The sequence below is a fragment of the Pleurodeles waltl genome, chromosome 11, assembly GCF_031143425.1.
Source record: "Pleurodeles waltl isolate 20211129_DDA chromosome 11, aPleWal1.hap1.20221129, whole genome shotgun sequence".
NCBI lineage: Eukaryota > Metazoa > Chordata > Amphibia > Caudata > Salamandridae > Pleurodeles > Pleurodeles waltl.
Genome location: NC_090450.1, coordinates 53,367,210 through 53,511,157, shown reverse-complemented (window position 1 = coordinate 53,511,157; position 143,948 = coordinate 53,367,210). Strand labels below are relative to the sequence as shown.

The 143,948-nt window shown below is 43.9% G+C and overlaps 1 protein-coding gene across 1 annotated transcript; it reads left to right on the top strand.

Annotated features, from left to right (window-relative positions):
- Positions 1–27,127: 27,127 nt before the first annotated feature.
- On the top strand, positions 27,128–92,181 carry NCEH1 (neutral cholesterol ester hydrolase 1). The gene is made up of 5 exons (XM_069213043.1): positions 27,128–27,570; positions 58,554–58,779; positions 72,570–72,639; positions 81,878–82,049; positions 90,316–92,181. The coding sequence occupies exons 1-5, from the start codon at positions 27,433–27,435 to the stop codon at positions 90,931–90,933; spliced, it is 1,224 nt and encodes a 407-aa protein (XP_069069144.1). The 5' UTR covers positions 27,128–27,432; the 3' UTR covers positions 90,934–92,181.
- The last annotated feature ends 51,767 nt before the right edge of the window (positions 92,182–143,948 follow it).

Genomic DNA, 143,948 nt, shown 5'->3' with positions numbered 1-143,948 from the left:
TTTATAAAGCCACCTTGGGGGAGATTTGAACCAGGTTTTTAGAGTAATGTAATGCAACGCAGCAGCTTGTGTTGCATCGCTTTAGCTTTCATCGTGGTAGGCATTCCCTAGGTCAAGCATTGGCCCTCCTGTGTATCCACCAAGGGAATTCAACACAATCCCGGATTTACTGAAGGCAGTAAACCTAAGATTGCACACAATGGTGCCCCTACCACACGGAGGCGCACAAGGAGAAATATCTTTACTTCTCCTCGTTATTTTCACTTTCCACGAATGCTGCATTCTGCAGCACACATAGAAAGGGCAATAAACCTCTAAGGAATACTTTTGTGCAGGAAGCTACCCCTTCTTGCACAAAAACAATCCTGTCCATAACACGGGCACCCTTGCACCATGGTGCGAGGGTGCCTGCGTTGGTGCTAGGCAGCACACAGTGCACTAGCACTAGGAGGGAGCACAAGTTCGCCATATCTTAGACCCCATGGCGCATTACTGCTCTCTCCGTTTTAAACAACACAGCACAGCAAGTTCCCATCCTGAGCTGCACTGCCTGAAACATAAGTACATCTCACCCAAGGTGTGAGAATCCAGGTACCGTCTCCTCGACGTCCAACACCTGATGCAGGTCCAGGATCTATTACTGATATGTATTGTAGTCAGGTACTGGCAGCTAAACCATGCTGGGTGGGGAAGAAGAGTCCATGTGCTTCCCTTCTGGTTCTCTGAGCTGCTCAGTTACCTTTCTCTTAGGAGTATCTCTCCTCCCACCCTTTCTCTTGGTAATCTGCCTCATAGTATCACCTCTTTTACCATTCTGCTCTGCTGTTGCTTCTCTGCTATCCATCACCTGTATGCTGTGTGTCTCCCTGCTTTGCTCTGCTAACTCCTCTGTCTGCTGCCTCTCTCTCTCTCTCTCTCTCTCTGCCACTCTTCTGAGAACATGTCTTCTCTTTTCTATCTCTTTTTTACTGCCCCTCTCTTGGGAGCAATCTGTGCTGCAGTCCACTGTTTTCTCACAAGACACCATCCATCAATACAATCTTCCCTTCTATCTCTTTCTGATAGACATCCTTCTTCTTTGTAGTCTGTGTCTTCTCACCCTTTCCTTCAATGGCCTCACACTCTGGCACTGTTCCCAAGCTCTGGTGATACCCTCACATGCACATGCATGTAACCTTGAATGTAGGTTGCAGAATACAATGTGAAATGATGTTACTGATTGAATTAAAAAATATTGAAAAGCACCTCAAGTAGAAGGGGGCAATGTTTTTTAAGCCTGTCCCATGCACTGTGGTTCCTTCTGTTTTAGCTGTTTACATGATTTTTCATGTTTCTAGCTCAGGACTTAATTTGGGAAGACTTTGCGTTTGTGTACATAAACAGAAATGGAATGCTTAGGAAAACAAACTCTCATTTCTGAAAAAATAGTGATATTATCTCCAAATTGTCCTGAAGAACAATGCCTGGGAACAATCGTTATCTACCAGAGAGACTGTCAGATGCACTAAGAATAGATACAAAAACAAACTTGGATGACATCAGCAGCCTGCGCCAGGCTGCATCCTGGGGAGTGTGTCACTGTGGGGAACAGAATTAAACCCACATAGCGTCCTGTCCCCATTTGTACCCAGATGTGCTCTGGAAACATTCCTCAAGTAGTGAACTTAACTGTAGTGCAGGACTTTGCACATCTTCTCTCCAGTTTGGGAGGATTCCACTGCTTCCTTCCTCAATGCTCCAAAGGCCAACCACAGCAGTGCTAGCAGAACTAGCAGGCGTCAGAAAAACGAGCTTCCTTCACCTCTGCTCTATGCTGGCATTTGATGGGGTTTGGGGCGAAGTCACCCCACCGCCCGAGCAGGCTTCTTGACATGCTGTGCTGCATGTCTAGGACATTGTGAATGTGTGAAAGGGCTTACAATGAAAGGTGTCGCACACACGTGCACAGGCCATGGACCCCTGCAGATGCTCTTCCCCTGCTGTTGATAGGAGCTCTTAGCAGTGGCATCAGCACAGGCCAACAAAATGAAAATATATTAATGGACAGGTATGGCTGGTTACATTTCAGGAGTGCGCAGGGCAAAAAGCAGCCTCTCCCTTGTTCTCTGTGCGTGAGGTGATGATGGGTAGGGCGCCCTAGCACCCCCTGGGCACCACTGCCACTGGTAATAGAGGTGATACTAAGGGCCATATGTACGAACACATTTTCCCATCGACACAGAATGGGTAAAACCCTTTGATACATCTGGCCCTAAGAGGCAGGTACAAAGAGGAAGGTCAAGAGGAGAGAGACTCCTGAAGGAAGTTAGCTGAACAGCACAGAGAAATAGATCACGCGCCTGGGTAATGGACTGAAAATGTCCCTGTCCCTAAAACTAACTGCCATTGGGACCGTATTTCACCCTCTGATACCCCTCGGCAAAATTTTCAAAACTACAGGGGCATAAATGCACAATTTTGGGGGAATTTACAAACATTACTAACAATACACCTGGAAAGTGTACCAGTCCAGCTTTCCGTACTAATAGGGATGTTATGAGACATGCTATTTGCACAATGCAGAGTTGTGCAAACTTTGAAAAAATGCAACCTGCTGTACAAATGCACATTTTCTTTTTCTTGTATTTAATCCATGGAGAGACCATTTTTCCTGTCGAGAAAAGTCTTCCTTTACAGCCACACAAAATTTGGAGGTTTCCACTCCACCTTTCACATTGGAAGGAGGTGTTATGTCAGCCTTTTGTTGGGATACATCTCTGACCCTTACTGGACGTGTAAGGGTTGGAGTGGGGTTTGTGAGTTCCACTAGTCTTGGGTTTTGGGGCATTCACAAACTCTCAGGGCAAATCACACCTTGATCCTCAGTCTTCCCAAAACTTGAGTGGATAATGGTATGCAGCAGTAAGTTACAAATACACAGTAGTAAAACTAAGGCAACTGGATCCCTTTTGTCGACACATGACAGGCGTAAATAGAGGCAGCTTGGCTGTAAATGTAGAGTTGCTGCCGTAAGTGGCTTTTGTGAATCGGGTTCTTAGACTGGATTATCGTTGCACACATGGAGCTTCCTTGCTAAATGTCCTCACTTCCAAGGCAGGTTACGGGGAAAATAAATGTTTTCTGTTTTCTATCTGTAAATCTCCCTGTTAAGTGACCTTTGACCAAATGCTACGTAATATGATATTGGATATTATGTATGTTTATCTTTCTAGCTGGCAGATTTAATATACAAATTGTGAATTTTAGATAGGAGTCTTGACCCTCATTACTCTGCATTGCTTGTTGAGCTCTTAGCCTCAGTTTGTGACTTGGTCACATCTCAGTTTTTACTCATGGTCAGATCTGCAATGGTTTTCTGTATCACTTTGTACGCTATTGTCTTATTAGTTCACTTAGGGCCTCATTACGAGTCTGGCGGCCCTGGGACTGCCAGACCTCGCGGTGGAGGTCAGGACACCGCCAAAGCAGCGGTCCAGCCCCCAAATTACGAACCTGGCGGAGCTGCTACAGTAGGACTGCCGGCACCACCAGGTTGCTGCCAGTCAACACCTGGCGGTGCCGGTGGTCTTAATCCACCAGGGCAGTGCTGCAAGCAGTGTTGTCCTGGGGATTACGAGTCCTCTTTCCGACGGCTTTTTCATGGCGGGCCCACTGCCATACAACGGCTGGCAGAGACGGGGTCCTGGAGGCCCCATGGGGCCCCCTGAACTACCCATGCACTTGCAGGGCCCGCATGGACAGCCCCGTCGCACTTTTCACTGCCCGATTTATGGGCAGTGAAAAGCGTGACAGGTGCTGTTGCACCCGATGCACCGCAACATTGCCGCTGGCTCGATTACGAGCCGACGTCAATGTTGTGGAGAGTTTTCTGCTGGGCAAGCTCATAATAGGGCCGGCAGGCAGAAAACCAGAGTGGCAGTTTTTCCGTCCTAAAGAGTTTTGCGGGCGGCATCTGCCGCCCTACAAACTCAAAATGAGGTCCTAAGTCTCTGGAAGATGGTAAATTTGGTTAGGCAACTGTGATTGGTACTTGCAAAAACAAGTCTATTCTTCATACATCTCTCTGTTCCACACCATGCTTTAGCATTTCGTAGCATTCTGTGATCTGTAGTTCTGTCCTGCTCATTATATAAAATCTGGATTACAAGTCCCAGAATTCAAAGGAAAACATGGGCTTGAAGTTTTACTCATGCTTGAGTGCTCAGAATGTTTTAAAGCATAGGCAGAGTGGGCAATTGTCCAAGGACCACATCTTCTGAGAGGAGGCACCAGGGAAAGCAAATGGGACAGCTACACTTCCTGTCATGAATGAATGATTGAAAAGGTCTTTTAAAATGCACAGCTGCTCCTAGGAGTGTCCCAGCACTTGTAGAGTAGTACAGAGAGACCACAATTATGACTGAGCAAAAAGCCAAGCTTTAAGCTTTTTCCTGGAGGAAGTCTCCAAAGATGTTGATTGAAGCTCAAGTGGGAGCTTATTCCAGGCGTGAGCAAATAGAAAAGAGAAAGAGCAGCCAACCCTTCTGACCTGCCTCACCCTTGGCACCACAGCATTAGAAGCCTGTACAGAGCGCAAAACTCTTGCAGGAGAGTAATGTTGCACTCTTGCTTCCAAATATGATGGACAAGTCAAGAAAAAGGCCTGGTGGGCCATTACCAGAGATGGGTAGGGAATATTCTTCTTTATGGGCAGCCAGTGCAAGGAGATCATATAACGGGAGATGGATGTCTGATGAGGGAGTTTGAGAATGAGCTGAGCAGCAGCATTCTTTACAATATGAAGTCTCTCAATCAAATAATCCAGGAGGTCAAAAGACAGCACATTAGTATAGTCCAACCTGGAAGTAATGAGGGCATGGACTACCATTTTTCTGGAGGATCTAACAACAATGCTCATAAAAAATAGCTTATTTCTCTTATTTGACATCTGAACATGCTCAAAAACATTTTAGGAGCACATTTATTATTTTTCCAAGGATTACAGTAACCAAAGTTGCTTTACTGCACTGGAAGAAATGGAGAGAACATTAAAGCGCCCTACCCATACTAAAATATGGCTCAGCTGCTCTTGTCTCAAGCCTAGCAATGGCCCACTTTCAGGCTGCCTAGCACCATGCAAACACTTTTTCACTACTGTGCAAAGGTGTCTGAGAAGTTTAGCAACTCTACCCCATGTTTATGGGTGCTGAACAGTACACCACACATGGAAAGTTAGAAACTTTTGAAGAAAAGAAAACATTTCCCTTTCTTTGAACCCACCATGAGCAGGTGTATGTTTTGGTGCAAAGCACCATTTGCAAGTGTTGGTAGGCAGTGCACAGCAGCAAAAACCATGCTTTATTGCATGGGAATGCTCATGTACTACCAATGGACTGTCCCTTTGAAGCAAATAAGAGCAAAGCAGTTTTGTGTAACGTTTAGGTAAATTTAAGCAGAAAAAAATGTTCTGTAAAAAGAAAATCCCAAATAAACATGTTGTGCTGGTTTATATCACTTTTAGTTTATGTTCCTTCATCATCTCTCTCTATCAACTCTGAATATACCTTGCCTTTCTCTATCACCCTCTGTCTACCTCTATTTCTATCACTCTTGATCTACCCCATCATCTCTTTATCTCTACCTCATCCTTCTCTTTGTATCACCTCCTTGCAGTTCTCCTCCACCAACTTCACTTCTTGCAACCTCATCTCTAGCTTTATCTGCCTTCTCTGTCTCTCTTTCTATGTCTCTGCTACCTTACCTCTCTCATTCCTTTCTGTACTTCATCACCTCCATCACCTCTCCATCTCATTAAACTCTCCACCTCACATCTCTCTTGCTACCTCAAATATCTCTATGCCACTGCTCTCTTTCTCTCTCGCTACCTAAACTCTACATTTACCTCATCATGATTTGCCTACCTAACCTCTCCACCTTCCCTTTCTCTCTTTTTATCTTTGTTCCCTTTACCTCTCTACATTTTATACTATTTTCTGGCTACCTCTATTTCTCTACCTCCACCTCTTCTTTTTCTAGCATTTACTCCCCTCTCTCGAGCCCTCTCTCTCACTCAAACACATATCTCACTCCGAACCTTCTTCTTGATTTTAACTCACCCCATCCACTCAACTAACCCTCTCAAACTTGTTCTCTATATATCTCTCTGCCTATTTGTCTCTTCCTCTTTCTATGGCACACAACTGTCTACCTCTGTTATCAAACCTCATTGTTTTTGCTCCTTTTCATGCATCTCTTCAACTTTCCCTTTTTGATTCACACCAAATACATCTTTCTACCCTCTACTGCTATTTCTACCTTTCTCTTTTCCAGACTATTTTCTTTATCTTTTTCTACACCTCTCTTCATTTTGTTCTCTATCTTGCATCTCTTTGTTTTCCTCAAGTCACTCTGTCTACCTCTTGCTGCATTTAATTCTCGCTAATGCACTCTTTTGTTTACATTACTTCTCTCTCTACCTCACTCCTTAGTATACTGAACTCCTCTGTCCCTCAACATATCCTTCTCCCTATTCCTATCTCAGGCTGCAGCACTCTAAAACCTTACCTATTCTTCTACTTCTCTTTATCTACCTACATTAGGGGACACCCAGGAGAGGGACTACACCAAAAAATATACTTCTCACCTTACAGATCAAAACTCAAGGGACTGCCTAAAACAGCAACTAGTAGTTTATACACTGCTACACAAGACACTGTTTTTAATTTGAGCTGATCTCAAATACAGTCTATGTGGAAATTTGGTATGGATATGTATCTTAAGAATCTAGATACTGCTATTAAATGTTTCTTAACTCCTGCAATTGACAAATTGACAGCAATCAACTGTTGTTTGGCGCAGTTTGTAAAGGGGATTAAGGCTACTGTGGCCAAGACAGCTGAGAATTTAGGTTCACAGAGTGTCTGTGAAGGGATAGCAGGGGGAGTTAAAGTGCCGGGGATTCCAGGTCATGTATTGATTGTTCAGAAAAATATATAAAGCCATATGTGCGTAGCATATAGATATCATACTTTAGTTCCAATTCTCTCCTCCATTATCTGAATCCCACTAAGCTATTTATTCCTGTCTCTGGCCAATCTGCTTGCTCATGTGCTCCCCCTCCCATTCATAGAATGGTTCCCCTCGTCCACATTACTATTTTAGCACTGACCCAAGGCTTCACTGCTGACCTCTCTGACACCTTTGCCAGTTGTGCAAACAAACCTCTCTAAGATATGTTAAGTTTAGCTCTGTCTTACTCAGTAAGTGCATCAAGTCAGGCCAACCTACAAGCAAGGTCACAGCTCCCTTCTACCTGCAATCAGTCCACCTGTTGTCTGTTCACTTGTGTTTCGCACACTGCATTATGCATAATTTTACTCTGTGGTCTTGAAGTTTGTGTATATGCAGCATTTCTATTTTGTATATTCTTGCCCCTGTGTGGACTATGTGCTCTTTTGGGGGTTTGTTGTGACAGCACTTTTTAACATGTATAATTGCCTGACTTAAATGATTCATGGCAGAAGATGCTTGCTTGTAAGATGCAACACCAGGATGTGTGTCTGCCATCTGCCTTGGGCTGCCAATAAAACTTGGCACCTCAACAAACATTTAATCTGTTCCAGAGCCTTGTCTGGTGTTTGTGTTTTCTTTGCACACTCTGAGGAGGGTTGGAAAAGTAGTTTCCCTAACAAATGGCATCAGAAGTGGGATGCGTGAGATGCCACCACCAGTAAGTTAATTAAATACCTTGCTGTTGTGGCCTTTCAATGCTCACAATATAGCTGATAGTAAAACTGGGGATTAAGAGGTAAGTACAAATATAGCTTGCAATTAAACAGGGGACTGAGGAGTAACTAAGTTATCTGTATCATTATGGTAAGTGATCGTGGCAAATTCTTGCAGAGAATAATAAGACCATGCAGGAGAGCCTGAGCCAGAGAGAAGAAAAAAAAAGTATTTCATTTTAAGGAAACCCCAGAGAGAAAATAAATAAATAAATAAAAACCCTGCCAGAGTGTAGCTTGGGACACATTTGATCAGATGGCACTGGAACACAGGGAAATAATTTTGAAATGTGCACAATTAGTCTGTCATTGATCAATGGCTGTAGTTGAATTATGTGTTGATTAAGTGTAAATGTGCCACTGTGTTTCATTGCAATGTTTCTTTGAATTATATGTAAAGTAGAGCGTTGCTGCATTAGAGAAGAAAGTCTGTTTATGTGGTGTCTCTACGTTGTCAAAAGCTCTTGATTTTCCCTGTCTCTCTCTCTCTCTATCCACCACTGCATAACAATTTTTTCCTGCTTAACAATTTCTTTTGCAGGATACAACTGTTGTGTTTCTCTTTCAGGATGTAAAACAGTGAGTTAAGGGCACAATGGGCATCGGCAAGTCTAAAGGAAATGTAATGGTGGTAATCCCTAGAATGCTGAAAACGACTAAAAAGTTGTTTGAACAGCTGACAGGAAAGAAAGGTTTTAAATTACCACCAATAGCCCTGCAGCTCAGGTTCTAGAAGATACAAGTTGTCTGGAATATGTAACACCTTTCTGCGTGCTAGTCTGCACTTGGAAGGGGAAGAATGGCAGGTGGCCAAGATTTTGTTCTCTTGAGATAGATGATATTGAACACTTGACAGGGACTATAGAATTACGGGGGACCCATCATGGGTTTCACACTATATAAGCGATTGGCTTTCAATTGCTAAAAAGAAAGCTCTCCTTTCAAAAAAGAAAGGCTAGGAAAATGCCTCCACAGAGTCCAGAGATTGTTCTGCAGTAGCAGTGGTGAAAAGAGAGTGCGAAAAACCTAATCAAAAGGAGCTTGAACTAGCAAAGTATTGGCCCACAACATATAGCCAATATGTATTAGAATTAAGTAACTTCATGCAATCAGAGCAGCATCTTTGTAACTACATAACCACTGTAGTTTGATGACAACTGATGTAGACAGAGGTAAAGCAATACCATATGCCACTACTTCTGGAAGGGCTGCTGCTCTGCTGTGTATTTGGACTCACCGCCAAGTGTATATTGACATAAATTGAAGAACTTGTTTATCACCTTTACGCCTCAAGGCCTTTATGTCAAATTAGGGAAGGAGCAAACAATGAGCAAATAACTGGTAGTACATTAACTGAGGAAGAGATACTGTATTAACAGAGGAAGAAAAGAAAAGACAGAGGTTGGATGTGAATAGTGAATTTAATTCCTGGAGCAAGTTTAGTGATAACAATGAAAGCAGTCTCCTAACCTTGGAACAAAGCATCCATTCTGCAGGGTCTGTTCTACCTCTTCAAACAACTTCATTTTACTTGGACGCAGCACAGATAGCTAAGGATGCCCCAGTCCCATTCAGAGCCAATGTGAAATATTATGAATGGCTTCATAAACTAACATTGCTTATACTCCCTTTCCCAGAGATGTAGAAATGTTACTTAAGCTAGGATATGCTAGAAGATGGTCTTTAGTAAAGAGTGTGTTCAAATTCCACAGAAATGTGATTGGACAATACTGAATATGGATGTCACCGAGAATAGATTATTGAATTGGTTAGAGTCTGTCAGGGACACAATAAATGGCTTAGCAGTGAAACATGGTGATTTTTCTCAAGTAACAGCCGTGTTGCAGAAGTCAAGTGAGTCAGTGGCTGATTAAATGACTCAGCTAAAACTGACAAAGGGATGATATTGCTGCACGTACAAAGAGTGGAGGAGCCAGGGGGAATGTACTGTCGGGGGGGCAGCATAGACAGGACGAAGGACAAGGATACCAGAGAAGAGACAAGAGTAGTGATCAGTGCTATGTTTGCCGGAGGTATGGGCACTAGGCCCGAAATCGTAAAAGTTATAGAGATAGAAGAGATAGAAATGACAGAAATGACTGGCATGAGAGAAATGATAGAAACAAAAGGTATGACAGGCTTGACAGGGATGAGATCCAGCCATCAGCACCACCCATGCCTAGAGACATCAAGCAAACACAGCACTCCCTGAGGAAGCATTTTCAGGAACAACATGAAACTGCATAGGACCACGTGGACCGAGAGGTGACCCAAACAGCAGAAAACCGACGAGTCCAGTGCTTTATGATGCAGGTAGCTGACACACCGGAGGAGAATCCCATGTTCCCAATTAAGGTAGGAGGTAAGGAAATTGATTTCTTTGTAGATAGTGGTGCAACTATCTCAGCAGGAAGAAAAAAGGTGGGTCCCAGTAAAGGCGAAACAGTAATTATACTGTAGCTGTAAATGGAATGCTGACGCATGAAGAATTATTACAACCCTTACCAGTTTCTGTTAAGGATTTCACAACGACCCATCAGTTTCTCCTGTCACCAGATGCACCCACCAATTTGCTGGGTCGAGACCTCCTCTGTAAATTGCATGCAGCATTATATTTTTCACAAAATGGGATTTACTCACAAGTACCTGAGGACAGGTTAGAATGGGCTAATAGAATGCTTACTGCTTGCAAACTAAGTGAGGATTCTATGTGATGTCCAAAGCCTGTCTTGTCTCTCTCTCCAACACGCTACCAACGGACTCTGTTACAGCAACATTTCTACAATGACGTTTCAAGAACTGTTTAAATAGAGCCCTGAAATTGAGAGTGACTTGGTGACTAAATTAGTGCAGTTGGCATGAGTACCTGGGCCCATACAGGCCCAGTGCCTGAATGTTATGCCTACATGGCAGACAAATATTTGTACTGGACAATGGAGGTGCCCAAAGACACATTATATGTAGGCAAAGAAGGGTGTGCCATGAACATTGATTTTGGACCACAGGAAGAGAGGTTATTTCAAGTGCCAGCTTCAGAACCACACATATCTATAGCTGTAGCACCAGGATTCTACCCTAAAGAATTGGGCCCCATGGTCAAACGTCTCCGGGACTTACCAAGCACTAAGGATTTTACATCTCCTGTGGGAGTTGTGTCTGTGTTGGGAGATGGAGAACAATGGTGTTGGCCGTTGTGTATGCTCAGAAGCTGGAGAGCTGCAGCTTTTGACAAGCTTGAAGGGAACATGGCTCTACAGCTGACTAAAAACAAGGTTCTAGAACAAGTGAACTCAGATGTTTTTGGTAAAACACATAAATTAGCCAGGATTGTTAAAAATATGCCATCCCCATAAAGTGACGCTTAGGAAAATGTAGAACTACCTTTTGTGCGTCAGTATAGACTGTCACCATAGGCAGAGGAGGGAATAAAACCTGTGATTGAGTCGCTCTTAAAACAGGGTATCCTTAAAAAGACCAATAGCCCCTGTAATAGTCCAATAATTCTATAACCCAAAGGCACCACAGGGCAGTATAGATTCATACAGGATTTACGCCAAATAAACTACATTGTGGTTCCCTTCTCACCTGTTGAGCCTGACACCAATACCTTCTTCTATACCTGCAGAAGCAGAGTACTTTTCAGTTATAGATCTCGCAAGTGCATTTTACAGTATTAGAGTCCATCCAGAGAGTGAATACCTATTTGCCTTCACAATAAAAGATACCCAGTACACTTTCACAAGACTCGGCCAAGGCTTCATAGAGAGTCCCACGTTCTATGCACAGGCAGTAAAGAAAGACCTGGACAGCTTACATCTGGAAGGCAGTAGTGTCATCTTGCAGTACGATGATGATCTCCTCGTGGCATCTCCATCACTTGAGGCTTGGAAAAATACACTGTAGCTCTGCTGAACCACCTCCGGGAGAGAGGACACAAAGCCTCATTGTCAAAATTTCAGTGCTGCCAAAAAGAGGTGACTTACCTGTGTTATGTGGTATCCAAATGTACATGCTGCATAACACCTGACAGAATAAAAATGATTCAAAGCATGCAGCCCCCATCCACCAAGAAAGGAATGATGTCCTTCATGGGGATGATGAACTACTTCCACCAGTGGATCCCTGAGTACAGATCCAATGAAGCAATCTTGAGGAAACGCACACTACAAGATGCATCCAACAACATTGTATAGACTAAAGAACTTGCAGAATGTTTCAAGAAACTGAAAGGGACATTGTGTACTCTGCCAGCATTGGGGCTGCTTGATTACAAACTGCCCTTCCATCTCTATGTGTCAGAGCAAAACGGCATTGCAAATGGTGTGCTGGCAAAAAGATCTGTGGTGTATTATTCTGTGACTTTGCCTTTGACAGTGACTGGGCATCCAGCTTGTTTGAGAGCAGTGGCCGCAGCCACTGTGATGGTAGAGAGGGCGGCTCCCACTATCGTGGACTACCCTTGTATTGTTTATGTGCCACATTCGGTACAGTTGTTGTTGTCATCAGCATCAACACAACATTTGTTGGTGGCCAGGCACACAGGTTGTGAGGTCACGTTGTTGTCTAACACTAATATCACCATTTTACAATGCCCACCTTTATTTGGCAACATTATTCCCTGCAAGAGGTGATTCTGATGAGACCCATGACCATGATTGTGTTGAGGTTGTAGAAACACGCACCACAAACAGACCATATTTACAACAGACAACATTAGAAAAGGCAGACTACGAGTGGTACACTGATGGTTCCGCCAGACACTGATTACAGAGCAGGGTATGCTATAACAACAGTAGACACCATAATTGAAAGTGCAGCTCTGCCCCCTGACACATCTGCCCAGCAAGCTGAGCTTTGTGCTGTAACAATAGCATGCATCCTAGCCGAGGGGAAAACTGTTAACATTTATACTGACTCACGTTATGCCTTTGAAGTTGTCCAAAATGTTGGCAGCTGTGGCAGTATCGTGGTTTCATAACAGCAGCAGGAAACCCCATTCAAAATGGTCTTTTAGTAAATAACTTGTTAAAAGCAATGCTACTACCTAACAGCATAGCAGTCACAAAATGCGAGGACCATACAGAAGGTAATACCAAGGTAGCCAGAGGAGACGCTATGGCTGACACAGCAGCAAGAGAGAGCATGTTACACCCAGTACAGAGGGTGCCCCTAATGGCAAAAAGCATTCAAAAAATTCAGCTCATTCAGAGACAATTGCTGTTGTGAAGGAAGCACAATGGTTTGTAACACCCGGTGAGGAGAGTGGGGATTGATGCTGGATGTGAGCAAAATGAGGAGGGATTGTTGTTCCACTGGGATGGAAGACCTGTGGCTGCCCACAGTATGTTCTTTTCCCTTACAAGGCTTGCTCATGGACCCACTCAAATGGCACAAGTGGGAATGACTGAGCTAATTAGACAGGAGTGGTTTGCACAAGGGATAATAGCCTTCACTACACAATTCTGCTCCCAATGTTTTTTCTGTGGCCAACATACTAAAGGCTGGTCCCCTGCTACCCATGATCACTTGCCAGTACCACAGGGTCCCTTTACCCACGTCCAAATAGATTTTGCCTATATGCCCCCAGTGAATGGATTCAAATATTTGCTGGTGTGTGGATCAATTTTCAAATTGGGTGGATGTGTTTCCCACAAGGAAGAATGTTGCGGCAACTGTTGTGTGATGCTTGATGAAAGATATCATACCCCGATTTGGGGTCCCCCAGGGTATAAATGGTGACAGAGGGGGTGCATTTGTGGCTGCAGTTGTACAAAAGATGTGTGACTGTTTGGGAATACAGTGTAAAATGCATGCCCCTTACCACTCCCAAAGTCCAGGACAGGTGGAGAGGATGAACTCCACAATAAAAAATAGATTAGCAAAGACAACTGATGCAACAGGCCTGAAATGGCCTGATGCTTGCCTTTAGTGCTGCATGCCATATTGTCAACGCCTTCTAGAACGACCCTTTTGTCCCCATGAGATACTGATGGGGCGTCCTATGTCCCTGGGGTTGAGGTTTTCTCTCCCAGCATCTGAAGCAGCACTGCTGTAGACAGATCAAATCATTTCTGACTATGCTATAAAGTTGTAAGCAGTCTTGAGGCATCACCATCTCCAGGTGAAGGAAGCTTTGCCCCATCTGTCCTCAGAGCCAACACACCCATTTAAAGCTGGAGACATGGTCATGGCGAGAAAAATAAAAGATGTTTCTCTTAGTTCTAGGTGGACTGGACCACACTTCGTGCTCCTGGTGACGTGGACGGCGATGAAGGTGCAGGGACGCCCTGAGCGGTTTCACAGCACTATGTGCAGATCCGCACCAACAACAACTGAGACAGAGGTGGCTGCAACTGATGAACACCTACAACCTGCGGAGCAGCGCTACATACCAGAAATGGGGGTGACAGACCAGACAATTTCTAAGAGCCACACTAAGGGCCCCTCATCAAGTATAAGCTGACACCAACTGATGCAGTTGAGTGAAGCACGCGACGTAGTCTTGAAGAAAGGTGATGGTCGCACCTGCAGAAAAAAGAAACTGAAGAGGACACAATCAGGGCAGGTCCGTGAAACCGCTCCTGAACAAAATGATTGCAGACCAGGAGGAGAAGCAGAGGACAGGACGATGCGTGCCATTGCCTTATTGACAATTAGAGAAAGTGGTTTGAAACTGAGTAACAGAAAGACTTCATAACTATATCTATAACTTTTGAAAAGAAAAAAAATGCATTGCATAGTACAATTAATATTTTTAGTACCTTAATTTTGTGTGTGCCACCTGTATTTATACAACCAGCTGACCATCCACTCATTGCAGTACATGAAAAAATAGCCCAAGTCTTAGGTCTTGAAAATTGCTGGGCATGTAGAGAATTATCCAGACACCCCAATGACCCTATGCACCTGTGCATATACAGAATTATGCATGAAGAAAGGGATGCCTTATATCTAATGTAACTTGGGACTATGGAGAAGGAAGGATTGGATGGTACCCAGGTTGCACCATACTGTCAAATATTCAAGCTGAATACTCGGGGGCAATTACGGTGGAAAACAATGCGGAGGACAGTGCTTTTCCTGTATGTATAAAGCATTAAGTTTCACTATGTAACCCAGCTTCCCAATACTTATTATATCTAGCATGTAGCAAGTGTCCTATTATATGAGAATTTGATGATACCACGGGTAATTGGAATATAAGGGACAGACACTTAATAAGTAGAATCTGCACAACTAAGATAAAAGGGAAAAAAGTTAACTACATTGTACATTACTTGAACATCACTATACATGGAGAGACACTGTTGATAACACCTGATGGTCTTCTATACAATCCATTAATTGAGCAAGAAAATTATTATGCTATTGCACCAAATGTGATTTCTAAAATATTAGAATATCCTTCATGGTCAGCTCGCTGCTTTTACATGGCACCGTGGGCAAATATTACACTTATAAATTCAGCATGGATTGATTACAAATGCTGCGATCAATTTTAGAACTCTTTCGCTGAGGGGGTAGGACTTTCTCTGAGTAAATATCACATATTGGACACACAGTAACAGGGCATTATGTATTTTATTTGTGGAACTAAGGCTTACAAGGTGCTTCCCCGCCACTGGGAACAAATGTGTGCTATTTCTTATCTAACACCAAACATTTCAGTTGTGCCTCATATTGCAGTACATGAGCCATTCAATTTGGGGAGTTTCACTCATAGCTATAACAGAGATATACATACACCCATTCTGGAGGCTAGACAAGGTCTATTTTTTGAGCTTATGCATATGTTATTCCCTGGATATGGTGTATATGATTTGGATTGGCCCTTGTTAACATGTCTACTGAGCTAGCCGTAGAATTCAATGCCACAAGAGATGCACTTCAAGAGTTGCAGGTGGAAATAAATTCAGTGGCTGCCATGACTATTCAACATAGAATTGCCCTTGACCTCCTGACACTACAACAAGGAGGCCTGGGTGTTTTATTGAATTCCTCTTGCTGTTATTTTTAAATTAATGTGGAAACATAGAAAGGGAGGTGGCCCAAATTAAGAAAGCAGTTAGATATTTTATGGAGGAGAGAAAATTGCAGATTTTGACGATTGGTCCTGGCTGTGGTCGAGGTAACTAACAGGATGGTTGAAGAGCTTAGTTCTAGCACTATTTGGTATCTTTATAACAATAGAGGTACTTTTGTGTTGTCGTCAGTGTTGTTGCTCCATGGTCAAGCAATTCTGTGTTAAGAGCATCTATTCGGTTTCTGCAGTTAAAGTTCTACCTCCTACAGAGCATGAGCTAGCCCACATATATCTTAGAATACAAGATGTAGAGGAAGCACATAAAGAAATATTTGATTTTATGGCTATAGCTATATGGCTGTATGGCGCCTGCCTTCTTACTTGGCCTGCCAATAAACTTTGGTACCTCAAGAAACATTTCATCTGTTCCGGAACCTTTCCTGGTGTTTGTGTTTTCTTTGCGTCACTCTGAGGAGGGTTGGAAAAGTAGTTTCCCTATCACTAATATGGCTCCACACTGTACAAGATGCTGATCGTTCAGTTTTACCAAGTCCTGCAGTATCAAGATCTGCCACCGTTAGGGGCCCTACCCTAAACTCACTACCACCTGAACATCCCTCACTAGTCATTGTCCTAAAAATAGCCCCTTATCACAATCACAACAATGGGTGGACCATTTTCAGCTAAAAAATAAAGTTACACATTAGATGGGCAAACAACTGGGTAATTGTGGGGTTCCTATGATGAGATTACTCCAGTAAGGAGTGTTCTCCAGGGTTGGTAATGGCCCAAAAAGGAGGACGCGGGTGCATTGTAGTGAACATGAGGAACTTCTGGACTGTAGGTGATTTACTGCCTAGGCTAAATTGCATGGTCCTGCATGAGGGTAAGATCAGAGCAGAGCCCCCAGGCTATTTTTATAAGCCAGTGGATTGCTGGCCTACTGTTAGGTCCACATTACTTAAAGATTCACCAAAGGTATATCACAACCCCAATGCAAATAGATTTGCACCACTCAGTTCTCTTGAGCATCTTGGCTGACTTCATACCGAGGGAGGCTTGACCTTTCAGAGCCCAGCTGCTCCTTCCCCGTGTGGTCGTCCTTCCAGTCATTTTGTCAGGGGCACAGTTCTGCCAGCAGTGCTAAATACGGAAACAGATACCATTAATGGGGAGAATTTGTGTGTGCCAGCTCATAGCTGCGGCCTTCTGGTTACCTCACCTTTCTCTAGTCACTTTACCTCTCTCCCTACCTCGGGCATCTCTTTACATTATCTCTATATCTATCCCCTTCTCCCTCTACTTTGTGCCTCTTCTTGTTATACCAATGCCTTTGGTCTGTCCTGCCCGTTCCATTTCTCTTACTCAACAGTCACCAGGGGAGGCTGGCTTGTATTTACCGGGGGACAGGGGCGTACAATAATAATATTTTTTTTAAATGGCGGTTACCTCACTGCGTCTTCCTCTCCTCTCGTCATCTCTCCTGGGAGCTCCAACTTGGGAGCCAGGAAACTGCACTAACCAATCCTTTTGCAGCTCTCATGCTGTTTAACAGCATGAGAGAAGTATCAGGAATGGAGGGAGCGGCCTCTTTCAGCATTCTTAAGAGCGCTGGATGCCTGGGCTTTCTCTAACCCAGCTGATTTAAGACAGCTGGGTTATAGAAGTTTAAAGTGTTCATGTCGGGACTAAACAAAAACAAAGGGCACAGTTCCCTGCTGCCACTCTGCAGTAATTGCCCCACCCCGTCCTGACACTCATTTCAGGACAGGGTGCTGAAAAATAAAATGGTAATAAACAAACTCTATTAGCATTTTAATTTTCAGTTCTGGGGCATTTTTTTTAGCAGGGAAATGCTCCTTCGCTCTCATGAAGGGGCCGCCCCTGACAGTCGCAGGTATCGGTCTAGCCAGAGAAGTGCATACATGTAAAGGGAGAAAAGTGACAAGGCGGAGGACGAGAAATTATGAGAAAATAAACAGATTTTAAACAATGGAATGGTGATAAATCCTCAGAGTAACAGTTTAACTTTCACAGTTGTAATAAGAATGCCAGTAGCTAGGGGATTTCATGAATAGCTAGCAACTGAAGGTATTCTTTTGAGTCCTGTGTGCATGTCTTGTTTATTATATTATGGACTAGTCCACTACAGTGGCGACCAATAATTTTAGGAGGGAAGGGGGTTGGACGAGACACACACGCACACATACACACTCATTTACATCTATTCATTCTCACACACACATGCACACACGCATCCATTCACAACACTCATTACCAAGTATTCAAACATACATGCACACATGCACCAAACATTAATTAAAAAACACACACACTTACCTGTAGCTCTGCCTCGAAGGTACCAGGAGTGTTAGGACTACTGTCTTCCCTCATTGGTTGAACTTAGGTCAGCCGACGAGGGAAGGCAGCAGTCCCAACCTCGTCACAGAGTAGGATGGAGTCAGTGAGAATGCTGCCCCACCCCACTCTGTGATGAAGTGTCACTGACTGACACTCGCCCCTGGGTGCTTCAGGGCTTAAAACTGAAGCAGCCAGGATAGAGGCAATGAGTGACGCTACTCCTCATCACCGAGGGGGAGGCCTGCGAAGACCTTTGATGAGGAGGTCACGCCCACAGGTGCTGTTACATCCTCAGCCCAGCAAAGTTCAGTTCAGGCAGCCAGGAGCCTGCGCATTTAGCACATGTCTAGCTCCTGGCTGCCTGACCTGAAAATGAGGAGTGTCCATAAGGCTGGCCTTTGCTCAGCCTGACAGACAGTCTACTTGGGGGGCAAAAGGTGAGGGGGCATGGCCCCTCATCCCCAATGAACCAGCCGCAGCAGGTCAACTTAAAATCTAGCAACTCACTCATGGGCGTAGAAAGTGTTGGGGACGTGGGGGGTGTATCCCTCCAGATTTTGGTGTGTGAGGGACACGAGGGATGGGGTGGGGAGGTCAAGGAGACAAAATAATTTTCCCTCTTACTTAAATGATTTGCTGGGCCATTAGCGTGGTAAAGCGCTACTTATAATGGCCCTGCTCTTGAACGGCTGACAAGCCTCCAGTTATCAGTGACCAATCTGATGTTCACAGAATGATGGTCAGTCAGGAGGCCATCTATGCCCTTTTGTTTGTGCTGTTTACAGCTGTCCCCGTTAAGCAACTGTGCGAACAAGGGAGAGAGGAGGAGAAAACAGTGTCTGCTGATTGCTGTCTGCATTCTGCCATCCTCTGCCCTATGCCCACCTGCTGCCTTGAAGAAGAGCCCTACAGGACAATGAGGAAGATCTAAAGAGGGAACAGAGTCCCACCCAGCCTGACGCCTGCAGGCTATAAAGGAGAGTCTGGGAAATACACTATTTGTATTTTCCTAGGATCACACCATTTGGTGAAACAGAGAAGACGAGATTGAGCCCAGATCTTACTTTTTCACACTATACAATTTAGCTCCTAGAAGGGTATCGCTTACTAATATTACGCCTAATGTTTTTTATCTAAGTAATGAAGGTTACATTACAGTGTCGGTAACAGGGAGAAGCCACGTTTCATTTTAGGCAGTTTTGCCTAGTGTTATTATTTTTGTTGTTGAACATACCTAAACATGTTCAAGTATAATGAAGAATATTATCTTTTCTGTTTTTGACATTCTCGTTTGACTTGTGTTATAATATTTTTATTAATTTTCAAGCTTTATGAGTACAGACAGAAACAATTGGCAGATAACAAAGAGTAACAGTTACATGTGGATACATTGGTGATAAATAGGGCCATTGGAATTATATGGCAGGAGAGGGACAAATTATGTGGCAGGTTTGACTAAATTATGTGGGAAGAAGAGGCAAATTATGTGACACATTTTGTTATGGTATTTCATTATTTTGTTACTTTTGCATTTGTTAACTCTCTCTGGGCTTAGGTTGTACCTTATTAGTACCAGTTTGACACCTAAATATATCAACAATCAAAAGAACTGTTACCAGTCAATTTTTGCATAGGGGCTTTCCACTGTGCAGCAACAACTGTTGCTTCAATTTTAATAACATTTGAAGCGTTTGAGCTAGAAACATTTTTTTTGTTTAAATATTCAGATTATGTGGCAGATAATGGATTTTGTTGCAAAATGTGGCAAATCCCTATTATGCGAAAAACACTGCAGCACACAACTGCATAATTCCTGCGGCACTGGCGATAGCTGACCAAACATCAGCAATACAGTGTTCGTATCAATGCATTAGCATAAATCTGCACACATTTCACAATGTTACAGGAAAATACAGTTAGTTCAGTTCATACCCATAAAAGCCTGTGTAAATAGTCCCAAATAGCAAGAAAGTTTGACTGTTGCAGTGTTAGATGGCATATTCTACTCTAATCTGTCAGATCTCTGAATAGTGGCAGCATTTACTTCATGGGCACAGAATCCTTACTCTGATGTGTGAGTTAGGCTAGAGAAGGTGGATGGCTCAAGGGAATAGGGTCTATGGACCCCAGTAAACAAAGACTACTAAATAGGCAGTCATAAGTGTATATCTAGCAGGCACTCGGGCCATGATTTTAATGGTGCAGCAGCACAGGACCAAAAACTCTAGGCACGCCACTAAACACTGATTATTGCTATATTGTACTAATAAACAGACTGTCACAAGTGCAGTTATCTTGCAGGCACTAGTGTCATGATTTGAATTTCGCAGCAGGTGCACTGGCACCAGGCCCAAAAGTTGTCAGAACTCTTCTATATACCAAGGGCCATATTTATACTTTTTGATGCACAACTGCGCCAACGCAGTTGTGCGTCAAAAATTTTAACGCCGGCTAATGCCATTCCAAAGCGCCAAGCGGGCGCCTTATTTATTGAATGACGTTAGCCGGCGCAGCTGACTGGTGTGCGTCAAAAAAAATGACTCACACCAGGCAGCGCCGACGTAGGGGAAAATGGAGCTTGGGCTTCAAAAAATGGGCCAAGTCAGGTCTGAGCCAAAATTTTGGCCTCAACCCGATTTGCGCCATTTTTTTTTACGCCCAACCCCCATTAAAATGACTCCTGTCTTAGCAAAGACAGGAGTCATGGCCCCTTGCCCAATGGCCATGCCCAGGGGACTTCTGTCCCCTGGGCATGGTCATTGGGCATAGTGGCATGTAGGGGGGCACAAATCAGGCCCCCCTATGCCACAAAAAAATAACGAAAAAAAAACTTACCTTAAGTTCCCTGGGATGGGTCCCTCCATCCTTGGGCGTCCTCCTGAAGTGGGCAAGGGTGGCAGGGGGTGTCCCTGGGGGCTTGGGAGGGCACCTCTGGGCTCCTTCCGAGCCCACAGGTCCCTTAACGCCTGCCCTGACCAGGCGTTCAAAAATGACGCAAAAGCGGCTGACGTCATTTTTTAAGGCCCGCCCACTCCTGTGCGTCATTTTTGCACAGGAGTTTAAATAAGGCGCACATGGCTTAGAGTCATTTTTTAGAAGGGAACGCCTACCTTGCATATCATTAACGCAAGGTAAGTGTCCACGCTAAAAAATGATGCAAACTCCAAGATCTTTGGCGCTAGACGGGTCTAACACCAAAGTATAAATATGGAGTTAGCTTTGCGTCGGATTTGCGTAAAAAAAAAACGACGCAAATCCGGCGCAAACAGAGTATAAATATGCCCCCAAATATTGCTTTATTTTACTAGTAAACATGCAGTCACAAGCACAGTTACCTTGCAGGGAATAGGGTCATGATTTGAATGGTACCACAGGTGCAGTGGCACCGAGCCCAAAAGCTGTAGGAACCACACTACACACAAATTATTACTAAATTTGACTTCTAAACAGGCAGTCACAAGTGCTGTTATTTTGCAGGCACTAAGGTCATGATTTGAATGGTGCAACAAGTACAGTGGCACTGTGACCAAAAGTTGTCATAACGCCTTTACACACCAAACATTGCTATATTTTAATACTAAACAGGCAGTCACAATTGTGGTTACCTTGCAGTTGAAAGGGGCATGAGTTGAATAGTGCAGCAGGTTGTGTGCCACTCTTCTAACTACGCATTATTATACTCTAATACAATGCCAGATTAAATAAGGTTTAAATTACAAGTTTGGAACTCTGGGATATTACCTCAACATACATCACAACATAAACAACTATAAAGGGTTTATCAAATTTTAAACAAACATTATTATAACCTTTTTCTAATATTTATAATCCAGATAGTAAGATAGAATGCAAAATAAAAAAATGTGAAATCTATTGGGTATGCCAATGCTTGTTTCGTATTATTGTTGCTGAAGGTTTAACATCTAATTCACTATTGTTTGGCATGAGGACAGTTTGAACGAGCCAAAACGAAGCAACAAATTGGGCTGCAGAAATGCCCACTAAACACCAGGGATTTTTTTTTTAGTACTGGCATCAGGGGAGCAACCCCTTGAGCAAGGGTCACTCCCCAGGGGAGGCAATTTTTTATTATGATTTTTCTGCCCAGTGGGGGTGGAGGAGAAGCCACTAGACACCAGGGAGTTTTTTTTTTTTTTTACTTAAACAATGAAGGGGAGCAACCCCTTGAGCAAAGGTCGCTCACCTGGGAGGCAATTGTTTATTAAGTCATTTCTGCCATCCCCCCCACACCCCCACCCCCGGGGCAGATCGGCCTATTCTAATTAGACTGATCTGCCCGAAGGGGGAGCAGAAGGCACTAGACACCAGGGAGTTTTTTTTTTTTACATAAAAAATGAAGTGGAGCTCCCCTGGGGGGCAATTATTTATGAGCCATTTTCTGCCCCCCCCCGGGCGCAGATCGGCCTATTTTAATTATGCCAATCTGCCCCCAGGGAGGACAGACGACATATTTTAGAGGTGAGGAGCGACCCCTTAAGCACGGGGGCAGAAACCACTAGACACCATGGATTTTTTTATTACGTCAGTTTCACACAAGGTGAGCGACCCCTTAGGCAAGGGTCGCTCCACTGGGGGGCAAAAGTTTTTTTGGGCCACTTATGCCCCCCTTGGGGGCAGATCAGCCCATTTTAATTAGGTCGCTTTGCCCCCAAGGGCGACAGAAACCACTAGGCACCAGGGTTTTTTTTTTTTTTTTACAGATGGGGAGCGACCCCTTAGGCAAGGGTCGCTCCCCTGTGGGGCAAATTTATTTTAGGCCATGGGCAGATCGGCCTATTTCTACTAGGCCTCTCTGTCCCCAGAGGGGCTGAAACCACTTAGGCACCAGGAATTGGTGGGTGTGTTTTGTTTGGGGGGCACCTCTTGGGTAAGGATTGCTCCCCGTTGGGGCATGTTACTGTTGGCCATTTCTGCCCCCTTTGGGGGCAGATCAGCCTATTTTTGTAAGGACCATCTACCCCTGGGGGCAGGGAGGGTGCTGAAAGCCCACTAGGGAAGATTGTTTTTTCAAAAAAAGAGCTTGGGGGTATGGCCATACCCCCACCCCAAATAAATGGGGACAAAGTTGTTCTGCCCACCGGTGGCCAGATGGGGCAATTACCCCCAATATACTCCCCGGGGGAGGCAGAAAGCCTACAAGATGCCAGGGAATTTAAAAAAATCAAAAATAGTGGGTTGGTGGCTACCAACCAGTATGGGTATGGTTATGCCCCCTCCCCAACTGAAGGGGGTAACAATCTTTCAGCTCTTCCCCCGCACACTAAAAGATGTTATCCCAATGGCAAGCAAGAGAACATTTGATTATTTTGGGTTTTGGTTTTACATTTGGGCCATGAGAGCTTGTCTAACTCTCAAAATCGTCCCACATGGAATTGTGAGGGCTGCACTTTTTGGACTTTGGTACGCTGCCAGGTAAAAAAAACTACGAGCCTGTTAGCAAATAGGTCGATGAACCTTTTGACTCGCATTTAAGATGTTCCCACCATAGATTCAGTACATGCAGATCAATAGTCAATAATTAATCAATAACATCAATAATCAATAGGAGTAAGTAATTATTACACACCATGACCTTTCAGTCATGAATAACCACACCTGTGCAAAGTAATAACAAGAACAATTGTGCAAACTATATCACATACATTTAAAATTCAGCAAGGGAAAGACATTGACTGTTACTTCCAATAGCGAACTTTCATTAGTGAGGATTCTTAACTAGCACCAGATTAGCATTAGCATGTTGGGCTTCATGCAAAAATACAATCTAATCAACACAAATTTGGAAAACATCTAACTATGGCTCTATAAAAATAGTGCGGTCGGTACCTAGAAAAAAAAAGCAAATAGACATAGCAAAACACATGCTTAACAATAATACCTCTCCTCTATGGAATCGGCAAGCTAAAATAGTCTTCGTCATCGGGACATCAGTTCGGTCAGCAAGGCATTATGATTCAGCTTCAAAGTTCAGAAAATGCAAAGTCTTTAAGCATTAAAGTTAAGCATGTCTCTTCTCAAGATGCAAAATGAACAAAAGCGGTGTCTTTTCCCATTGCAGTCCGGCTAAGTTAGATTTCTTAAAACTACTTCCCAAGTCCCTATTGGTCAAGGGATTGCATGTTCATACTTTGTTCAATGAAACTAAAACTTTAGATCTACAGTTTCTACTAGTACACGGTTCACATGTCGCTGATTGGCTTCTCTTGTACTGTCCTCATCATCCGGCTCGTCAGGTAACAATATTGTTGCAGATTATACTCCAGTCAGTATGGTCATTGCTCTCTCCCGGGAAAGTCATTCTTACACGTATTACATCTACAATGTTTAATTCAACAAGAACAGCATCTTCTAGCAAGCGGTTCTCATGAGAAAGACTTTTAGCTACAAGCACATTTGGTCAGCACAGTGGAAAATCACAATTTAATTCTCTAAGCATTCTACTAATCGGTTTTGGAAAAACAGCTTGTCATGAGGCCGTGCAATTAGGCCAAGATCTCGGCTACGTTAAGGCCTACAATTAAAAAACTAATACATAATGCATAACCCTCAATATGACGTACTACTACATTAATCAAACATAAACTCCATATTTAATAATAATAAGCCATTAATAAGTATACTTTGTGAACACTGGCGGACACTCACGTGGACACATTTTCAAATCTGTGCATTATTTTTCACTAGATTAATATATTTTCTACGCAAATCCATTACTCAGAATACATGAACATTCATTAATATTTGTATTAAACATCTGCTCTGGCAAGAGCTAGACACATCTGAAAACTAAACATCTGGGTAAGTCCAGGGTGGAGTGCTTCACATGCACCCTGCACCATTTTCCTACCGACAATGCCCTGCAAACCTCCAACTTTGCATGAAATCAGACATTTCCCCACATTTTTGTGATGGAACCTTCCGGAATCTGCAGGAATCCACAAAATTCCTACCACCCAGCATTGTCGCACCTATACCGATAAAAATTCTGCCCCACTTGTCAGCATAAAAACATTTTTTTTTCAAACTGCCCTTTTGGACTCGCTTTGGTTCCCCCTCAATTTCAACATGTTTTTGGCTCTTCCCTGTCACAGCCACTTGGCCCACCTACACAAGTGAGGTATCATTTTTATTGGGAGACTGAGGGGAACTTTGGGTGGTAGGAAATGTGTGGCGGTGTGGTGATCTCACACAGAAATGTGGGAAAAATGTTATTTTATAGCTAAATTTGAGGTTTGCTGAGGATTCTGGGTGAGAAAACACTGGGGGATCCATGCAAGTCACACCTCCCTGGACTCCCTCGGGTATCTAGTTTTCAGAAATGTCTGGCTTTGGTAGGTTTCCCTAGATGGCTGCTGAGCCCAAGACCAAAAACGCAGGTGCAACAACAGGTAGTTTTGTATTGGATAATTTTGATGTGTCCATGTATTGTTTTGGGGCATTTCCTGTTGCAGGCACTAGGCCTACCCACACAAGTGAGGTACCATTTTTATCGGCAGACTTGGGGGAATGCTGGGTGGCAGGAAATTTGTGGCTCCTCTAACATTCCAGAACTTTATATCACTGAAATGTGCGGAAAACGTGTTGTTTTCCAAATGTTGAGGTTTGCAAAGGATTCTGGGTAACAGAACCTGGTGAGAGCCCAACAAGTCACCCCATCCTGGATTCCCCTAGGTGTCTAGCTTTGGAAAATGCACAGGTTTGGTAGGTTTTCCTAGGTGCCGGCTGAGCTAGATGCAAAAACCCACAGCTAGGCACTTTCCCAAAAATACTTCAGATCTCAATGTAAAAATGTGATGTGTCCATGTTGTGTTTCCTGTGGGCATTAAGCCTACCCATGCAAGTGAGGTACCATTTTTATCGGGGACTCGGGGGAACACAGAATAGAAGAACAAATGTTATAGCCCCTTATCTTTTGAACATTTTTTCCTTCCAAATATATGACAGTGTGTAAAAAAGACTACTAAATGAGAAATGCCCTGTAATTCACATGCTAGTATGGGGACCCCAGAATCCAGAGATGTGCAAATAACTACTGCTTCTCAACACCTTATCTTGTGCCCATTTTGGAAATACAAAGGTTTTCTTGATACCCATTTTTCACTCTTTATATTTCACCAAATGAATGGCTGTATACCCGGTATACAATGAAAACTTATTGCATGAACCTACAAGCTCTATACATCCCCACAACCAGAAAAGTCCAGCAGATGTAACAGTATATTGTTTTAAAAACTCAGCCACAGCTGGAAAACGCTATAGAAGAAAACCTGGACAGAAATGGTTCTTTTTTTCACCTCAATTTCAACATATTTTTTTTTTTAGCTGTTACTTTCTGTAGGAAAACCTAGAAGAATCTACACAAATGACCCCTAGCTGGATTCAAAATGTTGTCTACTTTTCAGAAATGTTTAGCTGCCGTGATCCACCACTGGTTTCACACTCATTTCTGTCATTAACTGGAAGGAGGCTGAAAGCACAAAAAATAGTAAAAATGGGGTATGTCCCAGTAAAATGCCAAAATTGCGTTGCAAAATGTGGTTTTCTGATTCAAGTCTGCCTGTTCCTGAAAGCTGGGGACATGGTGATTTTAGCTCCGCAAATCCTTTGTTGATCTCATTTTCAGGGGAAAAAAAACACAAGCTTTCTTCTGCAGCCATTTTTTCCGATTTTTTTTCTAAACTGAATTTTAGCTGTATTTTAGCTAATTTCTTTGTCCCCTCCAGGGGAACCCACAAACTCTGGGTACCTCTAGAATCCCTAGGATGTTAGGGAAAAAAAGGACGCAAATTTGACGTGGGTCGCTTATGTGGACAAAAAGTTATGAGGGCCCAAGCACAACTGCCCCAAATAGCCCAAAAAACAGGCCTGCCACCTGAGGGGGAAAAGGCCTGGCAGCGGAGGGGTTAAATGACGTTGAATTCTGGTTTGCATTTTTGCCTGCACTGAGGCCCGCGGCCAGGAGGCGGCGCTGTGAACAGATGCTGCGATGCTCATTGTTGCGGTCCTCTGTGGTGGCTGCAAGGGCACCCCAGGGAAGGGTGGGGGGTGGTGAAGCGACGCCACCCGGACATCCTCCCCCTGCGCTTCCCATTGGCCAGCGGAGCCAGGAAACCTTGAATGAAGCTCCGGAGCCGGGTGCTGACCCTGCAGCTGACATCGGCTTAGGCATTCCCTGGAAGGCTTGCGGACATCGCGAGGTGCCTCCTGTACCGCAGCGCCTGAGAAGCTCCTTGAAGCCCGTCAGGCTAGCGCTGCGCTCCCAGGATGAAGACCGTCCACGCGGTGCTGGCCGCCTGCATGGCCCTGGCCTCCTACTACGTCTACACCCCGCTGCCGGACACCATCTGCGAGCCCTGGAAGCTCATGCTGCTGGACGCCACCTTCCGGGGGGCGCAGGACCTGGTAAGGTTCAGGGAGCAACTACTTTATCACGTGGGTCTTATGGTGTCTTTATCGGTGGAAAAGGTAAACGGAGACCCCTTTCCAGCAGATTTTCCAAGTTTCCAGCGCTAATGCGGGTTTCTCATTAATGTTGTTTTTCTCTGTATTCTGGGACGTTGTTGTCCTGTTTGTACTATGCCGGCAAGCCATGAATGTAACCAAACATATTGCCATTTTTGAACCATTAAGCCAAGGACCTGGAAAACTTGGGAGCGCTTTATCGGCACTGGGGCGTGTTTTTTTTTTTTTTTTTGGGGGGGGGGGGGGGGGGCGTTGTGCTCCTAGCCTACATCATGTACCACAGAACACCACTAGGCAGACAGTGCCTTAGCAAGCCTTGTGTAACCATACGCTCAAAGCAAAAAGCTGCCACATATGTATGTGTAAATATAATGTATATAACCCTCTGCACGAGTTATACAGTCGTAAGGATCCCCCCCACAACTCAACCCGGATACACCTCAAACCTGAAGAAAGACACATTAGCACTGAGGTCCAAAACCAGCATTAGGCCTGTAATCATCACCCAAATTTCTACCCCGTTGTGCAGAACAAAATCCCAAAGAGCTGAGAGAAGTAAACCTAATATTAATCACACAGAGGGGTGAATGAAACCCCCATCGCCCCATGGAGTTTAGCGAGCCAGGCGATGCATAGAGAGCCAAACCACTAAAAAAATGGAAACACCAAAATAGCTTTTTAACATGTTTCAAAGGAATACATATGAGATTATATCAATACATTCATCGACGTTTTTAAAGTAATACTTTCTAAACTTGAATTTATCAATATCCATGAACTTCTCTGCCCCGCCCAGTGACGTTTCCACGAGTGAGTTCCGACGGTTTATAATGTTTGCAGTGCACATGGCCAATAGTCCTCTCATACGGGGATCAAATATTGAACTTAGTGACGTAATATCTGAGTGAGGGTTTGTATTATGCACTTTCTGACCCGATTTACTTAGAGGTGCCCTCAATTGGACAGTTAGGGAAAACGAGGCTCAGTGACTTAAACCGGTTTGCATAAGATCACGCATTTGGCACAGGGATAAACCGGGATTTAAGCACAGGTTTCCTGATAACTCATTTCGCAGTTCGTTCACTGTATATACACTTCGGTCCCTCTGGTTGAACGTCAACACATACCTTGTGTGAATGAAGATCTATGTTTACACAAGGAGTTAGATAAGTAAACGCGTCTTGTAAAATGCACTAGTTACTAGTTCCTCCACTCTGACGCTGTACGGGGAGTCTTAGGCACAGCTTTTTACGTTATTCGGTACAAAGAGGGGCTAATTCACAAAAGACCATGACGAGGGGAGGAGATGTGGGCCATTTTACACTGTCAGAGCGGCCGACTTTATTACTGGGTAGGTTCGAGTCCCGGCGCCAACCCAACATCCCGTGATTCTGGGCAAATCCGGTAATCTAAAAAATGAATGTTACCCTGTGTAATGTAAACTCCTTGGGGCAAGTTGGCACTTTATAAAACTGTAAAAACATAGTAGTTGTAACGCAGGAGCAAACTGCATCGAGGGTATATCTGAGATCCTCTCCATTGTACAAAAGCACGTGTAAGGTCAAGGCACTCTGTTTTTATGATAACAGCGGCAGCATCCACTAAAGCTACCAATTAAACTGTTTCAGACGGTGTCACCTGCCAAATGGAAATAATTAAACAGATTAACAAAATGTAGTGGATTGGCAAACCTAAGAGATCCCACAAAGTTTGCTCTTAGGCGCCACTCCATCGGTAGGACACGTATTAAGTGCATCTGAACTGCAAGAATTGGACTGCATATTAATTTATAAAGCGCTTAAACCCCTGACAAGGCTTTGGAGCACTAAGGCGTTCACTAACACCTTCAACATTTAAACTCAAATGTCAGTGAAAAAATGTTCAAGCAGATCAGCACTGTATTATATTTTATCCTTTCAAAATATAATTTCCAGCTGTCCTCCGAAGGCCGGTTTTTTCTTCCAAAAACTACATTATTACGTGGAATGAGCAGTGGCAGGGATGCTCGGCTCTACTATGGCTCCGCAGCCCCATAGGAGAAGGGCCGGGCCCGAGCAGGAAATTCATCTCGAGCCTTGCTTAATTCACCCATCTATAGTTACACCACGAGTTCACATCCATTTTGAACATTATGAGCATGTTGTTGTTGTTGTTGTTACTTCATCTTGCCCTAATTGGAGACCCCAGAACTTTACTTCCAACCACACTGGCTTCTCGACCTATGGGTTTGAGACATTATAAGTAAATAAATTGCAAAATTGTCTGTAAGCATACAAGATATCAGAGCAGCGGATGAAGATTTTCTCGACCAGTCCATGTAAGAGAATACTGTAGGCCAGTTGTTCCCAACCTTTTGACTTCTGTGGCCCCTCACTTTATCATTGCTGGAGCACGGGGACCCCACTGAATCTTTATTGGAATCCGGGGACCCCCCACTGAGTCATTACTGAAAGCTGGGGACCTAACCTGTTAATATTATTTATTTTTCTAGCTGACGCGGACCCCCTGAAGAGGCTTTGCGGACCCCCAGGGGTCCCCGGACCACAGGTTGGGAACCACTGCTGTAGGCTGTTACACATCAGGGGCTGGGGTAGACATTCTGGCAAGGTTTGACATTCTTGAGTGTGGGAGGTGGGGCACATTTCTCACCTTCTGCTGCAGTGTTGTGACTTGGGTTCACGAATCTGAAATAGAACCTTGGTGGTCAAAGCGCTCTTGTAGGTCTACGTAGTGCTATAGCCACTGCTTAATTTGTAAAATAAGGAAGTGCAGGGGCCCACAGTATTTATGGGTGCCCGCTGCAAAATTCTGGTTACTGATTGCTGAGGATTCCTAGTCCTGATTCTACTTCATGCTACTGTCTTCCATCACCCCACATTTTTTGTCTCCTTCTTCCAAGATCTTTTTCAACCTGCTTTCTCCCTTTATCACCATTTTCCTATCTGACTTCCTCTCCCTGGCTCTGTCAGTCTGTCTGATGAATAAAAGGAAGTCCTACCCCCCTCAAACTCGGTCTGATGTCTCACACCTGCACAAATTAAGCACTGAGTAGTGTAGCAGCCTGAAGAACTGTGATCTCCGAAGAGCGGGTTCAATTTGTACTTTCAATTAGTCAAAGATGTTTCCAACCTCAATTTGGTGACTCACTCCCTCAAAAAAAAAAACTTTAGGGGTTAGGAGGGAAGATGCACAGGTAGCTAGCTGAGCATGTATTAGATTCAACGTGGCTAACCTGTGGAGTGAGTAGCAGTGGATCCCATCTTTGGATCCCCGGCGACCTCTTGTACTTTTGTAGAGAGGGTCTGATGGGTCAGTGCGCTATGTATACAGTTCTGCTGTTATGGTTGAACTCATAGCTACATACTTGATTCCTTGTTGGCCCACAAAGCCTTCATCCTCCGCAGGTTGATTATGATGAGTACTGTTGAGCTGGTTAACCATAAACATATGTTACACAAAAAAGATGATGGACAGAATATTGAACTCTGTCAAACATTGAACCCCTGTCACAGATCTGGGTTTAATCCATCATTACATTGCTCGCAACGGCATTCCAGTTTGTACCCAGCCATATGCAAATCAGCCTTGACCCTGCTCCCCATGGAACAGTCCAGCCCGAACTGCCAGGCCAGGTCCTCCCTGGAACGGAAAACAAGCATCCTGGGACCGGTTTTGGGATATCACCCTTCATCAGCCAGGCTCGCTTGAAATCGGTGGTGTAGTTAGCACTGGACCCACATCTGGGCATACCTTTTTCACTTAGGGTGAACATGCAACACAAATGACAGACGGAGTGCTGACCTTTGTTAAACTATCATCCCCCCCCCCCCCAGTCACAGATCTGGGTTAAATCCATCGTTCTTTTACTCACCATGCCACCCCAGTTTGGACCCACCCACATGCAAATCAGTCATGACCCAGCTCCCTATGGAAACATTCCAGCCCGAACTACCAGATCAGGTCCTCCCTGGACCAGAAAAAAAGCATCCTGGGACCGGTTTCAGAATATCACCCCTCACGTCTGGGCATACCCTCCCCACTTAGGCCGAAAATGCAACACAAAAAAGTGATGGGCGGAAACTCTGTAAAATTTTAAATCCAGGGTCACAGATCTGGGCTAAATCCATCGTTCTTTTACTCACCATGGCACCCCAGTTTGGACCCACCAATAGGCAAATCAGTCTTGACCCTGCTCTCCCTGGGAACAGTCCAGCCCGAACTGCCAGGCCAGGTCCTCCCTGGACCAGAAAATAAGCATCCTGGGTTGAGTGTCTGAAAAGTTTCAACACTCCGTTAATCATATTGTTGTGTTGCCATAAACATATATTACCTTTTAGGGGGGAATGTTGAGCATTTTTTACTTCCTTTAATTAAGCACGTTATTGTTACTGCACATTATGAATTCAAGTAACCTATCACTTATCCGCCCAGTGAACAAATATATGTTTTATAGTGTTTAACATTTTAAGAGTATTTTTATCAATATTTTAATAACCAAGGATTGCTCTGTTTAATTTTTGGAGGTTTGTTTCTATTACTGTGAATTTTATATGGTTGACTAATAAGGGACTCTGAAGTATAAATAATTTTTAATTAAACCTGAAACATATGTTATTCAACGCCAAGACACCCAAAGTGGTGAACATGCACTGTACAAGTTCACATAATATGAACTACCATTCCATTGCCGCTCTCTTACTCAAAAGCATCCCCTTCTTGCAAGCTTATCCATCTTGCAAGAAACGTATTTGTAATCAATCACAGGTGCAGAAACTTGCGGGTGATGTAATTCTGGGAATCAATTTAGAACACAATACAAGATGAAATATCACATAACACTTCATAACATGTATTGTTATTACAGTGCACAAAGGTGTTCGTGTTATGTACTTTGAGAAGATGAAATGCTGAGTGTTTTTCAATTTAGACCTTTAGACTGTACAATAGGGGGCGCTTAGTTAAAATGAAGTTAGAAATGTATTAAGTTTGATGCACAAGGAGTTTAAAAGGCACATTAAAAACAAAGTCTTCCCATTTAAATTTGAAGTAGTTCAGTGTTTAACACGGTTGAGGCTGGGAAAGCAATGGGAGGGTAAGGTACTGGAAGATTATCAATACTCTCGATGGAATTTCTTATACAAGATCAGAAATGCACCCAAAATGCAAATACTAATTGCACGTTCATTGTAAAAGCACATATCACAGTTGAACTAGTTGCATTGAAATTATGTGACAACAAGAAATGTGATTTGTCGTTTATCACCGAGTGCTGAGTGCAGAATTCTGCAGCAGGTGCACAGCCTACCAAGCTATTTTATTGTCTAGCACGTTGCTTTTCCCACCTCACAGGTGTTTGCCTGGCAATTGAACAAAGTGAAGGAATTGCAATGGGCCACACCTAGATTGTCTGTCCCACATTCAGTTCAGATCCTTTTAACAAGGATAAGTACTCAGCACATGACAACTAGTAGGCTGACTTGTTATGGGCAGATTATACTTGCAGCAGAGAACATAGACATTCAGTGAAGTAATGCCCAGAATCCAGCAACATTGCTTCTAATTCCAGACAAAACTTATGAAGCCAGGGGAAGTGAATCGGATGATGATTTGGATCATGATTGCCAGGAGGTAACCAAATTGTGCACAAAACCAAGACTGGACTTTAATGAAATTCATTTACAAATGGCTGAATTGACATTGTTCTTTGATGGTTACTTCCTTGGGTAGGAATATGGAGCATTGAAGGCTGTCTATGAAGTGTTCTGTGTGTTTATTTTTTTTGGAAACTGTTTATTGCTTTTCGCTGTATTTAAACACTGTATCATGACTCCGGTGTTGCAGTGCTTACACACATTTTGCAGTGGTACATTGCTTGATAACAATTCCCCATCTCCTTCCCTCCCCCTACGTTGCTCATATTCTTCTGCATCCACATCTCAATTGTGAGCGATCATTATGTCTAATAAGTCATAGATTGGATTTAAGTTTCACCTCAAAGATCAACTATAGACCCTCTGGTCTGCCTCCCTTTAGCTGAGAACTTAACAAACCTGTCCCCCCCCCCCCCCCCCCTCCCTTGTATCGTCCCTTCCTATTCTTGGTCTGAAGCAAGGTTTGACTGGTATTCTAGAATAGTCACTGACTGGTATTCTAGAATGGTCACTCCACCTCTCCATCCTCCCTACGCCCTTCACAGCGCTACTGATCGTTTCCACCCACCCCGCTCCTCCTGTTTCTGCACTCATAACTGTCAATTCGCGCAACTCGGTCAGCATCAGCACCCATGCAACTAAACCGTTCTCTAATTTCTCGTCCCTCCAGTGGTGGCTGGTGACATTTGAAAGCGGTGGGGCGTAAAAGTTCTGGATGAGAGACCTGTGGCGAGCGAGCATGGTGAATTAACCAGGGATCCAAGGGGGTTCTCCCCCTGAAAATATTTTTAAGAAAGAACGGGCAAATGGTGCAATGTCAAGAAAAATTGAGAAAGTAAGAAGGTTAATAAGGCAATTGTGAAAGTGTAATTATGACATTAATATAGAGATTTCATATGATAATGATGTAGGTAGCTGCTTATTCAGTCAGTATAAGCACAGAACTTCCTAACAATCTTTGACATAACAATGCTGAGTATCTCACAGACTTACTTATTTATTGATGTATGAGGATGCTCTATCTGTGGTTGGGTGCACAGATTACATACAAAGTTGTTCTGTTTTTTTTATCTTTACCCAGTGCACATAGAATGCAGCTGAAAGACACCTTGCACTTTTGCAAGTCCGTACACATGAAGTGCATCTGAATAGCTTGGTGATGGTGTAACTTCAAAAAGCCACTTCTTATAACTTCCGACATTACACACAAAGTGTACTTTAAAAAAAACAAAAAACTATAGTGTACATGGAGTGCCGCTAAAGGACTTCGTGACTGACATTTCAAACGACTACAGTTTCTGTCATTACATACACTGCACCTAGGATATCGTTGGCGGGCTCCTTCAACACTCTCAACAGGCAGTGCATATGGAGTGTCCTCGTTGGCAATACATAGTATGCACTTAGCTTCCATCTGTGGCTGCCATTAATTAAGAAGATAACATTTTTGTCACCGCACACAGTACATACAAAGTTAACTTTTACCTTTACACACAGTGCACATGAACTAGTACAAAAGGGCTTTTCCAGTCCAGACCTTCCTTCACTTTTTTTTAGGGTCGAGTGCGCGCAAGCGCTCTGGACCATGTTGTAATCTCTGTGGGCTTCTAACAATGCCCATGTGACGCCCGTCGCTTTGTTGGTTTGTGGGCTTGCCTTTTAAAAATCAATTGATTCCATTTGTGAAAGGCATGCATATGTCTTTTCTGGTGTTTAGCCCTCCTCGAGCGCACCAGTAAACTACTGAAAACATACGAGGCTCTGTGTTTTCAGCTGGTTTCTGGACTACTTTATCTTTTCATTTCCTGAACACCGCGATCTCGCTGGGCAGAAGTCAATCGATTTGCATGACATTGACTCTGTTAGACAGATAACTGCACTTTTGCCGGTAACATGGATAATTGCACTTTTGCCAATAAGTTTCACTGCAAGCAAACTTCTGTTTCCTTTTCTGTGTCTCCTTCACGCTCATGGCGACCAATGGCTCACATATGTGAAACTGTTTTACTTTTCATTATTAGTTTATGTGGCAAGAAAAGTCCGATTAGGAGTTTACAACGCTAATAGCTCTAATGCGAGCAAACGGGAGACCCGTTGCATTGCAAATGCTTGTATTTGCATGCAACTTATGCAGGTGCTGGGCTTCCTGCACTCTGAGCACGCTGCACTGCCTGTGGCTGCATATACATAATGTCCCTTTTGTTTTTATGTAGCTCACTGAAGTGCTGCTGAATACCCCCATGTCGTTTCACCACAGGGGCAGCCTTGGTGCTAATACGTACTAGTAGTATTTCTCAAATTTTTACAAAAAATGTTGCACCTAGTGAGTAGGGTTGGTGAATGCGTGTAATTATACTGAAATAAAAGTGTATTTTCAACAGGTCACCAAGTTGCGCAGGAAGACAAAGCATTGGGACCCATATGTACTAGGCACTCGGATGCAGTTGCATGACGCACGTATTCTTGTTATTGCGATGCGTGAAGTTCAATAAATCCAAAATTCTGGCACGAATAAGGCTCATGGGCACAATATCTTATTTGTATCTCGCATATAATGCCAGCATTAAAACAAAATAGACTAGTGAATAATTGCGCTGTGCATTTGTTATGTAAACACTTAACATGGGTAAACTATAGTAAACATTAAAAACGCAAATAATACAATTTACATAAGCATTTCATTGTTATGAGTTGCTATGCGAAGCAGAATTTATAGGTCATCATAATGTTTGGGTCAAAGACCATAGGTCCTAGATGCCTGGCACGAAGAGAATAACAGTCAACACACAAGCCAGGCTCTGAGGAGGTAATTCACTCCATGACTGAGCGCACTAAATTGCATTAACAAACACCACACCTCCTGTCCCAGTTGAGATAGGGTATCAACCGTTCCCTGTACGTAGGTAGGCTGGCTTCAACTTGCCATTTGTCCCTAGGCTGTAAAGGCACACAAATGGCTGAGGGCTCAGAAGTCAGATGGACTAAACTACTGTTTTTGGTGAACTATTAAGGAAATCAACGACAGCCTGAGTCCATTTTGAAAATGTTTTCTTTTCCATTACGTAATGCTAGCATTGCCCACTATTGGTGAACACAGTGTTCGCCACCACATAATTGCGGTAGGGTATTACTCAGTGGCGGCCCGTCCTTTAGGGCGGAGGTGCCACGCCCCCCCCCCACCTTTTGCCCCCCATGAAGAGTGTCTGTCAGGCTGAACAAAGGCCAGCCTGACAGACACTCTTCATTTTCAGCTCAGACAGCCAGGAGTGAGACATGCACGATTTGCTCAGACTCCTGGCTGCCTGAGCTGAACTTTGCTGGGCTGAGGAGGTCACAGCTCCTATGGGCGTGACCTCCTCGGCTCAGCAAAGGTGCCTCGAGGCCCTCCCCCGGGTTTTCTGGTCAGGCAGGAATTAATAATGAGGAAAGTAGGGATGGGGGTTTTACAAAGTATTTGGAGTCCCTTCCCTTTTGACACATACTTCCAGCTTGATTATAAAAGACAATACAGGTTAATGATGGCCCATTGCAGAGCATTTTACTGCTACTCATTTTTTGTTACCTTAAAACAAAGCCCTATTATTTGCGCAGTGCTTCTTTTAGACAGAGCCTGGCTCCCCCTGTAGGATCACTTGAGGCCCACCTAATACGGCCCTCCCCCGGTTTGAAGACCCCTGGTCTACGGCATCCTGCCATTGTGAAGAGTGTTGTCAGTGTCTGCGAGGGTGGTGGTTCCCATGGGAAACAGGGCCATATCTCCCACGTTGTTGTGGATATCTTTGCATACTGTAAATACTGTCCTGTATCCAGCATGAAGGACTCTATTGCAACCTCCTGCATAATAAATTGGCCTCCAAGATATGTCTCCCAGAATTTGACAGCCTCTGTTCTTTCATTTCTGTTCTGACAATACCTCAACCATTTTTACAAGTGGTTTAATTTGCCAAATTGGCATATCTTGCGCGTATGGGGCTCGACTCAATACCTTTGTGTCCGCACGGTCTCATACCCGGCACACCTGACATGCAAGGACTGGTGTATATGTTGGCACAGGTGCTCCACACATAAGCAGTGTAGGGGGAATTTGGCTACCGTGTGATTCCTTCAAGAGACTATTTTCCTAGTTGTGTGCCATGTCTAGCCAGTGGACTGCATGCTGTAAGTGTGCCGCTATATAGTAGAGTTCTGTAGGAGGAATCTCCATCCCACCTGGCTCCCAGATCTGTTTAAGCATGTAAAGGTTCATGTTATTTGGCTTTAGTTTTTACTAAAGTTTATTATGTGGGTGGATTAGAAAATGAATTCGACTCAAAAAAGTCAGATGGAGCTATAGACAAATAATATTAGATAGTTTTGGGGCTAATTTTCCTTGTTTGGTAGTGGTGGTGACTATTATAAGGATAAGAGGATTGTCCACCTTAGTGGATAGGCTTGCTTTAGATAAGCAAGATCTTTGAAGCTGGTAAATGAGGAAATGTTTGCAATTAGAGCGATAACTGTTCAGAATCATCTTGCTTTAGATATTCTTTTGGCAAAGGAAACAGACGTCAACTGAGTTATTAAGACTGAATGGTGTTGTACATACATACCTGAACATAGTGGAGCCATTGGTTCTTTTATTGCTATCATGACTATATGACTTCTAAAATTAAGGAAGAACCAGGAGTATGAGAGGCTATAGCAACTGTGCTCGGGTAAGAGTAGAATTTTTTTTTTTTTTGAAGGAATAGGTGAATGGCTCGGTAATATTGGTGGAGGTCTTTTAAACTCAATACTTGCATCTGTGGTAATTCTAATGATTTATGCAGCAGTTGTATTTGTTTTGTTTAAATTGTTAGACTGTATGATTAATAACAGGCCTAAGGGAAGTTATAGAGTCAACTCAAAAATAAGACTACGATCTGTTGTCTTGGAGTTGGATGAGTACAAGAATAACGTTTTTAAATGATTAAGATGATGGAGGAGAGTGAATATATTACGTAAAAAGTTGAAGACGTTTACTAATTGGCTGATTTATAAAGATGAATCAGTGTTTTAGTAATTATATAAATATTAAATAGGAGAGGTTGTGAAAGTTTTTTTTTTTTTTTTTTTTTTTTTTTTTTTTTTATAATGTGCAAATTTTGCACAACAAGTTATTTGGGGGAATTCCTAATTTTTAAGTTGCATGTAGTTGTAACAGGTGCAATGCTTATATTGCACGTAATAAGTACATTTAGTTCATAAGTGTTTAAAACCGTAATTGAGTTACGCCATATTTTTGATTGAGGCATCATTTTATTAAAAATGGATGCTGGTTTCTGCTTTCTTGTTTATCTTCCTCCTTCTCTTTTTCCCTCCCAATCGGAGACCCGCTGATACCTTACTCCTCACTGTTTCCACTGGCCCTAGCTAGTATGACGTAAATGTTGTACTGTAAGAAAGAGTATGTTGTGAATTAAACTTTCTTCGTGTTCCCAATGTATCATTTTGAAGGACTTCTGCTGGAAGTTCCGGTGTGGGCCGCCTAAAGGCTTGATTAGTAAATGAGTTTGCCTAGAACATGTTTCGCACAGTACTACTGCATCTCCGGTCTACCTTTGCTGACGGAGCGAGGGAGATTTACCGTAACATAAGAAGTAGGTTAGTATTAAGATTTAATGTTTGTGATGTTGATTATTCTGTTTGCCCAAAGTGAGCTAACCATGATCATACCATGCTGCATCTGTAGTGTTGATGATTGTTAACCATAAATTGTGTGCGAAAACCCTAGCTTTTGAAGGATCATGGGAAACTTCTCATTTTACTCCTGAAACTGTCCACTCTTATTGGGATTTTCCATTCATAGAGTGCTGTTAGAACTCTTTAGGATTATGACTTCTAAACTAAGGGAATGGATTTTACTAGGATTAATATTTCTAATGCTGATTTTTAAAAAATGTTATTTATGTAACTGAGCCTTTATAACATTTTCCACTTACTTTCTGTAATACCTAACCAGAGTTTCTGTAATAAATCCCTTAAACTTATTTCTGATCTTGAACTCACTTATTGAGTGGTTCCATTCACTGTTTAATCAGATTTGTTATACCCTGCTAATTTGATGGGGCAAAGGAAAGAGGGTGGTAACTGGCGATGTGGTGCTGAATCATCAAAGTAAATTATGTGGTGTCTGAAATTATTGGGGTTCCCTTAATTATTGGGGTTCAACGCCCACACAGACGTAAAACATCTTAATTCACTTTGTGCCTTCAGTGGCGGACATGATAATGTAATTACAGACATCAAATGGATATATTAAAAGGGGACTTCAAGCCCCCTCAATAACTCAATCCCTAAACCAACATGGAGTATTTATTTTTTAAACTGAAAACTCCTGCATTAGTTTGCCCCATGTCAATACAGTTATTTGTAACGTAGTCCTAGGTAATGGGTGACAAGGCGTGCAGGATGTCTGTAGACATGGCTAATTAGTTTTAAATTTTACCTAAATCCACTGATGTGAACATACCTTTAAAATCTGAAGGTAAAGTACGTTATATTTTATTGGAGCTGTGTTTCTGTACACTCTGTATTAAAATCAATCACCAAAAACTATTTTTAATAAATATATATTATTTTTATCATATGGTTTGTCCCCTGTTTGTTTTCCACCAATGGGTGGATTCTGTTCCTGTGTACAAGTGCTTTAAAGACCAGCCAAGGATAAACTGTGAAACTTTGCAGCGGTCTCTGCTGCCTGGGGTCAGCATAAGAAGTTAACAGCAGACCTCTTTGTAATCACTAACCCCAGAGGTACAGAAAATCAGCAGTATTGATTTCAAGAAACCTGATCAAGCGGGGTATAGGCCTTGCTGGAGGCAAGGTTAAAATCGTTAAGTGTCCGTACCTCTTCAAAGGTGGATAACTCATTCCAATATGTTCCTCCTTTACAGAGGTAGATGATGACATTTGTCAGAAACCTATTTGGCTCAGGCACTTACACAAAAGCTTAAAATATTGACTTTGTCAGAGCTTGTTATTGTTGTATCTTTGTAAATATATACATTTCATCTTTTAAATGCAACACATTTGAAATTAATTAAAACCTGTAGTACTGTTTCATCCATGCCAAGAGCATACCAGAACCTGTGGATATAAAGAACTCAGTATGCGTACATGGCAATCAGGCAGTGTGTGTTTTAGGACGCTGTGCTCACGGCCTGGACAGTGGTGGCATTTCTGCAGTCGCGGTCATTGGGAGCGGTCCTTTGTGACCAATGAGCATCGTCAGACAGGATGGGCTGCAATGATACTGCAGGGTTGCCCTGCACAAAGGATGTCAAACTTGGTTACCTTTACATACGTTCAGCTGATGTCATGAGTTACTTAAAAGGGGCGTGGACATGCCTCATGATCTGCCCTTACCAAGATGGTGTCTTTTTCAGGGAACTCAGCCTGAGGTTCCCAATCTAAGCTGAAGATTTTTTTCTTGTGATGTAGGTTCCTATTTGATATACACAAGAATGTGAGTGATGAATGCATCACAACTCGGCAGTTCCCTTATTTTTCTTTACTTTCCCTTTTGTTTTTATTATTGTTTCTGACTTTTGTTCCTTACACTTTAAACATTTTTTGGATCTACATCTGGATGTCTTTGTGTGTCCCTTTCCTTTGTCCTGTTGCCGGAGAGAGATTGGTGTCTTGCCACTTACATCTGCAATAATGTATATCTTCAATCAATATCTACAAGATTTTTTGGCCTGTGTTGCATTTTTCCCCTAATTGATACCCTTTAAAGAGACACTTAACATGTTTTTAAGTAAACTATTCTGTGCAGGATGGCAGCATGGCTTCTGGGAGGAGTCGCAGTCGGATCCATTGCTCGGGCAGTCAAGCCAGAACCTTACATACCTTCTCAGTGCAGAGCCCTAGTAGACCTCTCTATGTGATGTAACATCAGGGAATGTCACTAGTATCTTAAGCTTGTAAATATTGGAGTTACTCTACGTCTGATCAGATGTAATGTATTGCAAAGTGCACTGAGCCAACCTTCCTCTATTTTGGGCTTTTTAAGGGATTTGGGGCCATATGTACGAACACACTTTCCCATAGACACAGAATGGGCAAAACCCGTTGATACATCTGGCCCCTGGTTCCCTTAGTGCCCGTTAGTCTTGTTGGTCTTACTCCTCGACTCCCTTGGTTGCGCTGCATCGTCTCTTTGTATAAAAGTTCTAGACTGGTGTTTAGCACGTCACCAAAGTGGGGCGTCAATTCCCCCTTCACCATGCTCACGGGGGATCACTGTGATACAAAAAGAAGGGCCCAATGAAACCGCCAAAGACATTTCCTGATTTTTCCTCCTAAATTGTGTCACTGATCTGGTACTGCCCCTGCTTTCATCTTCTGAGAACTTGTTTTCTGTGTGTTGTGTTTTTTGTCTGATTTGTGGCATTTAATACATATAGATGATGCTTGTCAATAACAGGGCACTTACCACCCTCGTTACAGTTGGGTTCCCTTTCAACACCTTGCTGTGGGCATGAGTAGAGCTAGAAAGATCTGCCCAGTGTTTGGAAAAATAACCTCTTGGGATGTTTGGGCCAGTATCCGGCATGTTAATGTTGTCCCTCTTAGACATCCACGTCATTTTTTTCCCTCAAAGATAAACTTAAGGAGAAGCCTTTTAAATGGATTAGTCAGCCGCCTGACCTGTATGGTGGTTGTACTGCCAGTGCCCATACCTCTGGATATATACCAACACTTCTAAACGCATGATTTGGTTATGGTTGGACTTCTGAAGACACTCTCTGAATTTGCATTAAGCTTTGTATGAGCTCTATGTTCCTGTGACTTCACAAGGACAGGCGTAGGCCTGGAATTGGAGAGTATTCCCATATGTCATACCGTATGGAGAAGAATATGTGGTGGACAACCCTTATGGTCAGAACGTTCCTGAATTTGTTTGTTGACCTGTCATGAGGATGCGTTAACGAAGACCCGCGGTTTGAACTTATTTGATGAGAAAGAACCAAAACACTAGTATTTGAGGTATGTATGTCCAGCCTAATCTTTAATTTCTAAGCAGGAATCCAAGCAGTCAGGATACATAGGTCGGCCATGCACTCCAAAGTGGGCAAGTCCTGCTTGGTGAACCAGTTCCATCTTGCTTTGAGTAGGATATTATTTCAGTAAATTGAAGTACAATCTAGCTTTGATGGAGCTCTGTTGCGTGAACGTTGCTTGCGATCCTTGGGTACCTACATACAATGTTGGTCTGAGACACAGTGTTAGTATTGGTAGTTCTTAGAGGCAGCAATGCTCTAGAAGTTTTTTTTATGCGTTGTGTCCCCTTTGCCCGCTAGGGTTACTTGAATCCTCTTGTTTGCTTTGATGCTCAGTATCTGTATTTTATTAATACTGATATAGCCCCTGTTCTGCTTACGAAATGTTACAAAGTCAGTCAAATTGTATAAGTGGGAATTAATAAGTATTTGGCCAAACACTATAGTGGAGAGAGCTAGCTTGCCTGGACCTAGTCAACAGTATCATCGCTGCATAAAGGAGTATGGATGCTCATGTGAGGCCTCCTTGGGAATCTCTTTAAATTATTCTTGACGGTGCCAGGAGTGATCCTGAGGTCGAAACTACTGGGGTTAATCAATGCCTTTCATGACTTAAACTGGATAAGCCACTTTGCTTACAAACTCTGAGCAGATGATAGAGTTCCTTGTTCTCTCACATACCTCTACATTGCTCTGGGTTCAATATGCAGAATTCCATATATTGGCATGGTCTACATGGACCTCAAAGAGTTATTAAGATCATCATATCTGCACATTTGCTTAGCAAAGTATTTTTCTCTGGGACCCAACCAGCCGGGTCCGAGGCCTGCAGGGGACCAAATAGTGAACAAGGCTTGCTTGGTGAGACAGCTCTGCTAGCGCTCTGTTCTCTAAACCCAACCTCTTGGAATCTGAAGTTTAGCAATTTACGTTCATGTCTGGGTTGTATGTGCAAGGATTTGTGATGACTGGATCGGTCACCAGCATATGCATTTACTCTCTGGACACTGACTGTCGGTGGGCGCTAGATGCTATAGGTATGAGATGTCTCCCACAGCTAATGAGTGGGCGCTACGTGATGGGCACCCTCTATGGCATCCCAAACGGAAAGCCCCCAATGGACTGCCCATGTTCTCAGCTATCAGTGCAACACTGTCCCTCAAGCCCCTCTCCCACCTGTTCTTGTTTTGCCCCTTTAATGCCTCTACTATGAAGAAAGTGGTTAAGAGGGAATCTGCAAAATGTCATGATATTATGTGAATTTACACTTTAGCACAAAATGTGGTTTTTGCTTGGCTTGTTCTTACTCAAGGGCAGAGCTCAGGTATTGCCTACCAACAGGAATCTGAACTGAGAAGAAAATGATTCTGTAAGGCATTTTCTCTCCAGACAATGTTCTCCCTGCTGCAAATTACAGTAATATGAATTTTCGAGTAACACCTGCATAATTTAACTGTTTCCCAGGCCTAGTTGGATATTTACCTTTAAGTGTTAGTAGGTTGTTCCCTCTAGTATCTGATGTCCTAGCCCATAACCATTTGTTAGATGAACTCTTATCTGCTCTACTGTGCTACAAGAGAGCCAAGTAGGGCTGAGCCCTTTTCAACTTTACCTGAGCACACGATGCTCAGTGACACTAGAGCGAAAGACACTGACTCACTTGGAGTCCTCCTAGAGACCAGTGACAGTCTCAAGGCCAGGAAAAGAATAAAACGCCCTGCCTGGAGGGCTATTCAGTATCTGAATCTAAAGAAGTGAAAACAACATCTTCATAATTTGGATGTGGTTATCTTTTGACTAAGTTCTCATAGAGACATAATCCACCCAACTCTAAATATTCCTGTTTTACATCCTACCTTCATGACCTGTACACCGGCTAAACCAGCCCTTTTCATTTCCAGTCTCCCTGGTGAAGTCAGTTTGTTTTCAGAGACCACAAGCATGAAACGGTTGCGTCAAGGGCTTTTGTCACACAAAGGAAGTCTGCGGCGCGAGGATTTGTTCTTAGCCCTTGCTGACTGTGCATAATTTAGTTAGTCGTGTTTTATCAGCTGTTTTCAGGTTTGTCCGACAGTAGCTTTAGCTCTTGCTGCAAATGCAGGGGCAGTGACCCAATGGCTCAAGCGCATTCATCCAACCATTCCAAAATGATGCAGCGAATTTAAGTTATGTTATTTTTTACCCTGATGAAGTGAGTCTCTCACACTCAATGGCATGAGTTGTTACCAGATAGTGCAAAGAACATTTTGGATTCCTTTGATATGATAATATTTGGAAATAAACCAAGAATGGTGTGTATTCGCGAGTGCCTTATACAGTATATTTGGATTTATGTGTTGGTGAGTTGGGTTACAGTAATGTAGCCACGCTGGAAAGCTCCAACTCTAATTTAGTAACCCACCCCCTCGGTATACGCAGTGCTTAATTTGTGCTTGTTTCCGGTGCGGAGCACTGGCTCTTATTTTGGAGGGCCGGAACTTATTTTTCTGCCTCAAGCATTTACTGCGAGCAAAAGGCACATATGGGAAAGGCGGAGGAAGAGAAAAACGAAAAGCGACACAAAAGGAGAACGCAGAAAGCTGAAGGGGCAGGGAGTGGCTGTAAACGGATTAGAGAGGCCCCAGATGGCTTCAGGATTACGCCGCCTCAGTATTCTGTGTTCGCACATTTCATTGCAGCAGCCGCGTGTTTCAGACGAGAGCTGTCGGCACCGGCACGTTTTGATTTACAAATTAAACACTCATACGCAGTTATTTGGATCTCATTGCTGGTAATGTGATCTAACCGGAAAGAGCTTTACTTTGTGGTATCATAAAATATGTCCGCTAACATACGACATGACACGGTTGTGTGCCACACCGTTCGGACACTAAACCACCTTACAGCCCCCTTCTCCCCAAGGGTGATAAACAGGACTGCTGAAATGACCAAACTGTGAGGACTACAATATGTGGCAGAGTTGCCTAATTGATGCGACTAGAAAAGTGAAATTATGCGGCATAATCGTGCATATTTTGAGACCGTGATATTTCACTGTTGTTTCGGTTTCTACACAGTAACGCATGCAATCCCTTCTAGGGCAAAGGTTTCACCTCCTTAGTGTTAGTTTAACACCTAATTCGGTATCTGAAAGGTGATAAGTTATCGTCTTCAAAGGATATCTGGCTGTATGGCGACATGTGTGGCAGCGTCTTTGGAAACTACTACTCCATTTCAGCCAAAACATGTTTTTAGTTAAACTTTGCAAATTATGCAACAGATGATGGATTGTGTGGCAAGTACGGCATATCCAAAATGATGTGGAAACTATTGGGCCGGCAGAGGTCCCACATTGTCACAGCATTGTTGTTGAAACATTGATATAGAATACTGGTTGCTAATATTTCTTTCAATGTTCCTAGCTATTGTCGATTTCCTGTGAAATATTTCAATATACCATGTATTGATTGTAAGGGCGCCATGTTACACTGTTATTGTAGCACGAACCTGCTTTTTCTTGAAAACTGAAAATAATAAAAATGTGTTAAAAAAAGAAAGAAACAACTTCTGCAGTGCTCCATAATTCCAGTGATCCTGATAATAATCCACTGCAGTGCTGCCTTGAAACACTGGCCTGTTGCAGTGCTTAATTTGTAAAGAAAAAGGTGCCGGTGCCCACAGCCCTCCTCTTCAACATGCGGCTGCTGCAATTAAATGTGAGAACACAGAATACTGAGGCAGCGTAATCCTGAAGCCATCTCAGGCCTCTTCAATCCATTCACAGCCATCCCTTGGCCCTTCAGATCACTCTTCCAGCTTTCTGCTCTCTCCCATTGTGACGCTTTTTCGTTTTTCTCTTCCTCCGTCTTTCCCCTATGTGTCTTTTGCTCGCAGTAGATGCTTGAGGCAGAAAAATAAGCGCCGGCCCTCAAAAATAAATGCCGAATCTCCGCACCGGTAACAACAAGCACAAATTAAGCACTGGCCTATTCCACTGCAGTGTGCACTACAGATAGTAATTCATAACGCTGTGCTGCGTTTAAAGGATGCTAACCCACTACACTGCACTGCGCTAACACTAACCAACCACGTGGACTGAATCCTAAGGATGCTAACATACCACGTTACACTGCATCCTAGGAGCGTTAACCAACCACCTGCACTGCTGCCTAGGTACACCAACTCTTGGCAATGCATTATATCGTGTGTGTACTAGCTTAACAAACAATACATCATTACATCTTGGAGCCATAAGCAGCCACATTACACTGCACTCCAGGGGCACTTATCCAACACACTGCACCTTAAGACACCAATCCACCACACTTTACTGGAGTTTAGAGGCTCAAAAGTACTGCATTCCAAGTAAACTAACCCATCAGGTTGTACTGAACCCTGTGATCATTGTTTGTACACATGTTCATTGCATCCAGCCTACCACAATGCAGCCTGGAGACACTGCAGTACCACACTATAGCTTTCTAGGGCCACAATCACACCGCACTGCACTTAAATGTAAGACAACTCACCCATAACACTGCACTCTATTGATGCCAACAGACCACACTGCATTCTAGAGGCACTGACTACAAGCATTCTCTGGGGAGTAACCCCTTTACTGCGGTACTTCTGGGGGTACTGGAACACCACATTGCAGGACGTGCCTGAGGTTTGCATGTGCACCCAGTGACATTTCAGAAACTTCGTTTAATTACTAGATCCAGTCAGTCGTTGTCTTGTGTCCATTGTGTTTTTGTGAGGTTAGTTCATGTCAATTTTGGGAGACTCTACCAGTGGTTTCTCACCTTTCCTCTCATACGTCACATCAGTAAGTGCTAGTGAGAAAGTGGGCGCTCCTAACCAGTGAGAATGTGAAGTTAGGACTGCATGTCCCAGGATGCCACTAGGCCTATACCACACTCCCAGCCGCCACCAATAAGTGCCGTATAAGGCCGGGTTGACTCTCAAAGACCATCTTAACCTGCTACAGAATGGACGCAGAAACTAGTGTCAGCATCTGGAATATTGGGGACGACCCTTAAAAGAAGGATTTATACAACAGATCTTCCATAATGTCTCTGTAGTCATCTGATTACCTTTCAGTTGACACAGATGGGCCTTTTCAGGGTGTCTCGACAGCTGACTTGCAGATCTGCATTAGGTTTACAGGTAATCTATCTTGTTCCCTGAAATCAAGAATCCTCATAATTGATGTTCTGTTTCCTAATTGTATTTGAGCAGCCTTGATTGTCCTCATTAATTTGTAACATTACAGCAGAGATTAAGCCCACCTCTCCACATGTTTTACAATTCCATCAGTTTTCAAACTCTGCTCCAAATAAAGACGTAATTTCGCAGACCCCCCTGTTTCTCACATTACAATTAAGTCTTCAACCTATGTAATAGATTTGTTACAGCGGATCCATATTTTCCCCCATCCCTGTGTTTACCTTTTTTGCTTGCTATCAGTTTATTTTGAATGGACGTCATCTCCTGTGAATTTCAGAATATCCAGCCCATGCTTCAGCCCACGCCCCTAAATTACCATTTCAATATATCTAAAACTTGGTGAAGATATGCAGTTTTTAGAGAGAACTTCACACAAACCTAACCTATTTTTTATAGCAAAGAAAAGTAAGCTTGTATACCAAAGTCCAATTATTAGCCAAATGGACAATGTTATTAGTTTTTTTTCTTCTGCAAAAAGTCTGAAATATTATGACGAAAGGATAAGAAATCATCAGTATTTCATATATGCAGTGTCTACTAATCACATTCTCTTCCATGTTATAGTTGGTCCTCACGCCATTAATAACTTGTTCTCCACCTCTCATACTGTCCAACATCATACATATGAAGAACCCTACAAACCTTAAGTACCAGTGATCAGCGCTGCTTAGCTTGATCATGACACAACCACCCATTTCCAGTCGTATGCAACAATTATTGCTGTCCTCTGCATAAACCTTTTGTAGGTGTGTTCCATTTTTATTTATCACCCTGCTTCAGATCTGCATATGTTCCAAACTTGTGCTTATGCCTGTTTGCTCACATAAGTTAGTACTGGTTCCACCAGATATTCAGAGAAAGCAGGAGCAATGATTGGAGTCTCCGAGTTGGAATGGGATGGCAAAAAATCTGAAATCCAGGAGCAATTTGCATCATGTTTTCCCTAAAATAATAGGCCTCATTACAGTGAATATCAGAAAAACGTCTCATGTGCACCGAGACAAAAATAAGAGTTCCACTCTTGGACACATGTGGAAGTCGGAACCAGGCAGAAAAGTACACTTAAGTGTGGTGGGCTGATGCTAAATATATTTCAGTGGTGGCCAGTGATCAAAGGCTTTATTTTAGTCAAAGTGTCTTGGTGGAATTCAGTATTACAAAATAAAACTTTATCAACTTGTTTTTGATTTAGCCCCGCAAAAGGAATACTTGTAGCACGCTGGAGTTGGGTAATCTCTATGAATGCTACACAAACAGGCGCTGAATAAAATGACTTGTACTTAAAGAAAAAAGCAAAATATAGCTAGGTGCATCTGTTAAATATTTCCTGAGTCTTTTGACGACAGTTTAATAACATAATGTATGCTTCTGTGTTTTGCAGTAAATTACAAATGTATAAAGGCAGAGATAGCACAAGTCATTAAATCAAAAGGCATAAGCTGTGTAATGGCATTCACACATTTCCATAGTCTCTGAGGTTGACCTTGTCCCACCTTGAAGTGAGTCATAGGAGCGGCCAGAGCCCCCATGCAGGTGGGAATTGACAAACCTTTGTTGATGCATTTTCCAACATGAACTGAATTTGAAAAACAGAAAATTATGCCGGTTTTGAGGGGAAGGAAATGAAGACAGAAAGAGATTCTTAAAGGAAAATAATATTTTTGGTGAACAATGATCATTTTATTCACGGAGGAGAGAGGGGATGTGCGAGACAGTGTCATTCAGTTCCAGGGAAGGGAGCATCTGTCAAGCTCTTGAACGGCAATGGTAAGTCAAATTCGGAAAAATCCCTTAAAATCGATATTGAAAGACTGAAAGTCATGTGTGTAGGCTGCAGTGTGTTTGATATATAATTTCTATTATTGCAAATTTTCATAGACTGTAGCAGAGTTTTGCCTTTTAAATTCTCCCCAAGTATCTCCCTTCGCGTTGAGGGCCTGATTGGGACTTTCAAATACAAAGGGCTGCTCTGCCTTCAGCTTCATTCCTTTGGATGATAAACAGGAGATGTGTTTGGGGTGGATGGAGCACGGGAGAAGCGGGGCAGCATCGTCACTAAGCACATCTTTTTATGTTGGCAATGATACTGATGTTGTGTTTCTGAAATGTTGAACATGGGTGTGTTTAGTCTTAGCAATGGGAAAGGGTCCACATTTTGGGTACTCCTTCTTTTTTTTTTTTTTTTTTTTTTTTTTTTTGTCATGCTTTCCAAAAAGATTAACTGGATCTCTTGTGTCTGCCCTTGTTGCCTGATAGTTTTGAGAGATAGCTTCCCTATTCTTGAAGGTAAAATCATTTGGTCTTTTGTGGCAGTAGACGGGATTGTATTTATTTACTTGCCACTGCTTGGAGGGAAATACCCTCTTGCAGTAGATAGCTCTTGTGGATTAAAGGCTGGCTGCTAGAATTAGAAAGAATATGCACCCTTCGCCAAAAAATCCAAAGCTACAGCTGATTGTGTTTCAGTTTTTGTGTACTCAGTCCCATTCACCTCTGAAAATGTGATAGAGCGGGGCTCACTGATCAGTTGCAGAGCCAAATCAATGTCTGGTCCATCTGTAGGGTACAAATAATGAAGCAGGATGCTTTGTATTGTGGCGGTTCAGAAGGAGCTTGTAGCCGGACACGACCCAGTAGGGGGAGCTATCCTGACTCGATTCCTAACCAATGAGGTGCTGTCCTTGCCAAGTTACTGCGAAGATCTAATTAACTAGCAACAACTGAAGGCAGATCGAAGACTCACAACTTAAAGATCCTCTACAAAGCAGGAAAATGGTTCTTCAAGTAATTGCTCATATTCGTCTTCAAGTAGTTCCCTGACTTTTCTCAGCTACTCAGGCATTGGGCCAGCAATAGAACCAACACTTCAGTCCACACTGCTGGGAAGGGCGGAGGCTGGGTTGACTTGCCTCTGAACTACTTAGTTGTGTGTGTTTATGTGAAGGATCTGCATTATTCAGAAAATATTCTAGGGTTGTGGCACCTGGCCCTTATGACCTCCTTCTTCAAATGCACGATGGTTGATGGTCCGCGTTGTAAAACCCGTGAGGTGCCCTTGAAAATAAGATGGTGTCCCCCACAGACTTTTGTGGTTGCTGCACCCATCCCTTGTCCCGCCTCTGATGCCATTTCCTGTTCCTGGGCATGAAAAGGGCACATGCATATTATTTCCTAGATGTATAGCTACACTTATGCTCCGGACACGTTGCGAAATTTGTTCAAGGTCCCCACAATAGCTCTTCTAGCTGTAAGGAAATGCCAAACTCTCAGAACTAACTCCCGGATAAGGGCCACACATTCTACTCCTATTACAAGTATAACTCTCCTTTCTGTATGAACACTTTATCTTCAAATATACAGAACATTGATCGTTTAAAATTATTATATCAGCACACTTACACTTGCTTTTAAATGATTAAACTACAGCTTGTTATTTGTTTTGAAAATGTCTTGCAACTGCATGGTTCCCCCCTTTTATTTTGCTGCATTTCTTTTTGTATATTTCTGTGAATTGTTTTGTAACCTTTACTCTTTTGGAATTTCTTCATCTTTTACTGGCATTTTCACAGACAATATCCCTCCTACAGACCCTCAGTGTTCTCAACTCTGTCTCCTCTGGCAGAAAGCCCAGGTCTATTAATAATGGTGCAGAGGGTTTGAAACCAGCCATTTCAGCAATTAAACTGTGTCCCACTTTCTGCCCTTTTATTTATTCTTTGTGCTCCGAGCTTGGAAAATTAAGGCTTTCTTTGATCCCGCTCTTTTATTCGGTCACTTTCCTTTGTTCCTTTTGCAGATTTAGCCTTTGTTTGATATTCCGCTTTATTAAGCAACTGGGTCTGACCTAAGCAAAAATATCCATGCTATCTTCCTTTAACATTTTTAATTTAAATATCTAAATGTAGTTTTAAGTTCCGTCACGGTTTGCTACTCCATATGCTTTCTCTCGTCTTGTGTTGAACAGGTCAATGTGTAGATTCTGAAAGTCTTTAAATCTTTGTAAAAATATTAAGCACGAACACATTTGTTTTATGCTGACACACAATCGCATTGTTATTCTGTTGGTGATCGTGCTCTGCTTTGAGTTTGTCTAGCTTGTCTTAAACCTTTATCCCCGTATTTATACCTTTTTAGCGCCGCATTTGCGCCGGTTTTTGACACAAAAGCGGCGCAAATTTACAAAATACAATTGGATTTCGTAAGTTTGCGCCGCTTTTGCGTCAAAAAGCGGCGCAAATGCGGCGCTAAAGTATAAATACGGCTTAATCTTTTAATTTTCCATTTGTTTAGTTTTAGTTTAAGTTGTTTCTCTTGCCTCATGTTTTCGAAAGCACTCATAATTAAAATTCATATACATACGGAGGCTTTTGGTCTGACCTCTTCATCCATTGGTGTATTATAGTGTTATTCATATTTTGCTAACGCCCACCACTGGATACAGCATGGAGCAGCTTGTAAATCCACTTCACCCATTGGCTGTCTTGGGCTGAGTGACGTCATTGTGCATGATCACATGTGCACAGCTGCTGGAAAAGGTGTTCACTTCAGTCCTAGCCTAAAGCACCTCAGCTGTTGAGCCTCCACTATAATTTTGGACTGTTTTAATGTTTGCCAGTTTTATATTCCATAATAATATATATATATATATATATGTTTGCATAAAAGAATAAGCAAAACACAAATTTGGCAAGATTGTTGATTTGCCAATGCATGTTATGCACAAACTTTGACTTTAACAGATATGTGGCCCATCTGCAACCAGTTCCCTTCTAGTTCCATCATAGATATTCCCTTTCCCACCCACCGAGGTTATCAGCCATTTCGCTTAAGACTTTAAAGTAGGCGGATAATAAAACGTCCTCTTAATCTCTGGTGTAGTTTTGAAGTACTCAGAGGTGCAGATAGACCTTTTACACCCATTAAGAGTGATAACCAGGTAAGGTAGCTCAGTTAATTAAATTGCCTGCTGTAGATAACTGTGAGGAACCAAAATACCAATCTTTAAAATCCCATCAGTTCAGGTTCTGCCTTTCATTGTTAGTGAGGTGAATGCTGTGGTTGGTTAATCGGATGTTTTTCAGCGCTTGGATTCCTTGGTGAACGTACTTTATTAAAAAGTAATTACTCCACTAAAATGAAAGTGGGACAACCAATACAAATTTGCCCCCGAAAAACAATATTCTGGGTAAACCCTTTAACCTACATGCTCTTGAAATTCTAGGTAGCCAGTTACAGACCTGCCAAGCACCACGCATCGGGGGTTAGGCTAACGCATTTTAGTGCTGGTGTCCACATCACCACACTAAAATGCATTAGTCACACATTTACAAAGCTCCTCTATACTGTGGGGAATAGTTACGTACGCTTCTGCCATAAACACCCTTCTGCCATAAACGCAGCTTGTAAGTGGCGCTCTGCCTACCCAGGGGAATTCTCATTTAGTTCTGGCTGGGCCTTGATGATGTTTCTGACTCGTTTCTATGGTAACCCAGGGCCAGAGCAATTTTAGACTTCTAGTTACATTGCTTCTTCGGCTGTGCAGCAAAAACCAAGTTGTAGGGTGTCGGCCCCGCCTTTCTGGGAGTCACATGTCGTAATGGATCATCCAGGGGCTGGCTGCTTGTGCATTAACCAGGGGTCTCCAACCTTTTCTTTTTTTAGTATGGTTGTGTTATAATAGTCACCGCATCAGACAAGTTTACATTAGTAGCCACCCGTTGCAAGATTAGCACTGGTGATCACCTACATACATCAGGCAAGGTTGCCAGTAGTAACATAAAAAATATTTGTCAATTTGGAATGCATGGATAGTACCTAACAGTCATAACTGCAATGCCCCTGGCACCAAGCTGGTAATATTTGAGCTACACCTCCCAACTGATCTATCGCTTAGATATCGGATATAAATATATATTGGAAATTCAGCCATTTTTTTCTCCAAACATCAGCCTAGGAGTTCCGAAGATACCCACATTTGCATTTCGAGTGCACACTTTTCAATTTTGAAATGCAGATATAAATGCAGACATATATCAATGCAATTTGAAATGCTACTTTTAAGTAGGCCGAGCTGCACACAGCAGAGCTACCTACAGGAGCTTGAGAGCTACCAGTAGCTCAGGAGCTACAAGTTGGAGAAGCCTGTACTAAGCTGAATGCTTCAGAGGTAAGGCAATATTTTAGCTAACTGTGCGATAATGTAAAAATCATTATTGACGCCCTCAGACAATACACAAACTGGAGGCGGAAACTCTGAGTTTGCAAACAGGCATGACTGAACAGGTGACATTTAATCTGCGGGTAACAGAGGGTGAAAGAACTAAGGCTGAATTATCAAACAGCAAGCAGAATTGCTTTTCAGTGCCTTACTTGCCAAACAAGTGGCGCCACATGGCTCGCACAAAACACGGCCTAGTCCTCCGGTGGTGTTAGCTAAATAGCAGCTCCAATGGGCGGGCAGGATGCCGTGTTGCAGTGGCGTAACAAAGTCCCCCGCGGTGTGGGGGGGGCCCAAGCTCCAGGGACCCCTCAGCATAGTATCCTGGCCAGAGCGCTCCTGCGTGAGTCCGGAGAGAGGGCCCCTCCATGTACTGTGCAAGGGAGAACCCTCAAGTTTCGTTACGCCTCTGCTGCGTTTGATATCCCGCAGACGTTAGGCCGCACTGCAAGTCACTGGTGTCACTTGGGTTTCTGCCGGTATGTTTCGAAGTGTATAGTTGTAGTGTGGCACCTATATGGGGGCACATATATGGGGGGGTCTCGGTGTTGTATACGAGGTACAGAGGAAGGGCTTGAAACATGGCCCTGTAAGCTGGTACCTGCGCGTAGGCAGAAGGTACTGGAGTCAAGTCTGAGCGCAGATGCAGTCAAGCATTGGGGGAAGCTGCCTGTTTCACACAACAGTGTAAATGCATGAACGCTATTTGATACTTTGAGGATTTTCATGTGCTTCTGAATTATTCTTTATGGTGGGTGAACTCTGAGGTCCCTATGTGAGCAGTGTGACCTGAGAAACAGCTCCCACCACACTCTGTACTATTCAGGGCCAAGCCTCAATAACTAGCTGTTTGACACTTTTTCACTCAGTCATTTCCCCACTGACACATTCCCTCTTATTCACTCACTCCATCACTTACTCCGTCTAGCCCACTCAGTCACTCTCTCACCATATCACCTCTTCTGCCTCACTCACTGTCATTTGCTATATCACGGCTTTACATCACTCCCTTCCTCAGTCCCTCGCCTACTCACTGCGTCACCCACTCAGTGCCTAATTCATTCTTCCTCCCAATCACTCCATTTCAATGCCTCATTCAACCATGCATACGCAGCCTCGCCCAGCCACTCTGTCAGTCATTCACTCCATTTCACTCCCTCATTTGATTATGCATGTGCTGCCTCACTCACTCATTCCCTCCATTACACCCTGCATACAGCTATGCAAATAAAGTAGAAGCCTATTTAATTATTTGTTTATTTATATACCTGATATTGTGTATAGTGAGGGCCAGGGGCTGTATTACAGAAAGTGCCCCAGGGGTGCAAAGGGCATGTGTGCCCCGGGGCACTTGGGTATAACAGATGGGACCACAGACTCTTGAGCGGCCCATTCTGTAATACTGATAGCGCTGGTGCACATGAAGCGCCAGCACGATCTCAAGAGGGCACTCTCTCACTTGCATGTGGTCCCGGGCAAATGAGGAAATCTTTGTCTCTGCGCCCGTGCCGTTTTAATGCAGGCTCAAAGGCAAGGAAGCTGTCAGGACGTGCACTGAAAGTGTGGCACAAAAAGGTGGCTCACTGTCTGTGTGCCCCCAGATGGCAGCCTTCTGGAGGGATGGATGGGTCCCACAGACCGCCCCAGACATCCCCCTGCAAGCGGGCGCGTTCACTCACTGAAACCGCCTGCAAGGGGATCTCCAAGCCCTTTTGAAAGTAAAGGCAGCCGCTCCGTATTTCACTTGAACGCGCTGCCCCCCGAGTAGAACTAGTTCGCGGCCGCCCTGAGGGCAGCACATTCAACATAATATGGTGCACTTCCCTGTTTGCACATTTCCGTACCTATTTGAAAATGCGTCCTGGCGCAAACAGGGAAAGAGCACCCCTATTGTAATACAGACCCAGGCCCTGAAGGATGTCCGGGAGCTGAACACAGGTCAGTGAGTTCCCGTAACAAAAGCATTAGCAACAAGAACTTATTGGGACGGTGAGACATAGGGTAGTAAAATAACGAACATGGCCCTGGTTGAAGGCATGGGGGGGGGGGGGTGGAGGGGGAGGGGGGCGGGTGTGTGTGTGTCATGAGTGATGTTGAAATAGGCCATTAGTGCCACATTGCAAAGAAGTCTGTACAATTTATCTCTAGGCCCGAAGTCCGACTGGCGGGGTACAGGAGTGTTACCTAGTTTTGGACACTGTGATTAAAGACTGTCATCAAAAGTCTGAGTCAAGGCCTTTGTAAATGAGACTAAGGTGTCTCATTTACAAAGGCCACTAGGGTTGGCACCTTTCACTAGGTTGGCACTCCCAGAGTATAATAGCGGCCATTTGTTTATGTTTTACGATTCAGCTAAAGCCAAGACATAACAAACAGGACTTGATATAAAAGAAATTGTCCATATTAGTTTCTGATACTGCTTTTCTGCCTTTGTTTAATTTAGTAGTTACAGCATTGAAGCAGCTCAGGAACGCATGTTAACTTTTCTTCTGTTTATTTTTTTAAGTGAGCACTGATGAGAGGGAAACAGCTAACTATAGGTGATGCTGGGACATTAAAATACTGTTCAGGCCGGTAAAAAACATATCCAGGAGACAATACTGTGGTTCTGGTTGATGTTGATTGAAACCATTCTAGCCCAATCAATGGTTCTTGTAGAGCGTGGCTAATCAACCGTTCGGGTCTCGAGGGCCTTGTGTGGTGATGTCCAGTTCAGTCGAAGAACAAGGTCTTGACGTCCTTCCTGAATTGTGGCAGTAAGGGTGATTTCCTGAGATGTAGTTTTAGAGACTTCCAGGTCTGCGCAGCCAGGTGGGAGAAGGATCTTCCTCTAGCCGAGGTCTTGTGGATCCTTGAGATAGTGGCTAGGGCCAGTGGGTGGAGCGGATATATATGTGATTGGGCAGTAAAGGTCTCTCGGGTGACTGGAGATGTGGCTGTGGCGGGGGATGTTCAGGATAAGTTTGGCAGAGGCGTTCTGGTTTCTCTGCAATTTCTTTCAGAGTTTTTGGGTGGTGCTGGCGTTTGAATGCACTGGGCAGGGCTAGGTGGTTGAGATTAGGAAGGGTCAGGACCAGGACCTGGCTGATTCTGCTGGGTGTTAATGTAGTCCACATAGGCAGGCTATTAGCTCACGTTGCACAAAAGCTGGTATTTACAGATATTTAGCTCTTTATATGAACCTCATCGCTTGGTTTTACTGGCGAGAAAGTGTCACACGAAATGTCACACCTGAGGTTGTAGAATGTTACAAAAGTACACCAAAATAATGGAAGTGTCACCATTAGCCAAATGACACCTTGGCAGCGATACAGATGTGAACGTGTTATTTGTTAAAGCACAATTTTGAGATTTAGATTGTGTTATCTAGGAAACAGCCAATTACACGTTTCCACCCCACACTTTCTAGATCCTGTGTTCGAAATACCGCTTCTGCAAAACAAACATGTTCTCTGTGGTGGGAGCTAATGCTGCGCCGCAGAAAATGCCAGAAAGTGAATTATATATTTGGGCGAAACACACATGGTAACTTCACGCTTGGCCGTTATAATATAATAGTTATTCCTCTCGACGCTGAATGTAACCTCCCCCCTCCATCAGATGAGGTGAAGGTCGAGAGCGCCCTGCCCCCTCCCCACGTGCCGCGGAGAGCTTTCTACTCAGCAGCCTCCTGACTGACCTTTCACCCACTTCCCTCTGCCTCCCAAGTCTGAAGCCTCCCTTCAGCGGCGTTTCACATTTCACCACAAATAAAAACACTTTGTTGCCTTTTCACGCAAATACAAGAATAATTTTCAGACACATTTGTTTGGATTTGCACTTGAATTTCTTGGATAATTTTATACACTGTCTCCAATGCCTAAGTTTTACTGCGGAAAGATACTTCAATTTAGATATTCTGCTGTCCCTGTGTAGGCGTTAAATGTTTTGTGATTAGTTACAAGGAGAGTAGGGTTGCCTAAATGTGGTACAGTCTTGTGTTAAACACGTGAGTGCGGGGAGACAGCAGAAACCGGGATTGGTTCTTTGTAACCTTTGTGCATCAGTAATTGTAAACATGATGGGTTCAGTCGGCTTGCAGAATATTGATTTTTGTTTGCTGTGAAGTAACCGTGTTTGCTGTGAAGTAACAGTGTATTTGACTCGTTTGTATCTGCTGTGCATATGCCCACGTGCTGTCCACACCACTTTGCGTAAACGGTGTCTGTTGAGGTTCTCACTTTGTGAGTAGCTTGAAGTTTTGCATGTGGTTGTTATTATTTTTTTAAGTGTACTTTAGGAGTGTGGGGTCACCTGCTTGTGTCTGGTTGAACTGAGGGGCAAAGGAGGGTCTGTTCAGGGTCCTGTGTTGAAGGCTGGAGTAAGATGGGGAATCATCAGATGCTTATATCAGAAGTCACAGTCAGAAGTTTTCCTTTGTCTTCATAAGAGTTACAACAAGAATAAAAAAAAAAAAAAAAAAATAGTCCTTTTTAGGGAATTATAAAGAATGGGCAAATTGAGGAGAATGTTAGACTTTCCCTCCACTTATAGATCTATTCATATGTTTTGAGAATCATATCTTTATACTTAATAAATATTTGAAAGTAGTTGATGAACGTTTACGTAAATTCAGAGGTTGCAGCTTTCAGACATGTGAAAGTATGCCTAATTTTAACGTGCTATGTAGTTACAAAGGCTTTCCAAGCATTGAGACCTTACATGGTTTGCCCATTTCATGCAGAACAATCTTTGATGTAAACACCTAGACTTTGTGCTTGTTTTTTTTCCTTCCTTTACTAAATGTATTTTGTTGTTTGTATTCTGTTTTCTTTTTTATAGAGCAACATGGCCCATTACTTCGGGTTAGGCCATCACCTCCGAGTGCTGTATTTTATTTCCACCTATTTTGACAAGCAGGATGCGGCTTCATCTGACACCGTGACTGTGACAGACACAGTTTTTGATGGAGTGCAAGTTCGAATCTTTGAGCCCGTGAAGCATGATGGGGACCTGAAGCGAAGCATTGTCTTCATCCATGGAGGCGGCTGGGCCCTGGGAGGTGCAAGTATGTTTATCTCTCCAAGTCTTACATCCTATTGTCTGTACATTGTAAACTTTTGCTCTTTCTTCCGTATATTTCCTCTTTGATTAATTGAATTTCTCTGCATTTTCAAACTTGAATTTGGAATTATTAGTACTGAATTTAGTCATATTTATTTTTCTATTCCACCAATAGTGCAAAAATAAAAGACGAACATATGATTTCATCTAAGATGTATTTTTTTTTCTTTGCCCTCTAACTTGCATTATGATTATTCTCCTACAGTTGTTTCCATAGTACAAACAAAATCACACAGAAAAAATATAACCAGTGAAAAAATACCAATACCAACCAATGTTTAGTAAATGTTGGGAATAAATTCGGCACATCGGGCTTAAAAATCGATATAGATAAACACATTTACAGAGCTCAATAAAAACAAAAGAATTTGGAATTATAGCCTCCAGGAGAAATGAATTCGCTCTTGGATTTACAGAATTACAGGAGTCCCCAAGGTGCCACTAATTAGGATGGTCTGGAATTCTTAAGCGATATTCTAACTAAAATAATTAAATACATATTTGATCAGACACTGAGGGGCTCATTCCGATTATGGTGGTCATGGACCGCAGTGGCGATACGGACCACTTCAGGCACGGATGTCCGACCGCCCCAATCTGACCGTGACTGAGCTGCCACAGACCAGCCGCCCACTCCGCCAGGCTGCAGCCAGCCTACAGCCTGGTGGTCCCAGGGGCTGTAATCCACCAGGACGGCGCTGCAAGCAGTGCTGCCCTCCGGATTACAAGTCCCCATCCATCAGCCTTTCCATGGCGGTGAACACTGCTGTGGAAAGGCTGACGGGATGTGGGCCCCAGGGGGGCCCTGCCACTGCCCATGCACTTGGCATGGGCTGTTCAGGGGCGCCAATGCACAGCCCCACGTGCATTTCGCTGCCCGAATTATGGGCAGTGAAATGCACGGTGGGTGCTGTCACACCCCCGACGTGCCACAACATTGCTGCCGGCTCAATTATGAGCCGGTGTCAATGTTGTGGAGAATGTTCCGCTGGGCCAGTGGGCGGAAACGCTGTTTTTGCCTGCTGACCAAGCGGAACACTCCAAATATGGTGGGCAAAAGACCTACAGTACTAGCGGTCTTTTGCCTGCAGGGGCTTCGGCGGTGTGTGAAAGGACCGCTGAAGTTGGAATGAACCCCCTGAACCTTCGATGTAGGTAACCATGTGCATTCTTCGTTCAGTGTTTGAGAATGTTGCCTCTCTGTTTCTAATTTAATTGTAAATGTATTGATACTTTTTATATATTTCAAGTGTGATGGTTATAGTCACGATGCTGTGGCCATATACATTTAATCACACAAGACATGAAGTTGTACAGGGTGTAGTGCCCGCATTCGTCTTCTGCCATGCTGTGACTTCATTCTTGCACTTACTCTTCTTCTGTACAAAGAGTTTTCTGACCTCAGTACCTGTGCCAGTAGTTTGACTGAAGTAAGTTACACATATTAATTGTAGTTTACGCATTGATTGGTAGCACTTGATCGTCTCCCCCATGCAAAGCACGTAGTTGGAGACAAAATCATTTAGCCATGGGCACCTAGCATTTAAATGGATGTTTAATTGTGATAAAGATAACTTTAGTAATCTCTTGACCAGCGTGTGGAAAAACGTGTCAATCTCCTGTTCTATTTCTTGATAACACAGCCCTTCGGCAGTACAAGGACGAGTAAATTCAGGTTGCGTGTTCTTGGAACAAATCATGTCTCTCCTTGTGCCCTACTTGTAGAAGCCCATCTAACCACAGCAACTCCTTTCTGCCTCCATTCCAAGAAAAAAAAACCTTCTGCCTCAATTTCAAGAATAACTTACAGATTCCACTTGTGTAAATAAGTGTATCTTCCCATCATGGGCAATTTTAAGTTTTTAGCGAGTTGCGAAATGGAAACACCCATCTGCCTTCTCTAAGACTATATTTTTTATCCGATGCAGTGAGAGCTCACATCGTTGAGTGGCAGGTCTGGGATCTGGCAAAGGCGGGAAGTGTGAACGATGTACAGTAAAAAGCAGAGCATCTAATCTATCTGTCACCTGTTATCCACTCCATGGTGCCAGCCAAATCTGCAAATCACCCCACCCTGAGTATGCTACTCCTTTCCATCCTCTGGTTAGTAATCCGTATCTTCTGTGCATCACAGTTTGTGCGGGGAGTTTTGGGGCACAAAATTCTAATTGAAATGTCTGGATTTGAGCAACAAGAAAGTTATTGCCAGGTGGCTGTTCGTACTCTGGTTGACCTTTATTTTTGGTCTCATGGTTTACAATGTCACCAGAACCCATTGACATTATAGACCATATTATATGATATCTATCTATCCGTCCATAATGCGGATATGTGTCCAAATAGGTATCTATGTGTCCAAATAGGTATCTATGTGTCCAAATAGGTATCTATGTGTCCAACTATGTATCTATATGACCTAATTCACCCTAAATTATCTATCTGTCATAATGTACCCTAACGTATTAATCTGTCCGAATTACCCTCAAGTATTAATCTGTCCTAATTCACCTTAATGTATCGATCTGCCTTAATTCACCCTAATGTATCTATCTTGGATTTAATCGCTCTGGGGGTTATTACAACTTTGGAGGAGGTGTTAATCCGTCCCAAAAGTGACGGTAAAGTGACGGAAATACCACCAGCCGTATTACGAGTTCCATGGATTAACACCTCCTCCAAAGTTGTAATAACCCCCTCTGTCTTGATTGCTCTGTCGTTTCAGGTGTTATGTTTATTGGACAAATAAAACACTTTACTATTGGAGCCAAGGGTACTGGACAGTATATGTTCTATTAGTAAAATATTTTCAGTTTGTGCAGCCTTTGTGAACTAAAGAGTAGTATGGCTCATAGATCGTACTGGAAGTATAATGTTTTGCTAAGATTATAGTGGGTCAATATCTGCAGAAAATTCTCTTTGCTTTGAATAGGTATATTTTTAGAAACCTAACCAGGGTTGTATCGAAGACCAGTTATGATACACTCCTCATTTCCACTAATATACCCTAAGCAGGATGAACATTTATCAGATAAATGTTCAATGAATTCACTGTTGGTGTTAGAGGAACCATTAACATTCATGTTAAAGAATAATTTGCCCAGTGTCAGGGCTTAACTGCCTAGGACAACTCCATAAATTAATTCCACAGCAAATGACACGGTCTTATCTCGAGAGACTCCACTAATGCCCATTGCTTACACTGATTGGCACATTCTGGAGTAGTTAAAATGTGGTCCTGAAAAAGGATAGGCCTGCACGAAACCAGCGAGAGATGGAGAGTATTTTCTGCCCTATTATTGGATCATTGAGCCCACCCCACATTCTGCATTAAAAAAACAAAAAATAGTCAACATGCCTATGACCGTGTGTTTATCCTTACAGAGTGTGTGTTCACTATGTAGCAATGAAAGCTACAAGATTGTAGGGTTTTACAGCTGCTGGACGCATTTCCCGTAAAAATCTCAACAGTTGTCTGCTTGAGCATATGTAGTAACCACTTAAGAAGGCTTGTGTGTACCAGTATTGAGCCTGTGTATCAGTGTGGTCCTCGGGTGGAAGTTTTTGCACTAACATAACTGTGAAATAATGATTTATGCAGATTCGGTATTCTTTGGAAAGTCCATGCATCATGGTGCTTAATAGGGGGTTTCAAGTCCTCTAATCTAGGTTGCTCCGAAGGTTTTTTTTTTTTTTTGGTTTTTTTTTAAGCTTTTTGATCTTTCAGTCTCTGTTTTCTAGGGCCCTTTCTATGACATCAGTGTGCTTCCTCTGTGAACTGGTCATCAAGCTCAAAAGATCATCTATCTTCTCATGGAGAGGCAGTTATGAGTTCATTATATCATTGATGTGTTTGTGAATTGAAGGTCCTCTTAATGGGGAGGGGCCTTACCTCCATAGTCCCAATTTATAAGCTGTACTTGTGCCGCTATGGATCACAGCTTTATCACGTACCTGGGTATTGTGCTCTTCTTCTGGAGAAGCCTGCTGGAAAGGTGCAGGTGTCCTCTTTGGCTCACCATGAGTAGGACTGACTTGATGTAGTCAACCATAGCTTAGCAGAGCAGTTGAACGCTGTCTCCCAGCAACTGGCCAATTACATTAATGAAAACTGTCTTCTCACTCCCCACCAATCTGCTTCATATCTAGCTTCAGCACAGAGAAGGCAGATCTGAAGGTCCTAGGAAACATCTGCTGTATCATGGATCAGTGTGACACCTTCCCGTGGTTCTGCTGGAGCTTTTGGCAGCTTTTGTCACTATGTATGCCAAGTTGCTGAATTTAGTTGAACACAAAATGGACCTTCTTGGCGAAGTCCTAAAACGTCTCTCTCCTTACTTTCTGAATCGTGGTCACATGGTAAAAATTGACAAAACTGCACCTCCGTATAAAGCATGACCAAGGATAATATTTGCACCTCTTCTATTCAGCCTCCGTATTGAGGCCCTCTCAGATCTTCTAGATGAGTATGAGGATGATGATGATGATGATACACCAGTATCCCAACAATAATCAGCTGTCATCACGTCTAAAGCACTTCTTCAGTTTGAAGGCCTGCCTCTCCAAAATTAAGGGGTGGATACAATCCACTTCCTCCTACTCAGTCCTGAAAAGATTAGAGCTCCTCCTCATCATCATGAGAAACAACATCAAACTGTACAAAGCCCTACTAAATGAACCCTCATCTGACAACTTCTAGCCATTCTCATTTTTCATAAAATCCTGGACCTTGATTCTTAACGGCACTCTGGCTCTCGATTCGCAATTCAACAGTCTTGCCCAATCTACAAATTTCATACATTACACCCTGAACATAATAAAACATCTCTTAACCCCCAGCCAAGAACTGTGGTCCACATTCAAACTTTGTCCTGCCTGTGCCAACGCTGTGCTGTTCTTGCTGGAGTTCCCCTATCTTCATTGACCCACATCAATGAATGCTGATTATCCCATGACCTCCAGTATGGCACGGCAGTGTGAACAGGATTTCCATGCATCTGTTGTTGCTGTTTCATTGACACAGGTTGCACACAGGCTTTTATGGATTTGAACAGTTGCAGGTGGCCACAGTCACTGCCCGTCTCAAGTCCGAGGGATGGGGGACCTCCGTTCTTCCTCTGATTATTTAGGCTTTCCTCTGTGACAAGGGGCAGTGCAGGGGATTAACAGGTACAAAGTTTTATCTCCTCATAGATTTGATAACGATGTCAGCAGTTTGTGATCGGTGGGATCAATTCAAGATTTTTAAACATCATGGATCACCGGTGGGAATTTACATCGTCGAAGATGGCCACCGGCCACAGCCTCTCCCTCTCTTGTCACATTTTTTGTGTTCTTTATTTCTAAAGTTACTCTGTCCATTGAGGCAATTGGACACATCGCTTCCGCACTTTGAATTTACATTTCATATTCTCTTTCCAGTTACAAAAACAAAAATGTATGCCACACATCCGAGGCTTTTCAAAATCACCTGGTTGCCTAATAATCTCACAGTATTTAGGTCTCTCCTTCAACAGAGAATCCACTGCATGTGCTCTTGCTTGCAAGATGTAGTGTGTAAAACAAGGGGCTTGCAGTCCATTCATTGCTTATCATTCTTTGGTTTCACTGTCACTCTTATTTGCAGCCATCTAATTGGCCAGCATGTGGTTGTTTCACTTCCACTTCTATTGGAGAATGGACTAAGTAATAAATGCTTCAGCTTGACTGCTGTCATTCCACAGAATGCTCTGATTGAGGCACTACTTTTATTTTTTATTCTTTACCGTCATCCTTGTTGAATCTCTTGTAATTTATAGATATATTTTACTGTGCCACACTTACTTCGAAGAATCCCCATTCTCCTTTGACATGGATGTTTATTGTAAGAATAGATGTTATGCGCTTTTATTTTGGCAGAAGATGTTACCTACTTCCAAATGTATATTCAGTAAGACATGGACGTTGGTGCAATTGCTTTCCTTATGTGATAGGATTTTTTGCAGAGTATTGTATTGTTTTCTTTTTCACGCATGGGGAGATTAACTGATTTGCTCAGAATCACAGGTGTTGTGTCAAGACCTGATTAGACATTAGCCCCACAAGCCTCTAGGTCTCACCTTTGACTGTTGGCGCTGCCATTGCCCTTTGTTCTGGCGTACAGCTTGGGCATTAAGCACTTTGGCAATTATTTGTAGCCATGCTGTATAGAAGTGTGCCTGCTGTGCAGCATCGCTAAAAACAATAATAATAATAAAAGAAGGACTATGGTGCATCCAGCACTAAGGGACTTAATAAAAGTCCTTAGCCCTGGCAGTATAAAAGCCGTTTATAAAGTTAGTTTTAACCACTTTGAATAGCGTTCGCGCTGTTATGCAGCATGGCTTCAAAACATTGCCAACACAAATAACTTGTTCTTGGAGATGACATTTCTAATGGGCTATGTTAACAAATAGAAAGAATCTGCGCACAGTGTGAATCTAACATCACTTGGTCCATGTTTATTAGGCCGAGCTTTCGAGACTTCTTGTATATACACTTTAGTATATACTTCTTCTTCTGGGCTTACAGCCTGCCCATAGGCTTCCCATTTGCTGGCTCCTTTGTCACTCTCATATTCTTTCATCCAGTTTGTCTACGGCATTTGTCCGGACAGCAGGGTCTAATACTGTATGAATACACTGGTCATCATTTTAACATCTCTTCAAGAACTCCTTTTTTTTTTTTTCTTTCTTGAAAAGCAATTCCCAGGATTGGTGCTGTTTTCACCAACTTGCTGCGTTTTTGTAGCAGGCCTGTAAATCTTCTTATGTAGTCACATTTGCTGTACTTTTAAAGAGCAAAGCCAGTTGTCAGATGCTGTTTTCGAGCATGCCCGTACAGAGCTCCGCTCTTGTCTTTTGAGCTAGCACATCTACAGCCTTCAAGGTTTCCCTTCCAAGAAAAAGCATGTGGCCGGTCAGACACTCGCGGCCCCCAGGAAGCCAAATCCATTTTCTTCTAAAATGTCAGTGGGCCACTTGGGTGTCCAGGTCGGGCCGAAGCCATGGGGGAGGTGGCGATGAAGGCCTAGCCCTTCCGAGCCCAACACCAGATGGCGGACTGTGCACAGCATGTGAATCTGCAGCGACTAATGCCACGAACAGATGTACACTGGGTAAGTGACATTTTCCATATATATATATATATATATATATAATGAGATGAAGCACTTTGTAAGAAAAACATTTTACCTATTTAACAGAGGATATTTTCAGAGAGAGGATCCGACTTTCCCAAGGCTTCCATACAGACATATGGTGTGTCTGAAAGCTGCTACAAAGGTGGCCACCTTGGAAGAAGAAATGGGACAGAGTGCCTGACTTTGGTGTAGCGTGCATAGTGTGAATAGTAGATATTTATTTTTAAGATGAAGGAAATCGTATTTGCATTTTATTGAACGAGTTGTGTATGCATTTTGCCGATCGTATGGATTCCTTCCATTAGAGCTCCTATTGGGAGCTTCTAAGCGTCTCCATTACATTTGATTACACGCGCATACATCGCTGTCAGCAAACAGCAGGACGGTATGAACACTCAAAGGTCCCAAGTTCGAGCCTTATAGCTGGATTACGGGGCCGTGATATGATCTATCGCTTCATGTAATGTTTGTGTTCATGCAACCAGTTTTCATTGAAACACAGAGTAAGTTATTGCTTGGAAATGGAAAAATTGAGGGTTTTCAGTTTTTTTTCTAGGGCATTGTATGTAAATATAATACATGCTATGTTTAAAATGCACGTAAGAAGCCCAAAGTTGTGCATTTCATCTTCCACACTGGCACCCGGCTCATAGGTGTTTGAACATCTCATTAAAAGTATAGCAGTTTTGCTGAGAATGACTGCATTCCTTTTTTAATAAATATTCCTGAAATAGCAAATGCCTAAGCACAGCATTCAAAGTTAACCAATTTGCCGACTTGCCAGTGATCCCCTCCACTACCTGTCCTTTGAGCACTCGTGTGTGTTACTTTTCAGTTCTATGTGCAAAGATGTCTGTCATATATATAGGATCAAGAAGGCTTGAAATCCTTCTGAAATCGCTCACTTTAAACTAAGTGTAGAGTCCCTGTGGTTCAGGCAGGCCCTCTTCTGTCCTGCTCTCCACTGGTAGATCCTTTGGTGTTATCCAGGGCACCGAGGCTCTAGATCTCCTCTTGCTCTTTCATTCTCTGCTATTTGATGGGTTCTGGCCTTTTATTGAGTAATGGTCCTGTGAGTTATCTCAGTAGTGTAAATGTGAGGTCAATAAGTACTGCCACTTTACCCCTCACTCCGTACTATAGTGGAATTGTAGAGCGCGCCACCCAACTAAATGGAGGTGGATCCTGATTGTTTAGTCCAGCCGCTAGAGTGTGAGCAGAAAGCAGGCGTTGCAGTGGTATGCCTTCCATGTCAGTCCATGGCCAGTGCTACATACTTCTCTGTGAAAGTATGAAAAAATATACTCTCGAGGGCTGCGTTAGGGTTAGAGGAGTGCACTGAACCTTTGCCAGGACTGTGAGATTTATATAGTTAAGTGAATGATGCTTACCTTTCTGCTGCCTCTAGTCTACTTGGCTGAATGTGAGGGAAGCATGCACTGCTGCTGCCAGTGGTGCACCTTTCATGTGCATGAGGGAAGTGTGCATTATTGCTGCCCATCAGTAGCGGCCCTGTCACTTCTCTGTAAATAAGCAGAGCTTGCAATGGTCCACCTCTCCCCTCCCGCCACACTCGGTGCTCCTTCCACTCATCCCTCTCTTTCGAAGCATCTCTTACCCCTCTTTTGCACTCTGACAAACTCTTCCCTCCTCTCGTGCGGTTTGCTTCAGGTCTTCGAGCACAGTTTCTTTTTTGTACCTTTTTTAGGTTTCCCTCCCTCAAACCCACCCTTTTCTCCTCTTCTTGGGGTGTCTGCTGCGTACACAGGAGCGTCTCCCCTTCTTTCTCTCTCTTTCTCACACACTCTTTCTGCTTCTCTATCTGGAGTTCATTCATCACTTCATGCACAAACTACCTGTCTGCCTCCATCTTACTTTCTAACTATTCTGTGCAGCTCTCACCCCATCTATTCACCATGCCACATAATTCCACTACACAAATACATTACACACCACACAGTTCCACAACTAACAATTCCAATCCAACACACACAATTCAACTCCACACACATTCACCACACTCAAAACCAAAACACATGGGTAAGACTTTGTCATTTACAACACCAATAGCTCTAACTCTTAACAAATGCAATACTATTGCATTGAAAATGCTTGTTTTCTTTAACGACGCACAGTGGCCTTTTCCTGAAGTTGAGAAACTGAAATATGATTTCACCATTCCAACAGGTCCCAAGGGGAAAATAAAGCATCTGTTTTGTTGATCTGGTTAGAAGTAGGTCAAATGTGAAAAATTTGTAAGCAGCTGACTTTATCCTTTCGAAACTCTGCATTAGTATTTTATCAGTTCTCCAAAGTTTCATATCACCCCCACGGTAAATTGCAAATTCTCTGAAAAAACAAGTTACATACTACGAATACTTATTCCCCTGCCAGCAGCTTTTTCCAGGGTATGAACTTAAACTCTGTGCTTCAAATTCACGGGTAGTGCTTTTTGGAAATCTTCGGGTGGTACCTATTTTACCAAAAGCCACGGATACTACACTCTATGGGCCCACCTGAAATGTTCAATAGTTAAAGTCCATAGCAGTACATGAAAATAATCCCGGTGGAAACTACCCCACCTTACAACACTATGTAGTCAACTGGATATTAAGTCATCCAGGAGCACCTACAACTGTCTGCTGCTTACTACACACAAGTGCAAACCATTTATAGAGCAACACAACATTGCAACTCTAGTGCGTAAGTTCATTGTGTTGGCTAACTGTTTCACCACAGCGCTCTGTGCCCACCTGAAAGTGCATGTTCAAACTGTGGGTTGTGTGTTCAACGCTTTCAAATTTCCTAGGTCCATGCGTGATGTGCGGTACTTTTCCAATTATTTTTTTTTAGTTCTTGGACCTGTAGTTGTGTTTATTACATTATAAAACGGGACTACAAGTCCCAGAATTTAAAGAAAAATTCCTGGTCTGGAGCAGCAGATCACACATGGACTTAGGAAACTTGGCGGCTATATTTATTCATAATTTTTTCCCTTCAGAAGTTGAGGGAACAAGCAGCAGTGAGTCTAGAACCTAGAGCCAGGCCAAGTACCGTGCTAGGTGAAGTGACATTTTGGAGGCTTTCTTCTCTATAATTGGACCAAAGTCTGAAATGTAATGGGACGAGTAAGTGAATGAGGAGTCAATGTAATCAGGTGACCTTAAACCCGCTTCATTGGCAATGCTGGGTGATCCAGTGGAGAGGAGAGCCCGCTCCACTACTTTATTTATTTGGAGTTAAATAGTATTTTTGACTCCTTATACTGAAGATGTTTACTCGCTGCCTCTCTCTGTGAAGTGTTTTCTCTCTTAACTTAAAGCTTTTTACGTTTGGCGGGACATCTGCACACCCGCTGTTATCAATTCTTTAAAATACGCATGGACTGGGCATTGAGTGCCTGGCGTAGTATTGTTTTATATCATTAATCCATGGACTATTTACCTCCTTGATGGAGTTTATGCAGACGCTAATCGATTTTTTTTTTTTTTTTCCTTAACCTGCAGGCTTTTTTAATGTTTTAGTCCGCACTCCAGAAACAAGCCAGACCTATCGCCTTTTCTGATATTTGTTAAACCTGCAGGAATTCAAGGAATTTCTTGCTTGCTGGAAAGCCGCCCTGTGCGTGCCAGTCATTGGAGGCTGCCCCAGAGTGTTCAGGTTCAGCTGCCAAGCCCATCCCAGTATCGGTGATGAGAGTGAACTAACTCTGCTGTTCATATGAAAGAGCCAGAACCCGATCAAATCTTCTTGGCATTTGTATAGTGCTTTCAACTATTGCAGCACTAGCCTTTGCTTCACCTGGAGGCTCTTTGGTTCGGAGCTGGAGGGCTCCTCGTATGGCAGCGTATGTTGGGGTTTTCTGTGGTTTAGAAAAGAGTTCAATTTAGGTTTAGGAAGGATCTTTATGGTGTCTTCAGTGAGTTAGTGGGTGTGCAGATGATGGAGCTTAGAAGGGGGTGGATGATGGTTGTTCAGGATCCATCTCGACCTTTGCCTATAATGAACATGACTCATTGCAATTCTGACTTTGGCACTTTGCTTTGCTAAAACAATAGAAGTTTGTCATTTGCCACAAATAACATTATATTGTGGTGGATCACGTTGTAACTGGGTAAAACCCAACTTTGTAGTAAACTCGCCACTACTGCATCGATAACGTATTCTCATCATCTTTCTACTCACCACGCATCCTGGCCCCTACAGTTGAGCTTGACCCTGTCCCCCAACACCCCTCTATCCTGTGCAGAGCACCCCTTGGTCATTACGCTGCTTCCATGCTAAAAAAAAATTCTGTTAAATACTTTGTTGCCCCTGAGAGTTACGCTCATGCTGTAATAATTATTACACTGTAAGACAATGTCACTGATTTGTGGCTCTAGCGTCACTGATTTAACTGTGCTGAACTGACCCCTTCTTGAGGTAGATTTAAGCTACAATGGTGTAATGAAACCATAGGAGGCACCACCTTGAAGACCTATTAAGGGCGTGGTCGGATTGGTAAGCGGGCGGTCGGGCATTGACCAATGGGCTAGTGCCTAAAGGTGACCTGTGGGGTCTGTCAACCGGCCTCCGGCATGCGCTTTCCCTCATTTCTCCCGTGGCTGCCATCGACCTGAGGCTATGATGGGCGTCAGCTCAGCATCCTGTGATTCTGGGCTAATCACGCTAAACTTAAAATGAAAAAAATATATATATTTGACCCTATGTAATGTAACTAATCAATTGCTTCAGTGCCTTTAGGCTCCATTCATGCCACATAAAACTACACAAAATAAATAAACTGGTAATTGACCACGTTTTAAGATTCAGTAAAGGCTGGAGCAAGGTAACTTAAAGAGGGCGCTATACATAAAAATATCCTTATTTCTTTATATTGATTTTATGCCTTTGTTTAGTTTAACTATTAGTCATAAGGCAGCTTTAAACACATTTTAAATGCCTCTGCCTTATGTCTACTGTGCAAGTATACAGTGATCGGGGGAAACAAATTGGGCTTTGGGTTCCTCATCCTGACGGAAGTATGAGTCCATACTGATTGCGATAGAGTGCTATACAAATCTTTGTTAGCATAATTTAACTCTGCTTCTGGGTTTCTGAATGTCTTGCATGTCAGGCAGAACTCCTTGCTTATGTTTTTTGAAGTGCCTGACCGGGATGGATTATGTGCCTGACCGGGATGGATTATGTGCCTGACCAGGATGGATTATGTGTCTGTCCAGTTGTGAAGGCTTAGGCAGTGCAGCTTGTTTGATAGGGGAGTATTCATATATGCCATCAATGTCAAGTTTAAGAGACAATAGACATAATAGTCACTGGATGGTTCCTTGAGATTAAGTCTGGGAGGCTTATGCACCCCATAAGTCTTGTCTGGTCTGGTGTAGAACCAGAACATAAACTAAAATATAAAGAGGAGCGAGGCTCGTATTTTACTGTCCTGAGCTGATGTAGCCCATTGTTGCTAAATATCACATGGCCCACCCTAACTGGGTACTTGTACATTTTTAAACTGGTTGTAATGGGGAAGGCACCCTGGTTGTCTAAGTCCGTTATGCGTCGGCAGCGTGTTGATTGCCTGATTTTCAGTTTGCTGGATGGTTATTCTGTCACAAAGGTGACTGATTCCCTGTCCACATTATTACAAGTGCATTAGTAATTTGGAAATGTAGGGGGGGAAAAAAAGCATATTTTGGTTTTTTTCAGCATCATAGCCCAAAAGCCATTCATCTCACACATTGTGGCATGTTCAGGGATTTAACAGCAAGCGATTCTCCCTATTGCGGTGGAAGGCCACCAGTGCCATCTCTCAGACTGCAAGGCGCTAATAATGAGTGTTACAAATTGATGATAATTCTATAGTTTTTTTGGATAGCTTATTAAACAGATAGGGAACTCATTCTCTCAGGAAAAACAATGTCTCAAATCCACACTAGTGTGCGCGTAGGAACCTTAAATCTCATAGGTGCACAGAGTGACTACTACAGTCCGCTGTTGCCTGCTACCCAAGTCTAGACGGGGTTAGCTTTGTCCTTCTGAACATCCCTTTTGTACTCAGGGTCTTGCATACTCCCCCTTCGGTCCAAGAACAGAGAGCACGGAGAAAATTGTTGTGGCCATGGAAGTTGGTTTGAGGCACTGACTGTCTCTTGTCCCATCGAGTGCAAATACATCACTAGACCAGGCCAACCATCCTTAACCCCACCGCCTTGTGGTACACGTCAGCATGACCCTCCTCTTGGAATTGCACCGAGGATATGTGTTCCCTTTCCATACAGGGAATGAATGCACCTAAAGTAGGGACCTCGTTGTGTCCACCCTCTTACAGCCTCTCGGAAGTCCAGTGTGTCCAGGTTTGCATTGCTCTTCCTTGACTCCAGAAAAAAATACACCATTCACTATAATTGGGCACACACTGCTTTTCTTGGACAATCCTTGTATTTTTAGAGGCAAAATGCTAGAATACTATTACTGGGGTGGTCGTGCATTGCCTTCGGTTGTGGATAAGATACACGTGTGCCCTTTAGTGTCTGTGCTTTTTAATTCCCGTGAAAGCCCTCTTAAATGTTTTTACTTTTCAGGATTAAGATCCTATGACCATCTTTGCAGAAAAATGACTGAAGATATAGATGCTGTCATCGTTTCCGTTGAGTAAGTGCTACGTGTTTTTACTTTAACAACTAGTTGTGTTTTTATGTGTTGGAATACTGTAGATGCAGTTGTCAAGCATCTTGTTAGCTTCATAATCTGCATACTGTATTATTGTGCCCATTCATCCACTGAACTAAGGACATCTCTAACAGGTGCTGGAGACATTAAATAACTCAAGAAGAACTTTAAACTCCATAGGGCCTCACTTGCCCGTCATGATACTGTCAGGAAGCAGCAAATCTCAATATGAACTATTCTGCAAGTCAAGTAAAATAAATATAGCCAGGATCTAGTAAACTCAAATTTTAGTTTTTAGAAGTATTGCTTGTTTACAAAGCTGACATTCATTGAGGTAATGAAATTTCCCCTGATGATCTCATGCAGAAGGATGGTCAGTCAGATTGAATAAAACTCGGTGCAGGAATCCCGATGCTGGAGATCTGTAGTTAGTTCAATTCTGGCCATGTTGCCCCCCCCCCACCCCCCCCCCCCCTCTGTGGCGGCACTAATTAACTTTTTGATGAGGTGTGAAATACCTTTTTGGAACGAAACAACTGCCACAAAGACACGGGTGATAGAATTACAGGCTATCCAAAGATGGTTAGCTTGGCATGCGGTGGCGAGGGAGTTTGGACAGGCGCAGTATATGGCATCAAAAATACCAGACTGGGGCATGGTGTTTTGCCCTTGATAGTGGTCTTTTAACTGCCAACTCATCTCTGCTTTCAACAGGAGGGTACCAGGCCTCAGAACCAGCCGGAGGGGATTTTTAACTTGTATTCCCTCATTATAACAAGGAAGTCCACGGGTGGCAATTCAGAGCGCCACACACTGGCCCGGGGGCCATGCTCTTTTGTAAGACCCATACACTAAGGATCCCTGCCACTGTTTACAGAAAAACAGGAAGTTTGTCAGAGGTTGACTGCTTTGACTCCGGACATGTTCTCACTATAAGCCCGGAAGTTGTCACCCATCACCTGCTGATGACTACCAAAGGAAAGCTTCCCACCACCAACACTTGAGAATATAACTGGCCTTGGAAGAGACCAAGGACGTCATTAAGGGGTCGCAGCTGCGACCCCCCAACTTGTGACCCCTGGCACTGCCTCTGCGACCCCTGGCGTACGAGGTGGCAAAATCAGTGCCAGGAACTCGGAGGCAGCTCACCCTCACGGACGTTGCTTGGGGCTCCACTTCCTTTTTTTCAATTAGTTTTTATTACATTAATGGTTAATAATAATGTATTATTCCCTATTAGTATAATAATAAAATATGGAGTACAGTTAGCTGGAATATGTCCCTCCTAGGTAGCTGAGGGAAGTAAAAAAAACTTCTAAATGTAGGTTGTGTGCATGCTTGCGAGTGAGATTGTGCTTGTGTGAAAAAGTATGTTTGTGTAAGCATGTGTGAGAGTGAAAGTGAAGATGAAATGGCGTGTGATGTCACTTCCGCTACACCTGGAATTTTGATGAATTGACGTTCATGGAAGAGACCAGAAGCTCAAGGAGAGGGTCTTTGTTGTCCTTCTAGAGAAAGAGAGAGGCCATGGATCTTGCTTTCTCTGGTACCCAAACTTTAGAAATTCTCTCAAGGGTCAGATCGGCTGCCCCCCTGGAACAAATGTTAACTTCTTTTACATGGTAGTTAAGTTTCATAGCATCCGCATTAATCATTTTACTGTTTCATCGGAACTAAGTTTGGAGCCTAAGGTAGCTTATGAGTTAAGCAGCTACTGATAAGATATCCGAGTGGACTCTGCATTAGAGGTTGCATCCCCGCAGGGCCATCCCAGGCACTCATGCTTCAGAGGACCGCAAAATGAGTATATCAGAATTTCTGCTATAGTAATAGTTGCAGCGAAACTGAAAAGATGAAGTATAAAGACTACTTAAAACAAATGTATGTGTATACATCCTTTGCACTGCACAGGAGCACGTGAAACATCTCTGGTTCCTACACAAAGCAGCTATATGTCTACAATGTTATTTTTCTTTATTTATCCTAGTAAGTTAGTTCTTTCTAATATGCAAAGCATATCGTGAGATTGCTGTGGCTACTCTTGTTTGCATTTGGCTAAAATCATACATTTTCGTTGCCAATATGGCTAGCAGAATAAAGCCTTAAAGGGAATCCTTTTCTCTGGCCCCAAGAGTGCTGGGGTCCCCTGCCCTGCCACACCCTCTGGGTCGCCCACTTTAGCCACCTGTCCTCACACTCGCGCATGTTTTTGATGCACCCCTTTTGAAGTTGCCTCTAGGCACTAACTACATCAGCATCACAAATATCCTGCCAGCACGCCCCCTGTTGTACCACGCCGAATTCCCCGGCTTCCTTAGTGACCTCCAGAAACTGCATTTTGCATCTTTAAGTCTTTAATTCCTCCTATCAGTGCAACTGAGCGCATTGTATCTCCGCAGTCCTTGCCCATTTGAAATTCTGTGCAGCTTGAGATGGGCGGAGATGAGGCTAAAAGCCAGAGCTGGCGACCTTGGAACCGGAAAACCTGGTTCAACGTCCTAAATCTCACGGTTCTTCCGAGGCATTCGGTTATTAATTTTAGCTTTGAGACACAACAAGGAGATGCAGTTTAATGTGATGTGGTTCTCATGTAAAGCGTTTCAGTAAACTTGGGCTTAGTTCGCAGAATGAAAATCTGCAATAACAGGCATATATTTCAGTGTCCATGCCTAATTTCTTTCCAGAAAAACCTGTTTTCCTGATTGCCTTTAAATGGAATGGGGTGCGGCCAGATCTCGCGCACTTCAGTGCATGTGTTTGCTCTCAGTATTGTCCTCAGACACTCTCACCAAGCCAGCCTGTTTACTTGTCATAAACCTACTACTCGGACAACTTGTTTGTAATTTCACCACTGGAAGTCCTGTTTAAGGTCCTGTTTAAGGTGTATTTGTAGCTCTGTTGTATTTTGTTAGTTCTTCTGCCAGCTGTATAAATTGTTGCAAGCCTGATCAATTTTCACGAGTTAATCCCTCCACTGCAACGCTCAGGGCCTACAAATTGCACTCATTGTGCTATGAGTATGATATTTTAATCCTTTAATGACTGGGAAGGCGTTCCCTGTCTTTCAAACAGCAAGGATAGTGTGAAGGCTGTAGGCGCCAGAACTGCACATTTATTGGGACCAAAAGCTTTAGGCATTGAGCTCTTCTCTGGCCAAGAGAAGAATATTGATTTCAGTGTCTGTCCCAAAGCAATAGCTTTTTGTTTTCTTTTGGTCAGCCATCCTCCATCTTGGACTTGGACAGGAAGATGGCCAAGAGTCCTGTTGATCATTGCCACTGTTGGACCATGAATACTGAAGATGAAATATATTGCTTGCTTATGTGTCTAACATACATTTGCAAACAACATCTTTATTTCATGGCAGAAAATTAGACAGGTTGTTTTGGAATTTTTAAATTATATATTACACCTTGCATTGTAGTACATTAATATTTTGTGGCGAATGGGATGGGGCCATCTTTTTTTGTTAAAACATTTTTATTGCTTTTTGTAATTATCAAAACAATTAACACAAAGACAAACCATATAAGGATAGACTTTGTTTGAGCTTTAATTTTCTCTACCTCGTCTAAGTACATCTTGAGCAGCTTATGCATATTGATCCTGTGATTATATCCATAATTACAAAATGATATTGTAAGAATTTGTGCATGGTTAATGTTGGGAAAAATCCTTTGCATGGTAAGAGACGCATACCCCTGCTGTGAGAACCTAACTGTGCTGTTGTCTCGGTCCCTAATGCAGATTTTGTTTTTTGTCATAGACAAACACGGATCATGCGTGTCCACCATAACATAGGTCGTTCTCGTGGAGAGCAGTCTTTTTGGGATGAGAGGGGTGCCCGAAGTGCTACCCTCGTAGTGGGGGAAGGCTACTGCCTTCACCAGGAGTTAAGCAGCACGAGCGCAGTGTTGGCAGCCTACAGTGCAGTGATCAGTAGTGGTGAACAGGAGCTTTTACCCTGTGTCACTTAAGTGAGGCCTACAGGACGACTCACTTTTAAAAAGTTCAGCTGCTGTGTGCTTAACTCACCCTTGGCCTACATCAGGTAGATGTGGAGTCCTGCATAGCGCAGGAGTAGTGACTCTGTTAGTTGTATATGCCTCTGAAGGCTACAGGACAAGCATGAAACAGTACTGTGCAGTACATGCATGATTTACATGTGCTGGTTGTATGTATGCCTGAGTGGAATACGGTATATGAGAGATGTAGTGCTGTGCGTGTGCAGGGACAGCATGTGCTAAGTGTATGTGGGCTTTCATGAAGTACAATACATGAAGGGTGAAGTGTTGTGCAGCGCACATAGCGAGTGTGTGTTCTGGCAGTGTGTGGGTGTGTTTGTAAGGAGCACACCCTGATTAAATATACAAAAAGCTTCACTACCGAACAGTGCGGCCAGGGTGTGTGTGCTGGCTGCATGGGTACATGTAAGAGTACAATGCACGGAGGAACAGCGCTGGACTGAAAGTGTGCTGTGAAAGTACACTGAGTGAGTATTCCTGCAGTGATGCATTGTATGGAGGACCCTGGGGTCAATTTTGGGAAGTAAAGGCCTACCTGGTAAAGTCATAAGGAGGAGATGAATCCACCCAGACAGATTTGTTTGTTGGTGCCTTCCTGTGAGCTGGGTGTAGACACACGGGGGTGGGGTGGAGGAGACTCCTTTTATATCTCAAAAGATCACAGGGAAGAAGCCTGGGCACATCTCAGAAAGGGAGATGCCACTGATAAGAGGATCATAAAGAGTAGGACCAGGGCTGTGGGATTAACACTTTGATGCACATATCACTGTGGATGACATCCAAGTGTAAGCTCGAGTCACTCCCATGAATTATGTTGTGGACAATTGGCTTCGGAGTCCTGCCTGCTGTGACAGATCTCTTTCATAAATGAAGTAGAAAAGAAGTGCCCACTTTAAACGAGACAGATCCATGACATAAAACTTAAACAGCCCAGCCCCTCAATCACATTTTGCGTCTGGAAAAGGACTATAAGAAAGATATGTTGAGTCCCTAAAAAATTGTCATCTGCCAAGCAGCCAGATGGGTGTGTGAGAAGGAAAACCTCTGCAAGACTTCTGCTTGTGGCCAGGACTTGATGGGGAGGGGGTGGGAACTAGTCTCTCTGGGGATGAGGGGAAATCACCCAGCATATCAAGATCACCTGCCCTGGAGCACCATCACCTGCCTGCTTGCCAAGACCAGTGTGCCCTGCAAGGTCCAGTGGGGAGCCCTGTACAAGTAGTGAGGCTGTGAACCAATCAGGCCGTTGCCTGTGTGCAGTGTTAGGGAAACAACTTCTCCAACCCTCCTCAGAGTGATGCAAAGAAAACACAAGCACCAGGCAAGGCTCCGGAACAGATTAAATGTTTCTGAAGGTATCAGTGTTTATTGGCAGGCTGAGTCATAAGTGTCAGGCTTTTATGGTAGAAAGTGCTGCAATAGTAAAACCCCAAAAGAGGACATAGTTTAAACATGGGCAAGCATATAAAATATAGAAATGCTGCATATACACAAACTACAAGACCACAGTGTAAAAATATACATAATGCATGTGGGCACAAACATGATAACAGAAATCAGGTGGTCTTTTTGTAGGCAAAAGGAAGCTATAACCTTACTTGTGGATTGGCCTGATGGTCTGAATTTAATGTGTGAGGCAGAGCTAAACTTAACTTGGCTCGGAGAGGTTTGTTTGCACTGCTGGTAAAGGTGTCAGAGGGGAAAGCCTTGGTGCAGAGCTGAAATAGTAATGTGAAGGAGGGGGAACCACTCTGTGAAGGAGGGGAAATCACAGAGCACAGGAGCAATCAGCTTGTTCATGGATAGGAAGAGATAGCTTTATGGGTTTCCGATAATGCAGGAGCTTATTGGAACTTAAGTATGATATCTATGTTGGAAAAAATATATATCATATTATGTAAAACATGCAGTATCAGCTCTGCAACCCTTGTATGGCAGCAGAGGGCCGTGTGGTCTGCGCCATACTGAAAGCACTGGGTAGGAAGCAGCAAGATTCACAGGTGCACCGCTGTGACTCTAATGCCAGAGGGGGCCACCAGTGAACTGAGTCGGGCCATGTGTGCAGGACATGTGATTCACGAGATCGGTGACCCTATATGCCAGGAGGGGCCGCTGTAGTGAGGGAGATCACCTAAGGATAGTCTGCGCCCTTATTGTAAGTACTGCAGCAACTCCATTTGCCAAGAGTGGCTACCGGTACCAGCTTGGCCTAGAGTTCGGACAGTTGCCCTGGACCGAGGGAGAACTGCTGTGATGAGCATGTCGAAGCAACACACCGTGAGCTGCACCTGAAAAGTCCCTGAGGTTTGCTGAGCCACTGGCGAGGACATCACACTGTTGTTGGAGCTCACATTACACAATGGAGGGTGGGACTAGGGGTTTGCCTGACAACTACTAGAGCCACAATCTCAAGGGTGATTATATTGTCGCTTGTGAATGTCTTGTTTCTTTGCATGTGTAGAGTTCGAAATAAACTACTGCTTTTTCTTATAAAATCAAGTATTTGGCTGGACATTGATTTATTGTTTGTGCTGTTTCCATTTTGAGTTATGAGTTGTGATCACTGACCTGTGTCTACATCCCGCTCAAGGGAGCCTTGACTGCTCCACCACAGGCTACCACCGAGAGTTAAGTGCAGGAGAGGTACTTGGCCCAGTTATGTGGGATCCATCGTAGAACAGGCCCAAGTACATCAGAAGTAAAAGTCCAATGACCACGGTTGGGCCCAGCAGCCCCTGCGTGCTCCATGGCCCTCTGAAAGGGTTTCTGACAGTTAAGCCTCCAAAGGAAATGCTGAGATCACTTCTGCCTGTGAGCAGGTTAGTCGGTGTGAATGTACTTATCACATAGTGAATGGTATTGTTAGTATCTCTAAAGCACAAGAACCAAATAGAAATAAGATCAACTAGAGAAAAGTACTTGTTCAGTGTTGACTGAAAGTCATATGTTTAGTATACTATGATAGTGAAAAGTGCTAATATAAGTTGTCAAGAAATAAGATAGTTAATGATTGAAATACCGAGAGGTGTTCAAGATGGCGTGATCTTTTTTTCATACCTATACATCTAATTTATTCCAGATGGATCTTTTGCTAGAGATCGTACCTGAATATTTTACTGAAATTTTATCCGCGCTACCCTTGAAGCAAAACCATGCCCACCACATCTGTATGGATATTTTATTGGGAAATTTCAAGTTATTTTATATGGTTTTAATGCATACGTTTAGGAGCAATTCCAGTACCAGTCATTCTGGGAGAGATAAGTCCGGTATTATCTGGTGTACGAGCCCCTAAGAAGATAGTTATCAGGTTTAGTGCAAAAGTGAGATGAAAGTTGTCTTTGCTGTATTTTTGTGATAATTGCCAGAAAGGTCTCATTTGATTGCAGTCCGATATCATGTTTGAGTGATTTACTTAAGCCTCATGGCTTCTCTATCATGTATCGCTGGTTGTTAAAGTGTAGTCTGGGTATCTGTCCCGGACTCCAGTAAGGTTTATTTATAAGGTGGAATCTTGATTTAGCTAGATTTGGAGTGATATTTGCTATATAAGTGATTGCCAAACTGAAATGTGTTGTTTGTTTTTGAATGGGATGTGAGTGTATTTGGTCTATTCTTCAATTATTTTCATAATTTGGTCTTTTATCTTTGGGGTAGTGGGCATAGGATTTTTTAGACTTTGAAGAGTACGGGCCTTATTGCGAGTTTGGCGATCTGACCGTTGCATCTCTGGCCATTACCGCCCGATTAAGAGTGCGGCAGGGACCGCAGCGGTCCTCACCATGGCGGCCAATGTTCAAGATCCCAGCATTGGGACTGCCATGCCCATTATGACCTGCAGGACCGCCAAGTTTCAGTGGCAATTCCACCACCATCGAAAGCTGGGATCAGGCAGGTAATTGGCCCAAAAGTGGGGGCTCACGGGGTATGGCCCCATGGTGGGTGAGTCAGGAGACTATGCCCCCCCCTCAGGTAAATTTGGGGTTTTGGGGTGCAACGTGTCCTAAATGTCTTTGAAAAATGAGGTTATTGACCAAGTTGTGAATGCTAGGATTGGTGTTTCCTTCCTTTTTAGTGGTAGCTGTTTTAATTTTTAAATAAGGTATAAAACTCCATGTTAGTCGGATCATATATATTTTGTATGCCTCCTTAAGTGAACGGGGATTAACAAGAATCCTTATCTTTTCTGACGTGTTTCTCTTGGGTATTTTAAAATTGGTGTTCTCATTATGACATATTCCACTCTTCATCGCCATGAAATGAATTTTGGGGACTGCCCTTCTGAGAGTTTCGAAATCTTATCAATGATGGAGTGTTCATTCTTTTTGATTGATACCTTTAGTTCATTATTGGTCCAAATGGACAAAGTATTTTGAGTAGTTGCCCAAGTTCGTTCGTTCTCTCTCTCTGTCTCTGTGTCTCTGTCTCTGTGTCTCTGTCTCTGTGTCTCTGTCTCTGTCTCTGTCTCTCCCTCTCTCCTATTGCATATAAAACATTCAGGTGACAAATGTAATGCTGTTGCATATTCTTCATTTGTCTTGATCAGAATGTTTTATTTGGTTGAGTCACTTTGTATGCCTGGTATTGTTGGGTTTGTTCTTATAAGTTCCTAGAAGGATTCTCTTAATTAAGACCGCAATGAGGATTGCGGACAAACATATCTTTCGTTCCTTAAATGAAGTTTCAGACACAACTCTGGCTGAAGGTTTATCATATAAAGCCAGTGACATTTGTGTGAATTTGTCGCTGAAGTTAAGTTTCCAGACCACTGGTTGCAAGAATAACCAAGATACTTCCCAATGGTTTTTCCTCTTCTTGTGCTATTGGTGAGGGAATCAATTTGGCATTTTCAGTAACATGACTGAAGGTTCAATGGTATGGCATTATTTAATAAATCCTGTTTGTGCCGATTGGATGAGCTTTGGTAATATTTTCCCTAGTCTATTTGCCAAACCTTAAGCATAAATTTTACATTCCAGCTTGATAATTGAAATAGTTTGTTTTGCTTCCTAGGGGTTTGTAGGATGTGTTTCAATCTTTTGTAGCCTTTGTATATTTTTGCTTACATTGCTCCAATTGAAAGTGTTTTATATAGTTAATAATATTGTATTTGGATGGAATTTGTGTTCAGTTCTCAATGAGCTAAGTTAATGGTGAGAATGAAACATTCATCAAATGTCACCATTGTGTTGCAGGTACAGATTGGTACCTGATGTTCATTTCCCTGAGCAGTTAAATGATGCCTTTGCGGCAACCAAGCACTTTCTGCGTTCTGATGTTCTTGCCAAGTACTCCGTTGACCCCAGTCGAATTGCCATTTCTGGAGACAGCGCCGGAGGAAACCTAGCAGCTGCGCTCTGTCAGCAGGTGAGATCTTTCTGCGAACAACCTGTCGGCTCCTGCCTCACAAGGCTACTTCCTGGCATGTTTTGTTGATTTTCATGAACTCTCTGTGGTGTACACATTAAAATACTGTATGTTGACATTGTCTTGGTTAGCGATAACGAAGATGCCACGCATTGGAACTCAACATGAACGTTCTCAGTTTTGTGCATTTAATCTTCATCAATTCCCATATTTTAGATTGTTAAAAATATTATAACTTATTTAAAAAAAAAAAAGAACACGTAGCAGCGTTGGAATCAGACCTGGATTAATTTGTCCATTTATTCCTTTGAGCGCTCATAAACATGAGAATGATATTGGAGTCAACCACCAAGGAAAAATAATGAATTGTCTAATGTGGGGATTCTTTGGTGCCAAAAACCGATAAAGAAGCAACCATCCATACTGTATCTCTTAAATGTTTTCCACAAAGGGACTCGCAGCTTGTAGTTCATTTCAGTATTTTTAGTTATTTGGTGAAGCAGTAGGGTAATGGCAAAAGTCAAGAATGCAAGCTTGAAAGATATCATTTTTTTTTTTTCTGAATTTGGCGTGAAGTTGGCCTGAAGTTGGGACACTTTACATGACCACCAGTAACATTACACTAGGACAAATTCACATTTATTTTTAGGTAGGGTGAGCTTACGTGATATGCCCAGAATCACAGGATTTTGAGCCAACGCAAAGACTCAACCCGGTTACTCAGTTCTATAAACGGCAGCTCTAGACCTTATGCCACACCCTCGCCCCACCTTTAAATTTTACCTTTAGACTTAATCATGCCACCCTGCTTATTTTCCTGCCACAAATGCACTGTTCACAACATCATACACATATATGACCAATTACCTTGTCAGTGGCATCAGTGATAATAAAAGACATCTCCTTGGAGTTCATCCAGTCTCTCGCAAGCGAATCAGGCTTGTTCTTCTGAAATATAACTCAACAGTAAGCAAAATAGCAACTATTTCAGTGGGGAAAAGGATGCAATGAATGAATGAACACACTTGGACAGTGTGGGTGTCTGTTAACAAATTGCTTTTATCATATTTCATTCTCCTTCCCCATGAATGATGTATGCCCAGGTCACTGGTTGAGTAGATATATGTGCCCGTTTGTGTCATCAGGTGCATCTGTGCATTTGACTGTTCCATCGGGCTACACGCTCAAGTTGCCTAGCAATAGATGCTAGATTTCTTTAGATAATGTATGGTCCTTTGATTTCGCTAGACTTTTGTGACCCTGAAATAGAGGACTTCAGTTACTTCTAGAATTGTTGCAAGCAAATGTTATGTAAGGGCAGAGAGTGGGAGTTGCTCAGAGTGCAGACTGTCCCTTATATAGGCAAGAGCATCACGAGCATTTTACAAATGTTTCTTGCTTTTTTCTCCCCATTTATGTTGAGGTACCAGTACCCTTGACGCAGACCTGTTTTACTAAATAGTTGTTGCTTTTAGTAGAAGTTTAGTTTAGTTTCACCTTAGTACTTTGATGTCCATTGTTCTATTTTATATTCTTAGTTCGGTACCATTTTAAGATCTCATTCTTTTAAGGAATACCTCATAGCTTGGCCCTCACTGATAGAAAAGGAAGTTGCTAGAGGTAATTTGGTAAAGTGTTTATCTACCAAAGCAGGGGCAATCATACTTTATTGAACCTTCGTTTCTGTTTCATGCAGGTTAAATCTGCTCTCAGTCTTCGATGTTCAGACTGATTTTCATAAAATCTCACAAATTTTTGTGAATACCTTTTCTGTAGTACATATGTTTATTTCTGGACTTACTTCAAAATACAATTCATGTAAATTCTATAAACGTTCATGATCTTATGTCACTCTGTTTGATCTTCTAAAAACATAGCATTTATTACGGATGTATGTGTCACTCATTTTCATATTCAGTGGAGTCCTTTCAGTTTGGAAATAGCTGTCACCAGGGAGGAAACCAACTTACTTGAGCTCTTCACCACCGTCCAAGAGTTCACGAACCCCCAGACAGACACCTGATCCATTCCTCCTTTCCAAGACCTCCGCAACGACCTTGCCACCTTCTTTCACTGAAAAATCCAGGACATTTACGAAGACTTCAAGAACCAATACCCACCTGCAACGCCCACCACCACGGACCCAGGACCTCACCAGATCCTGAACTCCTCGACCCCCCCCCCCCCCCCCCCCCCAATTACCAAACAGGACACCCAAAGACTCATGAACTTCACCCACTCTTGGAGCACCCTCAGATCCGTGCCCTCATCATATCTTCAAGCTGGCCAGTGCCACCATAGCACCAGAGATCTGCCGAACTATCGACTGATCCTTCAAGACCACCACCTTCCCATTACACAGGAAGCACGCAGAGATCAACCCGCTGCACAAGAAACCCACTGCCGACCTTAGTCTGAAAAACTACAGACCCATCTCTCTGCTCCCTTTCCCAGCCAAGGTAACGGAGAAGGCTGTTAACCAGATACTCACCGAATTCCTCGAGACGCTCCAAATCCTAGACTGTTCATGTGGAACAAATAGGTAAAGCCCTTCCTCTTCATGAGAAGTGTTGTGAGAGAAAGGATCCATATCTTTGTGCCTCAGCAAGGAACAAGATCCTGTTTGGATTCTCTCATAGGCTAAGAATCCAAACAGCGCCTTGGCTCTTTCCTAGGGTGGCGACACACTGCACCTACATCTCACAGGGCAAATTAAGTCAGACATGTATAGTGTTTAGTTTGTCTCTGGAAATTGTAAACCACAGCTTGATTGTTCAAAAACCCACAATTTGTTTTGACTATGCACTAACTGTCCATCGCTTTATAAAGAGAAATCTAAGGAATAGAAAATGAGCTGCATGAACATTAAGTATTTTTAAAATGTCCCCAAGAATGAGTTTAGGGGGGCGGGGTGAACAGGGGTCGTCTTATTTGAACCACTCCTCATTCTGTATTACCCATAATGCCAGTTTATTCTGTCCTTGTTTTAAAAAAAAAAAAGTATTTTTGTGGACTGCACTACAGTGCTGCCTTTTGGCTAGCTTTACACTATAGACATACCATATATGTAGATATACTAACAAAAATACAGACGAGTTCACCACCTAATAGTAAGCATGAGAAAGATGGTTGTAATTAAGTTGATTTTTATGCTGTGTGATATTTGGGCTCCGGGTCGTCCGGGACCTTTAAACATCACAATCCTAGACATTTCTTAAAATAAGACATTTAAGCTGTTTTTTTATGTGTTGTGGATTGTGTGAAAGCCACTACTTTTACTTACCTAGAATATCCGGCAAATGTCAAACTAGTTCAAAGAAACTGAGTTTCCTCAGGGTTAAATTATGGAAACCTCTAGATTTTGTGGGGAAATATCCCAGCATCTAGTGTTCACACACTTATGAAGGGTGGACTTGTTGCTATGGAAAAAAACAGTTTAAACCTGTGAAGTCAATGTAGCTTAAATGTGGCCTTCAAAATGTCAGGTTTTATACGGAGAAGTGTCAGGGAATTATGATGGTAGAGCTTTAGTTATGAGGTTTTCCTTTACAGAAAAATCAAGAAATTTGTCTCTTCCGAATTCTTTGGTTTCTGTAGGGCATTTTCGGCAACTAAACATGCTTAGATTCGTGCAAGCCACATACATCTGATAGTGAGAATTATGCGCTAGATTTCTTTTATAACAAACTTTGATCAAAGACACCTCTTGTCCAGCTATCTCACTTTCGTTACATATTAGTTAAACATTACTTAATGATCAACTCAATAAAGTGGGAGTTTAGCTGCTGTGATCCTTAGGGCGTATCTAAATATTAGGTATTTGAGCCCAACACCATTCTCATGAGCAGAGAATTTCTTTTTTTCCTTTTCTCCTGTAACTTCATCTGCTACTTCTGACAACGTGTTTTATTGCCTTCCTGGCTGTCCAGTCTAATTCGCACAAAATTTGAATGTTATATCTCTGCTCTGCTTCTGAACTCCACTAAGATCTAATTCATCAGCATTCTTGAGCAACTTTCTATCCCTGTTCAAGCTACTGGTTCTCACACAATTTGTCTCTACACCCACCAGTTCTGTTGGACATACCTACGACCACATACTTGCCTACAGCAGTTTCATAACTTATTTAAAGGATTATTTTGTTACTTGGTCTGATTAGTTAGCAGCTATGTTAAGCATAATAGAACAGAAACCCTGGCTTAACTTCTATACATCGCTCCTGCAGGAGTAAACACAGGATGACAAATATCTTGGCTGCTAAAAAAAAAAAAAAAAAAAAAAAAAAAAAAGCTCTGCTCTAACAGAAAATTCTGTTTTTTAGGTAATAGTGCTCAGATAATACCAATTTTAAAATTTGAATTATCTCTGCTTTAGTTGCAGTGCATCAGAAGTTAATTCTGTGTCCCCTCGCAGGGTCTTGTCAGCCTCCTAGTTTTCTTTGCATTTAGCTAGCCATGGCCAAACATACCTACAAAGCAATGGAAGGAATTTGGTATAAGGGGTATTCTCACAGTATTTGATTGGATTAAATATAGGGACTTTTTAAAAAATAAAAAATAAAAACAAAGCGCAAATTCAGGAAAGCCTGCATAGACCATTATGCTAGTCACATTCTGACACGCAGCAATGTTTCATGGGTTTTCTTCAAGATTATGAATGTGTTCTCAAATGACAATCCTGGACTGAGGTGCTGCCTTCACAGAAGCTAATTGATTCCTTCTCAGTCTTCTTCATTGAGAAGATTCCAATACGCCAACTCCCAGATAATCCTGATAGTACATCCCCACACCCTCACATGTGGACCCAGAACCTCCTTCTGGTTGATGATTATTTCACACCAGTTTTGATGTTGTAGCTGCCCAATAATTGAAATCTGCAACTCATTGCTGAATGGATGCGTGGTCCACCAGATAGGACCATAAGTAGGTGATGCCTTCTGCCACCTGATCAATTCATCCATTATCACTGATATTGTTCCTTTTGATCGGAAAATACATGTGTGGTTCCATTGCTGAAAAAAACATAATTAGATCCTTCTATGCCATGTAACTTTCATCCAGTATCACTTCTACCTTTTTGGATATAAAGCTGCAGAAAAACATTGTTAACAAGCAGCTCATGGAATTCATTTCTGATAAGATTCTTCTCCATGTCTCTCAAGCTTGGCTTCAACTACACCATGCCACAGAAGTTGCCTTGGTTGTTGCCCAATATGAACTTCGAGTACTACTTGGTCAGGGTGCAGCAACATCATCTAATTTTTAATTGATCTCTCTGCCTCCTTTTGCTGTTTTAAAAAGGCTGGGGAAGCCTGGAATGACTGAGATTGTTTTTAATTGGTTAAGCTCCTTCCTTAGCAGAAGGAGCCAAATAGAAATCACTTCACCTTTCAAATCATCTACCTCAACCTTGGACTGTGTTGATCTTCAGGGGTCGTCACTGAGTTCAACTGTTTTTAGTTTGTCTGTGACTCCTTGCAGAGCTTATCAAGACCCACTAGTTATGTAGACGCTATGTAGATGATATGCACATTTTATTGAGCATCAGTGGCAACGGATTTTGGGCAGGCAAATTTTGTATCCGGTATGAAAGCAGTGGCAGACTGTTTTTTTAAAAATTTGTTTTTATCTCGGACAAGAATGGTAGTTGTTGGCCTGCTGAACCCTGCCCATGCCCCTTCCCAGTCCATGCCACGGATAACTCCCTCTCATGAACATCACATGTTATCCTACCAGTTTTTTTTTAACCCAGTCACAAATTGTACAGTAAGGGACTGATGTGGATACTACTTAATCCCGTGGAGACTAAAACCACACTTTTAGTTGGTTTTATGAAAGGCCCTTACACACTCGAGTAGTGACATACTCCATCATCAGGTCGCATAATGATCTCTAAAAACCAGGACGGGCTCATCCATGTTCCAGGTAGCACGTTCTAGATTTTTGTCTTCCGCTCCCTAGAATTTTTTTTTTTTTTACTTAAAACACGGAGGTGCCCTGTAGAATATGAATTCTGCATGGATAAAACCATCTGTCTCGGGTGATGGTGGGGGATTATGGCACTGCACCCTTTATTGTACTCAACATGTTTTAGCCCTTAGGGTTAAAATGCCCAGTGCCCCTGTTGCCTATTTATGTCTGTCTCTTGTCCTAGCACAGTCAGTCTGGACACACATCATAAAACACACAACATGCACGGGGCTCCTCCCCCAAAAGATACATCCGCTACTTGGGATCCCTATGAAAGAGAACAAACATGTAGGTTCATTGCAATCGTAGTGTATCCTTATTTAAAAACACTGACATGCAGCACACCACTTAAAATCAATGCCCTTGGTTATACATGCATATCGTAAAAGTAACAACAAACAAACGATTACAATTGCTGATGCAATATTGACATAAATAAAATAAGAAAAACATATATCTGTGATCATTCTGTATACTTAGCTCCATGCGGTTGACTGCAAAACAAGTGAATGAGTGCTAGTGTAGTCATTAGTCAATGACAACTACCCAAATTGGAACCTATCCATAGCGACCTAGAAAGACTGAGGGGGACATGCCCTGTAGTCATACATTATGATACAACATATCCCATAATAGGTGGTGGGAGAGAGAAAACACGAACATGTAAGCTGCCTAGTCTCACACTTACTTGAATGTACGTATAATGCAAATCGGTTCTCCATGAAAGACCACTTACTTCATCAAGGATGGCATGTTGCTTTTCGACACCTAAGAATAATCCTGTCCCTTCCTGGCTACTTGCTTTTGTCTATTATGTGAAGGCTCCCAAATTAAATGTTTACTTCCTCGTATGCGTCATCATGTCGTGCGTGTGATGTTACATGAGCGTCCCAGCATTGTTCATCATATACTCGACAAATTGATAAAGTGACCACTTCTTGCTTTTGTCAACTTAAGATCATGAGAAATATGTACCTTTTCTCTCTTCGGACCATTTCCTCATCATTCAAACACTGGTTTATTCGTGGTTGCCCTAAAGAAGTGCTTCATGTCTGGGACCACCAACCTACCAACGTCATCAGTTTCTGAGGGTGTGGAAATGCACCGCTAATTTGCTATTCAGTCTTCCCTGCCATGTCAATAGCTCCATTCATCTGCATTCCTTCCACTGGCTTTCAGTAGAGAAACGTATCTTTACTTGGGGGTGGGGGGGGAATCCCCGACTACCATGACAAATGTAATGTTTGGATCTTTGTTCCAGCTAGTCCTTCGGGTTAAGGTAGAGGTAGAACCCAGCAATAGAAACCTTAGGATGCGTAAATGTTTAAAAAAAAATAAAAAATACATGGCTGTTGTATACCCAAGGCCGGTACCTGTGGCCAAAAGCCTAAACTGGCGTTTTGCCTTCAGTTGGTGTCCAAATATCACAAATGCTCTGAACCCAGTTTGTCATGTGTGAGCACTCTAAACCAATAGAATGCCTACACGTGTGATATACCACCATACTCCCGAGCCCCGAGGAACAGAGATGCGGGTCATTCCTTGGCAGAGTTATATTACTGCATGAGGAATGCTGTACGGAATTCATTTGGTTTTGGAAACTTTAGTTAAAATCTGGCAGATGCTATGTTCAGCACTTTCTCACAGTCAGACAGTCTGGGCGAGGGAGGTCTGGCACCAAGCAGTAGTAACGTTATAATGTGTACATGTTGTAAATACATTGATGTGGTAGGTTTCTGTACAGCCTAGGAACAATACCTGCAACCCAATCACAGCTACCCATGGCCCGCATTGCGTTTTTAGTTGCTTTCAAATTTTGCACCTGCACTGCACCTAGTTAATCTCTTGTGGACACCCCAAATCCATTGAACAGTGCACCATAAACAGTGATTCTGCCACAATATTGTGATATGCACCAGTATTACAAATATCATTTTGAAGACATTCCCTAGGAAAGCCTTTATATATTTAGTACAGCTAGACAATCTCTCCACATTTTTAATTATGTATTCCTTATATATTCAGGCTGCAATGAAATATTGATGTGACGTTTTGCACCAATACCTAGCCTGGAAGGTGCTGAAATAAAAACATTTCCTTTATATGAACTCACAAAGAGGTGTGTTTGAACAATTTAACTCCTTAAAACCTTCTATACGGACGCCTAGAAAACCCCCCAGCCGTGAATGTGTCAAGTATTTTTTTTCATTTTTGTAAATAATATTGTACCCATTGGTAATAAGAAGGTGGGTAAGGATGACTCATTTAACGCTACTTTGTGTCTTTTTTTTTGGCAGATTGTACTAGACCAGAGTGTAGCAAACAAATTCAAACTCCAAGCATTGATCTATCCAGTTCTTCAAGTGCTGGATTTCAATACACCATCGTATCAAGGGAACAAGGATATGCCCATCCTTCCACGGTTTGTGATGGTGAAGTTCTGGTTGGACTACTTAAATGGCAATCACAACTTTGCCCATGCAATGTTGGTGAACAATCATACGGCTCTGGACCAAAGCCACGCTGGGGCCCTCCGAGCTCGCCTTGACTGGAATTCACTCTTGCCATCTGCAATCAAAAAACACTACCGGCCTGTGGTGCAGAGCACCGGCACCCCACACGTTGTTGAGGAGGTACCTGCATTACTTGATGTCCGTGCATCTCCATTAGCAGCGCCCATGGAGACTCTACAGATGCTACCAAAGACTTACATCTTGACCTGTGAGCATGACGTGCTCAGAGATGATGGGATCATGTACCTGAAACGCCTACAGGAGGCGGGTGTCGAGGTAGCACACGATCACTATGATGACGGCTTCCATGGCTGCATGATATTCGCCACGTGGCCCACTTATTTCTCTGTGGGAGGTCGAACAAGAGACAATTACATCAAATGGCTTGAAACAAACCTATGAAGTAGGTTGCGTAGCAGTGAATGTTACATTATTTAAGTAATTAGGACAAGCAGTAGAAGCAGATTTCAATTTTGATTGGGAAAGTACATTATATAAATCATGTGTATGCAAGGTCTTTGCCAAACGAGCAACAGGGAAATAGTTTTTGCATCAATAGCATAAAACCTTCCTGGTGACAGTCTTCCCAGAGTTCCATGCTGTGTACCATCAGACTAAAAAGGGCTCCAGTCCCTCCAAAAGATATTTTATGTACATTTACAACTACGTTTGGAGTAAATTTACAGTATTTTGGTGGAGAAATTCTTAATTCCAGAAGTTCTAAAAAATATAAGCATTTCCACATGCATACGCGTACATGGGGTACCTTTTATCCACACATAAAGGTAGCAAAAGTGCATTTGCTAATTTTTAATTTTTATTTATCTCGATTGGAAATGTTTGTTCTTGCGTACAAGCGTTTTCCTTCTCGCTGCCCCAGTTTTGGCAGAAGACCACTCCATTCTGACCCTGCATAAGATTTTATTTATTTGCTTGATTGCTTGATGCATGTAAGTCTCAGACAGTATGCGCTGCGGGACTGGGCTCTGGAAAAGTTTGTGAATGCCACAAATTAACACCTATGTGGATGTTCATCAGCATTTCATGGTGTCGCCACCCAGAACACATGAAAACCAACTTACTTAAACATAAAATGACACTTCTTCATGTGGCAGTAAGTCAATTTACACTTTGTCAAATATGAATTTATACTTCTAAATTACATCTGCACACCTACGCTGAACTTAGTTGCATAAATTGCTTTGAGATTTGGGCCCATTATACGTAGACCTAGGTGGGTGTGAAAGTAGATCTTCAAGTTAAATGAATGAGCCACTGAGCACAGTCATCATATTCTAATTTTCTTTATAAAAATCAGTTCTCTTTTCTTTGAGTGGTATGCAATTTCATTGGTATAAGCATGTGTTCAATACCTCACCGAATGCGGACTTGTTGCCACTTGCGCATTCTGACTGGAAGCTGAAGTCAACTTCAAAGAATCAACATGGCGCATGGAATGTTATCAATTGAGCTTCCTGTGGGGAATATTTTTCTTAAAATTGTATTTTAAAGGAAGACTGTGAGTTATGCTGCTGTGTGGGATTTTGTATCCCGTTTCATTATTTTAAGCAACAAAGCAATGCAATTTTAAAAGCTGCCTTTTAACTAAAAAGTACACTCCTTTATCCAATATATATATATTAATTTAAAGTTTGTGTTTGATAATTTCCCAACAGGAAAAGTAATAAAAAATGTGTGTGTGTATATATATTTATGTGTGTGTGTGTGTGTGTGTGTGTGTGTGTGTGTGTGTATGTATATATATATATATATATATATATATATATATATATATATATATATATATATAGAGAGAGAGAGAGCGCTTTGGCCTATAGAGAAAGTTTTATGTACCCAAAGCTATGTTGGTTTGGTTTGTTTATCTTTGCATATACACTCCATACACTGAAGCAATGTGTGATGATGCAAGGATCTTTTGCACTAAATACAACTTGGATATATCCTTCCCAAAACAAATTCCACACTTTTTACCTTTTCTAAATTAAGAAATTCAACTAAGTGTGGTTGGCCTTCTTTCAGATATGATATGATAAGATTCTCAGTGATTTTTCTTTAAAAAGCTGCAAAAAATCGTGCAGCGCCGGTCCTCCCTGACCCTTGTTTAACTGTTCTAAACTTTATTACGTTTTTTTCTACAGTATACAGGTTCTGTTCACCACATCCCATCTTTTTTCATTTAATATTCCTAGTATATTTGTTTTTTTTATTTGTTTGTTTTTAGACTCTGTTTACGACTTTGCCATGGTTTGTCAAGTCGTTGTAAGATTGACAACCCCAACCTTTGTATTATACGGGTTGAAATCAAGGAGTTTTTGAATATATTGTACAACTTTGTAAATCTCCAGAAACAAGAATTCTTATTGATATCTGCAACTATTACATACACCCAAAGGTTTGGTATAACACACTCATGAATGTATTTGTGGACGTGATATTTTTTTTTTCTTTTTTTTAAATCCACCTTACCTGAATTATACTGCAAGTGCATTCCATACGCACCCAATACATTCCCATTTATTTTAAAGGACTGCTCCCTTTTACAAGATTTCATTTCATGTATCTGAAAATATAATGTATGTCTACAACATTTCGACCAAAGCTCAAAAAGCTAGAACCAAATTGGACACACATGGAGTTTGAAATAAACGGGAGCTATTGCAACAAAGTAAAATCATTGATGATAATATTGTGTTAAAACCTTTCAAGACAGAAGACAGCACTTTTTTTTTTTTTTTCTTCTTTTTTTTGGGGCGAATGTAGAGGTCATTGTGGGCTTACCAAGAGTTTAGAGGCTTACACCTTTCCCACTGGTTACCATTGGTTGGAGTTATTGCTTCTCTTATTTGGTTGTTTTTCATGGTATGGGTTTACTTGCCCCAGTGTTTGTCCATCTTTTATTTGTACCTCTCGTGGAGCATAACCTGCTTGTCATCTCATTGATTGGGATGACTTCTATCCTTTCACTGCTCAGTTTTAGGACTACTTTTTAAGTCGTGACTACAGGATAGCACGTGCTCTCTGTTATGAAATATATTGTTAGCTTACAGTGGAAGTATATCCTGTTCATTGGTTGGCATTATTGTCACTCTCATTTTGCATGCTTCTTATTCACTAGATTGTGTGGCCTTTCCTTACTTGGATACTTCCACTGTTTGCTTTTCAATCGCTACTTTTTTTCTTCTATTAGTTTAAGCACTCCACTTGAGTGCACATTTTTCCAGTTGTCTCCATGTGTATGTCTGTCTCCTCTGCTCTGTATTCCTCTCTTACCAATGTGTCTCTCCCTCACTTACCTGGATTGCTTTCTCACCTCTTTGCTTCTCCCTGCAAGCTGCACATTGCTCTTTTTTTGTCTGTTTGTTCCCCATCCATGCCCTCTGTGTTTCTTTCCTCACCCACTTGCCTTTTTTTGTTTCTACCCACTCACTTGTATCACCATGTTGTGTCCGCCCTCTGCCTATTTTGGTTAAGTCCACCACCTGCACCCTATTTTGCATCAGCCATCTGTTGCGTTCACCTCACTTGTTACTTACACCCCACCTACATAAAGAACATTTATATATTTTTTTATTATTTTGCTAGGCATTCTGTACAGTATGATTAAAGTTCATTAACAAAGCCAATGTGCCCCAGAGGTGAGACTCACTGTCTTTGCCAATGCTTATTTTTTTGACTTACCACTGCATAGGAGTGCATGTATTTTCCAGCTCTCTTCCTGTTGTGCGTCTGCTCCTCAAGCACCCACCCACTGTGCTGCTGTCTCCCACATGTACTGCAAACTGTCTTGTGTGCCTCTTCCCCTTGCCAAACTGCCCCGTTATCGATGTTGCTTTCTGCTCATGTGCTCCTCCCCCCACCCTTCCATGTTGCTTTTCCCTTGTTTGCTGATTTTATCCTCCACTCATCCACACCACAATGTTTCCCAGCCTGTCCGCTCCCGGTTGTGCCCACTCCTAACCTCCTTTCCTTCCTGCTCAGTCAAAATATTATGCTACCAGCCTCTCCACTTTACACAGTGCTTTCACACTGCTCTTGTTTCACAATGTTTTTTTAGCAATCCATTTTGTTTTGGTAAATAAAAAAACAAATTGTGCCTGCATCATTTAGTAGACGAGCATGCATTCTGATGGCTGCACGCCATTACCAAAAGACATTGGCAAAGCCAATAGGTCCCAGAGGTGATACCTTTTACCTTTGCTAATGAATGTCCTCTGTTGTGTTTGGGTTTTGCTAACATTTGACAGGAACAGGAGTAATGCGGTTTGGGAAAAACAGCTTAAGAGTTGCAGTTATGATGCCTGTTCTCATGAATGCCCCTATGCTTTAGTGGTTTTTTGGGTACGTACCTGTTCTGTATTCATCACTGAGTAGTTTCAGTATTGTGGTCATTGAACTGAGTAATGAACACGCCATCATGTTGCACAGTAGAGACATTCACAGGATGATTCTGTATAGGCATTTTAGGCAACCTCGTCTCCAATGTCCGTGCACTATTGGCTAGAGAACAGGAGTGTGCGGAGTTGTAAATCTGCTGGAGAAACTTTATGAAAGTGACACACAGGTGAGTTACAAGTTAAAGTGGAAAAATAATACTATACTTTAAACTTGATGAACAATTACGGTGGGTAAAGTCCCATCTTTCCTCTAAAGAGTACCTTGTGCTGCGGAATATCTGCAATAGACCGGCACAAATAATATTTGCACCGGGGCTTCGATGAGTCCAGATATACCACCAAAATCCAAATGACTTCCTAGAAGCTATTGTCGTGGACCAACAATGTACGTGGGTCTGGTCAATGTTACTATACATAATAATAACCAAAGATTATGGAGAACAGTATATAGAAAGTACGCAAAGATCTCAGCTAGATGACAATAGAATGCCTAGAAAGAAATGATAAAGCAAAGAGTTGGAAATGTGTTGCTTTATCAAGCTATGTCTATTTTTGGAAATGTGGTCTATCCTGCAGGGAACCACACTAGGCACACATCTCTTCACTATTTAAGTGTGCAGCAGGTTAAGCAGTCAAACATTTGACTGTGATGTATCTGCTTGGGATGATGGGTTTTAGGAGCTGACATATTTAAGTGTCAAAGTGAAACAACTTTTCTATCGCATGCCCCATGGCAAAGCTGTCTCAAGTGAAGCTAAGATTGTAATTGAGTTGCAAAACGATAAGCACATTGTCAGGATAGAGTAATAATGATTTGGCCTAGACATTAAAGCCATGACTGGTAGGTAAGAAGGAACTTCATGGTCTCTGCTACAGACGACTTGAACTTTTTTCTTATACCTGTTGTCTACAGTTCAGTATTTAAAGTGGGCACTGGGTCACCCATTGCTCCTGATTGGATGGCTTTCTTTTCTGCCTCAATTCTTTGTTCCATATTCAGTGGCTTTCCTCCCTATGTGTTTGTCCTACCCCTGCAGCATCGCTGAATTACATTGCTTCTGATGGGATAAGTTGTATCCTTCTACTGCTGACCTGAGCATCTGGTCTGCACTCTGGTGGCGTGTGCTTCAGGCAAATTTTCTAAGCCAAAGCATGCACCCCCACCACCACAGCCCAGCAGTAGAGTCATAATACCGCGGTGGGAAGGCTACTGGGTCGGCAGCATCCTCCCGACTGCCTTATTAGTGGTCTGGCAGTCTGACTGGCAAACTCCAAATTGCGGTCTTTGATTTTTAATATGACTTTACTTTCAGAAGATGACTATTGACCATATTGTAAGGATAAACAAATAAAGCAAAACAGCGGATGGTGCATTACAGTGCTTGTAATGTGATGCTGAGTGCTCATGGTGGCCATCTTGGAATGGCCTTTCTTAAAAGAAAATTATTTCAAGATGGTTACTGTATTCGTCTCATGCACTATGCCTCCCTGGTGGCCATTTTGGCTTTTTTACTTTAGCGTTCCAACTTGGCTCATGGCAATTTTAGAACAATGAAGTAAAAAATAAAAGATAAAGTGCATAGAAACTTGGGTGCAACAAGCATTGGCAAAACTAGTAGTTTAGCACTCCTGTTATAATGGACAGACCTATTGCCTTTACCAATCTTAGTTGTAGTACGTAATCACCACGTTTCACCACGTCAGCATTGACGACCATTCTCGGCAGCGTTACAATAACTGGGGTGGCAACATATGTGCTAAATTGGCATGTGATACAAAAGAAAATAAATAAAAACATACAGGTGGTAACATTTATTTATAAAACTGAGAAAAGGGTGCACAAATGCAGTGAGGGGTGTAGAAACAAAATTTTACCAAGACCTAAATTAAAATCACATTTTATTTGAGATTGCTGTTGACTAATTCTTCTTAAAGCTTGGAACTTATTTCTTATGCCCATGCAGACGCCACAACTGACCAGTGGCTGATTGGCGGCATGCCGTGTCGCAAGCCAATATGAAGATAAATCGTACACCCATCACAAACTGAATTGTCTCCTAACTACAGATGTTGCTGTTGTACAACTAAACTTATTATTGGACTGAGTGACGTCAGGCATAGTTGGCATTAAAAGGATTAGATTCTGGGTTGCATGCACTAAAGCAAGTGATGAATCCAATACGTTACCAAACAATTAAGACATTGAAAAAATGTGTATCTGTTTATGTCACTGGATTTCGGTGATTGCGTTTTGGTGTTTGGTTTCAGCAAAAACTAAACAGGGTGGTTGTTGCGGTGGGGCGGTCAGAAATACTCTGAATACTGTTGCAAACCATCATAATTAATTGCATATTTGAGTGTTCCCCGTGAAAGCCGATATTGAAGCAAATAATGGAGAAGCACCGCAGCCATTCAAAAGTTAAGTTAAATTCATCCTTGCATATTTTGTAGTACTAAGTTTGTGTGCAATAGGCAACCACTCCAAAGCAGACTTAAAAAGGGTAGCTATGTTAGGGTATGTCATAGACTGCTGATTTATCCCTGGTGTTTTTATTTACTTTTTTTTTTTGTTTACAGGAATGGAATAGACCTTCATGTTTGTGAGGGTGATTTAATATGCAAATATAACAAAAAAAAATGTTTATGTGAACATGTTTAGTAAATTATGCTGTCTTGAGTTTTTCAGTATGGTGTAACGTGAAATGCGTTTAATGTTTAATGCTTGATGTTTTGAAATGTGACAAATAAAACTCGTAATCCTCATCATTTTGTGCTTCTAATCGTTGAAAATATAGTGCTGTCTTTCAATACACAAGCATTGGCAAATCCAAAGTTTCTGCCTTTGTAAGGTGGTACAATAGTTATTTTGTCACGTTTTTTTATGCAAGCATATGCCACAATAATAATAATGAAGACAGCATTGGCAAAGCTAATATGCCTGAGTTTAATTTGTTAACACATGCAGCCTTAGCATTTTAGAGTGAGAAACTGGAGGGAGCCAACAGGGAGTTCTATAGTTGTAAAGCAGCCCTGTTCCCAGTTCAGGTCAAGCACTTGAATAGAGGCCGAATGATACACTCAACTACTATTAGGTAAGAGTAGAAGAGGTAGTTGATAAGGTCTTCAGCCAATCACTGAAAGAAGCTGTTTGAAGATAGCCAATGATTGAGAGGGGCGGATCCAAAACCCACTCAGTGAATAGTGTTAGCAGTAGGTCTGCTTGATAGCTGCAGTATCAAAACTCAGATTTAAGAAAAAATAAAATAGCCTGGCACTGAAACATGGCCCTGGCCAGGTCTAAAATTCCTGTAGAAACCTCAAGAATATAGACTAACCAATTGGTCTGCTGCAAAACTTTGTGGTAGTAGGGTCAGAGTTTGTATAAGAGATAGGGATAAGGAGGAGTAAAAAGGAATGAGATTATTGTACAATTTAAAGCATGGTTATCAGTTAGGAATTGGGTTTGGGGTTACTATTAATAAGGCAAGGATCAGGATTAGTGTCATGGTAGAAAGTTATACTTTAGTGCTGATTACTTGAAACATAACAAGATAACTCCAGTAAATAAAGATTTAACCAGTTTAAAAACAATCCGTAGTCTAATTAAATTTAAATAATAGGCCCTTAATACTGAGGCTAAAGAAACTAAGTGCTACACCAAAAATAGCAGCGCCACGCTGCACCACTTTAGAAACGCAGAGGTGTGCCGTATGTAGAGGAATAAGGTACACCCCTGCGTTTCCCCCTGTGCTGGTGGTAATTAAGCTGCCTACCTCCAATGCAGGCATCCTTGCACCATCATGCAACGATGTCTGCATTGAGGGGTTTGATTGTTTATGTGCGGGAAGGTGTCCCTTCCTGCACATAAACAATCACTAATGATGATTTGGCACTTCTGTGTGTGCTGCAGAATACGGCACACACAGAAGTGCCAAAGCATCCTTTTGAAATGACTGTTTATGTGGGGGAAGGGACACCTTTCCACGCGTAGACAATCATTTCTGGCATTTTGCTCTTTAGGAAAAGCAAAAAACAAGAAGGAATAAAAGTGCTCCTCCTCGTTGCGCCATGCTAACGCCACCCCAGGAGTGGCATTAGATTTTGGCGCTGCCTAAGGTTTACGAATACTCTTAAATCTGAGGCAGTGTCAAAATGCAACAAGTGTTGCTATGGCACGTCCACAGCAACACCCATTGCACTCTCCTTCCACTCAAAATGCTGCGTGTGAAGGGGCCGTATTTACAAGGTGTTGTTTAGCCACAAAAAGTGGCTTAACGCCACTCTGTAAATACGCCGCAGGGCATAGCACCATCGGAGCATCACATGAAGTGATGCTCCATTGGCGCTAGGGCTCATAAATATGCCCCTAAATGTGATGACCGTGTAGGCTGTTATTTGAAAAACCTAGTTACCAGCTACGTATGGATAAGGAAGGCACAATGTGTGTTCTTCTGAACAGAATGTGTTGCAACAAATTTGCCATATTGGAACTTGTAACGGTAATGTAAATTAATGTTGAAATAATTTTCCCAGAGGGATCTCTGATAAAAGTTTCCCAAAAATATTTTTGATGAATACATAGGGCCTTTTTCTAAAAAACAAAAAAAGAGCGAAATGAATTCCTGTTGGTGCGAGCCTCCATTTGAAGTAAACATCTAACTTTTTGGGATTTCATAGAGAATTCCAGGAATACTCTTGGAAAGCTGCAGCAGTTGTAGTTTTATTCATGGGAAATATACATTCCAAAAGTGCACTTGCAACTTTTTTCCCATGGAAAAATCCATTCTTCTACATCACTACAAATTATGGGGTTGTTAACTTGCAAGTCCTGCTTAACAAGGATTTACTTCTGCCCATGACAGGAGTTCATCTCTGCCTATATGCCTGGTGAAAATGTGCCTGCCAAGAATTTGTGAATACCTGCAAACCTGCAGGGTGGTGTTTTTTTTTTTTTTTTGCCTACCAATCTTGTTTAATAAATACATTTGCGAATGTAAATTTGTGTTTCTGATGTATACTACTAACAGCTGATTCCTCGCCTCAAAATACAACGTAGGCAATAGACTGGATCCAGAAAGTTTTCACCAGCAGGCACTGCTAGGTAGCGCCATGTGGCTCCAGGTTGACTCTATACCACCCTGGAAGTGACGGAGTGGCGCTTTCGTATAAATACCACCCATGCACATTGATGTTGGTTCCTTTCTTTCTTTCCATGCCTTCAGGTGCAGAACACTCCACAACCAATTGTGCTGTCCTTCTCACAACTCCTAAAATAGAAACCTAGTATTCTAGGGAACAATGTCCCGGACAAAGACTCCAGATGTCAAACCGTGCAGTGACTGCTGAAAACAAATGTCAGTGAAAGACCCACACAAGTTGTGTCTCTGGTGTTTAGGCTGGAAGTTGTGTGAAAAGTGTGCCATCATACACCCGAAGGGGACTGTGAAATGATTCTGTACTTAATCACACACATAAATAAGTTGTGGGCTTGAGTAAATCAAGCTCCCGCTCCAGAAGAGAACTTCCTTCCAAGGTCGATCCCATGAGAGGCCAGTTTTGTAGTCGAAGTCCTCTGGTAAGTCAACACGAAGTCCAAAAGTAATCACAAGAAAGCAAAGTGGAACTCGACCCCCATCCCACCACTCTATCCACAGTGATGGCACTAGCTTGTGACAATGTCAGTCTGTTTTCTTCCACATCTTCGGTTGCAGAGCCAATTCCACAGTTAATCTGGTGCGCCCCAAATTCCCTGGGCCAGCAGTGATGCTGCAGAAAATGTATGCCTTAAAGAAGACCATGCTGCAGATATTTGGCCCTCTTTTGACTCCCTCTGAGGCTCCTTTGGGCCACAAGGATCTGCCAAGGCCCTCACTTGGGTGTGGCAGATCTGTCTGTGCAATTCTGACACTCTTGGACCTATAATGGTCTCCGTATCATCTTTATACTGACTTCATCCTCCGCTACCTGCAGTGGTACCTCCCTCTTTGGCGTGGAAGGAATATCCCGTGCTGGGTCTGATCTCTGACCCCCAAACGCCCTTCAGCAGAATCCCGACCAATGTTGTGCTACAAAATTCTTAAAGAGCAACCATTTGCCCTACAGCCCAACACTGATTCTATGCCTCTGCTAGGGGTGGGTGTGCCATTAGAGGTTCCATTATCTTTTTGGCTCTTGATTATGACCAAAGTTTGTTAGCACCCAGAGATGATCATAGTTAGGATGGGGATGATTTATTCTCTCATTACGATGATGACAATTTTAACTTGAACTTGCAAGAGGACAGTGGGTTTAATGCTTCCCCTGAAACGGGATGGAACTCCTCATTTGGACCTCTAATAGAAGAGGGTGGATCATCTGCAGTGATAATATGACAAGCAGCTTATGTCTTGGACAAACAACTGCCACTCTATTGAGGTTAAGACAAATGTCCTTAAGAAAATCTTACAGCCTTGGCCATCCTCATCTTAACCTTTATTCCTCTTAACTTACACCTTAATGGACACATAGTCAAAGCCCGTGTTTTGCCCATCAGGTAAGAGGCAGGAGGCTAGATCTCACAGATTGGCACATGGTGATCCATATTTCCTCACTAAACGCCCTACTCCAGAGACTCTTGTTCAGACTTCAACCAACATGGTGAACAACAGTTAATTCCCATATCGCCACTACCCACCTTGGGTGTACTTGAGGATTGAGATGTTTTGAAAATAAATGTTCTCTTGGCTATCCTAGCACTGAAATTAGTCACTTTAGTTTGCTTATTGGGCTGATATATACAACCCCTCTACCCACCAGGATATGGCCAGCGAGATCTTGCTGGCAGTCCCAGGGAGACCTCTGGGCCTCTCTAATCATTCTGTAGGGTCAAGATGCAGTCAAATACTTGATTTTTGCTGGTCGTGATACTACTGATTGTCTGGGAAGGGCAGAAGGCATTGATGTGGTGCTTCGCAGCTTTACAGTTTGTTCAGCATGGTTCTGCCCTGCCTTTATCTTTCTGCTCTGCCAGTCCTTACCCTCACATCTGAGATAATCTCAAGGGAGCATCTGTTTATTCTGTTGCAAGTGGTGCACGTTTTACTTTTCAGCTGAGCTATCGATAAGGATCTGAACTCAGAAATAGGTGAAGGAGGCTACTCTCGCTATTGCTTCTTGCAGTAGGAGGATGCGGGCCTTCGGTTCATTTTAGACCTTCATGCTCTGACTGCCTTTCTATAGAAGGACAGATTTAAAGTGCTCTTGTTGACCCAGAACCTGCCTACCCTAGTCCTGAGTGACTGTATGGTGCCTTTGAGCAGGACATGTATTTTTGTACATGCATCCTGTATTCTCACAGATGTTACCTGTTGTTAAGGTAGGACTTTCCAGTTTGCGGTGCTTCCCTTTGATCTCAGCATTGCCACTTAGGTGTTCACTAAATTGATGGCAGTGGTCATGCTCAGTGGTTGGGGATATCAGTTTTTCCTTACCTCAACTGCCTTTGGAAGGCAGGCTCACAGAAGACAGTCATAGATCACCTCCAGATGACTGCAAACCTCCTAACATTGTTGGGGCTTATGATTAAAGGCACACCCCTTTGCAGAGGCTTCCATTCATTGGTGCTGCCCTGGATACTGTAGAGTGCAGGACTTTTCCCCCATTGCAATGAGTCCATGGCAGTCAAGCTTTGATCTTGATATTTCAACCTCACTACTAGATCTCTTTGAGTGTAGCTCTGAGTCTTCTCTACCTTTTAACCTCGCTTTTCGTTGTCTATGCCAGGTGATCCTATCCTAGACAGTTCAGATCTCTAAGGAGACTGCACATGATCTACAATTGTGACTACCCGACTGCAACTGGTCTAATGGCAAGCCCCTCTTCCTTCCTAACCCAGAGCTGACACTAACGGATGCATCACAGCTAGGTTAAGAGGTCATTTGTGAGAGCTGGCGATCAGGAGACTTTGGTCTCGGCAGGATAGAGTTGGATGATCAGCTCTTTGTGGGTTTAACAGAAGCCAAGAAAGGTAAAGCAATAAATAAATCCACATGTGGGACAAGGGCATCCTTTATATCGCGATCTGCGATTCCATGAAAAACACAACAGAAGCTGGCAGTTCATACCCACTGCACTAAGGCCATGACTGCTTCCCTGGCTGTCACCGGTGGCGTTTTGGTGGCTGATATGTGCCAGGCCGCCATCTGGTCATTCCTTCAGGCTGTGCTGCGTAACATCCTTGGTTAATCAGCCCTACCTATTCCCATTCCTTGTATTGCTTTTGGGTGCATTCTTTTGGTGGTGAGTCTGCAGGAATATGAAGCCATTAGAAGTGGAAGTTACTTAACTTTGGTAATGATATCGGTTGTGGATACATACATTCCCTGTAGATTCCTCAACCTCTTCTTCCTTCCTGATGACTTTGTGCAATAAATAATATCTGCGAGTGTTCCTTGCATTTATTGTATTGTTGTTTATGGTGTTTTGAGTCTTCTCTGCACGCCTTGCTGAGACGCTCAAAACGTTTCTAGAACTGAGGTTGACACGTATTATGCACTGGTATCATCTTGTCTGGCAAGCAGATGCCAGTTCATACTGGGTGCCAAACCAGAGAAGAGAAGCCGCAAGGCACCACCTCACAGTGCTGGAGCGCTACTGCATGGTGGAATTTCCCAGCCAACCAGTGTGGGTCCTAGAGGATTAGCCTTAAGGTGAGGAACCTGCATAAAGGTAATGTCTCTACCAGATAAACTTTACCAAAGGTAAGTAACTTTTACATCTTAGTTCATGTCCTTCTGATAGGTTCTTGCCATCCATAACATAAGGATACTGTGCCAACTTTTAATGTTATTCAGTAAACAAATAGAAGGGCTTTTGAACAATTTCCATTCAGTCTGTTTGGACAATATTTTGTATCCAATAAAGATTGTTGACAGATCGTGAATCATTGGGATTGCTCCATATTGGAAACAAACCAAAATATTTGGCTGGCCATGAGAAATCCACAGTGTCCCAGGAGACCAGCCAGCGTGTAGAATAACTTGATGTTATTAGAGTCTATGGCTTTGTCTCAGACATTTTATTTAAAAAAAAAAAAAACAAGTGTTAATATGATGCAATCTTAAATATTTTCATATTAAAGTGTGGTAACCTAGACAAAATGTTGTGGGGGAAAAAACATAGAGCAACAGGGAGGAGGAGGAAGTAAACGGACAAGAGAGCTAGGTGGAAGCAAACGGACAAGAGAGAACTGTGGAGCTTAAGGTGGGAGAAGCACATGCAGACACAGCAAAATGGGGGCAAGGGGAGCATGCACACAAGGGCATGGGGAGAAGCACACGAGGGTGAACACATCACAGAGGAGTGAAGGGGAGGCACATAGTCAGAGAAATAGCAATAAAAGCACAGCAGAAGAAGAGAAATACATAATGGAGGCAGCTGGAAAATGCATTCTGTAAGAAATTGAGTTGTTGGTTGACTCAGGTGTGAACCATTGTCAAGCAGCAACCACCATCCTTGCCAGAGTGAGGCACAAAACAAACATAAAGTCTGCCTCTAGTAGAATGCACAGAGCAGTCAGGCTTAACCTAGAGGCAATGTGTAAAGTATTTGTGAAACACTTCAAACAGAATACTGTCGCAAAACGCACACAAGAAGGATCCCACACCAAGTTAGAAACTTAGAGCTTAGTTTATTAAATAAAATAACAGAAATCCAATCAGTAGAACCAGAGATATTAATTTTTGAAGACTTTAGTAAAACAAAACAACCCCCCCCCCCCCCCCCCCCCCCAAAAAAAAGTGCCAAAAATCACAAACAGACAACTGTGGATAGCTGGTCTGGCCAGACCAGGACAAAGTCACAAGTTTGGGCAAACCGTGATGGAGTGTCGGCCGGCCACAGGGACCAAATTAGGCCCACTGAAAAAAGTACAGTAAATCCTGGTTTGCAGAGCATTGAGAGGATCTGCATCGAAGATGCGTTGCGCAGCCTATGCGATGCGTCGGTTCTGAGATGCGGAGACACTGTGATATGAGGTCGTGCGTCATTGTGGAGGCTCCCATCGACCGGGCTTGTGATGCGAAGTCCGGCATTGAGGATGCGGCATGCATTCTGGGCGATGCGTCGGTTAAGAGGAGCTGTGAGACAGAGTCTGGCATTGTTATTGAATCTGCAGTTGATGAGAGAAATGAGGGCCTGCGATGTGTCATGTAATGGTGGTTCATATGAGGCTGCGAAGGCAATGCAGGTCTTTGCAATGGATCCAATCTATACATCATTGGAGATGGGTCAACTCTGCTGGGGTTTGCACCGTGCAGCAAAGTAGATATGTCAGTTCCACTTGATCTACAGGCTGGTGGAGCACCCACTTATAAGGGTCCAGAACTAGGGTGGCACCACTTGAAAGGGTATACTTGCAGAGAGCAAGAGTCCTGCTACAGGTGCAAGGTTGTTGTAAGCCTGTTGTGTCCCTAAAGCTTCACATTAGGAGGCCAGCCAACTAGCCCTCGGAGTCACTCTGGGCTCTGAGTTCAAGAGATGCAGGTCCAGCCCTACTCACCCAGGCAAGAGGGCAGCAGGTCAACAGTCCATCAGAGCAGCAGTACAGCAGAGTGACTGTCTGTCTTCCTGGCAGAGTATCCACAGGTCTGGAAGTGAACTGAAGAGTTGGTGTCTGAGGTCCAGTACTTATTCCCATTTGTGCCTCCGAAGTAGGGAGAAGCTTCTACAGGCATGCCTTTAAAGTGCAGCGGTGCCCTACCTTCCTGGCTATGGCCCCAGGCTCACTAAAGGGTATATGCAGCCCTTTGTTCAGAGACAGGGCACAGCCTACTCAAGTGAAAGTGGGGCTGGGCTCAGCTGCTTTTCCCATCCTGCCAGTGATGGCCCATCCAGTCATCCCTAAGCTCCTGTTAGACTTTTCATCCTTGGTGTGGTCTCCCATAACTTTTTTTGCCTCTGTTTCCCAGGTTGTTGATGGGTGCTGGACTTGTTTGTTACTCTGGGCACTTTACCACAGCTAACCAGTGCTAAAGTGCAAGTGCTCCTATACAAAATGTGTATGTAATTGGTTCATCCGTGACTGGCATATTTGATTTACTAGTAAGTCCCTAGTAAGGTGCACTAGAGGTGCCAGGGCCTGTACATCAAATGCTACTAGTGGGCCTGCAGCACTGGTTGTGCCACCCACATTAGTAGCTCTGTAAACATGTCTCAGACCTGCTATTGCAGTGTCTGTGTGTGCAGTTTTTAACTGTAAATTCGACTTGTAAAGTGTACCCACTTGCCAGGCCTAAACCTTCCCTTTTCTTACAAGTAAGGCACCCCTAAGGTAGGCCCTAGGTAGCCCCAAGGGCAGGGCGCAGTGTATGGTTAAGGGAGGACATATAGTAATGTGTTTTATATGTCCTGAAAATGAAATACTGCTAAATCTGTTTTTCACTGTTGCAAGGCCTGTCCCTTTCATAGGTTAACATGGGGGCTACTTTTAAATATGATTAAAGTGTAGATTCCCTTTGGGAGAGGATGGACATGTGGAGTTTGGAGTCTCTGAGCTCACAATTTAAAAATACATATTTTAGTAAAGTTGATTTTAAGATTGTGTGTTTAAAAATGCCACTTTTAGAAAGTGAGCATTTTCTTGCTTAAACCATTTCTGTGACTCTGCCTGTTTGTGGGTTCCCTGTCTGGGTCAGCTTGACAGTTGGGCTGGTTGCACCTCTCACTAGACAGTGACATAAAGGGAGCTTGGGTGTAGTCTGCATTTCCTGATGAGCCATATGTGCTAGGAGGGAGGGGAGGAGTGGTCACTCACACCTGAAAGGGCTGTGCCTGCCCTCACAAAGTGCAGCCTCCAACCCCCTTGTGTGTGTCTGGGGCCTGGCCTGGGCAAGGCAGTATTTCACAAACAAGAGAGACTTTGAAGTACGCTTAATTCAAAGCAAAGGGCAAAATGGGTATAAGAAGGGCACCCAAAACTACAGACTTCAGAACACTTCTGGAAACCAAGAGGAACCTCTGCCTGGAGAATAACTGAAGAGCTGCGGAAGAAGAGCTGCCCTGCCTGTGCTTTGTGGAGCCCTCCTGCAGTTGCTGCTTCTGCCTGTGCTAGAGGGCAAAGACTGGACTTTGTGTGCCTTCCATCTTTTGAAGAAATCTCCAAGGGCTTGACTTAGAGCTTGCCTCCTGTTGTTTGAAGTCTCAGGGACAGCAAAGACTTCTCTCTACCAGCACCTGGAGCCTCTGGAGGGACTTCTACTGTGCCAAGTGGTTCTCATCCAATTCCTGGGGCCATGAGAAGAGAAGCTGGCAGCCCAAGAGTGAGAAATCCACGCACAGACCGCCGTGTGGGGAACAGATCGACGCAACTCCGATCTGCGGCTGAAAAATCGATGCGCTGCCGGCTTCGTAGCTGAATATCGACGCTCACCTGCAACGCGACTGGAAGATCGATGCCCGCGACTGGAGAAATGACACGCAGCATCGCTGACAGTGGCTGGTGAGATCGCAACCCGCGCTGCGTGGTTTTCAGACCATCGTGTGGTTGAATTTCTGACGCAAACACCGCTGGGCGTGTAAAAACGACGCAAGGCCTGCCCGGACCAGAGAGTGCTGACTAGATCGACACATCGCTTTTCCACGGAGAGAGGAAACTACGCACGCCGACCCGACTAAAGGAGAAACGACACATGGTCTTGCTCATGAGTGAAATCAACGCATCGCAAGCCCTTTTTGACACGCACTCGCCCGTGCGGGGTTATTTTTGATGCACCCAAGGTACATTTTCACGCTAACAGTGTTAACGTTGTGTTTAAAATTACATGAAGACTCTTTTTGCATTTTTAGTGATAACTTGACTTGTGTATTGTGGATTTTTTTCGTTTTGGTTTTGTTTAGATAAATATTTTCTATTTTTCTAATCCTGTGTTGTGTCATTTTGTAGTGTTTTCATTAAGTTACTGTGTGTGTTGGTAGAAATACTTTACACCTAGCACTCTGAAGTTAAGCCTACTGCTCGTGCCACGCTACCAATGGGGTGAGCGGGGGTTAGCTGAGGGTGATTCACTTTTACCCTGACTAGAGTGAGGGTCCTTGCTTGGACAGGGGGTAACCTGACTGCCAACCAAAGACCCCATTTCCAACAGCTCCCAATTGTGTGTGGCTGTCTAGGAGGAATACACAAAGCCTAACTGCAACACACATCCAGTCAAATGGATAAGGTAAGAAAATGCCAACTTCCTAAAGGTGACATTATCAAAGCTGTAATTTTGAAATGCAACTTCACCATAAGTTAGGATTTTACATTCCAATTCCAGAGAAACTAAACGTGAGCCAATTACCCGTTCCCATTTGGAAATTACACCTATAAAAGGTTAATACTAGGAGAGGCAGGCCTTGAAAATAATAAAAAATGACTGTAAAGGTTTTTCACTACCAGTGTATGTAAAACTTAAAAGTACATGTTTTACTTTTTAAGTACACTGCACTCTGCCCTTTGGGCTGTCCAATGCCTACTCTAAGAGTGACTTATATGTACTAAAAAGCAAGGTTTTGCCCTGGTGAAAGGTTTACCTTGCCGGGTCGAAATGGCAGTTTTTAAACTGCACACACACAGGCTTCAAAGGCAGGCCTGAGACCTGTTTAAAGGGTTACTTAAGTGGGTGGCATCATCAGTGCTGCATGTCCACTAATATCATTTAATTTACTGGTCCTGGACACAGGTAGTGCCACTTTACTGGAGATGTACAAGTAAGTTAAATATGCCAATTGGGTAGCCAATCTAACATGTATTAAGGAGTGAGCACGTGTACCTTAGCAATGGTAAAGTGAGCAAAGTCCCAAGGCCAGCAACAACAGGAGTTCTGAAGGCCAGAAAAGTTAGGGGTAAAACATGCAAAAGGATACAAGGTCTAAAAGAAAAAGTAGCACCTAAAAAATGAGCAGAGGAATGACACAAGGAAGAAGTCCATGCTCCATTTGAGGGAAACACAAGAGAAAATAGATCCCACACAAGTTAACGAATAAGAAGCAAGCATATGAGAAGTACAATGATGCCAACCAGTGGTACGCAATGGGTGGGTAAGCCCACTATAAGCTGTCAATATGTCTTGCAGCAGACAGTGCATGTGCATTCTGTTAAGTGAGACACAATAACACATCCCTTGAATTCAGCGTGAGAAGTAACCAATTATAACCAAACTTTAAACCTTTACTGAGGTACAGTCCCATTCTATACAAACCGTCTCTGCAGTCAGCATTTCTTATTTTTAACTTATGTAGTACTTACTGTAATTCAGAAATGTAGTGCAATTATGCTTTTGTGCCTTGTTGCATAATTAGGCAGGGGTGGCCCGTCTATTAGTGCGGAAGGGGCGTTGTCCCCCTATTTTTGTTGCCCACCTGAGCACCAGTTTAAGCATAAATAAATTTAGAATTATTTTTCAGGCGCGTCTGTTCTTTTTTGCAGCCGCAGGCCTGGTTAATTCATGATCATGAGAGAAGAGGGCAGGGTATGTGGGCGGGGCTAAAAATTATTGACAGCACATCAGGGCAACTGAATCTGGTCGACAGTTACTTGAAAGTGCGCATGTCGGGTTGGACAGCTGCCTTTCAGCGACCAGCCCGACATGCGTACTAAATGTGTCTCCCTATCCACTCAATTAGTGAGCTGGGGGCATTACAGCTGCAACCTCCCGGACTCCTGATGACCTTTAGGTTTGCCTGCCCAGGCCAGTCCTGACACTCCTCTCAAGCTGTAACAGTGTGGATTGGCTCAGGACATACCACTGGGCCTCTGCTCCAGTGGTCGGAACATGGCCAATCACTACATGACTTTCTTATGAAGCCATGCAATGACTGACCATTTTGGTCCCTTGTTGTTTTCCCTCTGTGGGCAATGCCTCTAACGGCATTGTGTACGACGTTGGAGACGGGACTAGGGAAAGGCAGCATGAGTCAGTGATGCAAGCCAATGCCCAGGGTCGGCTTTAGGGCGGTGCGAGCGGTGCAACGCACCAGGTCTGAACCTCAGGGGGAGGGGGGGCGCTGTCTTTAGCAATAACTTAGAAGCTTGCGGTTTAAAAGCACCTCCTGAAAAGTTTCTTGTGCGTCCAGGCTTCAGAAAGCAATTAAAATATCAAGATACCTCTGGTGAATAATGTTCCTGCTAGGGAGAGAGATGGAAGTTTTGTCTGGTGGCAGCTTTGATTCGCCCTAAAGTAGCGTAGAGGGTTAAAATGCCTGCTTCAAAGAATAGATCTATATTTTATGTGCCTAGCTGAGCGGATTAGTAAAGTCAACCTTTAGAAGCGCTTTAAAACAAATGTATGTGAAAGGGGGGCAATGGAGAGATGAGGGGCACTTTTGCCAGGTGAGAGTGAGGGAATCAAAGGAGGTGGTCATGGGGGGGGGGGGGGTTGTGGGGGGGGAAGACAGTGGCACAGGACGCCGCCAGCGCTAAAGCCAGCCCTGCCAGGGCCACACATAAGGTACTGCCCAGGATTACTTTCTGTTCAGGCATAATTGTAAGCACCTCACCCCGATTCAGCTTTAGTCATCATAATCAAATACTTTATTCCATTGAATAAAAACAATCATAAAAGCAGATAATTCATATTACAAACATCGCTCAATATTTAAAATAGTATAAAAACAGTAAGTCAAACCGTATCTAAAAGGACCGTATAGCGAGATTACATAACAAGGAATTAAATTAATTCACATGAAAACCACAGTTCAAAAACATGACAGAGAAAATCAGTATGAGTGTGTTTTAAAACGAAGACTATTGTCATTAATAAAATGTGTTTACAATTTATGCAAATATGAAAACCCTATCTAGGTAATTTGATAATATGGTCTGGCCTTCATCACTGCACATAAAAATAAAGCTATTCCATTGCAAATCACAATTGATGGTAAGGACAGAAGATATTTAAAGGCAGGGCGACATTGTTTTTAAAAATGGAATCACAAACGCTTTCCTTAGGTCTGCATAAAGTTTCATACCTTTTAGCATAATCTGGGGTTTCTTAATGGAATTTCTGCCACACGTCATCAAGAAAGTTTTAGAATTGTTGATTCTGAGACCTAAGGCTTCCATGTGCTTATTAAAGGTTGTGAGTATCCTCTGCAATGCTACTGGGGTGCGGGCCATCAAAACGGCATCATCCACGTACAGGAGTGCTGCGATCTTTCGAGAGCCAGCTTGTGGGAGGTCACTGCAAGTGTCAGATAATACCCCCTGTAATTTGTTAATGTATAAGGCAAACAATAGAGGCGCTAGTACACAGCCTTGTCGTACCCCCTGTTCAATAGGAAAGGCTGAGGTGCATTCACCCTGAAGCCCATAACACACCTTGGCTTTAGCTCCAGCGTATAGTTCCTAATAAAATGAACAATAGTTAGGTCTACCCCCATGTCCAATAAGATAGGCCATAATTTACTATGGACCACACAGTCAAATGCTGAAGTCAGATCGACAAACACTAAATATAAGGCTCCAGCCTAGGCCCTCATGTATATTCCGAGTATAATGTCTAAGTTCAGAGCCTGCTCCATGGTCCCTATTCCAGCTCTAAAGCCATATTGCAAGTCCGAAAGAATGTTATTTTCCTCCGTCCAATCTCGTAATCTGTTTAGAACAATTCGTCCCGCAATCTTTGCAAGAGTATCAAGCAGAGAGATTGGGCGGTAGCATGCAGGATTTTGGCGATCTCCCTTTTTGAAGATAGGAACAATGATGGACTCAGCCCAGGTCGGTATAAAGACTGTGGCACAGCAGGCGCGTAAAACTTGAGTTAGTAGTGGTCCCCAAAGTGAAACATTCGACTTATAAATATCAATTGGGACTCCATCTGGTCCAGGCACTTTCCCGCTTTTGCTAGCGTTAATTGCCTCTATAACATCCTTGAGGCTAAATGGTGGAGAAATAGATTGAGGAACTGGTCTCAGAGAATTCAGTTCCAAGACCAAATCTTGAGCGGAGTATATGCTAGAGAAAAAAGAAACCCAATCCTCTTCAGTAATGGCTATTTCAATTGATGATAATGTTCCAACACACAGAAGAGGAGAGTTTACGATTTTCCAAAATTTAACGTTATCATTCCTAAAGCTTGCTTCACGAAGAGAATGCCAAGCCTCGTTTTTTAAATTCAGCTTTAGTAATAATACACCTGTTATGAAAACCTTCATGCCATGTTCTGTCGTCATGCGCTGTCCCAGGCCGCCTCTGTATTAAGGAGACATTAGACTTTAATTTCATGCACATTAACAAAAGCTTACATGTCTTTTAAGATCGTTTCAGCAACTACATCTTTAGAGACCATTGCAAGGAAAACCTTTTCCTAGTGATCGGCATTCACCGTTTTAAACTATTCATGATTTCTATCTGATCTACCAGCACGACCTGGACCCTCTGGTTGGCCACAAAAGCAGGAAATAAACAAATGCCAGTTTCATTACTCATGGAATTTATCTACTGAGCGTTCCTGGAAACTTGCCGAAGAAGGTTATTCAAAGTTATCTAAAGCTGGAAGTAGTAACACACACATCCTGGCAAAATCTAGAGTTTGGGATGAGATGGAAATGCTTCTGAATCATCACTGTAGGTAATACATTTTGCATGTTTATATATGTGAAAAGAACACCTAGAAGGAAGAAATACTTTCTCTATGTAACCTACATCTTGAGTATCAGTCGAGGAAGCATGGATGCAGTTGAAAGAACCCTCACAGCGAAATCTTTTATCTATGCAGCTCTGGAAAAGTCTGTGAACTAACTTCACACCTCCTGGAACCCGGGGGCGTATCTACTGTGGTTTCACACCATGCAACAGGGCATCTTTCTGCGCTTTGTTGTGTGAAGTGGAGAGAGCAGAAAGGCATCATATCTACTATGATATGGTGTAGTTCTGCTCCTCGTTGCACTGGCGCACAGTTTGCCACCCAGTGCCAATACAGGTGACCTTGTGCCATGCTGCAAGGGAGCCGGTGTCACCAGCAGGATTGTTTTTGTGCCGAAGGAACTCCTTCTTGCACAAAAACAATCCGTAAAGGCATATTCTTTTTCTATATGTGATGCGATGCATCACACATTGAAAAAGGAAGTAACAAGGAGATCTGTCTCTTTGTTACGCCTGGGTCTGGAAGGGGCACCATTTTTGCTCAATCCCAGGCTTACTGACTTTAGTGAATCTGGGATTGCTTCAAAAGCCATTGATGGATACATGGGAACGCCGATGCTCCACCCATGGAACGCCTTTTCAACACAAGGTAATGCTATACGCTGCCTTGCATTACTTTCAATTTAAAACACACGGGGGCTTTGCGTGGAATGGTAAATCCCAGATAAGGACTTGCATTGCCTTGCAACAGCTTGCGTCACACAAGGACAATGCAAGCCGTTAGTAAATCTGGGCCCTAGTATCTGGATTTTGGTGGTTTATAAATTTGAATTCCTTATGGAAGACAAAATATGAAGAATGTTTCTCCACTGTAAGAGAGTCTACCCATTGAGTGGACTTTGCTGAAAGAAAGACATTGATAGGATGATCAGCTTTATCTCCTGTAGCCAGGGCCGGCTTTAGGGCAGTGCGAGCGGTGCACCTGCACCGAGTGCTGACCTGGATTTGGGGGCGCTGTGCTCAGGGGGCGCTGTGCTTAGCAATAACTTACGACATTTGTGATTTAAAAGCACCTGCTGAAAAGTTCAGTGTGCGTCCAGATTTCAGGAAGCAATTAAAATGTCTAGATACCCCTTGTGATTAATGTTCCTGCTAGGGAGAGAGATGGGAGTTTTGTCTAGCGGCAACTTTGGCTTATAAAGACGCTTAGAGGGTTAATATGCCAGCTGCAAAGAACAGAACTATATTTCGTGTGGATAACTGAGTGGATTAGTAAAGCAAGCCTTTACAAGCGATTTAAAACAAATGAACGTATGTGAAATGGGGGCTATGGAGAGATGAGGGGCACATTTGCCAGGTGGTAGTGAGAGAATACGAGGAGTTGGTCATAGGGTGGGCACCAAAAAAGACTTTCGCACAGGGTGCCACCAGCGCTAATTCTGGCCCTACCTGTAGCCAAATATTCCAGTACATTGCTGACTTCTACCATTGTGGCTGTAGTGGAAGAGAGGCCTTTTCTCAAACGCCTGCTAGTCACTGAAACTCAGGCTGGTCACAAAGGTCAGAACGGCAAGAATAGAAGCTTAAAAGATGTAAGATCTTGTTCTGTGATTCTGGATAAAAGAAGGAAGTGCATAAAAATAGACTTGAGACCTTCAGGGTTCGTGTCTGCTGCTTCCGGTTGTAAAATACAGTAGAAGAAATTATAAACGTGGGTGCTGAGACACAGAAAGCATTTCACACAAATTTCTCCAGTTTATTTCATGAAGAGATCTGCAGACACACCTTTCTAATTGCTGAGAACTTTTCATCACTTTAATTTCCGGTCCTTGACAACAATCAGGAGGTCTGAAAAATGCATTTCCAGAGCAATTTTTCTTTACTAAAGGTACAATTACAGAACTTAAAGCTGTCTGAGACCTCAAGATCTATCAGAAATGACATATTCTGTTCATTTTAAAAGCAATGGAACATTTGCTGAATCCTTTGCAAAATTTGCATTAAAAACGTATAGGCGCATTTAGACAGTTGATGTACAAAGATAACTTATTTTGAGAGCACGTGCCTGCTTTGGAAAAAACAACTCCAGTGCATTGGCCATGTAAGCAAAGATTAGCAAACCGTTCAGATGTTTTGAGACGTTAGCCTTTCAAAATCTGTTAGGATGGCTTCATATGGTTAACTGGTCAAACCCTTTTGTATATCTTATCTGTTAACTTGCAGATAGTTTGCAGTCCTGGGTCTATGGACTGTCTGTGAACGAAATATTTGAAAAATTGAAGACCCCATCGGACCCAAAGAGTTTTGTACCGAGTCCATTTAGGTTTCACTAACCAACCCCTGGTCAATGGTTCTGGCCGAACTGATTAGCTGGTTGTTCTGGGAAAATCTCTGTTGCAGCTGCCATTACAAGATGCCAGATTTGTTCTCAGCTTTCTAAAAAAAAAACTTTAAGAGGACAGGAGTAGCAGCCTCTGGCACCCAGACCTACGTGTGAGGGGCTGGTTTGCCTTTGGATATCTAAACAGTGTTCCAGGTCCACAAACTTCTAAACTGACCACAAAACAAAAAAAACACACAACTGCATTGGCCAGCACCTGGGCCTGAATGTAGGCTCAGCACGTGACAGGAGGCCACTCTCAGAGTTGGACATGATGTGGCATTAGGGCGAAGGTCGTCCACGGTGAGATAGACATTATTGATAACATAATTGAAAATATCACATGGTATAAGCAATGACTTCATCACTGATATCACTTTATGCCTAATGTCTGATGCATAGTGTGTGCAGATCAACAAAACACAAGTAATTGTTTTTCAAAGCTGTATTTTATTGATTTTTAAATGAACAACCAATAAAGCAGTAACATACGGTGCGAGAGTTTCCATGTTACACGTAATATTCCAATTATTACATGTCATTGGCAGCCATTGAAATGTAGAAACTTCACAAGTCAGAAGTGACAGTGAGGTCCAGGCAGTGATAAAACAGTGGAAAGTAGACCAAGTCTCTGACCAAAAACAACAATACAGGGTCACAATAAAGTTCCCTCACCTGGTAGTTGAATATCTAGTAGGGGGAACCTCAATAGAACTTACTCCTCTGCCTCACAGCATCCATCTATGAGCAAATCTGCATTATCATTAAACTTCTCAAGCAATTATACCCACAAAAATATTTTGTCAGCCCCTTTTTTCATCTGTGCGTGATAGACACATATGCTATTCTTACGCCTCCCCCAACTCCAGAAGGTCACGTAACCACTGGGCCATCTGCGGAACCCTAACCCCCATCCATCCAACAGCCACCTGGCGTTTCGCTAGGAGAAGAGCCAGTTGGGCAAGTTTGTATAGGATTTTACTTCCCGTAGGCCTGCCCACTACTCTCAGTAAACAGGCAATCTGTGTTAGAGGTATCACTGCTCCAATGGCTTGCTCAATTTGCAGTGACACTGGTCCCCAGAAAGACTGGACCCCGACACAGTCCCAAACTAGATGTAAGAATGTGAAATCTGGTTCCCACATCACATGCATTTGGCCCCCCTACAGGGATCCCTTTTGGTCATTTTGTGGGGTGTCATATAGGTAGGGTGCAAAATATTAAAATGAAGCAGCATGAATCTGTTATTACAGGACATTGCATGCACCAAAGCAGCTGCCCGGGTCCAGTCAGAATCTGTAACTGGAGCACCCAGTTTGTGTTCCCAGGCTCTGTGCGCTGTAAAGGGGCGTTTACACATGTCACCCCAAAGGGCCTTTTAAAACAGTTTGATTAAGTGTCGTCCCCCTCCCCATGCAATAAGCCCATCAAGGACTTCTGGGGGCCAAGGGGGCCGCTGGAAAATCTATCCATAACTCCTTCACCACGTTTTCTAGTTTAGCATAATGCAGAAACTGGGCAGGGCCCACCCCGAAAGTGTACTGCGCTTATTGGAAAGTTATAAAGGTCTCGCCAGGGTATAAATCTCCTACCACCTGACATCCCCCTGTCCTCCAGTGTTCCATTGATATGTCTGTATCGATGGCCCAAAAAGACCACAAAAATCCCATAATCGTAGTTCCCTAGCGAAGGGTGCCCTGAAGATAACCCTTCATACATCAACTTCCCATATTGCAGCTGTAATATTAACTTGGTATAGTAGAGGGTGCTTTGACCTTCCCTGCATCAGCTACTGAGGTAAGGTGTCTCCTCCCACCTGGATCCCCAGCACCTTCTTCTCCAAATTGTCTGATTTTGCCAGCCACCTTGCAGCATGCTGCAGATGTCCTGCATAATAATACAATTGTATATTGGAGACAGCTAGACCTCCGTCCTCCAGGTCTCTCTTAAGGACTGCTAATGCAACTCTACTGTGTTTCCCTCCCATATGAGGGTACCCAACAGGCTGTCCAGCCTGTGAAAAAACGTGACCTCAAGCAGGAAAGGTGAATTTTAGATGAGGTACAGGCACCGTTGGAGGAAGACCTCCTTCGCTATAGCCGTCCTACCCTTCACGGAAAGCGAAAGCCTATTCCAAAATGCAATAGAGCCCTCAAGACCCTTCAGGACCCTGTCCATTTTCCTGATCTTATGATCTGCCTCAGTGTGCATGACCCGATCCCCAGGTTGATTTTGTGGTTTCCCCATTAACCCTCTCAAAGGGAACAACAGTGTTTTGCAAACATTAACTTTAAGCCTGAGCACTTCACCAAATATATCAAGTAATTGCATTAGGTGGGGGACCACTCCACTACGGGATGTAATGTAAACCAGCGCATCAACCACATACAATAACACAACATTAGTGGAGCCACCCACCTGGATTCCCCAAGGATCCATCTCTCCCCGTAATAGCAGAACAAGAGTTCGATTGCAAGCGCAAGAAGGAGGTGCAAAAGGGGGCACCCCATCGGCTTCCCCTTCTGACCGTCATAGGCTCAGAGAGTACCCCACCCACCCGGACAAGGATAGAGGGTTCAGAATACAGAAGTTGTAGCCAAGTGCAGAATTTGGGTCCAAACCCCATGCTTAGCAATACAGCCATTAGGTATCCCCACTCCATCCTATGTAATGTTATTTAGAGATCTAAGGAAACAAGTGCCATCTCCTCTTTTCTGCCCATGGTGTCATGTAATACGTGCACAAGCCTGCGCAGATTGTGAGTGGTACTGCGTGCAGACATAAAGCCGCATTGAACATCATGAACCAGTTCCCAGCCTACCGTCTGCAACCTAAACTCCTAAAGCTTCCACAAGTGAGGTCTGAATTAAGCATGGTAAGAGGCTTGTATGAGGGATGGTAGGCCGGGATCACCCGCAGGTTTCAGCATGAGACACACAGACCCCTCATGTAAGGTCACTGGTAAGAGACCTTTCTCCCTAGTCTCCAGAAAGAACTAAAAAAGATTTTTCGTTGAGTAGTGTAGTGTAAGTCTGACAAAGATCTATGTTTGATATTTCTCTTCCCAGGGACATTCCATAGGTGTAAAATGGGCAGTATCTCAGTTTCATGTCTAAGAATCCAAGCCAATAACTTATACGATTTGTCACCCTCTTTATGCAAGAGTTGGCAATACGATTTGAGGCTTGACCTATCAAGGGTATAGCTGGATCCATTGCATTTCTATTTGGACCTTCAGTATTGCTGTGTGCGCATCTGGCACCTTGTGTTTTTGGAGGTCTGCCAACCTCCCCTCCTGTACCTTAAGGTCTGCCACCAACCGTTGTCGCACTCCGCAGACTGTGCCCATATATTCTCCCCTCAGCACAGCTTTAAGGGCCTCCCACTCAATTGCTCTAGTATCCATGGTTCCCCAGTTCTCATTGATAGTTCTGCAGTGACTTTGCCAGGGGTTCCTGGCAAGCAGTGTCTGTTAGAAGATCAGCAGGCATTGGCAAACTCCTGGTACCTCAAGGCATATCCCTCCATAAAAGTGTCAATAATAAAGAAGCATTATTAGAGAGAAACCGCCCAAGGGGCTGTACCGCCGCTAATCTTGCCCCACCGGTCCCGATGACTGAAAATGCTATGTGTTTGTGAAGGGCAGTTGTACTCCTGACCCACCGGAGGAAAAGGCCACCAGCCATCTAACAGTCAGAGATTATTCATTGGTGCCTGAAGTGTCCCTGCCATTAAGGGTTTAGTGCCCCTCCTGGGTGGGCGCTGGTCCACCTCCCCATCCAAAATGCAATTGAAATCTGCCTAGATTATTGGTAAGTCTATGCCCTCCTCCAACAGACCTTGCATTTGCATCGATCGTATCCATTAGGGGCATACAAATCAAAATATAATGATTTCCCAGCCACCCATGAGTCCTGCAATAAAAGATAACGTCCCTCCACGTCTGCTTCACTGTAGTAGTGTCTGGAGGGGACCCTGGGGGGCCACCCGTATAACCACCTCCGGCATATGAGGAATAAGGAGAGGAAAATAGCTGACCCCTCCACTTCTTAACCAGTTTCCGTGTTTTGACTCCCATAAGGTGTGTTTGCTGAAGGCAAGATATTTCTACATTTTGGAGCTTGAAGAATAAGTGGACTCTTTGCAGCTTGGAGTATTTCCTTAGCCCTCTAACATTCCATGTCACAATACGTAGCTAATCAGCCATGTGGGTAGTGTGGTGCAGTCTGTAATCCCTCCCCAATGCCCACCTGTGCAGTCTCCAACATGATAGACCACCCAAAATGGGAACCAATGTTCCGTCTAAAGCTCTGTACTGAAAAAACAAACAAAAACCCCTCAACCATAGGGTTACAATTCAGATAAACAAACCCAACTCTCCCCGCCCTTGATGAGCAGCATGTCAACAACTCACCATACTGCAGATCCAATATTCTTCCCACTGTCAGGACCCTCAGACCAACCCCTGCAGCCCCAACCGTTTCCTACCACTATTGTGGAAAAGCACAGCAGATAAACCATATAAATTATAGGGTCATCTTATGTATACATTAGTTTGAATATTTCTGGCCCAAACTTAGAAACGCCCCCCAAAAAGCTCCACTCTGTAAAAAGGGAAATAAATGATGGTTAGATTGATCAACATCTCATAATGTCTAAGGAAACACATGAAATCAAGGAGTCAACTTGCATCAGTTGAGTCTTAGGGGCTCCCTCTACCCCCACCAATCCAGTCAGTGGCCCAGCAGAGTCCAATGCCGTGGTGCCACCTTTCTGAATAAGCACTCTAGGCCCCCACCTCCCCCTGGGGGACCGCCCACAGTTAGCATCAGCTGTCATTCTGGCCCTTCAGGAGGCTCAATCAGCCCCACCGTATCCCCAGGCCACCAATCCCCAGCCTCCGGCACCTTCACTGGGAACCTTTCCCCAGATCTCCAGGCACCGCCAAGTGTCCTCTGGGTAATCAAAGAAGTGAGAGCTGACCCCGAAGATCGCTGTCAGTTGAGTAGGATATAGCAACATGGTGCAGATGTCCATAGCATGAAGCATGGTCTTGACTTCGAGGAGTATTTTCTGGGCTCACTGCACTTTATTGGTGTACTCAGGGTAAATGGAGATATTCTGGGTCTCATACAGGGCAGTGTCAGATTCCCTGTCTGTATGGAGGATGGAGTCCCTGTCCTTATAATTCATAATGCGTGCTACTGTGGTCCGCGGCGGCGTGCCAGGGTGAGTTGGGACACAAAAGCCTGATGAGCTCTCTCAATGGTGAACATAGGGGACAAACCACTTAGTTTCAGGGTGTTGCGAATCCATTGTTCTATAAATTGTTCTGTATCGGCCCTTTCTGCCTGTTCCGAAGCCCAAGAGTCTCACGTTGTTCAGGCGAGATATCGTCCTCCCGCTTTTTCCACTTGCGCCAGCGAGACCCCTGATCTAGAAGTGATTTCCGCCATCTGCTTGTGTAAGATAGCTACCTGAGTTTGAGGCTCCCCTATAAAATCCTCGCCCACCCAAACCTTATCAGGCACCTTGTGGAAATCTGTGTGCAGCAGTATAACCTCAAGGGCCACGGTTTCAATTAGTTCTGCATTGCCGTTCTAGTGCCCTGGATGGCTGCCAGCAGAAGCGCCCTTGAGGACTCTTCTGCGGAGAACTCCAGATCCTGGTTCCCGCTACTGATGGTCTGGCGGGTATGCCGCTGGGATGCAGCACCATGGTCATGTAGTGCTCCATGGTGTTATCCTGCAGGAGCCCAGGTTGCCTGTTCTTCTCCATTTGAGAGATCTGATCAGCAATAGCATGTGCTGAACCCCTGATCCTTCAGCCGGGGCTGATGCCGCACCAGCCAATGCTTCCTTCCCAAAAAGCAGGCAAAGTCAGTGTAGCGACGCTGCCTGGGGGAAAATAAACTGTCCCTCTACCTGGGGTGGGGGAAGTGGTAATGCCTCTTGCTGTCAGGGTAGGCCAGCCAAAACCTCTCCGTGGATGTGTCTGTATCCAGGCTCACTCCTGATCTAATGCAAGAGCAGGATTGTTAAGAGTACGGGGGTGGGATCCAAAGGACCGAGGGCCCACCACTGCTGTCCTGGTGTGTGAGACTATTCAGCCAGTCCAGTAACCATGCAGAGGAGGTAGGTAAGATGGTGCCTCAAAGAGCAGTGAGCCCACCAGTAAGGCCAGTCCCTCATCAGTGTCTGGGGCTGCCTCCCGCTTACATTAAGGTTCCTGTTCCAGGTGCCGAGGTCTGAGAGGCTACCTGGCAGTGTGACCACGCCATTGAAATCAGTGCAGTCAGCCGCTTCTCCGTCTGAAGCTAGGTCTCTCTCCCAGGAGCAGCGATCAGCATCCCCGGGTGCCATGTACAGGGGCTGCCTGTAATGTGCCCCTTCGCTCCCCAGCGTGCAGAAAAGACAAAGACGCAGGTCACCGTGCTTGAGAGACTGCCCCTGCGCAGTCCTCGCTTTATTTTATAACCTCAGGTTCAAACCCGCCCTCGTGCCCTTTACTGCAACAAAGTATAGGAGAGCCCGGGTGGCTCTCTACACTGCCCATTCGCAGTTTGGGCTGACTACCCTTCACGATCCCAGGCCCGCACCGGAGCCACCCAGTGGAAGAAGGCACAATATCAGGCAACTCAGCAGTGCGGCCCCGAGCGCTCAACCAGATCAGAGCGTGCAGTCCAGCACTTGCGGCTGCAACGGTTAGGCCGCATGAGGATCACGTTGCGGGCAGTAGCGGGCCAGTTCTCGTTCCAACCTCCTGCAATCCACTCCCCCACAGCTTTACCAGCCCCTCGACAAGCCGCATTGTGGGCCAACCCCCAAGCAGTGAGAACCCCAGAGGCCAGTCGGGTCAGCTCACAGCAGCAGGCTCCGTCCCGCAATGGCTGCAGGGACACACCGGGTCTCTCCTGTCACGCTGTCATAGAGCAGTTCTCCGACCATGGAGAAGCGGTTAACAGGGCACAGAGGTGCTGCAGTAATGCTCCCCACAGATTTCTGGGGCCAGTGTCTGGATCTTAGGCAGGATGATGCAGGATAATACTGAGGTCACCAGGAGAATCCTAGAAGCATGTCCTGTCGGCCATCTTGCATGACCATGCTCAAACACAAGTGATGATTAAAGACCACACTGTTTTAACTCAACATTATGTAATACGTCTGACAGGTAGATGAGGATTCTTGATGGTCATACTGGTTGTATAATAAATATCTGGCACAACAAGACTCTGTGTAGCCAGTATAGAGAGTGAAAGCGATAGTGCAATAAGCCTAAATATGTGGATAGTCCACATGGTGGGGGGAGGGTATGTGGGTGACATCACAGGTTGTGACTGAGGTCTGTACTGTTTTATAATGTGCACCAACCATAAATGTAGTGCGTGTGCTCCCAAGATCCAGGGTGATGATCAAAATGTTTAGTGAATGTTTGACCTTAAGGTTATGTACCAGTTAGAGGCACAGTTTAAGACTTTTACATAGATAATGTAATTAGCAGTAGTGTATATGGTCTAGTCATTTAAATGTATCTGTATGTTTCACCTTTTAAGTCACAGGCAGTGTTCCAAGGTAGAGGTAAACTAATCCTATAGTGTCACAAAAAGTGCATATTCAGTGTATGATTGGTTGGGAGCTAGGAAAGTCTGTAAGCAGTGTGACTAGAAGGCAACAAGGATAAGAACGGTGGCCGAAGGCTAAGCATACTTGGTGTTCAGAGTCTGTTTATGAAGGATCTAGGCTCCCCTAATCATGAAGTTTGATTTGATAAGTATGTGTGTTTGCAGAAGTGAAAGCAATTTACACCAGGTTTTTAGACAGTACTATGTGCTTGTCAGCAACAAGCATTGCTAAAAATAGTGGGTTGTGTGAAAGAATAAAACCTTGGATACATTTTATTAAATCACTTGCTCACAATTGTGAAGTATTGATGATGTCACTGGGGATGTCATGTGCTATCATCAGTGATAGCAGTGATGTCATTGACAATGTCTTTGGAGAGGTCACCTGTGATGTTGTACGTGTGGTCTTGGATAATGCATTGCAGGGCCCTGACCTACATAAACGTATAATCTCTAGACACCTTTGTGAAATAGGTTGTGTTTATTTAGTCTCTGCTGGGTTATAAACCCTTCAATCTTAAACCTTGTACAGGAGTATAAACGTTCACCCTATACCCAACCTGTGCCTCAAACTCTGCCTGGTGAACTAGAAAGTATTTCAGACTTTATGCAGAATAAGGGGCAGATGTATGAGAAATGTGGCGTGGGGCATCGCGGCAAGTTAGAGCAAATCCTGGTGTCACAGGGAAAGGACATGGATGCACTTTATTTATAGAATACAGACCTGTCCTGTCCGTTCCTGCCCCTTCTCCCTGCGCTGGCTCACAATGGGCTACTTATTGTCAACGAAGGCTCCCCCCACGCCATGGTGCAAGGGTGCCTGCGTTGCATACAGGATTGTTTTTGTGCAGGAAGGGACACCTTCATGAACAAAAACAATCCTGAGATGCCTTTTCCTCTTTCTCTGTGTGCTGCGGGATGCAGCACACATAGAAAGAGGAAAACACAAGGAGAAATAATATTTCTTCTTGTTACACCTCCCCTGGGCCGGTGTAAGATTTTGGCACATTCCCAGGTTTACCAGGTTTGCTAAATCTGGGAATGCACCAAAAACCATGGGAGTTGCATGTGATCACCCACCAATGTCCATTGAATGCCTTTCCAGGGAAGATTAATGCAGTGATTTATGCTGCATTGCGTTACTCCAGATTTAAGAACCCACACAGCGTCATGCAAAGTGGCCTTGCATGGCCTCATAAATCTGACTTAGGGCTTGCTTCACTTCTGCACCATGCAACTCCATGTTGGGTGGTGCAAAAGTGATGCAGTGGGGCTCATAAGTATGTCCCTAAGTGTCTGTCCTGAACTTGACTTCCATCAACTGTGTCAATGTGTTGAGGTTGTGATGCATGGATATGAATTGGCCACCATCCTCTTCGCCGATGGGTGACTGCTGACGAGTCATTCATGTCACAGCAACTAATGGGTGATCGGTATACTCTTGATATGTGAACTAGGAAGTGATATAGTGTGTTTTAAAGTTACATATGTAGTGCAGCTCTGCTATCGGTGAGAGTTACTCTGGGAGATCTTTGTGTAAATGAGATGGATATCATGTCAACCAAGTCTTACTCAACCTCTTTCTGCGTTCTAGAGTAGCATGGGTAGCCAAGACCTGCCGTGCAGTAGTTGGTTCCTAAAATATTTGAAATATATGTGTTAGTTGTAACAAATAGCAAACAACACAAGGATCAATAATCTTTCCTATATTTTACTTGTCAATACAGAGTAAATATGCACAATGAAACAACCAGCAGACAATTCAAGAACATCCAAAACACCGAGTTATTGGTTTCCCCTTCACACTCTAAGCTGAAATTGACTATTTCTCAGACTTGACGGTAGATTAGTCCAGTTATTGCATGAAAGACAATATCAGTACACACAACTGAATACATAAATATTTGATAGTGCCACATCTGTTTAGAATATGTGACATCTACACAATTATAATCACCCAGATTTTTAATAGCTCTCCCCGATATTATCACACCAATACATAAAAATAAGTATCTAGTTCGGTTATCATTGTGTATACATTGATCCAAGAACAAGCTAATAAAAAACGAAACTTAAGGTACCTTGACTTCGGCTGCCTATCAGAAAAACATTGGAAAAGTTATGACTTGAGTAGGTGCTTTCAGGAACAGTTTCCCCGAAATTTCAAAGTCAGTTTTATGCCACTGTGCACAGGAATATTCTTAACTTAGTCTGCAAGAAGCCTGCCAACATTTGGACCTGCCTTTGGCGCCAGAGTGAGCTGCTAACTACAGATGACCTATATTAGGAGGAATGGGTTTATGAAAACCTGCCAAAACGATTTGCATTAAGGGGTACATGTGATTTCCCTTTTTGAATTATAAAACCTTCAACATGTTCCAAATCGAAACGGGCACCCACTTGACACACCAACTTTTAGGTCCGCAAGGAACTACTGCTAAAGCACTCCATAACCTTGACTCCGCTTCATAACTCAGCCACCGCTGGTTCTTTGTCACCTTTAACTTGGTGGGTCCATAAATTGACCTCACCTCATTGGGTTTGTATTGTGGTTTGATCTACACCCACCTACCTCTTTGCTGCCCAAACCCAATTAACCTGGCATTTTGGCATCTTGAGTATTGAACTTTAATGACTTCATGCCAGAGGATGAACAAATATTGGTCTGCTTCCTTGGACATCCCTCCTAATCTTTGGTGCTAGAGACAGTGGGAACAACGCCGTTCATTTGTGACTCACTGTGACTTTAGGTCACTTTTAATGGGAGTCAACATTGGTTCAATAGAAATTAACTTCTTTCTAGGCAAACTATGCCAGCTTCTAACTGAAAATTCTATGACGTCAGACGGTGCTTGTTTTACTTCCTAAAATTGTGAACTCCTTGAGCTATCACTTTTATGTTTGGTTTAATGGTCTCATTATGTTTCCATGTTTTACTTAAATGTGTAGTGGACTTTTAGGGTTTTTGTTGCTTGTAATGTATTGTTGCTCAGTTGTGCTGTTAAACTTAACCCTTCCCTAATGTTCTCTGTGGACCACTTTGCTGCCAAGGCCCATCTACCTAAATCTGAGTCAAGGTAATTGATCTGCTAGGTAATATGAGCAGTCAATAACAACACATGTCACATCTGTGACTAATAGTTTTCATAGCATGCCAGGCCTCCTTTGTTCAGTGTTGAAGATCCTTCTTAGCAATTGCAGCATTTGGGGTGGATGCAATTACATGCATACTACATAGCTCTATTCAAGTAATTGAAGGCCGCTATTTCTATAAACCTCTGATTTCATTCCCTGTAACTTTGCATAAACAAGGAGGAACACTTTGCCTTATGTGTGCAACGTAGAGCAGATGAATGTATGGTAACCTCTCCAACTGTTGGTTCGGTGACCTTTACGGTATCTGCAGATCGATCCTGGTTCCTTCAGGGATCTTTGTTCTGATATAGTTAATAGTCATTGTTTAAAACATAAATATTGGTCTTTCGATGAATCAGATACCAAGGTGGCAAGATCAAGTCCTTAATACAAAATGCTGTATTAGTGTGGCTTGTGCTTTTGTTCTTAGATGTGACTGTCGTTCAGTGAGAGGGAAAAGGGTCAGGGTGGCGCGGCGCATGGCGGGGGAGGAGGTAGAAATAAAATTAAATAATAAAATTTTAAAAACGTACCTTAATTGCGTGCTGCTCTGCTCCTCCGTCCTCGATTTGACTGCAGGAACAGGCTCCCTGCGGCCAAACCTGATGCTGCTCAGAGCAGCGTTAGGATTGGCTGGGAGCGCCCAGCCAGGGTGCTCCCAGGTGGACTGAGAGCCTGTGCCTGCTCTCTCCAACCTGGCAACACAGTGCCGGGCTTGAGAGAGCACACTGCGCATGTGTTTTTTAGCCGGCCCGAGACGGCTGGCCAAACATACATGCGCATTGATGGGAGTGCACAGTGCCCTCCCCTCAGTGCTCGTCATAGCCTGTGGCCCCAATCTTTTTTATACAAAACAATAATAAACATGGTTTATTATTGTTTTGTAGTGAAACGTTTGCAGCTGCTGCTACTGGCGGGGGAAGGCAATGCTCCTCTGCCCTAGTGGAGGAGCCGCGCCTGTTGTCATTCCCAGAAACGACTTACTGTAAGGTTTGCCAATGTAAGTCGAGCTGCATCGTCATGTACGTTTTTAGACAATGAATTGAATGTCACAAGTTTTGTGCATAGACATATTGTGTTATTTAGCATCAATACGATGAGTGATAGGTTGTTACCCTTTACTATGGTATTGCATTAGGAACTGTCTTAGCAGCCATCTTTCAAGGAACCAGATTCAGTGTTTACAGTTTGAGGCACCAGTCATTATACAGCATCTTTAATATAAATCATTCTAACTCAGTGTAGCGCAATACCTACAAATGTAATTAAAAAAATATATATAAATGTAATCCAGAATAATGGCTAGGAATATAATCAAAAGTAGGGCCTGGAAAAGTAACATAAGATTGCAACCGTAAAAGTAACTGTTAGTAGAATCTCATTAAAATAAGCAAAATAATACTTGAACAAAGCACCAAATGCTACATTATATTTTCAAAATACGTATTGTTTCTCCTTTTATTTACAGATCCATTGGTATGTGTGTAGTCAATTAAACACACAAATAAATAACAAGGAAACTGGTTTACAATACCAGCTCACTCTGTTGGTGTTTCACGGATTAGCTTCCTAATTAATCAGAATGGAATGTGCTGCTTATATTGTCTCAGAACAGCTGGCAAAGAGGCCTCTTGTTAACAATATACAAAGTATTGAATGTGGTTCTGCCTCTCACACCCATTGACCTTTCCTCTATAACCTATTTTAGTCACTGGCTTGAGACTTTGTCAGTCACGTGTTGGCTCACCCCATTGGAGAATTCATCTGTCACATTACGCTATGGGCCGTTCGGCTGCACCTCCTGTACTCAAGCACTTGCATCGAAATGAATGATGGACTACTTTGCAACTACGGCCCTCTGTCTGCTCACGTGGTTCTCTTCTGTGGGACTCAATGAAAACACTGTCTGCATTGGCACATTTAACCTCTATTCTATTTGGTTTGCACAGCTTGCCTAAACACTTGCTCGTGAGGCAAAAGTGCACTGTTTGAAATGAACAGTAATCTGCAAGTTTAGTCACTATCTTGAACTTCAATGTCATTTTTCACGTTTGGTCAGCATTTGGTAAAGGCACACAGAATGTGTATAGTTTTTACAGAACAAGCTGGAGGTTGTTTCATGTAAATTAGACTTAAGATAACTAAATGATATTCTATTTTGCTTTCGCAGTGTTAAGTATATTGTCAACATGTAAGATATTTCAATTAGAATCTGATAACATGTATATGTTTAATGTGTGACTGAGTAGCTGGTATACAAGGAGAGATATCAGTCAATGGATTTATCTTGAATCGAACTTGAAGCTCTCAAACTTTTGGAAAGCGTTTTGGCAGAAATTCTCGGTTTGCAGTGTGAGTAGAAATTGTTAATTAGACCGGAGGCATTTTTGTGAAAAATATTTCAGAAGATTTTGAAATCTTCATTTGTGAAACACTGTACCTCTGTGTCATTGTTTAAAATTAATTAATTGAAATGATCCATATAACCACAATACAGTCTTGCCTGCTCTTGTCAGGTTAGGCATTTGTTGATGCAAGTTAGCCACTGCGAGTGTGGAATGCAGATTTAAACCACAGGCGTTTAGAGACAAATTAATTAAGCTACAAGAATTACGGTAATGGATAGGTTGAAGTTTAGAACTATTTATGACTGAGCAGTCCTATTGCTAATAATGTACATAGAGTGGGTTTTGGGTCTGCCGCTTTCAACCATTGGCTTTCTACCTTCAGCCTCCTTCAGCTATTGGCTTGAGGCGTTGTCACTTTCATCCTAGTTCATTCCATTCATCTCTCACTTAATGTTATTGGCTGTTTAGATGTATCCTTTTGCCTCCTCTCGAGTGCCTGCATTACACTGCAGGAGTAGCCACTTTACAAGTAGATCCATCTCTGTTTGCTCCTCCTGGCAACCTCCCTTGTGTCTTGTCTAATGTGCTAACGCAGCATGCCTTAACACATTAAACCTTCACCTACTGGCCTTCTCAATGCATGTTTACCTTTTCTGCGGTCTGAACTGAAAGGTAAGATAACTATATTATTGCTTGGAGTCTTATTTCAAATCTCGTTGGGTGTGTGGCCTGAAGGTGTTGGTTGAATCATAACCTCTACCCAGCGTGGTTCCCTGTCCATGAGGAATTCTGCTGTGGAGATGTTCGATTTCAATAGACACCCGGCTGGAATAGAAAACTAATCATGTGAATGGAACTTTTACCTAAATCAAAAGCTTAGAAATCCATTTTCCTTCGTATGGATAATGGCTGTTAAACCTTTGGTATAATTCAGAACGTTTGTAATTAGGCAAAGAGATTATGTAATTTCAGAGAAGTAACTTGTCAGTCCTAGAGGAGAGGGGAGGGAGAGTTAAGTGCATTAAGTGCGCATGTGTGTTTGGCCGGCTGTCTTAGGCCGGCCAAACACACATTCATACTAAGGTTTTTCCAACCCGGCTGTGTTGAACAGCCAGGCTGGAGAAAGTGCACAGACCCCAGTGCACTGTCTGAGCGGCAGTCCAAGCCACTCAGAGCAATACTGACACTGCTTTCATGCTATGTTTAGCATGACAGCAGTGCCTGGATTGCTGAGGAGCCTGTGCTGTTGTCCCAGTGAATGCTGGGACGCCATCAGGAGCAGAGAAGTGAGGTGGCAGGAGGCCGCGGTGGTGAGAACAGTGGAACGGTAAGTGTTTTTTTTTATTATTTCTTTCCCCCGCCATCACCCCGGCCCCTCCTTTGACTTTTGCTGCGGTCGCTGCTTATTTTCAATGCAATTGTTTTCATAGTAGAGGATGGTTTGCATTATAGACGAATTTTGTGACACAGATGCTTTGAAGGTTTCTTTAATTAGTGAATATTTTGAGGTGGATATCATGCTTGTGTGACTGAGCCTAACTCCCACAACAGGAACGGGCCAATCCAGGGACCATGAGATGATCACATTGACTTCTTCATATGGTCACAGTTTTATTCTGCCCTTGTCATGGGTGCCCGACCCTGATAAACCACAAAACCCTATAAATGCCTCAAAATAAATGTGTTCCTGTCCTAAAAGCTCATTTAACTTAAGAAACTACAAAATTAAACAAATAAGTCATCTTTAATTTGAATGCTAAGTGGGATTTCAAATTTTACTAGAATGAGAATGACAATGAAATACCATTAAAGTAACCCTCTAAATACTGCTGAAAAGATACATTTTATGGCTACGGGGGAAAGCAGCCCTGGAACCTTGTGTTTCAATCCTAGGATTGTGACAGCTGAAAGTGAAATTCCTTAGCACTTTAGAGGTGGTTGTACTCTGAAGGGGCACTTACTGCCGTATAACTAAAACAAAGAGCTACAGTGTGGAATGCCGATGATATCATCTGGGAAATTCCAATTGTTTGGGGCAATGCTAACAGGTGTAGTAAATCAGGTTTATGAAAACTGGGGACTGTATATGAAACAGAAGAGGTGATATCACATTGCATACCTATCTCAAGGGAAATCATTAGGGCAGAGCCTTTTAACATTGAACTTAATGATTTGGATCAAGACAACATTGATATCAATTTGTATGAAAAAGTACCAGTGATTGGTCCTGAGACACTTGCTAAAAAGAAACAAAAAGTTTTTGTTCAAAGGAATTTAGCGAAACATGTGTCATTATTTTGAAAAAATGTGCACTTTCTGTCTATTTTGACCCTGAGAAATATAGCAAATCCAGTACACCTTGAGCCTGGAGGTGGAAGTTCAAGTGTCGGTGTTCCTGCTCATAGGGAAGGGATGCACACTCATCTCAAAATAGTGATTCAATCAACTCAGATTTGATTGTGAAGAAGATAATCAACTTCCTCTCAGAAGTTAGACGGTGATGTAATTGTTCCCCTCCTTGTCGGGGTAAGTGAATTGGGTGCCCCTGAAACTGTGATGTTTATGGCTGGTCGCTGCATTTTATAAATTACAATTGGAAACATATATAGCACTCGCAGACCCAAACTTGTCTCTTGAATCCCACCTCATGTCTGTACCCCTCTACCCTGCACTCATTAACTTATTTTCACACCTGCTGGTCCAGTCTTTTTCATGCTTCTCCTTATATTTGTTTCACCTCTGCTCTTTTTCTGTCCATTGCATCATAACAAGGTCTGACGGTTTTATGGTATTTATTTTTTTGACATTTCTGTCTGTATTTATCTATATCTATTTTTGAATATATATTTTTTGCATTGATACACATTTATTTTGGGCTTTGTGAAGAAGTGAAGCTGGAACTGGTGCATTTATGCACATACTGACCTAATACATGTACGTTAGTTGAATGCCTAATGTGTTTTGATGTTACATGTACCAATTTATTTATGGTTTAAATACACTCAGATCAAAACATGAGCAATGTAACTCACACACGGTCATAGTTTCAGCTCTTTAATGTTAATTAGCTGTCAGTCTCCATAACTATAAGTGTTGAAGATTTAGTTAACAGCTCTAAGAGTAATTCATAAATATCAATCAAACAATCAATCATGTCGTTTTAGAGCGCACTTCTCACCCATAGGGTCTCAAGGCGCTGCGGGGTGTGTCCTCAGAGATCAGGTGAACAGCCAGGTCTTGATGTCTTTCCTGAACTGAAGCAGCGGCTGTGTGAGGTGAGGAGGTAAGGTATTCCAACCTTTTGCTGCCAGGTATGGAAAAGATCTTCCTCCAGCCAAGGACTTCTTTATGCGTGGTACGTTGGCGAGCGACTACTGGGACGAGCGGAGAGGTCTGAAAGAGGCATACCAGGTGATGCAATGGTTGTGGTAGCTAGGTCCGCTGTTGTGGAGGGCTCTGTAGGCGTGTCCGAGGAGTTTGAAGTTGATCCGCTTCTCAATGATGAGACAGTGGAGGTTTTTCAGGTGTTCTGTGATGTGTTCTCGGCGGGGGATGTCTAGGACGAGTCTGGCGGCGGATGTCTAGGACGAGTCTGGCGGCGGTATCTTTTCCCCTTTTTAGCTCTATTTAAAAAAATATATAGTCAGGGATATAGATGGATTTCTGTTTGTATCTGTAAAAATCAGTAAGAATGGAAACCTGGGAGCTTTAATTATAACCCAGGCTTTCCGGGTCTAACAGCCTCCATTCCGTTTCAGCTTAGTTTGTCTGCTTTTGACCTTACCAGTTTCTAGCTGCCTAAGTTACACCCTGGCAACTTCCACCCAGTACACCTACCGCCTTTCATCTTACTGTCTCCTTGAATCTGGGGTACTCCACCGGCGCGGCACCCTGCACTCCCCCTGCACTTTATCCTGCCTGCAGCCTGCACTGCACCCCCCCTCCACGTAATGTGTTACTTCCGCCAATAGTTTGTGCTGCTTTTTCTACCACCTTGCTTTGCACCCCACCGGGGGCGTAACATAGGTGTCTGCTGCCCCTGCAGCTTAGGATGCCCCCATCTTTCAGAGGGCCCCATTTTGAACCCAAGACCTAGGAATATTTGTGAGATATGGGAGTCTCGGGCCCCTCAATACATGCTGCAGGGGCGCCCCATCATTTTACATTATGCTGCTTCTCCCACGGATCCGCCCCTGATCCACACACGGCGGGTTATGCTTTTGCCCTGCACCTCCTGCTGTTCCCTCCCCTGCACTGTTCTCCCTCTGAGATCGGTGCTGCTCCCCAAAACCCCCTCTGCTGCCTGGACTCGCACCCTGTGGTGAATAGCTGCGTCTTGCGTTGTCCCACACTTGCATCCAGGTCAGCTCTGTAGAGTACCTTATTGTCCCCCTGCACTATGTGCTCCTCCCCCTTGAATCGTGAACACCCCCCACTGACCCGTCACCTCCCTTTTACCATCCCTTGTTCTTCTCCCCATGAGCCTTGTAACAACGCCCCTCACACCTGCACACCCTCAATGGCTCCCCCTTGCATCCTGCACTGATCCCAATGGACAATCTGTGTTGTTATTGTCCCTCTGTCCAATGCACTGCTCTCTCCGAGTTGTTCCATCCTCTGTACCCTGCACTGCTCTCTCCGAGCTGATCCATCCTCTGTACCCTGCACTGCTCTCTCCGAGCTGATCCATCCTCCGTACCCTGCACTGCTCTCTCCGAGCTGATCCATCCTCTGTACCCTGCACTGCTCTCTCCGAGCTGATCCATCCTCCGTACCCTGCACTGCTCTCTCCGAGCTGATCCATCCTCTGTACCCTGCACTGCTCTCTCCGAGCTGATCCATCCTCCGTACTCTGCAGTGCTCTCTCCGAGCTGTTCCATCCTCGGTACCCTGCACTGCTTTCTCCGAGCTGATCCATCCTCCGTACTCTGCACTGCTCTCTCCGAGCTGATCCATCCTCTGTACCCTGCACTGCTCTCTCCGAGCTGATCCATCCTCCGTACCCCTCCGTACCCTGCACTGCTCTCTCCGAGCTGATCCATCCTCTGTACCCTGCACTGCTCTCTCCGAGCTGATCCATCCTCTGTACCCTGCACTGCTCTCTCCGAGCTGATCCATCCTCCGTACTCTGCACTGCTCTCTCCGAGTTGTTCCATCCTCTGTACCCTGCACTGCTCTCTCCGAGCTGATCCATCCTCCGTACCCTGCACTGCTCTCTCCGAGCTGATCCATCCTCTGTACCCTGCACTGCTCTCTCCGAGCTGATCTATCCTCCGTACTCTGCACTGCTCTCTCCGAGTTGTTCCATCCTCGGTACCCTGCATTGCTCTCTCCGAGCTGATCCATCCTCGGTACCCCTCCGTACCCTGCACTGCTCTCTCCGAGTTGTTCCATCCTCCGTACCCTGTACTGCTCTCTCCGAGCTGATCAATCCTCCGTACCCTGCACTGCTCTCTCCGAGTTGTTCCATCCTCGGTACCCTGCACTGCTCTCTCCGATTTGTTCCATCCTCCGTACCCTGCACTGCTCTCTCCGAGCTGATCCATCCTCCGTACCCTGAACTGCTCTCTCCGAGTTGTTCCATCCTCCGTACCCTGCACTGCTCTCTCCGAGCTGATCCATCCTCCGTACCCTGCACTGCTCTCTCTGAGCTGATCCATCCTCCGTACCCTGCACTGCTCTCTCCGAGTTGTTCCATCCTCCGTACCCAGCACTGCTCTCTCCGAGCTGATCCATCCTCCGTACCCTGCACTGCTCTCTCCGAGCTGATCCATCCTCCGTAACCTGCACTGCTCTCTCCGAGCTGATCCATCCTCCGTACCCTGCACTGCTCTCTCTGAGTTGTTCCATCCTCCGTACCCTGCTCTTATTGTGCCTTATGCTAACCGCTACCTGCACCCTGTGCTGCCCATCACCCTGCACACTGTACAGCTCCTCTTTGTACTTTTCTCTTCCCTGGCCCCTGCACCGTGTGTCCCTTCCATGCTTCCTGTACTGGCCCTCAGGCCCCTGCACTGCTCCCCCTGGAACCCAGTGCTGATCCTCAGCACAGTGCAGTGCTCTCCCTGCACCCTGTGCTGCTCACCACCCTGCTCACACCACCCCGCCCCTCCCCCAGAGCCCAGTGCTGATCCTCGGCACCGTGCAGTGCTCTCCCTGCACCCTGTGCTGCTCATCTCCCTGCACTACCGCTCCTAGCCCAGGGCTGATCCTCGGCACAGTGCAGTGCTCTCCATGCACCCTGTACTTCTCATCTCCCTGAACTATCCCCCTCCCCCAGAGCCCTGTGCTAATCTTCAGCACAGTGCAGTGCTCTCCCTGCACCCTGTGCTTCACATCTCCCTGCACACCCTCTCCTAGAGCCGGGGCTGATCCCCAGCACCGTGAAGTGCTCTCCCTGCACCCTGTAGTACTTATCACCCTGCACTACCTCTCCTGGAGCCAGGGCTGATCCTCGGCACAGTTCAGTGCTCTCCCTGCACCCTGTGCTTCTCATCACCCTGCACTACCTCTCCTAGAGCCAGGGCTGATCCTCGGCACAGTTCAGTGCTCTCCCTGCACCCTGTGCTGCTCACCACCCTGCACTATCCCTCCCTCCACAGCCCTGTGCTGATCTTCGGCACAGTGCAGTGCTCTCCATGCACCCTGTACTTCTCATCTCCCTGCCCTATCCCTCCCCCCAGAGCGCTGTGCTGATCTTCAGCACAGTGCAGTGCTCTCCCTGCACCCTGTGCTTCTCATCTCCCTGCACTACCGCTCTTAGAGCCAGGGCTGATCCTCGGCACAGTGCAGTGCTCTCCCTGCACCCTGTGCTTCACATCTCCCTGCACTGCCTCTCCTAGAGCCAGGGCTGATCCTCAGCACCTTGCAGTGCTCCCCCTACACCCTGTACTACTTATCTCCCTGCACTGCCTCTCCTGGAGCCAGGGCTGATCCTTGGCACAGTGCAGTGCTCTCCCTGCACCCTGTGCGTCTCATCACCCTGCACTACCTCTCCTATAGCCAGGGCTGATCCTCGGCACAGTGCAGTGCTCTCCATGCACCCTGTACTTCTCATCTCCCTGCACTATCTCTCCTGGAGCCAGGGCTCATCCTCGGCACAGTGCAGTGCTCTCCATGCACCCTGTACTTCTCATCTCCCTGCACTATCCCTCCCCCAGAGCCCTGTGCTGATCCTCGGCACAGTGCAGTGCTCCCCCTGCACCCTGTGCTTCTCATCTCCCTGCACTACCTCTCCTAGCACTACTCATCACCCTGCACTGCCTCTCCTAGAGCCAGGGCTGATCCTCGGCACAGTTCAGTGCTCTCCCTGCACCCTGTGCTGCTCACCACCCTGCACTATCCCTCCCTCCACAGCCCTGTGCTGATCTTCGGCACAGTGCAGTGCTCTCCATGCACCCTGTACTTCTCATCTCCCTGCCCTATCCCTCCCCCCAGAGCGCTGTGCTGATCTTCAGCACAGTGCAGTGCTCTCCCTGCACCCTGTGCTTCTCATCTCCCTGCACTACCGCTCTTAGAGCCAGGGCTGATCCTCGGCACAGTGCAGTGCTCTCCCTGCACCCTGTGCTTCACATCTCCCTGCACTGCCTCTCCTAGAGCCAGGGCTGATCCTCAGCACCTTGCAGTGCTCCCCCTACACCCTGTACTACTTATCTCCCTGCACTGCCTCTCCTGGAGCCAGGGCTGATCCTTGGCACAGTGCAGTGCTCTCCCTGCACCCTGTGCGTCTCATCACCCTGCACTACCTCTCCTATAGCCAGGGCTGATCCTCGGCACAGTGCAGTGCTCTCCATGCACCCTGTACTTCTCATCTCCCTGCACTATCTCTCCTGGAGCCAGGGCTCATCCTCGGCACAGTGCAGTGCTCTCCATGCACCCTGTACTTCTCATCTCCCTGCACTATCCCTCCCCCAGAGCCCTGTGCTGATCCTCGGCACAGTGCAGTGCTCCCCCTGCACCCTGTGCTTCTCATCTCCCTGCACTACCTCTCCTAGCACTACTCATCACCCTGCACTGCCTCTCCTAGAGCCAGGGCTGATCCTCAGCACCGTGCAGTGCTCTCCCTGCACCCTGTACTACTCATCACCCTGCACTACCTCTCCTGGAGCCAGGGCTGATCCTCGGCACAGTGCAGTGCTCTCCCTGCACCCTGTACTTCTCATCTCCCTGCACTACCCCCCCCAGAGCCCTGTGCTGATCTTCAGCACAGTGCAGTGCTCTCCCTGCACCCTGTGCTTCACATCTCCCTGCACTATCTCTCCTGGAGCCAGGGCTGATCCTCGGCACAGTGCAGTGCTCTCCATGCACCCTGTACTTCTCATCTCCCTGCACTATCCCTCCCCCAGAGCCCTGTGCTGATCCTCGGCACAGTGCAGTGCTCTCCCTGCACCCTGTGCTTCTCATCACCCTGCACTACCTCTCCTAGAATCAGGACTGATCCTCGGCACTGTGCAGTGCTCTCCCTGCACCCTGTACTACTCATCTCCCTGCACTACCTCTCCTGGAGCCAGGGCTGCTCCTCGGCACAGTGCAGTGCTCTCCCTGCATCCTGTGCTTCTCATCACCCTGCACTACCTCTCCTGGAGCCAGGGTTGATCCTCGGCACAGTGCAGTGCTCTCCCTGCACCCTGTGCTTCTCATCTCCCTGCACACCCTCTCCTAGAGCCGGGGCTGATCCCCAGCACCGTGCAGTGCTCTCCCTGCACCCTGTAGTACTTATCACCCTGCACTACCTCTCCTGCAGCCAGGGCTGATCCTCGGCACAGTGCAGTGCTCTCCCTGCACCCTGTGCTTCTCATCACCCTGCACTACCGCTCCTAGAGCCAGGGCTGATCCTCGGTACAGTGCAGTGCTCTCCCTGCACCCTGTGCTTCACATCTCCCTGCACTGCCTCTCCTAGAGCCAGGGCTGATCCTCAGCACCTTGCAGTGCTCCCCCTACACCCTGTACTACTTATCTCCCTGCACTGCCTCTCCTGGAGCCAGGGCTGATCCTCGGCACAGTGCAGTGCTCTCCCTGCACCCTGTGCGTCTCATCACCCTGCACTACCTCTCCTAGAGCCAGGGCTGGTCCTCGGCACAGTGCAGTGCTCTCCATGCACCCTGTACTTCTCATCTCCCTGCACTATCTCTCCTGGAGCCAGGGCTGATCCTCGGCACAGTGAAGTGCTCTCCATGCACCCTGTACTTCTCATCTCCCTGCACTATCCCTCCCCCAGAGCCCTGTGCTGATCCTCGGCACAGTGCAGTGCTCCCCCTGCACCCTGTGCTTCTCATCTCCCTGCACTACCTCTCCTAGCACTACTCATCACCCTGCACTGCCTCTCCTAGAGCCAGGGCTGATCCTCAGCACCGTGCAGTGCTCTCCCTGCACCCTGTACTACTCATCACCCTGCACTACCTCTCCTGGAGCCAGGGCTGATCCTCGGCACAGTGCAGTGCTCTCCCTGCACCCTGTACTTCTCATCTCCCTGCACTACCCCCCCCCAGAGCCCTGTGCTGATCTTCAGCACAGTGCAGTGCTCTCCCTGCACCCTGTGCTTCACATCTCCCTGCACTAGCTCTCCTGGAGCCAGGGTTGATCCTCGGCACAGTGCAGTGCTCTCCCTGCACCCTGTGCTTCACATCTCCCTGCACTAGCTCTCCTGGAGCCAGGGCTGATCCTCGGGACAGTGCAGTGCTCTCCCTGCACCCTGTGCTGCTCATCACCCTGCCCTATCCCTCCACCCAGAGCCCTGTGCTGATCCCCAGCACCGTGAGGGCTCTCCCTGCACCCTGTGCTTCTCATCACCCTGCACCCTGCTCTGCTACCCCCATCTGACCCTGCATGCCTCCCTCCCTCCCCCCTCCCCCATGGCCTCCTGGTCTGCTGCACAATCTTTCCTAACACAAACCAAACAAATCCTTTAAAGAACAGGACAGTCTGTAGTGTATTACACCATGTATTAGCACAGTGCAATATCTCTCGAATGTGGAAACATCTATGTGGTAATGGTACCCACTTTCCTGTAGTATTCAACCTCGCAGGATATTTTTCATATAATCACCAGACTGACCGGGACGTCCAGGGCTGCACTCAGCTGGGAGATGCATGAGGGGTGGGCGATCAAATGACTGCCTCTTGTGGTAGGACCGCAGGAACTACCGTATTGACAGTCTGTCCCAAACGTTCCTTGTAGGGCAGCTAGAAGTTACCGCCCATAAAGTTAAGCTTCTTAAACTCTGATTACAAATCAGGCGAATTAAAATTACCGCACAATATTCCACTCGTACCAAAAGTGGCCGAGTGTTGGGTGCAGGGACTCAGGGCCCGATTTACTCATCAGTAAAATCACTTCCTCACGCCCACCCCAGCCAGTGTTTAATTTGTGCTTGTTGTTTCCGGTGCGGGGCACCAGCACTTATTTTTGAGGGCCAGCACTTATTTTTCTACCTCAACCATTTACTGCGACAAAAGACACATATGGGAAAGACAGAGGAAGAGAAAAACGAAAAACTGTCACAAAGAGAGAAAGCAGAAAGCTGCAAGAGTGAGCTGAAGGGGCAGGGACAGTGGCGGCCTGCAGCTTTAGGAGGTAGGGGGCGGGTGGGAAGCACACACACACTCATTCTTTCACACACGCACGCACGCACATCCATTAACACTCATAACATTCAAACATGCACGCATGCACCTAACATTCATTTTAAAAGATCACACACACTCATTCTTTCACACACACGCACGCACATCCATTAACAACACTCATAACACTCAAACATGCACGCGCGCACCAAACATTCAATTGAAAACATCACACACATACACACACACACACTTACCTTCAGCCTCCAGGTCCCAGGAAGGTTGGGACTGCTGCCTTCCCTCATTGGCTGACCCTAGGTCAGCCAATGAGGGAAGGCAGCAGTCCCAGCCTTGTCACAGAGTGGGATGGGGTCAGTGAGGCTGCTGACCCCACCCCACTCTGTGACGAAGTGTTACTGATTCACACTCGCCCTGGGCGCTTCAGGGCTTAAACCTGAAGCGCCCAGGGCGAGTGTCAATGGGTGACGCTTTCGTCGTCACCCAGGGGAGGTCCTCGAGGCACCTTTGCTGAGCCGAGGAGGTCATGCCCATAGGAGCTGTGACCTCCTCAGCCCAGCAAAGTTCAGCTCAGGCAGCCATGAGTCTGCGCAAATCGCGCATGGCTCACTCCTGGCTGTCTGAGCTAAAAATGAAGAGTGTCTGTCAGGCTGGCCTTTGTTCAGCCTGACAGACACTCTTCATGAGGGGCAAAAGGTGGGGGGGGGCGTCGCCCCTCCGCCCTAAAGGATGGGCAGCCACTGGGCAGGGAGTGGCTGTAAATGGATTGAAGAGGCCCGAGATGGCTTCAGGATTACGCTGCCCCAGTATTCGGTGTTCGCACATTTAATTGCAGCAGCCGCATGTTTAAGAAGAGGGCTTTGGTCACCAGCATGTTTTTATTTACAAATTAAGCACTGACCCCAGCCCTGGAGAAGCTTTTCCTCTGGTAAGAGGCGCTTCCCTCATTCACACCACCCTGCACATGCAGCCAGTGCTCTCGATTAACACCTCCTCAGAGCGGTTGGTAGATAGTGTGTTAAAACCCTCAGCACCGCGTGACTCACTACAGTTATTCACCATTCTGAGTTGTCTGACTCCTAATAGAATCCCACATGGAGATGCTGTCCTACCGGGAGTGTCAAGAACGTGCGTCTTCAGCTTAAATCTTTTCTGGCGGAATAAAGCCTCATATTCGGGCACAGAACTTAGAAACGAAGGGAATTCGCATTTCATATCAAATGTTTTCTATCAATATCATCAATACTGTGCAGCAGGACGTGGATTTTGCACACAAAAAAAAAATTATTTGATGATTGAACAGTTCCAAGGCGAATATCGCCATCTAGTGGGTAATACTTTTCATGCAAATGTGATGACGAATCTCTTATCAAGCTTGTCGCAGGCTTTGCTCTTTCGATTGGTTCATTTCGAGACCTTTAATGCGTGACTCAAACTGCTGCTCCCGTTATTCCAGGTTCCAATAACCAGTGGATTGTTTTTTACTAAAATGTATTTCAGTCTTGCGTTAGCCAAGAGATTATGAGAATACTAAAATTATATTGATATAATATGGTAATGTATAGGATCTTTCAGCCAGCACTCTTCCTGCATTGGTCTGTTGCTGTGTCATTCATATTTTTCTTCGGGATATTACAGCATACAGCCGGTGGCAGCAGGCAGCCCGCTTTTGTCATTGGCTAACTTTACTGAGCGTGACTCATTCTGCTCTTTCACCAGGAGCACATTCACACATAAAGTAGTCTTCAGTGCCTAGGGAGTACTTCTTCAATGTGTGTTTTTGTTTGAGAAAACAGAACTGTTTTCCTTTTCGACAAAGCTAAAGCAATGGTAGTCAAAGCCAGACCTGTTGTCATTGTCAGTGCTTGTTTGTACATTCTCGTAGGTCCCAGTGAAACATCTACAGACTCAGTAAAGCTTTTTCACTAAGTATTTTGGTTTATTACCAAATATAAGTTTTTGACAAAGAAATAAAAATTCATAATCCTGAAACAACCTGATTTTTAATGAGGGGCTCAGCAATTATTGAGCTTCTCAGTCACTGGAAGACTGAATGACTCCTAGGAATGTAGAAATACACACTATTGGAGAAGAGCAATTTTTTAAATCTGCTATGTTTGTAAATTTGACCTTCCTTTCTTTTTTAAATAATGACCTGCTTCTTAAGAGATCAGTGCTTGACAGGGAGTGGTTATACGGAACAGAAGGCAAAACATGAACAGTGCAGTATCACTTCTTCTGATGCTCACATCTTATGCAAATGGCTTAGGATGGGCAAACTGAAAGCAAGGGGTGGAGTACAGCAGGAGTGTAGCAAAGATGCCTTTTAGTGTAATGCAAGCAAGGAAAATATGTCTACCTTCCCTAGTTTGATAGTGAAACAGCCGTATTTGGGGTACAGAGCTCTGCCCTGGTGCAAGTGAACCTGCTGCACGTCTGATAGCTATGCCCTTAGGGTAGTGTTTTTCAAACTTTTTTGATGACCCAGTGAAAATAAAAAATCCTCGGGCCCCCCTCAGAATCCTTCGCAATTGATCTATTAAGTTAGCAATGTTTAAATATGTCTAGACCTATTTAAGCATTGCAGTTAAGTTCTGTTACCTTTTTAAAAATGCAATAAATTGTTTTCTGCTTAAAACAAAGCGCTATTATCTGCATAATGCTTCTTTTGGCCATAGGCTGGCTCCCCCCCAGGATCACTTGAGGTCCCCCCAGGAGGACTTGCTCCCCAGTTTGAAGATCCCTGAATTAGAGCAAGGTAGACCTACATCAGCAAAGTGAAAGTGTGGACACCCTCTTCAGCAGTTCTGGTGTGTAAATGATTTTTAATTGTGAGCTTCCCATGATGATCTTTACTTTTAACAATGCTGGAGGAGAGAGGGGTCCCGGCATATCTCAGATCCACAGTTATCATTGAGCTGACCTGGGCCAGCCCCTGACTCACTGACTGTCTCCCACACTTCTGTGCTCCCATTCAAAGCATCAACCTGCAGGGGGTGGGGGAGGGTCTCTTATTGTCAGTTCCAGCTGAGCCCAACATAAATGGCTCACTTAAAGGGCCACAGTTACTCTTATTCTTCTAGTCTCATTCTGGCTTTTGGCTAGCTGGAGCCTAGGGCCAGATGTACAAAGCTTTTTGCACGTAGCAAACAGCAAATTTCAATGTTTGCGACATGCAAAAAGCACTTTGCAATGCACAAACCTCGTTTTGCGATTCGGTAACCTGGTTACCGAATCGCAACACAGGTTTGCGAGTCGCAATTAGGAAGGGGTGTTCCCTTACTAATTGCGAGTCGCAGTGCGCGGTCGCAAACGAATCGCAGTTTGCTGGTCTGCTGTCCGCAGCAGGCCACCATCCCTGTGAGGGCCGCCATTTGCAAAGGGGAGCGCAAATTGCGACCCACCTCATGAATATTCATGAGGTGGACCTTTGTGACCACCTTGCGAATCACAGATGGTGTCAGGGACACCATCCAACATTCTGAATTGCGACTCGCAAATTGCAAGTCGCTCTGACTCGCAATTTGCGGGTCGCAATTCGGAATGTTCCTACATCCGGCCCCTAGTTCGTTAATTTCAATGCCGTAGAGGAAACAAAGAAACTCAACTTGTCATTTCACCAAGTGCTTGAGGGATAAACTTGATTGGGTCAGGACAGGTTTCTTACTTTTGCAAGTTCTCTATGAAGGTGATATGCGTGCACAGAAAGAATGTGACATATAACTCGTCTACATGAGTGAATTTACTAATAAACATTTCTGTAGTACAAATTATCAATGCACAGAATAATCCTTTAGCAACATTAGAATATTGAACGACTGAGGAAGACACAATAAAGTTGTAAACTTATGCCTTGTAGTTTGCATGCAGCTCCTTGGTGTTGGTTCATAACTTGTGCTAATTGACAGAGAATTGTAACTTGTGACTTGCAGCAAGAGCAAGAATATATGTAGCAAAAACAGAAAGCCACTGAGCTACCTACCTAAAATACAAATTTGTCATCTGCATGTTTCATACTATGCTTCACCAGTAGTGCATTGACTGCCACAGTTATCATACAGCTATTAAACCCTAGAACTTGCAGGGTACAAAAATGCCTGCGCAGCAGGTGCCTTAACATCATACAATGTTTTAAAATGCTGTCTGTCTATGAACAATTAAATAATCCAACATAGGTTTACCATCTGATCATCTTGTTGCCAATGTCTTTAGGGCGGTGGGGTCAGAGATTTTAAAAGGCGAAGGACCTTTTGATCATTCTTCCTCAAACTGCGGCTCTGTTTTTCATTACTGTGTGCTTTTAGTGGCCGACTGGATGAGGGAGAACTGTTCATATTGAACATGGGTGAGACGGAGATCCAGTTTTTTTTCTGCAAGAGAAAAGGCTTCAAACTTGTATAGTGGTCTCTGGCCTGTCCAGTTTGGCTCACAAATGGACCTGTTGCTGCTGCATGCAGTTTGGGTGTTTCAATGGATCAGAATCTTTTGTTGGACTAGTAAACCAATTTCTTCTTGTTTCTCCTTGTTGAAACGTCTGTGAAAGATTCTTCCATACCCGCCCAATAGGCTGTGCTGTTCCATAATCCAATCCACTATATTTAGTTGACTGATTACTGCAACCCACTCATTTTGCTCGACCCAGCATTTTTATTAGGGGCATATTGGTATATATTGGGTCTCCTTCCAGAAATCCTGTTTTCATGCCTCCTGGTAGAGGTAGATGCCTCTGTGTCTTTATTCCAGTTGCAGGTAGGTAAGTATATGCTCCTGCCATTCTTTACGATTGCATGTACTATGAGGCTGGTGACTGCCTCTGTAGTTTCTGCAGCAAGCTATAGGTGGGGGTTCTGCCTTCCTGGACAGTGAATGCACATAGAGTTGTCTCCTTTTCGGCATCCCTGTATGACTGGAGCTAACTCAATGAAATTTGAAGAAACTGTTAGAAATTGGGTTTCTGGTTAGCAGCGGTATGCACCCTGTCCAAGCAGGAACCACAATCCTAGTCAGGGTAAGTGACATACACACTGAAAGTTAACCTGTGGTCATCATGTGGTAACTTAGCACAGAGCAGTCAGGCGTAACTTAAGAGGCAATGTGTATAGTATTTGTGCAACACTTCAAATATTAAAGCAGTGAAAACACCACACAAATGACCCCACATCTGGTTAGAAAACAAGACCAAAATGACATAAATCCCATAATTAGAGGTTGTGATATGAGTATAAAAATAAATGAATGTCCAAGTAGCGCTTATAAGCAATAAGCGCCTATTAGAATATCTGGTCACGCTGGACTGGGACAAATTCAAGAGATCAGGCCACCCGCGATGGAGCGCAGG

What these genes read in the sequence shown, in the direction of transcription:
- NCEH1 (XM_069213043.1), top strand. Translation starts at nt 27,433, where the DNA reads ATGAAGACCGTCCACGCGGTGCTGGCCGCCTGCATGGCCCTGGCCTCC. An exon ending in TCCGGGGGGCGCAGGACCTG is followed by an intron (nt 27,571 to 58,553) that starts GTAAGGTTCAGG and finishes TCTTTTTTATAG; the next exon opens with AGCAACATGGCCCATTACTT. An exon ending in CTGGGCCCTGGGAGGTGCAA is followed by an intron (nt 58,780 to 72,569) that starts GTATGTTTATCT and finishes TTTACTTTTCAG; the next exon opens with GATTAAGATCCTATGACCAT.